The sequence below is a fragment of the Antennarius striatus genome, chromosome 9 (assembly GCF_040054535.1).
Source record: "Antennarius striatus isolate MH-2024 chromosome 9, ASM4005453v1, whole genome shotgun sequence".
NCBI lineage: Eukaryota > Metazoa > Chordata > Actinopteri > Lophiiformes > Antennariidae > Antennarius > Antennarius striatus.
The window spans coordinates 17,339,934-17,461,829 of NC_090784.1; the positions used below are offsets into that span (position 1 = coordinate 17,339,934).

General features: G+C 39.6%; 13 protein-coding genes across 21 annotated transcripts in view; 9 read left to right on the forward strand and 4 right to left on the reverse strand.

The window, feature by feature from the left end:
• Positions 1 to 2,633, forward strand: part of clstn3 (calsyntenin 3) — a 19,797-nt gene extending 17,164 nt beyond the window's left edge. For all 3 annotated transcript variants that reach the window (XM_068323437.1, XM_068323438.1, XM_068323439.1), the window contains 2 exons: positions 467 to 651; positions 730 to 2,633. In XM_068323437.1, the coding sequence (XP_068179538.1) occupies positions 467 to 651; positions 730 to 879 (335 nt within the window). In that variant the 3' untranslated portion in view covers positions 880 to 2,633. The remainder of the gene's footprint in view (positions 1 to 466; positions 652 to 729) is intronic.
• A 1,013-nt stretch (positions 2,634 to 3,646) lies between these two features.
• On the forward strand, positions 3,647 to 15,644 carry pex5 (peroxisomal biogenesis factor 5). Of its 3 annotated transcripts, XM_068324603.1 has the most exons (17): positions 3,647 to 3,851; positions 6,405 to 6,552; positions 6,691 to 6,729; positions 6,824 to 6,941; positions 7,062 to 7,214; positions 7,355 to 7,439; positions 7,590 to 7,680; positions 7,944 to 8,066; positions 9,787 to 9,900; positions 10,269 to 10,352; positions 10,592 to 10,711; positions 10,878 to 11,021; positions 11,152 to 11,222; positions 13,310 to 13,531; positions 13,654 to 13,819; positions 13,904 to 14,061; positions 14,449 to 15,644. In XM_068324603.1, the coding sequence occupies exons 2-17, from the start codon at positions 6,439 to 6,441 to the stop codon at positions 14,693 to 14,695; spliced, it is 2,049 nt and encodes a 682-aa protein (XP_068180704.1). In that variant the 5' UTR covers positions 3,647 to 3,851; positions 6,405 to 6,438; the 3' UTR covers positions 14,696 to 15,644. The 3 variants fall into 3 exon arrangements, with proteins under 3 accessions (XP_068180704.1, XP_068180705.1, XP_068180706.1); XM_068324604.1 differs by lacking the exon at positions 9,787 to 9,900; XM_068324605.1 differs by lacking the exons at positions 7,944 to 8,066; positions 9,787 to 9,900.
• Positions 15,645 to 16,740: 1,096 nt separating this feature from the next.
• On the forward strand, positions 16,741 to 19,265 carry cdca3 (cell division cycle associated 3). Its single transcript, XM_068324311.1, has 6 exons — positions 16,741 to 16,815; positions 17,398 to 17,554; positions 17,647 to 17,767; positions 17,854 to 18,744; positions 18,822 to 18,889; positions 19,028 to 19,265. The coding sequence occupies exons 2-6, from the start codon at positions 17,423 to 17,425 to the stop codon at positions 19,118 to 19,120; spliced, it is 1,305 nt and encodes a 434-aa protein (XP_068180412.1). The 5' UTR covers positions 16,741 to 16,815; positions 17,398 to 17,422; the 3' UTR covers positions 19,121 to 19,265.
• A 487-nt stretch (positions 19,266 to 19,752) lies between these two features.
• Positions 19,753 to 25,684, reverse strand: gnb3a (guanine nucleotide binding protein (G protein), beta polypeptide 3a). 3 transcript variants are annotated; one of them, XM_068323582.1, is made up of 9 exons: positions 25,483 to 25,684; positions 22,878 to 22,990; positions 22,569 to 22,714; positions 22,338 to 22,401; positions 21,779 to 21,941; positions 21,606 to 21,672; positions 21,303 to 21,504; positions 21,004 to 21,220; positions 19,753 to 20,885 (listed from the first exon to the last, which is right to left on the reverse strand). In XM_068323582.1, exons 2-9 carry the CDS (start codon positions 22,932 to 22,934, stop codon positions 20,779 to 20,781), a joined length of 1,023 nt encoding a protein of 340 aa, XP_068179683.1. In that variant the 5' UTR covers positions 22,935 to 22,990; positions 25,483 to 25,684; the 3' UTR covers positions 19,753 to 20,778. The 3 variants fall into 3 exon arrangements, with proteins under 3 accessions (XP_068179683.1, XP_068179684.1, XP_068179685.1); XM_068323583.1 differs by lacking the exon at positions 25,483 to 25,684 and adding an exon at positions 23,777 to 23,936; XM_068323584.1 differs by lacking the exon at positions 25,483 to 25,684 and adding an exon at positions 23,106 to 23,259.
• Positions 25,685 to 29,514: 3,830 nt separating this feature from the next.
• p3h3 (prolyl 3-hydroxylase 3) lies at positions 29,515 to 34,803 on the reverse strand. The gene is made up of 16 exons (XM_068323839.1): positions 34,481 to 34,803; positions 33,630 to 33,814; positions 33,198 to 33,356; positions 32,854 to 33,046; positions 32,609 to 32,740; positions 32,325 to 32,467; positions 32,066 to 32,155; positions 31,850 to 31,902; positions 31,678 to 31,757; positions 31,436 to 31,563; positions 31,264 to 31,359; positions 30,987 to 31,137; positions 30,707 to 30,824; positions 30,417 to 30,492; positions 30,196 to 30,336; positions 29,515 to 30,025 (listed from the first exon to the last, which is right to left on the reverse strand). Exons 1-16 carry the CDS (start codon positions 34,773 to 34,775, stop codon positions 29,870 to 29,872), a joined length of 2,196 nt encoding a protein of 731 aa, XP_068179940.1. The 5' UTR covers positions 34,776 to 34,803; the 3' UTR covers positions 29,515 to 29,869.
• A 1,175-nt stretch (positions 34,804 to 35,978) lies between these two features.
• On the forward strand, positions 35,979 to 44,860 carry usp5 (ubiquitin specific peptidase 5 (isopeptidase T)). Its single transcript, XM_068324251.1, has 20 exons — positions 35,979 to 36,372; positions 36,907 to 37,035; positions 37,192 to 37,258; positions 37,353 to 37,480; positions 37,875 to 38,020; positions 38,604 to 38,788; positions 38,932 to 39,026; positions 39,910 to 40,103; positions 40,318 to 40,389; positions 40,537 to 40,624; positions 40,752 to 40,877; positions 40,952 to 41,105; positions 41,643 to 41,805; positions 41,896 to 41,984; positions 42,103 to 42,231; positions 42,651 to 42,794; positions 42,881 to 43,023; positions 43,216 to 43,363; positions 43,521 to 43,605; positions 44,197 to 44,860. The coding sequence occupies exons 1-20, from the start codon at positions 36,265 to 36,267 to the stop codon at positions 44,288 to 44,290; spliced, it is 2,487 nt and encodes an 828-aa protein (XP_068180352.1). The 5' UTR covers positions 35,979 to 36,264; the 3' UTR covers positions 44,291 to 44,860.
• A 174-nt stretch (positions 44,861 to 45,034) lies between these two features.
• On the forward strand, positions 45,035 to 48,476 carry LOC137601824 (T-cell surface glycoprotein CD4-like). Its single transcript, XM_068324252.1, has 9 exons — positions 45,035 to 45,192; positions 45,985 to 46,027; positions 46,322 to 46,480; positions 46,587 to 46,724; positions 46,817 to 47,041; positions 47,124 to 47,198; positions 47,334 to 47,476; positions 47,563 to 47,630; positions 47,838 to 48,476. The coding sequence occupies exons 2-9, from the start codon at positions 46,000 to 46,002 to the stop codon at positions 47,920 to 47,922; spliced, it is 921 nt and encodes a 306-aa protein (XP_068180353.1). The 5' UTR covers positions 45,035 to 45,192; positions 45,985 to 45,999; the 3' UTR covers positions 47,923 to 48,476.
• An 11,991-nt stretch (positions 48,477 to 60,467) lies between these two features.
• On the forward strand, positions 60,468 to 64,105 carry cd4-1 (CD4-1 molecule). The gene is made up of 9 exons (XM_068324082.1): positions 60,468 to 60,525; positions 60,606 to 60,758; positions 60,893 to 61,045; positions 61,389 to 61,631; positions 61,731 to 62,114; positions 63,093 to 63,350; positions 63,493 to 63,587; positions 63,760 to 63,803; positions 63,970 to 64,105. Exons 1-9 carry the CDS (start codon positions 60,468 to 60,470, stop codon positions 63,998 to 64,000), a joined length of 1,419 nt encoding a protein of 472 aa, XP_068180183.1. The 3' UTR covers positions 64,001 to 64,105.
• Positions 64,106 to 72,025: 7,920 nt separating this feature from the next.
• Positions 72,026 to 85,824, forward strand: cops7a (COP9 constitutive photomorphogenic homolog subunit 7A). The gene is made up of 8 exons (XM_068323506.1): positions 72,026 to 72,114; positions 77,089 to 77,211; positions 79,194 to 79,269; positions 79,997 to 80,085; positions 81,510 to 81,712; positions 81,811 to 81,916; positions 82,474 to 82,643; positions 83,902 to 85,824. Exons 2-8 carry the CDS (start codon positions 77,089 to 77,091, stop codon positions 83,939 to 83,941), a joined length of 807 nt encoding a protein of 268 aa, XP_068179607.1. The 5' UTR covers positions 72,026 to 72,114; the 3' UTR covers positions 83,942 to 85,824.
• A 2,278-nt stretch (positions 85,825 to 88,102) lies between these two features.
• On the reverse strand, positions 88,103 to 92,321 carry pianp (PILR alpha associated neural protein). The gene is made up of 4 exons (XM_068323678.1): positions 92,311 to 92,321; positions 91,704 to 92,122; positions 91,221 to 91,299; positions 88,103 to 88,253 (listed from the first exon to the last, which is right to left on the reverse strand). The coding sequence occupies exons 1-4, from the start codon at positions 92,319 to 92,321 to the stop codon at positions 88,103 to 88,105; spliced, it is 660 nt and encodes a 219-aa protein (XP_068179779.1).
• A 1,100-nt stretch (positions 92,322 to 93,421) lies between these two features.
• On the reverse strand, positions 93,422 to 101,208 carry si:ch211-154o6.3 (uncharacterized protein LOC563854 homolog). The gene is made up of 13 exons (XM_068323771.1): positions 100,958 to 101,208; positions 99,560 to 99,678; positions 98,912 to 99,108; positions 98,516 to 98,639; positions 98,128 to 98,249; positions 97,482 to 97,568; positions 97,214 to 97,303; positions 96,769 to 96,857; positions 95,917 to 96,139; positions 95,673 to 95,795; positions 95,357 to 95,522; positions 93,930 to 94,018; positions 93,422 to 93,791 (listed from the first exon to the last, which is right to left on the reverse strand). Exons 1-13 carry the CDS (start codon positions 101,045 to 101,047, stop codon positions 93,694 to 93,696), a joined length of 1,617 nt encoding a protein of 538 aa, XP_068179872.1. The 5' UTR covers positions 101,048 to 101,208; the 3' UTR covers positions 93,422 to 93,693.
• A 681-nt stretch (positions 101,209 to 101,889) lies between these two features.
• On the forward strand, positions 101,890 to 111,966 carry znf384b (zinc finger protein 384 b). Of its 3 annotated transcripts, none has more exons than XM_068323540.1 (11): positions 101,890 to 102,718; positions 105,610 to 105,677; positions 105,796 to 106,018; positions 106,450 to 106,563; positions 107,256 to 107,410; positions 107,489 to 107,580; positions 108,280 to 108,504; positions 110,022 to 110,189; positions 110,300 to 110,378; positions 110,482 to 110,640; positions 110,793 to 111,966. In XM_068323540.1, exons 2-11 carry the CDS (start codon positions 105,612 to 105,614, stop codon positions 111,174 to 111,176), a joined length of 1,665 nt encoding a protein of 554 aa, XP_068179641.1. In that variant the 5' UTR covers positions 101,890 to 102,718; positions 105,610 to 105,611; the 3' UTR covers positions 111,177 to 111,966. The 3 variants fall into 3 exon arrangements, with proteins under 3 accessions (XP_068179641.1, XP_068179642.1, XP_068179643.1); XM_068323541.1 differs by having other exon boundaries at positions 106,453 to 106,563; XM_068323542.1 differs by lacking the exon at positions 108,280 to 108,504.
• A 1,077-nt stretch (positions 111,967 to 113,043) lies between these two features.
• gnl1 (guanine nucleotide binding protein-like 1) lies at positions 113,044 to 120,707 on the forward strand. The gene is made up of 12 exons (XM_068323325.1): positions 113,044 to 113,247; positions 113,933 to 114,080; positions 114,336 to 114,472; positions 114,593 to 114,744; positions 115,969 to 116,040; positions 116,617 to 116,809; positions 116,993 to 117,091; positions 117,223 to 117,402; positions 117,485 to 117,663; positions 117,977 to 118,163; positions 118,384 to 118,524; positions 118,633 to 120,707. The coding sequence occupies exons 1-12, from the start codon at positions 113,175 to 113,177 to the stop codon at positions 118,893 to 118,895; spliced, it is 1,824 nt and encodes a 607-aa protein (XP_068179426.1). The 5' UTR covers positions 113,044 to 113,174; the 3' UTR covers positions 118,896 to 120,707.
• Positions 120,708 to 121,896: the final 1,189 nt, after the last annotated feature.

Here is a 121,896-nt window from a genome sequence, read left to right on the forward strand (position 1 = left end):
ACTCAGTTGTTGGCGCTGTCGGGTTGAACCTTATTGTCCACAACTGAAAATTTTAGATTTTAAAATGTGTTCATGGTGAAGATAGAATTCCTTAAAACTGGTAAGAATTGTTTGCAGTACAGTATAAATATTTAGAAGTGGAATAATCATTCAAAAAGTGGATTTTAATGTACTGCTTACAAACGACAAAGAGAATGATAGAGACTATTTACTAAGAACTATCTTGTCTAATTCCATTTTTGGGGGGAGGGCTGAGGTGTGTTTATTTTTTCCCAGTTATCAATTGTCTTTATTGTCTGTTTGTTTGAATTTGTTCAACAGCAACTTGTTCACCTGGTTGTCGCTGAATTATATTCTGCACCTCAGTCAACACTGTCAGCTTGACTTGACTCATTGGCATACATATTCTACATATTATTTTATAATTCATAATCATCCTGGGGTGTTTTCTTTTTCTACCCTCCAGTGGTGCCAGGAGCAGCAACAGTTATTATAATGGTATGTGTCGGTTTCCTGGTTGTCATGGTGATTCTTGGGGTGTTCCGTATTCGCTCCATACATCGCCGTGGAGAAGGTGCCAGAGGCGGGTCTAAGGACAGTAATGGCCAATGGGATGACTCTGCACTCACCATCATTGTCAACCCTATGGAGGTAAAAAGATGCTATTGGCATTTTGGTAGTAAATGACCACACGTTTTTGATTTTATCCTAACGTTGTTTTTTATACAGTCCTATGAGTCTCGCATGGGCATATCCGCTGACACTGAGGGCGAGGGAGAGGAGGATGAGGAGGTGGAGGAATCACCTGATGACGCCAATGATGACCAGCGAATCATTATCAAAAAGGAGGGGAGAGATGGCAACGCCCGTCGCTACTGAGTCACACATGTCTCAGCACCAGTTCTCATGGGAACCGCACACTGGATCACCAGTTACACACTCAAACACTTAATATCAACAACTGCTTACACCATTTGTAAAAGGAATGTATGCTTACAAACACAGTCACTGTAATACTCTTGACACTCAACACCATATGTGACCTATAGCCAACAATGAGCAGTTGTTCTCCACCTAAATGTTCAATGGCACAATGTATACAGTTTATGTAATTTAACCACTTTAACAAGCCCCACCAAAAGTATACGTGGTGCACCAGTGCTAAGTCACAAGATGGTAATGTGTTTGTATAGTGAAATACTGGTTGAATGAGACAGCTTTTTTTATTCAAAAATAAGAAGATTGTATCTTATTGTTTCATTATTCAACAGAGAATGAAATCTTGTTCTTCATCTTGATCTAAATCTTTACAAAAACTCTGAAATCTGGAGGAATCCATAACACGCAGGGCTTGACCAGATCTGCAGGCACAAAATCAAAGCCTCGATCCACGGCTCAGCACCACTTTATTAGATTGACTTGAGAAGTCCATGCACAAGCTCTTTTCCTCCTTTGCATCCTCTCTCCTCACATTTCTAAATCACCATTGACCAGAAAGGAAAAACACTGGAGGTCTGACATTATGGCCACTCTTCAACATATTTATTAAGCTTAAAAATCTATTCGAAAGTACTTTTCTTCTGGTATTGTGACTATTTTAGTTCTTCAGCTCTTGACTGTATCTTATATGGGGCTGATGATTAGATGAGAAGATTTGAGCACTATCAACCTTCCTTTTCGTAAGCTTGTACTATTGCAATACGCCATTGATACACAGTGAAGGCCTGAATGTGTTGAGTCCATGTCTGTGTGATTTCTGGGCCATATCAGAGTTTGTACCACTAAATGACAAAACATCACTGTCTTCAATAAACCTGACCTCGAACACCTCTGACAGACACACACACACACACACACACACACACACACACACTGACTGCTGGAATGTCTCTAAATGACTCACTGCTTTTACTACAACTGAAAGACATCTCATACAAAATCCATGAATGCTCACATGCACATCCCATAATGCTACCCCTGCTGTTTCCAGAATGTCAGCTCAGCTTGGGCAGTTTTTGATTGTATTGATTGTAATGAATTTTCTGTACATACAATGATTACTATTATGATATTATTGTTATTACTATTATTATTGCGGCCACACTTTTTCTGCGCATTATGTGAGGGAGCAAATTATGATTTTCTTGTACTTCAAATTTAGTAATTCATCTTTGCAGCATCAAAAAACAGTAAAAATGATAATAATAGTAGTAGTGATAAGGATGATAATCCCTGGCTTGATGAGTGTCTCTTAATTTGTGTGTAATATTGTTGTAATTTAAGAGCTCGTCAATATCTGAATCACAGAAAAAGGAGGGCACAATGTTGTGATACTTAGATATGTCTCACTCATTTTATATTTCACAACTGTGTGTCATTTTTTTCATATTTTATAGACTTCTTCCCTGTTGTTTTCTCTCCATCAGATATCTTTGGTTTAATGAATGTAAAACCGTGTGCTTCTCCTGACCTTCCACCCTTCCCTTTTCCCTCACCTCTCTCTCTCTTTGTGTCTCTTGCTGTCTTTCTGTGTAGCCTATCAATGTGCAGTGCTAAACCTGTCAGTAAATAAAGCCTGTCGTTTTTGAGTGTGATGTTAAGAAGGAATAAACATTGCATTGATTAATAACTTATATTATTACTGTTAATATTGGAGCATTACCTGTAATTATTAATACGGTGGTGACATGAATTATGCTGACTAACTGTTATTGTCAGAAAACATTCAAAATTCATAATAAAAACACAATATGAGATCTCCAAGACATAAAGTGTCCTTGCTAGAATAATAATAATGGTGGCATCGTAGAATATTTTTTTAAAGTAATGCCACAAATAAAAATGTACAGTTACATTTGTTCCACACCACATTTAGCTTAAACCTGGAGTGACTACTTTTCCAGTTAATACAAGATTAAAATATAAAATTTAAAAAAAAAAAACTTGATTGTATAGATTAAGATATATTCTTAATTTTCCTTCTGGGATTATAACAGTATATATATATTTTTTTTTTAAAAACAATATTAGTAATAAGAGGTAGACATTGACAAACTACTGCTTATGCAGTTCGACCACAACAACCCAATAATCTGGTAAGAGAATTGTTTAGATCATTGAATATTAATAATAGAAGGTAATATTTCTTTTCAAAAAGCATTAAAATTCTAATAGTATAGCAATATGTGCCTCGAGTTGTCAAAGTAAAAACACATTTAATCTTGCAGAAATACCGTCAAGGATTCTGCATGGCTGCATGACTTTATCAGTGGTGCATAAAAGTACAACATTCCATCGTAGTTTAGGACAGGACCATATGATATATGAAAATATATAATTTATATAATAAATTATAATAGCCCTCAAATTAAGTGGCAGCGTGGTAGACACACACAATTACACTATCATAAGTTATATTATGGTCATATGTTTTATTTTTATATATTATATGAACATCATAAACACAACATACTAACACACCAAATGATTTGCACCTGGCAACAACATTTCGGTTTTTACGGACTTTGGTCTCCAGCATTAAATCTTTGCGTAAATTCCGCCTCACTACGTTACTTTTTGATGAGCAACGACATTTTCTTACGTAAAGCTGTGTGAGAATACAAACCCATCGTTGCGTTACGAGACATTCAAGTGATCGGTGGAGGGTTTTGTGGGTCATGGAAGGCAGAAGGTAAATAAAAGAGAAGCGTCAGGAAGCGGAGTACACACACAGCAGCTGGATTCAGACGGCTACTACCAGGATTGTCTGCGGCAACTTTTGCACCAATACGGTTAGAATCAGGAAGAAAGGGCTGAGCAGAGCCGAGGGAGCACAGCAGCTGCTGTCGGTGGTGAGATGAACATCCTGCTACTCTCTATCCTAACAGTAGCTAGCTAGTACCATTAGCTCCCTCTAGCTACATTCGCTTTTGTTGAAAGGGACGTCATTTAAAAAAAAAAAAAATCTTCTTCTTTTGACTCACTGGCGTTATTTAATGAACAAAGACAATTACACACGTTAGCTTGATTAACGTGTGCCAAGCTAATAGCGGTGTTTGTGGGAAAACATCACAGTTAGTTTCAGAAAATTAAAGCTACAAGTGCACAGAGGCACCGCTGCCAGTGCAGTTAGCCGGTCTGATAGACGGTGTGTGGAGGTGAGTTCTCACACAGGGCTGCTTTTAGCTGTGCAATGGGGGAAAGTTTGTCATATTTTTGGAGACTGAAGTGATTCTCGAAACCAGACATGTCCTATTTGTAATATGTGGGTAAGCTAGAAAACATGTGACACGGTGGCCTATCTGTAATAGCGTGTTTATTAATATCTTGTGTAATCCTCTTACATTGACCCTAATCATCATACAACAGCTGATTAAATCGGTATCAACTCCCCATTGTCTATTAGGTTTTTTTTTTGGGAAATACTGTTTACTGCTATTGCAATAACCAAATCAAATAAAGGCAGTTCAAGTAACTATCAAACACGATTTCTCCAAATATAGCAAAGAATTTTTGTTTTACCAGCTTACTATGGTTTCAGAATGAATCAGCTTCCATGTCAAGTGCCTCTAGTACTATGTACAGCATCCTTTTGGTGCTATGACCTGCTATAAACGTGATGCACAGCCAGATTCCAGCTTCTACCAGCCTTCTTGAGAAATCTTCCAGTCAAAGACCCCCAGTTGTGTAATATTCCTGGGTTAATGTGTTGCAGCTTCATTCTTCACATCTCACCTGAGATTTTCCACGGGGATTCAAGTTGAAAGAGTCTTTGTGGACTTTGGGATCACCATCTTATTGTCTCGTGATACCCAAGCTTCAGTATGCTCTGAGATGGCAAAATGCTTTCTTTTGTGATTTCCTGATACTTGCTGTAATCCATCCGACCCTCTGTGCACCACAAGATTCCCAGGTCAGAGCAAGCAAAGTAGCCCCAGAGCATCACAAAGCCACCACCACGTTACACTGTAGGTAGGAAGTTCTCTTTAGCGTATGCTTATTTCTTCTTCCTCCAGACATACCAGTGAACCGGATAGGTTACAGTTTGGTTTCATCACTCCACACAGCAGCATCCCACTGGAGCTGACTATGTGCTTTTGGGTTAGCTTTGGTGTGCATCGTTTAGAGTTCAGATCCCTTGTCTAAATTTAGACCTGAACAGAAATGCATCTGATTTGCATTTGTGTGTTTAGTGGGTATTGAAATTATGATATGTAACATATTTTGCCAACAAACCTAACGTACAATGGTGGTTGAATAGTACCTTTTAAAATATTACTGGGCCTGAAGAAAAAAATTAATACAAATTGTCTGTTTTACCCTTAATTCTTACAAGAGATAAATAGTAGTTAAATATATGGCAAAACTATACAAATACAAATGTGTAGTGTGTTTGGATAAGCCCGTTGATGTAGGTCTGTTTATGTTTCACAGCTGTATGCTTCAGCCACCTCTGGGAATAGTGGAGGTCATAAATCTAGTCAGGACTCTATAAGAGCGATTGGCTGCCCACTTGTAGAATGAGCTCCCCTCTACAGTATTTTCTGTAGTGAAAGTAAGCTAACACCGCAATAATAGAGAATTAAATTTCTATTTCTGACAGTTCATTATTGAAATTGAAGCATTGCACATCCCTCTCGGGAGATGAAACAAATTGTTTGGGCCGGCATGTATAACAGTCTGTCAGCTGTTCGTCGCTGGGCCTGGATATAGGTCAGAAAATTGAGCTGCAGGTGTTCATTATGGACCAAATAAAAGAGGACAGTTAATAAATGTGAGAATTTTTTTTTATTGATGGAAGATCAGGTGAGTGATCAGATTCATAGGGAATTAGAACCTAATATTGTTGACCTTGCATCAATATGAGGAGCATATAAGGTTACCCTTGCCATCTGTGGTTCCATAAAGCGGTTTGGTCTATGTAGATCTTGGAAATTTATAATTCTAATTTCTAATTCTATTTTCACAATAAATTTGATGCAATCAATTCCTTGGATATATCTCAATATTGTACAAACATTTACAAAACAAAACATTTAACAATCAAGCAAATCAATGTTTCAATTTTCTAAATTGTCTCAACCAAAGTAGGTTGACAAAATAATTAGTAATAAGTTAAAAAAAAATTATGAAAGGACATGACAGAAGATAAGCAGCTAGAGCTTGACATAATCCCAATCACTAATTTTTTGAGTGGGATTGTATACTACTTCCTGTATTTTGTATGTATTTCATGTACTGTAGTTCATGTATTTTGCGTATTAGTTTGTGGACGGGTGTAATGTGCGCCACATTCAGTGCTAATGTTTCAGTGATATACAGTAGATGTTGAGCCTGAACAGCTGTGTTCTTCTTTTTGGAGATTAACCTTGAAATGCATCCATTCATTTTCTTCATGTTCTCAGGTAGTCTGAGTGGTTGCCTCGTCTCTCTTTTGCCATGGCGATGCGGGAGTTGGTGGAGGCAGAATGTGGGGGAGCCAACCCTCTCATGAAGTTGACTAGTCACATGACAAAGGAAGGCGGAGCATGGCAGCACCGCTCAACACCTACAGTGAGTAATTTGTATATGTAAGATGACATGTTTTTGGCACACTTTACATATTGTAGTCTTATTAAGAAGTTTGCTGCTCAGCAGCAGACATGGCATAAGTAGTTCATTACATTTTGTTCCTCCATTCTTTCCTTCCAGATTCCCCCCAGTGCTATAGAGATCGCAACTGAGGAAGAGGTTTGTACTTGTGTTTACTCTTTGTATATTCTTAAAGTCTTTTAAAAGGGAATACTTGTATTAGGTATGGAAACATGATTTTGTTTTGCTCCAGCTGGTAAATGAGTTCCTTCAGACCCCCCCACGACCCCCACACACATTTGACATGGGTCAGCTGTTGGAAGAAATGCAGCAAATTGACCAGCAAAGCTACAGACAAGCTCCACAGAGGGGTACATTAACACATTCATTTATTTTGGATATTAGTTTCATGTTGTTGTTGTGTTGTTTTCAGCATAAGATATCAAATGTTTTCAACTTCTTACGCACATATGCATATTTCCTTGTCCTAGCCCCAGACGTGGCAGCATTGGCCCTGTCTGGTGACTGGGCAGCTGAGTTCATCTCAGGTTCTGGTTCTGACTCTGCCTCTGCTCCGGGGATCATCAATCTTGGTGATGCAGCAGATGCTGATTGGACGAGAGAATTTATTGCTGAGGCTGCAGGTATCTTCATTTTGTTATAGTTGTGCTTTTTATGCTCATATGTCTCACTCTGGAAACACGTGTTTTTATGGTGCTTAATATCATGAGTGAATTTTTCTATGTGCTGAGTGGCTTTTTTTCCCGCACTCTCTCTCTTTCAGATCCTGGACGCTGGGCAGAGGAGTATCTGGAGCAGTCAGAGGAGAAGTTGTGGTTGGGGGACCTTGGAGACAAAGAAAACGACTGGTTAGGACAGGGCATGGGGGATGTGAATAGAGTGTGAAAATGTATAGTATGAAAATTAATCTTTGGGATGACGTTCATCACCGTCAAATGAAGCGATGACTCGTATAAAAATAAAGGTTGTTTTACAAGAATTTTATGTTACGCTGACAGGACGAAAGAGTACCAACCAGGAGAGGAGCTGAGGCAAACAGCCAATGAGCTTGTCGCAAAGGTTGATGACCCAAAGTTGAAGAACACAGAGGTGAGCAGTGACAGGATAGGATTGGATACCATTTATACCGTACATCATTTGTTTTTACATATCTGACACCATTTCTTTGATCTATGTCTTGGGCATTTTTGTGGAATGTTTCCATAGGGGCATGGTTTAGTGGTTGTGTTGAGTTTTATTATTTACATTTGGTCAGATAACTTGTTAGTTTTGAAATAAACTAGCAGTATTCTAGTGTAAATCTGATAAGTGATAAATACTTTTTTGCTTTCATTTTTTTCATTGTTGTGTAGTTCCTGCGATTCATTAGACAAATTGGCGAGGGCAGTGTGACAGTGGAGAGCAGAACAGACAAACAGCTCACAGATAAAGCTCAGGCCGAGGAGGCTCAAAACTGGGCCTCCAACCTCAACCAGGTACGAGTTAATGCCCACTGAGGAGGGAATGGTTGCAACTGGGAACAGAGGGGTGGAGCACATGGTTTCTCCTTTTCTACAGTAAAGCCTTGTGACTCATTTTCCAAAGATTTTCCAATCATGTAACCAAAAGCAGCTTCTCAGTTCCCCGTAACTTGAAGTTATTGCAGATGGAATTTGAGCAGCAATGAAACAAGTCTGCCTCTTTTCCTGTGCATTAATAAGATCTTAATGCTCATAGTTTAGCTCTGCTTATTCCCATCTTGATTCAGTTTTTCTTCAGTTCATGTCTTTGCTGAAACTGTAACCAATTACTTCTTTCACTTCACACAGAAATTTTCCCATCAAGTCATAAACTATGAAAGCCCATTTCTGCCAAGAAGTAAAAAAAATGAAGTTAGTTATGAGAAAATCTTATACTGCATATGAATTCAGCCGCAAGTTATGACATAAAACTGAAAACAACAGTACGTGCCTCATCAGTTCAACCAACTAAAAACACAAGACAGCACTTTAAATCTGGGTTTGGTCAATTTGAAGAAACAAGCCAGAAAAGTGTTAATGGAAACAAAACACACAATGTGCTGACTTTTTATTGAATTAATATTTGGCTCAATAAACAATTATGTTAAATGCTACCCTCAATTTACCACTGAATAAACGACTATTACTGCATTAAACTTAAAGGCATGAATTCAGAGTATTAGTAGCTACCCCAGGCAGGCTAACCGGCACAATATAAATCTTCAGTCCAATTATATTGAAGCAGTTTGAGATGGGTATTGATGGGTTGAGTTCAGCATTTGAGTATAACTCATATCTTCTCCATCTGAGGTATCTTTTATGTCATCTTTCCAATCCTAAACTGATTCATTCAGTCCTGTTATGTCTAGTGGAGTCTTGATATTATTGACTGGAGGTTTTTTGACCCCCAAAGGACATTGTATATCAGACTACATAAAAGAAGCTTCTTAGTTGTAAATGTATAAAAAGCGTGTTTAAAGGATGTACAATATTTGTTATTCAAATAACAGTATTATCTTTTTTATTTGTCTATATTCCAGATTTTATAGAAGTGATTTTCTGCCTACATTGTAAATCCCTGTTATCATCCATCAAATCCTATATTGGTTCCATGAAAGCACAGCAGAGTCACCCAAAAAATATTGGACATTATGACAGACTCTTATAATCAGCAAGTTTTTTTTGACAGACTGTAAATAGAATGTCAAGTCCTTACGCGCCTTCTCTCTCGTGGTAAATCAATAAGTGGTATTCGCAAAGTTGACTTCTTGTTTCAAATAAACTTTGAATTTAGTTGCTTAATTTTTCAATAAACAACTAGAAAGGACTCTATAATGTCAAAGACTTGAACATGACTGATACTAAATTGTTTCACAACCAACCCGTCATCTATTTTCTTTTAATCTTGGGAGGGATGGATTTAATATTATACTGAGTGAGTGTAGCTCTTCCTCTAGTGTATCATTAACATCTCTTATACTTGGCTCCTTTATACTTTATTGCCATCTACCTTGGACATTTTTTAACCTGCATTGTAACGCTTGGCTTACCATTACCTCAATTAACAACCACCATTCATCTGCACCTCCTCCTATTTTAAATTGGTCCTGCTCCATCCAACCCTCCAAAAACCTCAACAATTGCACCCCTCCTTCAAAACACCCTGTTCCCACTTCTTCCTTGCCTAATGCCATAGTTCCTGGTGGAGACGGGGGGAGGGAGTCTTCCCTTGGAACCCCCAGAGAAGAATGAGAAGATTGAGAAAGTTAAAGCTAAGCAAGCAGAGCAATGGGCCAAGGTCGTCAGGCAGGTAGGGCCTTTGTAGTCATGGTAACGATAGGTAGTGCTTTTTTTTTAGCTGTAGGTAGCAGCTTTTGCTGGTGTTGTACGTAGAGTTTTGTCCTACATATAAATCGTAAGACACATTTTTATTATATATTCATAAAATTAAATTCTGCTCAGCGCATTTTACTATCTGACAAAAAAGTTCAATTAGAGGAAAGAGAGAGAATTAGCCTTTTTGTATAGTTTTGTTTTTTCTCCTTTTTCCTCCTTATCATTCACTTCCTTCTGTTTTTCCTGTTTTAACTCCACCCTCCTCACTTCCAAGAACAATCATATTACCAAGCACTTGCTTACTCTAGGCAACCAGTTTTACTGCTTTTCATCTCTGGTTAGGTGTCACTGGACTCAGCTGAGGCCTGGGTGGATGAGTTTACCACATCAGGAACAGATTTCCAAGAAGCTAAAGCTGCAGTGGAGGTGAGATAATAAACAACCAATATTTAAGTTTAAATACACTTGGAAACGCAGCAGGTGAAGCATACAACCCTTGAGAAAAACTTGATCCTGTTAAAGAACAAACCAGTCTGTTTCTGCAAATACAGCATCAGTATGTTCTTGTCTGTCTCAGAGAAGTAGTGCTCAGTACTGGTACAGTAGGCTATATGATATGAGGAGACCATTAAATCATGATGTGTTTCATGTTGTCATGTTGTCAGAGTGATGTGGATTTCTGGGAGAAACTGCAGCAAGAGTGGGAGGAAATGGCTAAGAGGGATGCAGAGAGCCATCCCTGGCTGTCGGACTTCGATCAGCTGCTGAATACCTCCTATGACAAGGTAGCTTTGAACATGCTGAGCAACCTGGTTCGCTGTTCCTGGATTTTTGGATTTCTTTGCTTTGTCACAGCTCAGCATTCAGTACATACACTGTTTTGACACCTAATAATACTGTGATGTGCACATAAGGCATTCTGAGCAGCATACACATTTTCTTTTGTCTCAGGGGTATCAGTTTGAAGATGAAAACCCCTACTTATCCCACCCAGACCCTTTGTCAGAGGGAGTGAAGAGGATGGAGGCAGGGGATATCCCAGGTGCTGTACGATTCTTTGAAAGTGCTGTACAGAAAGAGCCAGACAACCAGCTGGTGAGACTCTTCCAACTTGTGGTTTCAGCCATTAACAGTTTTCAATTCAGTGATTGCCTGTTTTAATAATAATTTATATATGTAAGAACAAATTTAACTGCGCATACATTTATATTGATTTAAATTCCAGGCATGGCAGTATCTTGGAACCTGTCAAGCAGAAAATGAGCAAGAATTTGCTGCTATCAGCGCCCTCCGGAGGTGGGACATTAGAATTGCAAAATGATAGTGTAAAATCACCACTTCAGAGGCAAAACAAAGGAAAAATATTGTTAGTATACCTGAGTTTGTAAAGCAGTATCACTACCTCTAGCATATTATTTAATAGAGTCACCTGTTTTCTTTGAATATACAGTTTTGAAATTGTAAATATTTTTTTACTTGTATAAGACATCACAGTGGTGCAGTGGGTAGCACTGTTGCCTCACAACAAGACAGTCCTTCGCTCGATTCCACTAGGTCGATGCCTGCAGGTCCTTTCTGTGTGGAGTTTGCATAGTCTCCCTGTATCTACATGGTCTCTCCAGCTTCTCCGGCCTCTGCCCACCATCAAAAACATGCAATTTAGCTGGATTGGGCACTATAAATTTTCTGTAGGTTTGATAGTTTGAGTGAATATTTTTCCATGTGTGGTCCTGGGATAAACTGGCACCTGTCCAGGGTTTACCCTATCTCCCACCAGATGTCAGCTGGGATAGGCTCCAGCGTAAACCTGTGACCCTGATTCGGTTGAGTAGTTAAAGACGAGGCAAATTCTGATCATCTTGTCTTCAAGAAGATGAATGAATGACTTAGTACCATATACGTGTATATGGTACTAGTATATTGGAATTAGTTGTCATTCATAGGTTAGTAGCTCTTATGAGCTCCATGCCTGCAGGTGCTTTTCTGTTGCTTCTTTTTTTTAAACATCCTTTAAAAATTTTAAATAGTGTCATAAAAGCAAATCAGTCAGTCATGGAAATAGATTCCATTAGAGCCTCAGGGTTAAGTGTTTTGGTTACAATCTTTGATGTGCAACAAAACATTCAGTGGTGGCACTGTACCTGTACGAGTTGTGTTATAACACACAGGTTATTGTAAACATATGTTCTATATATTTTGTTGTTCACATAGAGAAAGATTTTATGGACACCAAGTCATGCACCGCTTCCACATTAATTTTAAGTGAACAAAATAAATGATGAGCAACATTAAAGCCTGAAATAAATGCTTTTAAAAAAAAAAGAAAATTTAAGTAAGCTATTCATTGTTTTTCAGAATGAGATGCCCATTCCTCGTGTGCCGCATTTACAAAACCTGGTAGATCCCTATAGATACTCATAGATCCCAACCAAAAACATTTCAAGGAAGTGAAAGGGGAAGTGTCAATCACAAATATTAAATCTGACAGATGTTAAACTACAGTATTTTGTTTGGAGGGCTTAGCAGTGTAATATCAAATAAAAGAAAATCCAAAACACATATTGGATCAGCTCCATGAACTGTTAGAGAAGCTGAAAGAAAGTGATTGGATGTAAAAATTTAATCCAAAAGGTTTATAGTTGCTCATTTGTTTTCGTATAGCTGTTCAGTCTTATGCCTGAAAAGACATGTGAACAATAAAAGGAATATTCCTAATCTAGGTTGGAATTTCAGTGGGGACAATTGTTTTCAACCAAACATTTGCAGATTTGTTAGGTCTATAAGTCAAAATATCTTCAAACAGGTTAGATGCAAACCTTCCTAGAATTCATAGCATGTTTTTGTATAAGTATAAATTCTGCTTTGTTGGTTTCAAAAATGAAAGCAAAAAATAAACAGCCACACCATCTGACTAATCAACAATGTTATGTCATTCAGTTAAAATGTGAGAACATAAACAATCAGGTATATATATACCTGAATATAATGATATTCAGGTATATACAGTATATACACCAATGTTTGCGGTGATATACTGTATGCTCACTCACATTTCATCTGCATTGATCATCCGTTCAGGAAACTATATCTTGGATAGATACAAATTCTAAGCCCAGGCTCTGAATGTTCCCTCTCTCAACTGCAGGAGTGCTGCCTCTGCACTCTTTAGGACCCTCTTGTCACCTAATTTATATGTGGTATTTGTGCATATCACTCTTTCACATCAGGTTTTTCTGTACAATTTGCCAGTTAACTGTGCCATTATGTTTTTGACAATTTATAACATTTATCTATCTTAGCATAAAGCCTGCCATAGTTTAACAACAATATGATTTTCACTATGCCTTCTTTCCTCTTCCCTTTGCTACCTTTTTTATCATTAGATGTGTAGAACTGAAGAATGACAACCTGACTGCTCTGATGGCATTAGCTGTTAGTTTCACCAATGAGTCGCTACATAGACAAGCCTGTGAGACTCTTCGCGACTGGCTGAAGCACAATCCAAAATACCATTCTGTGTGGGAACAGAATGAGCGTGAGCACCTAAAGGATGGTGCCACAGAACGGGAGAAGGAAATGGAGAGGTTCGGGTCACTGCTTCCAGAGTGAGTGTCCCAATGGGACAGAATGGTTTCAGGCTTAAAGTGCAACGAGCAGATACACCATCAAGTTGGTCTAAAATGTTATTGACGCTGTCCCTCATTCTATTTAACCCTTTCTTGGCCAGATCTTTGTTCTCGGATGTCCAGTCCCTGTTTCTACACGCAGCCAACAGTGACCCTGCCCAGGTGGATCCCCAGCTTCAATGTGGTCTGGGAGTTCTGTTCAACCTCAGCGGGGAGTATGACAAGGCAGTGGACTGCTTCAGTGCTGCTCTGTCCGTCACACCACAGGTTGGTGTAGAACCTGAGATCCAAAAATATCTTCATACACTGTTTGTTTCTGAGCTGTCACTTAATGTCTTTGGTCTCCATTAGGACTACCTGCTGTGGAATAAGTTGGGTGCCACACTTGCTAATGGAAGTCGCTCAGAGGAGGCAGTGGCCGCCTATAGGAGGGCTCTGGAACTGCAACCGGGTTTTGTCCGCAGTCGCTACAACTTGGGAATCAGCTGTGTCAACCTAGGAGCTCACAGGTGAGGAAGTGCTCACCAAAAATGCACAGATGTTTCTTTCTTAAACCTAACTACTCTGAAATTATCCTTCTAGTGTGTAACTTTTGACTTCATTGCATTTACTGCATCTGAATAACAGAGAATTTACAGTTGATTGTTCAGAGATCATTTTAAGAAAGATCAGCTTAACAGACTATTTATTTTTTTATAATTAGATCTGATTATTTTATATTATATACAGTACTTGTTAGAAGGTTTATCAATCAAGTGAATGGGCAGTCTCTCCAAATGTTTGATTCATGATTACCATACATTACTCCTTTCAGGGATCGAAGTCATTTGCAGAAAAAATTGAATTTGCTGCTTTTTATCTCACTTTAATTTGATGTCTTTCTCCTTTTTCCTCAGGGAGGCAGTGGAGCACTTCCTTGAGGCTTTATCTTTACAGCGCCAAGCGGCCGGGGATGGAGCAAGAGCTGCAAGGGGTCCTGGAGGTGCTGCAGCCACCCTGATGTCTGACAACATCTGGTCCACCTTACGCATGGCCCTTAGCATGATGGGAGAGAGTTCTCTATACACTGCTGCTGACCGCCGGGACTTAGACACATTGCTGGCTCACTTCTGCCAGAGAGAGGTGGAAGGTGGGTCTGAATGAAGACTAGCCAAGCGGTGGGGCCCCATTGAGTGTGAGTGTGTTTCACAGGGAAGTAAATGCCTGGGTGACTAAAAGATGCACAGAGGAATCCTAGTGCCCGTGGTTACAGAGGAATGGAAGAAGGAAGACACTTTCGTGTGTCCGCCATCTTGGAGACATCATCTTGTGAATGACTTTTGTTAAATGAAGCAGCGCTGAGGATGCAGGCAGCAGTAAAACAATCATGTAACACATGTTTGACAGACAGTTATGATATGGATATGATATGGAAAACTGGGTATATTGATATTTCACTTTGATTTGAAATTTGGTCTCGGTGAAGAAAATCAATCATGAAGTATTCATGAATTCATTCTGTATTCAGCAACAAACAGTTAAGTTCATCAGGTTTAACTTTATACTCACTACAGTTATATAAATGAAAGATGCAGTATTGCTGTAGTATAAAGTACAGAGTACAAACTCTAACTAGAAGCCGCTTTTTTTAATATAATTTGCAAATATTTAATTTTCTAGCAATCAGATGTCAGCCATGATGATGAAATGAAATCCAGCCGGACTGTTACTGTTATGTTAAGGAGCGTGTGTCTATGCATGTGTATGTGTATGAGTGTGTGTATGTGTGTGTGTGTGTGTGTGTGTGTGTGTGTGTGTGTGTGTGTGTGTGTGTGTGTGTGTGTGTGTGTGTGTGTGAATTATATGGATTGTGTATTAACCACAAATTGAATGAAAAGGTCATATAATTGTAATATCATTGAGATTGATTTGTCTGGGCTCCTCCCCCTCATGTTCTTATTCATTTGCTCTTGTAAAACAATTTGCTTCATTGTAAGATAATGCTATATGCCATTTTGTGTACTGTAACATAATTGTTGCACTATAACTGTTTTCAGGCCAGTTAAATGCTGACCTCAATGTTTAATTTCATATTCAGCAATAAAGCTTTGATTTCAAACACGTTTGTTTGGCTGTCCTAAAAGAATGGAGTGCTGATCCAAGGATGTTTAAATCAGCCCACTGGATCTGTAGAAAGTTCATTGAAGACCTGTCACCTCTCATCCAAGTGGCTTCTTGGATGAGAATCGGCGATACATGATGTCACAGAGCATCCCATTTCTAGAGGGTTTCTCTCACTGTTCTTTCAAACCATATATCTGAGGTGCTGGCTCTTCTGTGATATGTCCTGTCCTGTCCTGTCCTGTGACAGGATTCAGCAGTCATCCTTCACTTCAAGAAAACAGGACATTCATTTCAAGACACCAATGTGCAGATTTTGGACAAGGAAGATATAGATAAAGTAATGTGTTTTTTCACGATGTGCTGTATGCTCCGTGTGTGTGTGTGTGTGTGTGTGTGTGTGTGTGTGTGTGTGTGTGTGTGTGTGTGTGTGTGTGTGTGTGTGATTTTCAGAATGGAAAACAGTAATTTTCCTACAGTGGTTAATAAAGTATTGCTGATGATGATTATTATTATTATAAATGGTGGAGGATTTGATTTCATGGAATATAGCACAGTAATTGACCAGTAAGAAGAATTATAAAAAAATATTTTCCAAAAAAGTTTTTTTTTTTCTGTAATTATTAGGTTATTTTTTATAAGCTTCTGATTGCTGTTGCGTTTGCTTAAACATCTTTTGCTGTTTAAGGTACAGTTTTAGGGAAATATAATTATTAACCCTTGAACTTGGACAATGAATACTGAGCAGTGAAAATCCCGCCTACGTCTGAGTCAAAATTTATTAGGGTACTTTTCCTCGCATATTACAGAATTTTTATTTTTCTGCATCGCATTTGTTTGTAACTCTTCTGACCGTTTGGTCTGGATGATTCATGTTTCAAGAACATGTATTAATTTAACATTTAATTTCTCTTTTAGTTTGACTTCTCTGTTCATTTTTCTGATAACGCCCAGTTTGTCAGTTATAGCCAATCAGCGCTCACATAATGGAGACAACGTTCACGCTGATTGGTCGATTCAAAAATAACAGCACGCACGCACGCTATTTAATTAAAATGTTTTAAACCAGCGCTTCTCTTGTTGATTGAGTTCGAGTGTGGATTCAGAAGTGTTCGTCGTGCACAAACCAATCGAGCGAGTTTATTTCTAACTTTACGCCTCAGGTAATGTTTGTTATGTTTAACTGTCACAGTCATTAACCTACACGTTTTGATATCAATGTTGATTCCTACCTGAAAGTTAGGACGAAGTCAAGAAACAGGGTTAGTCAAGTTAGCTTGCTCGTAAATTTGCTTAACAGTTCTTGGAGGTTATGGTAAAGATAACTCTGCTACCAGGAATGCTAACTTCAGTTCGTTTTTGAGCTTTGAGAAAACACTGGAAGTCATGTCATTTTTTTTTTTTCTTTTACGATTGTGAAGTCAGTTTGAACATGAATGTTCCAACGCATCATTCCATACAGGCATTAATTTAAATTATGTACGAACATGACACAATCTTGTTCCACGGTTTTGCTGTAAAAAAAAAATTAATGTTTTAAATTTTTGACTTTATATTTTGTGTGTAACAATTTTATAGTGAACCTGCAGGTAGATGAAGACTAAGTTTTCTTTTTTAGTTGTATGGAAATTTATCTGTTATTTTAGTTTGATGAAACTGTGAATTCAAGGTGTTATTTTTCATTGTTGTCATAAAGTTTTTGTATGTTTTTATTGAGTTTTGTTTTGAAAACTCTTCTCTTTTAGTCTCTGTGAACTTTAAATAAGTATTATGGGGTCCAGTAAGAGCAAAGCTGCAGAATCTTCACCCACGATGACAGAACCACCCATCAAGAACAGTCGAGTTCATTGTGTGATGGATCCACGCTCTCCTTCAGCAGAAATCAACCGAACACCCATTCAGGCAGGTTTCCTAGCTGACTTACTACCAGACTTCCTGTTATCTGTGTGGAGACGTTTAATCACCTGGTACTCATTCTAAAATTATCTTGCTAGGTCTGTGGATTTGTGCCAAAAAATGTCACGGATGCAAAAACAGAATGTCCTGTGGCATTTGTAGATCCCCGCTCACCCACAGTTGGCATTATGCGCACCCCTATGAGAGACATCATAAGAGGTGACAATTTGGTAATGGGTAACTTTCAGCTTGGCTTTCCTCGTCTGCAAATGACCTGCAATATTTTCTTACATTTATCCTTACAGAGACAGTTGGCTCCTATGCCCGCCGTCTGGGCTCACTTTTCCAAAATGAGACCGAAGGCAAAGTCCCTAAAAAAACCGCCAGTGATGGTGTGAATGGCTTTAAGGGTGAAGAAGTGGCCTCCACCAATCCCCTTCTGACTCCTCTGAAGCACTGCACCTTTGACTCTATGGCTGAGCATGCAAATCTTCTGGTCACCCCTGTAACACCTCCTCTCCAGTCTGTTAACGACTCAAGCCCCTTTGTGCTTCTTCAGCATCCACAATTTGAGGTGGAACTGGAGACTGAAGAAATGAGCCTAGAGGAGGCTGAAGAAGCGAGAGAGTCCCCTTTTGACAAGAGGCTGAGCTTGAGTCTGTTAACTTGTCATGAGGGAGCAACATCATCCCAGATTTTTGCTGATGTGCACTGTGATGGTACATCATCTCCGACACCTAGTACGGAACAGGACCTACCTGGGTATGGTTATGATCATTCTTACGCCATTCCAACAATCACCGTTACAACGGAGTCTCCTCTTGCGACTGAAGAACCCACTGATGCAGATTGTTCACCAGCCCAAGTGATCCATCAAAAGTCAAAGGAAGCAGAAGAAACGGTATCTTCATTGCCCTCTTCTCCTCCTCTGTCAGATCAACAAACTGTCCTCATCTTGACAGAACCACAATCCTGCACCAGCATCCATTGCCCCATTTTGGAAGCAAGGAGGAGCCCCAGTACAGTTGTGTTAAAACCACAGTGGTTGGGAAAAGGTTTTGGTGCTACTGCGCAAAGAGCTAGAGGTGTGCAGGGGCACAGTGGAAAAGGAAGCTCCTCTGCTCTTGCTATGAAGGTGGCTGTGAAGAATATAGCCAATGAAAACATGGGACCATCTGGCAAAAGAATCCAGACAGGTACACGTAAAGTTTTTGGCATCCTATTATCTGATAACAAGATAATTTTGTTGATAATATTTCTGTTCTTTTTCAAGGCACTGAGGGTCGCTCCCCACTGCAAGTCCTGAAGGAAACCAACTCACCCAGAATCCAACGTCGTCAGGTACCGTAAACAAGCACTGGTACATTGCTAGTGATCCCAGCTGTTCTTGTTCACTGAATCTCAATTTGAAGATGTGTAAGGGGAAGTGTGATTTTAATTCACGATCAACTAACGTAATATGTTCTCCTGTTTTTCCAGCGGAAGCTGAAGGTGTCCACCCCTGACAGGCAGAGGCTTGGAGAGATGGACCAAAGGATGCTGTCAGTCTCTTTTGATAAGGAGAACAGGTGATTCACTGCATTGGAGTGAATCATACAGCATTTTATGCCGAGTTCTGCCATTTTTATTGTCTCTTAAAACAAGATTATATATGTACAGTGTTCTTGAATTGATGCCGTGGGTATATTGCTTTTACTTCCACTTCAAGCATTTTTCTATCCTTATCTTTTGTAAATATAAATAAAATTTTGTTGCCTGATCTAATCTCTGTATTCTGTAGTGCTTTTTCTGCTCATGATTTTTTTTTTTACTTGCTGTACTTTCTCAATACCCAACTTGCAATAGTCCTGAATGCAAGTTCCTCACAAATGATAAATGTTTAATACTAAATGTGTTAATTTTGAAAACATTGCAAATGCCATGTTTCTATTTACCTTTTGAATTCCTGGTTAAACTTCAGTTGAACATTTTATATTATGGTATACTATTAAATACTATAGTTGATGCAGTGATTAGACATATAGAGTAATTCATTGTCCTCTAGGACTGAAAAACATACAGATGCTGTATATTACCACTGATGCCATATTTCATGTCTAACTGCAGGTGTAATTACAAACTTGCTGTACGCAAGATTCTTTCTCAAAGAAGTTGCCTTGTCAGAAATTAAAGTCAAAACAGGTTTAATGCAGAATCCCATTTTATTACAGTGTTCTCAAGGACTGCAGTACTGTATTGCAGCGTCGTGTATGTCCACCGTTGGAAAAGATGCAGTACAAATTTGTGTTAGAACTTCCAGGTTTTTTGTATGTTCATAAAACTTCAAGTTCATCTTGTACTATTACAGAGGAAAAGGTAAGCAGTCATACACAGACTCAGATGTGCTGCTAATGCATGATAAATATCCATTTAATAACACTCGTACCAACATCCGCCTGAGACAAATGGGTCATTTTTTGTAAGTGCTCAGTGAACCATGGTAACTATTTTATTATCCCATCTGCCACTTTTTGACCAAAGCACTTTTTAGGTCTAGCTACTGGGGGAGGAGGGGGATTAGACCAAACAATGAGACCCATATTCTGCTTAATATCATCCATCAATCACATACAAAACAGCTCAAACACTAATATAGACATCTGCAAACTAAAACTCCATTTTAATTAAAATTAGAAAAAAAAATTAAGTAAATGTAAGCAGGTAGGGAATCTATGAAAACTAAGAACAAATTGGTCTGAAACAAAAATGCAAGTGCTCACATGATTCATATGACAACCTATGCTTGGATATGAAACACAGCATATAGTAGCTGGTGTGAACTTAGACAGGCTATAACTTCACACATTTTGCTCTATCATCCAGTGCGCTACCATTTACATTTTGGCATCTGATCTCATTGGGTGATCTGTCAAAGTTGCAGCGATAAAATTGTTTATCGATTTAAATGCAATATAGAAAACTTAACAGGACTATTCTTTTCTGAGACCCCAACCATTTGTGCCACCCCAAATTCCCCCATAACGTGAAAAGAGAGCATGATGTGACAGACAGGAGGAAATCTTCACATTACAATTCAACGTAAGATAGGACTTGGCACAATTGAAATACCCTCTTCTCACCCTATGCAGCTCCTATTTCTCCTCATTCCCTCCGCCAAGCTCAAATTCTTTTTTTACTCTCCTTTGCTTTCTGGTATCCACTCTTCTCTTGTTTTGTAGCAAGGAATAGCTTCAGTTCCATATCTTGAGGAAGCTGTCCCAGGATCCGGTGCAGCATGCCATGCCATCTGAGGACACTCCGATGCAGCTCACTCTGTTGTCATGACCGGCCAGCACTCCTGGACCACAGCACAGAAGAAAAAACATCATGTGATCTGAGAAAAGTGCCACTGAAATTATTCAAATTGAAAACACTGATCCCCATCTTAGAAATGAAACTCTTGAACCGGTACTCACCCACTCTCTCAGCTTTAAGTGTGTCCCAGATGTTGACGTTAAAATCATCATAGCCAGCAAGTAGCAGACGTCCAGACAGGGACGAGGCCAGGGAGGTCACCCCGCACATGATGCTGGAGTCCTGGTAGGTGATGAGCTCCTGGTCAGCTCGCAGATCATACAGCTTACAGGTGGCATCATCTGACCCTGTTATCACCGCAGTGCCACTGGGGAAGAACTGGAGTATTGACAATGATTAGAAACTGGGCCTCCTACGAGCAGAAAACAAAATCACAACTCTCAAACACAAGGATCTTCACCCCGATGGCATTAATGTCACTTTCATGGCCTCCAAAGGTCTGTCTGCATGTGCCCTCCCTGATGTCCCACAGCTTGGCCGTGAAGTCGCAGGCCCCTGAAATGAAGAACTTGAAGTCTGGGGACACAGCTAAGGACATGCAGTCTCCCTGGTGCCCTGCAAAGATGGTCTTCTGGGTCCCTGTCTCAATGTCCCATAGTACGCTGGAGGAGACAGACCACAGGTGGTGTTTATTTCTGTTTCATCCCCAGAGGATGGGGTCGTAAGATCCTTTTAAAATGGGTTAATCATGATGTATTCTCACCAAGTGCAGTCTCCAGAGCTGGTGATGATCTCACTGTCACTGAGGAAACGACAGCAGGACAGGTAGCCTGGCAAAGCAAAGAATATCATATGAGAAAAGACCAAAGAGCACTACAAAAAGAAATCCCACCATCGGGGACTTCAAGAGTTCACATTTCTAAGCCGTTGTCCTACCTGTGTGTGCTGCCAGCTCGCGCATGACTTTAACGTTTCCATCTTTGCCCTTGAGGTTGTAGATGGAGCACATGTTGTCCAGACCTCCACAAGCCACTAGGTTCCCAGAAGGTGCATAAGCACAAGTCATCACCCATGATGACTTCAGAGGGATGGCGTTCACCTGGAAACAAAAAACAAGACGCGAGAGAAACTCTTCTTTAACCGCTGAAAGCAAACAAACTCCGGTTGCAGGTCCTTGGCACAGTGTTTTCTGCCAAAGTGAGAAACATTTTGTTTCTTTAATGACAGTCATTGGGTCTTTGATCAAATACTAAATATGATAAAACACAAAAATAGCCTATTTTAATGACCTATTCCTGTCGATCTACTTCTTAACATTTGAGTTTTAGTGAAATATTTGTTTTCAGGAGTTTCAAGGCCTTAGGGCTTGGCAGTATGCACAAGTACTTATATTGGCTAAAGGTTGGTTCTGCACTGCAAAGTTTAATTCTCAGTGTCAACTGAAAAAGTCTGCATTAGTAGGATCGTCAAACATCACTCCTTCATTATGTCCTACCTTGTTGGTTGTAATGCTGTCCCACACTATGAGTTTTCCATCTTGTGAGGCACTGACACACAGCCTGATGTTACAGCAATTGCAATTAGGACAAACCATGAAACAGGAAGAAATTGACAGGTAAGTTGGTGCATTTTATGACACTCCACAATTTAGCAATTTAACCCCTTTTGGCCATTAAATTAAACCGCGTGTTCTTTAAATTTGTGTTTAATTTTCTGTGTTTTTTACTTGGACTCAGCAGCCCAGTGCATAGCGTAGATCTTAGCAAGGTGACCACGTAGTGTTTTCCTGGTCTTCATTTGGACTCGAGCCACCACGGTGGTCCCTGCTGCTGCTTCCTGCAGTGTGGTGTCCTGCACAGCCTTACGAGCTGCCTGGAGAACACACATAAACAAAGATAATCTGGTTCCTACTACTGGGCTAAAATTGAAATTTTAACAATATTAATCAGAGTAAAAAGCCAAACCACATTATGTCACAATGGAAAAGTAAATTTGTCTCCCTCCAATTAAAGATGTTGTTAATGAGCCTACTGACAGTGATCTGATCCTTGAGACTTTCTGCCTCCTTTCGCAGTTCCTCCATTTCACCCATGGCGATGTCTGTTAGGCACTGTCACCAGTGATATTTGGCAAGAAAAGCAGATGATCCTGAAATGAAGACGTAGCAAACAAAAAACTAGAATTCAATGTCTGTGACATAAGTCAAGAAAACAGTTACGATTACTTTCTACGACCGACTGAACGCTCGATTATAGATTTTTACTTGCTCCGATGTGAACGGTATTGAACCTTCCTATCTCCGGTCTCTGACTAAGTGTGTTTTTGCAAGTCAAAACAACTCTCATCTACTTTGCAAACTTCTGTAAACACACAGAAACACACACAGAAACCCACAGAACACACCTACTCATGCATTGGTTTATGCATGTACACACAGACTCACAGACTGTATGAATATACAGTACAAGCATTGACATTCACAGAAAGTATTTGATCATCGTAATATGTGACACACATCCTCACCCTGAATGTACACACAAACCGGTATGTCCTGTAATAATGTCATCAGAGTATCCACTTGAATCCAGCGCATCTCACTGCTTGATAAATTCCCAAACAACAAGTGCCATTAACAATCCATCTAGATAGCCTTCACTTGTTGCTGATGGCTATTGAATTTAGTAATGCTGTGATTAAATGTGAAATGTTTGTCAGTCACCAATCACCTAATGGACAAAGTAATGCAGTGTGACAAATGTAATCAAGGGACAATTGAAAAGGCAGTCTGGATCACAAGTTGATGGTTTAAAGTTGAATCTTCAGCACATTACCCAACTCAGCTACAACCTATTCTTCCCAGACACGAACAGATACTACAAAGAATTTTTCTGTCTTGAAAAAATAGATGTCTCAATGCTATTTTCTTCATCTTACCTTGAAAACTGATGAGAGGGAACACTTGGGTTGATCTTTTTGTTTGCCTACCTGCAGCGATAGCTCTCTCTCACTCTCTCGTTCACTATTTGAATGACTGTCCCTGTCAAAACACATGACTTGGCTGATTTGCCTCTAATTTGTTTGAAGTGAAAAGAAGAGGAAAGGAGTGACTGAGGGAGTGACTCTTTCAAAGAAAGATATTTAATGGTTTGCCATTGGGCTCTAACCTTTATCCATTGGTTATGCTTAAAGTGAATGAAAGATGACCTGAAAACACATTATAATTAAAATCAGAATGTTGATTTATGGCCTTTATAATATTGCAGTGTTCCAAACATCTCAGTAACAAGAACATGGCTGTCCTACGTTCAGCTGCTGAGGACTTCATGAAGTTGGAAACAGAATTTTAGGCTTTTGTTCCAGATGGCAAATTGCTTTGATAATGAATGTCGTAATGAATACTTGAGTGTTTGAGTCGTGCTATTACCCTTTTGCCATTCTGTTCCCGGGAGCCTGCCATTGTTCCATGTGATTAAATGAATGCTAGGGGTTTCTGGATGGTGAAGTGCATTAATGCAGCCAGGGAGAAAAGGGGCAGGGGGAGGGGGTTGGGAGGTTGGGTTGGAGTAAGAGGCGAGTCAGGAGAGTGAGATTTAAATCTGACTGACTGAGTTTTTAAGGGAAGCCTTTTGAATCAAATCTGCTCTCATCCGATTACTGACTGCTCTTTGCATCTGGATAAGAGATGGAGAAATGGAATGGGGGGTGGGGGGTGGCAATACTGGGATGAGAGTTATGGAGGGGGCAGGTGGAGGAGCTCGGGTGGGACGCTGAAAGAGTTGTGAGACTGGAAATCAGTGAAAGGATTTTTGAATAAGACTGGGCCTGTGACTAGGGTGCTATAAAGGTTGCATCTTAAATGCAATAAAGTTAAATTGTTCTAATTTCTTGTGTATTTCACCTGAAGTTACTGGATAAGCATTGTCTCCAAGTACCTTCTAAAAAGAGTTGGATGATTAGACGTTAACTGTTCTAGGGGCATAAAGTAATTGTGTGAAATGTCAATGATTGAAAAGTATTTATTGTAATCACAACTTTTTACAAAGTAACTTTTTGTGTAAGCTATTTGAACCCCTGATTCACCATAAACAATTGTTTTTTCTTATTTTATCCATCATTACGTTTTCAGCAGAGATTATTCTATTATCACATATATCATGCACCACTATAAAATTTAATTTGCCATCATGAAGATTCATGAAAAACATATTCTCACATCTGCAAAGCTTTAATAAATGTGATTTCAAACCAAAATCTCACTATTTAGAGTGTCAATATTACAACCCAGTCCATCTATAAATCAAGATTATTTAATCTGATATATGTAACAGTCATAAAAATAAGTACGTATGTAACATGTACGTACAGCATCTCCATGTTTGATGTCAACATATCTGTTAACTTCAAATACATCCCATGCACCATGTTAAAAGTTCGCAGGATTTAAAATATTTGCAACTTTTTGATTCAAGATTTTTTTTTTCATCAGGATATCTTATCATAATAATCATTCAGTTTGTCAAGCTATAAAGCCAGTTTTCCAATAGACTGGTTTCTTATCCAGCACCTCAGTAGCATCACGCAACTTTCCATGAAGCCCCAAAACAATCAATGTCAGCATTATCACATGACCATCCACTTACTGATCAGAAGTCTCTTCTCAAGGCAGACTTTCAATTAGTGCTCCTCCAGCGGTCTCTCTCTAGTCCTTGTCATAAGTTGAGCGTGTGTGTGTTAACACACTTTCTCCTGCTCTTTCACTTTTGGTATCACAAACAGCAGGATAGTTGTCTGTCACTCAGTCTCTCCACTGCTCCTATGAGGAACAGATGAGGATTGGAGGGATGAAGGGAGATCAGCAATGAAGGGATAAACTCCAGGATGGACAGAAAGAGGGGTGGGGGTAAAAGAGACAGAGAGGGAGAGGAGGCATTGGGGGAAACCAAACAAGGTGTAAAACGTGGTTATGGGGTCACAAGACATGAGCTAGGTTAAATCCAAATCAAAAACTAGGATGGAAATCATGGAGGGGAGGGGATAGAAGATAAATAGAGGCCCAGAGAACATGGCTTTTTATGGTCTTGGGGTTGCCTTTAACAGATCCGTGACTGGCAAGAGGGTTTTGTGTTTTGTAAACCCGAGGTGAAGCTAATATTAGAAATTTTATGGGCAGATGGGGAGAATGGCAGAGCAAAGATCAGACTGGGTCCATTGGTGATGTACAGAGTGACTATTAGATTTAGGAGAGGTCTGTAAGGTTCATTCTTACTATGCAAACAGTTCCACCAGGCATGGACGCTTACTTTAACAGGGTCTGTGCTACTACTACTCTCACTGACTTAGTCTGTCCTTTCCTGTGTGAAATAATTTCTTTCACTTAGCGATGCTTCATGTCACCTTCTGTTCATCCAAAAATCCTGCATAGGGGTATCTAAATCCCCCACTCTCCTCTCCAACACACCTTTGCCTATTAGGTAGCATGAAACATACTGCTACGCTTGATCTACCATTATCTAACAAAGTAAATCACGTGCATTGGTTATGAAATAGCACTCACTGTCATGAGACAGCAATTCCAGCACTGCATTACCACAGAAAATTTACTATGCTAAAAAAAAATCTCTGTCAGTCATCATTAATGTCAGCGTGTTTGTTTCTGTGGGGACCCTTTCCTCTGTACGACACCTTTGACTGTCATGTTTTCTAACAAAATCACACTTCCAGGAAGGATGTATAAAGAATAAAGTTGTACTATGGAGGAAGTGACACTGAGACCATTTATGTAGAAATTATAAATATGCCACAGCAGACTTTTACTATACACGTGTTACTTCCTACATCTTTTTAACATTTTGACAGAAAAAAAATGTCTGAGCTTAATGAGCTGGGCCTGAATTTTTAGAAATGAAATTGAAGAGCTTTGGGCTGTGAGATGGATCACAGAACTGATTAAAAATATAAAGAAAAAGGATTTGTTAGCAGTCAAACAAGCACTACTCTTGAAAAAGGCATACAGTGTGCTATTTTAGTTTAAATCAATGATGTTTTGATCTCATTCTATCTATATAATCTTGTCTGTAAATTATTTCCAGCATTGCTGCAGTTTATCCAATATTTTTAAAGTCATTGTTAGGCGAGTACAGTATATTTTTAGTCTGTAAAGCCTGAAAAGGGTCAGCGAATCATTACACTTGGTTTGAATAAATACAATAAGTGGTGAAGAGGGGTGGGAGTGACCGGATTAAATGAGACATCAGTCAGTCAAACAACTATTGTGACATGATGTAGGTTACATGCACAAATTGAGATCCTCCTATTGAAGCTCATCATACAGCCTCATGCAGGAAGAACAGAAATCATCAGCAGGATTCGTGACAATCGCATGACAGTTGGTGGGTTGGATGTCTGCCACTCACCAGACAGAGCAGTCAATAATAATAACAGCAGGATGGGATCTCAGTTTTATAACGACACTGTTAATCCTTACATAATTTATGCTAATCATATAAAACATGAAAAAGACATCGTACTTGCTTTTCTGCCAAGTGTATAATTGGAGCAGTAGATGGACATGGTGCTTAGTGTAAGGACATCTATGATGCATTATATAGACATAACACCTACTTAAGAGTAGATTAATGCAGACTTTTAGGGTGCTGCATGGTTTAGGGTGTTAGGGAGGGAAGAGGTTAAAACCAAGACTCCATTAAACAAGCCTGCCGACCCAATTCGGCAGCAGTGGGGGATTATAACACAGAGGGGAGTGAGAGTGTTAATATGGGCTGTAAACAGTACTTGACTCAGTTCCTAATGCACTAACGGAGAGGGGGGCTGAAAGGAGCCACTGGTTGTAATGGGAAGGATAAGATGGAAGTGGGTGAGAGGGTGACACTCCACGGTGGATGTGAATGATTAAATCATCTCTTTCTGGATTACCATTCCATATTCTAAATGGGAGATTTTTTAAGCTTCATAAACAAATGCACTCATTTATGAGAGATTACTGGTAATCTCTCTTTCTATCCTTTTTTCCCCTTGCAGATCTCTCCCTCTCTGTTCCCTCCCCTCTCTCTTACTGACTTGAACAGTAGTTTCTGACGTACTGTGCTAATGCAACTGCTTTTTTTTTTAAGTTTCCTACTGCTGCGTTGTTGTCTAATCACACATCATATCACATGCTTGTACTCCTAACAGACAAACCCAGATTGCAGAATGCAACAATGCTCTATCTTCTAAATCGGCAGACACACAAGAGAATGTGGAGTAATCACTGAACAGATGACACAACTTGTCTTTAACTTGTCTGCCCCTTTTTGTCCCATCTGTTTCTAATGCTCTTAGAATTTGTTACTAGTGTGTACAAAAGCGTAAGAAATACTCCTTCTGGATTTCTGTCTCCCATACGAAGATCTTAATATACAATTTGAAATTTTAAAAAAAGGAAACTCAAGAAAACACTAAATGTAATTCTAAAAGACAATTGGTGAAAAGCTAGTTGCTCCATCTTTAGGAGTGACTGACAAACAGATGCTACAGATAACTGCATCAGTCCCAGACATCACAATGATTCAACTCTGCAGCCACTCTGGCAGTTTTAACTGTACGATCATCAGGTCCTGCTATAGATAGATAGATAGATAGATAGATAGATAGATAGATAGATAGATAGATAGATAGATAGATAGATAGATAGATAGATAGATAGATAGATAGATAGATAGATAGATAGATAGATAGATAGATAGATAGATAGATAGATAGATAGATAGATAGATAGATAGATAGATAGATAGATAGATAGATAGATAGATAGATAGATAGATAGATAGATAGATAGATACTTTATTAATTCTGGAGGAAATTGTATTATGGTATCTAAATGAGGCTGAAGTCCAGGATTTGACTAGGCCACTCACTTTCACAGGTGAAGTGATGTACTTAATGCTTGAGATTATCTTTCTGGATGTCCCAGTTGTGCTTAAGCATCAATTGACAAACCCGTGACCCGATATTCTCCTTCAGAACTTCCGTAGCAGGGAGCAGAGTTCAGGTTTCTGTTAATTATGGTGAATTATCCTGACCATGAAGTAGCTGAGTTGACCTCAAAGCATTATGCTGAGACCTCAATACCTGACCGCAGGTATGTTTTTTGTGGAATACTCTTCCATGGATACTGTTTTTTTTTATGCCTGGTTACTTTCATGTGGAGCCATGAACACTGACATTAATCAAGGTGAGAGCATTCCAGCTCCTCAGATGTTTTACTTGGCTCTCTTGTCTTCTTCAATGAGTGTTCATCACACTCCAGGAAGGTTGTCCACTTCTGGCAAGGTTCACTATTGTTCCAAGTCTCCTCAAGCTGCACATAATGTTTCTCACTGCGGATCTGTGGAGTCCCACAACCTTAGAAATAGCTTTGCAACACTGCCAAGACTGACTCCTATCAACTTCATCCTCATGTCTTCCAGAGTTTCTTTCCATTTTATGTAATTCTGGTGAAATTGTTGAACAGGCCTGAGCATATCGACTTTAGCTGCAACCATTAATGATGCAGTTTTGGGGATTTAGTTTTAACTGGGGCAAATCATATCACAAAGCTTCCATGTTACCAGTTTACTCATCCTGTCTTCATTCTACATTAAGATATGTTTTAAGATAAAACGTTTTTGCAGCTCTGTATATTAAAGACGCACATTGATTTCTTTTATTCCATCTTAATTTCAAAAGGGAGTGAAATCAATCATTACTGCAGCTTTTAAACAGTTCAGATGGAAATTAGGATGATTAAAGAGCAGCGTTATCTCACATGTCTTCATCACATACAGTATAAACAGTGTCTGCAAACATGCATTCAGCTTTACAAAAAAAATACATTCAAATTTACAAAACAATGCAGTAGGTGAAAAGTGAATTTGGGGTTAAAAACTAAAGTGTCTGTTGTTGGTGTGATGATTGACTGGGACACTGGAGTGGAGTCAGATGACGTATTCCAGTCTGGGTGTTTCAGTCTGTCGGGTTTTGTTGTGTCTTTCACAACTCATCTCTGCCTCCAACCACCCTCCCTCTACTTGTCTCCTTTGGAGCCTGGATCCGAGCATTCCGGGTGACTTTTCCTTCTTCCTTTTCATCGTTGTTCACCACTTTGTGTCCATCTGCAGCCCATATGGCCTCTGCCTCCTCTCGTTCCTGAGGGAGAGAAGAAAAATCATAGCAATTAATGGAAAAATATTATTTCCAGGGATTTGATAACAATAGATTCAAATTATTATTATATTATAATTCGGACATTTTATGGAACATGGGAGTCCCAACATCCACATGTATATGACAATATTGTGTGATGTAATCAAGCTCACCATGTCCCTGTAGAGCTTCTCCTTTGAGAACCAGAGGGCCAGCGCGCACCGCCGGCCGCTGGTCACCGCCGTAACACCATGTGGGTTGACTGGACCTGAGGAGAAGCCCACCAGTCGACCACAGCTTGGTTTTACTCTGGCCTTGAGGCGCGGAAAGGGAAGGAAAAAACAGGTTTTATTCCTCCCAAAAGGGAGTGGCCTTATATTGAAAATTGACTTACTGTTACTGTCTTGGCATCTCTGGTTGTGAAGAACAATTCTCCTCCATCAAAGTTGTCATTCAGGTAGAGGATGGCACTGTGAGGGAAAACACTCAGCTGTAAAAAGATTCATTATGTTTCTGCTGGTTAACCTTTTACTTAATAACTCAATAATTCTACTGTGAAGGCAAACAAATTAATTTGGGGATATTGAGTTCCTACTACATTGGCACAGTTTTACACAGCATTACTAATACAATTTGTCTTTTTGCTTGCTGCGCCTGCTTCCTCATCAGATTACTTTTGAGTACCTGAGGTCTCTGTGTATGAATGCTGGAGGTTCTCTCCAGCACTGCTTTGTGTCAGGCTCCAGGAGACAGTTGTCAACATGGACAGGGTGAGAGAGGTCCACTCTGCCCTCCTGGTCACCTCAGCACAGAAAATCAAAGGAACTCTTTCACTTCCCCAAACGACAGATATAAATTGACAGGTAAAAGTCAGACTAGGTTGCTGTTGTAGTTCCACATGCTCATCCCTTCTAGAAAATAATAGTGATCTCAAACAACAGAGGCTGAGATAATTTGGGATTACCTGCAACGGCGGTGCGACAGACCAGGTGTGTGAAAGTGATGAAGAGTCCTGAGGGGCTCCTGAAGTAGGAGTGCAGCAGGACTCTTACTCTCTCACCCAGCTCATGTAGAAGCCTGGAATCTGTTTGGTTCACCAGGCCATCCTGAGCCAACTGCAAACGATAAAGTCATGTTAAATAATGCACTTCATAAAACATGTTCAAGCACAGGATTTATATCAGGTTGATATAATACATTGGGCGTTTAAAACATTTCACCAATACCTCCTGGTTGCCTACCTTCAGAGCCTTGAGAACCGTCAGGCCCTCAAATGTTTCATGAGGTGTGTGTGGTGACCGTCGTCCCCGGTAACCATCTCCGACAGATGCTGCAGCCTATCAGAGATTAAAGGAAACTGCAGGTGAGAGTGTTGCTACATCTGTCCTGACTCTCTAAACAATCTGAACATACCGCTGCCAGATGCAGTATTCTTTCACACTCCTTCTCAGTCATGACCCCATCGAGTACTACACGGTTGGTCCCATTTAAGATTTCATTATCCATGGTGATGGTTACACCCACCTGTGGGACTGATCCACCTGAAGAGAGGACAAACAAGAAAAGATGAGAGAGACGATGAAAAACGACAAGAAATGAGATGTGAGTTGGTAAATTCTTAACCACCAGAGATGAAAACAAGACGATGGAATCACCTGCAAAAAATCCACTGTCATCCACTTCCTCCTGCTCATCTCCGGCTTGCATTCTGTCATTCATTTTCTCCTTTTCAGCTCTGAAAGTTAAATGCAAAAAAACTGTGCTGAAGGCACATGAAGTTTGACAAATGCTCATTGCAAAAAATATATTTCCTTCAGACTTTCTCACCTCCAAGTATTCTTTAGCGATTCTGGTACAACTTCTTCTGGGGTCCATAGATCCTAAAAGGAAAGGCCTGCTTGAATGTGTGTATGCAGTTTTGTGTATGTGCATATTTGGCTCAGTTTGGGCTACATCATATGATGACTATGACAGAACTTGGCAGAGAATTACTTGGGATATAAAATTGTGTTTGTGTCACGTATCTCTAGTGTCACTACTTACAGGGTCAACGAAACTGAAGTCAAGGTTCTCCATACCAAAATATAACAACTTTTTCTCCTGCAAAGAGCGGCTGATATATGTGACAATTTCCTGCATGACAAATACACAGAAATATGTCATCAGCATGACTAAAAAAATCGGAAGTCTAGCATGTCGAGACAGCGACTTGATTTTCTTTACTGCTATAAATTAAATCTGAAAGCATGATAAATTATTATAACCATAGTGGTGATTTTAATGCAATATAATTAAATAGTACCTGTGCAGGCTGAGTGCTCTGTGACTCTGTATCTCCCCCCAGTGTTTCAGAATAGAACTGCAGATTATCTAAGGAATCTTTGTCAGAAGGGTAAAACAGGAGAAGGGAGCGAAGTGTCTGCACTGCTCCACGAACATCACCACCTGTGGGGAAGAGGGACCACAAAATAAGGTCAACTATAAGGTCAACTGGCACTTAAATTTGAATGCATGACATGAAAAATTTTTAGAGGAAGAAACCCGTATGCTGAATTGTAACCTGAAATTTAACCTCTTAACGCTGACCTTTAAACTGTGCAATATGCAGATGTTCTAGCTGTAAGGGCAGGAAGTCCTCCTGTGCAGAGATCCTTCCAGGTCTTGTGGCCACCTGAGTCACACAGGACTGTCGGCATGCAAGGAGGGACAAGGAAAGAGCTAGACAAAAAATTAGATTGGGTCATTAACAGATAACTATTCAAATTTGGTTATTTTTGTTCTTTTTCATTTAAGTTTAAAGCAGAGAAATCAAGTGACAATCTAGTTTTTACCTGCAGCCTTCTCAAATACACCATCAACACTTTCTTCTCCCCTGTCCTCAGGCAGAGGTTGAGAGGCAACTTCACATTGCACCCTGCACTCCTCTATCTGCCTCATGGTTTCATTCACACACGCTTTCCACTTCTCAACTGCCTTCAACCAGTCAGAGGAGGCTTCATGCTGAAGAGCAGAATCATACAGGACCTGGGTTTTAAGGAGGGGGAGAGGGAAAAAATAAATATAAAATTGAAATATTTAACTTTTTTTAAACAGGAAAAAGATAACTAAAAATATAAATGTAACACTGTCCTCTCTTTCTCATTATTTGGAATGTGAATAGGAAAGAATGAAATACCCAGTGTTTCTCATGCTCATCCTCTCTGTCCTGGAAAGCATCCTCTCTCACTCCCTTCATCCGTCTGTACTTCTCAATGTTGTTCCTCATCTCCAAGTGATTGGGGTTGGCCACAAAGTAGGTATGAGCTGCTGATGCTGCTTTCTGCAACTTTTGTAACTGATAAGCAGGAACAGAGAATTAATGGAAGATACAGTATATCCACATTCATCAGCAATAATCTTATAGGTGGCACAGCTTTTTGCTTATAAGGCTGCATAGCCACAAACTGGTTAAGGTGCCCATCCTGACCCCTTTCCACCTCTGAGAAGGGTTACAATTGGCACATGACCATTACAACTTGACTAAGGAGGAATGGAATAAGGTGGCAGTGGTGGGAAATGAGAAATCATTATGTTTTTGACCTTCCTGGGTACCTGAATAGAAGCTTACCTTGTAGTATGTGACTTGCAAAAAGTTGTAAGGGTTGCGACTGTTGAATTCATACTCAATGTCGGTAGAAACAGGGAGTTGTCCTAGATGTGTGACAGAGCGTCCCATACAGAACTTCAAACACTCAGCCTTCTGCTGTATCCAATCCAAGGCCCAAAGGTCCCACAGATTCCCATTTTCAGAGTCTAACAAAATGGAAATAGCATCATTGTTGGAAACTATAGAACTTCTGTTATTCATGCAAATGATAATAATGTTCAAATGATTACAGTATAGGTTTTTTAGGCATCATCAACATTTGGAATAAATATGACACTTGTTTTAAATGTGCATGCTGTGCATTGATGACTGATGAACAATTCCGCATTCGTAACCAGTCTTTGCCATCTTTGCTTTAGATCTGTTTGTTTGCTGGGCCTGATTCCATTAAATTGCAAAGGTAATTATATATTTATTATTTATTAATTATTTCATTATGTTTGATGCACACTGATTAACACCAATGTTAAGCTAACATGGGTTTTTATGTAGACATTATGTGTTTGACATGACTTTAAAGCTGATGGATCACTGAATTGGTGTTGATACTGCAAAAGTTCCATGCAAAATTCTGATGTGTCATGATTACAATGACTACAAAGACTAAAATGAACCATGTTACCATGTTACACAGAATTACTGTAATTTTTTACCTTTTCAAAGGAGTCGGATGACTTGTTCTAATGTTCAGATTATAAAATAAGGTGTCAAAAGTACACATGACACAAGACATACATAAGAAGGGTTGTTTGGGAGTTCGCACTTTATAGTTGCTTTAATGAAAAATACACAACGTTTGATAAATGACTTACCCAGTTTATGGTATGTCTCTTTCCCTGCTGCCACACACTCATCATGACACTCTCTGCGGATTCTTAACAGTGATTCTCTGGCTGCGATGGATTTCTCCAGCAGCTCCGCAGCCTTCCCCCATTCCTTGCCAAAATATGCCCGTACTCCACTGTAGTACAAAAAATCATACGGCTGCAGAAGTGACGACACTTTATGGCTGTCACTTCTCGGATCTGCAAAAGCAAAACTAAATATTGCTGCCATAACAAAGTGAAACGCCACGTATACAGTGAGACGGTCTGAGGGCAACGCCATGGCTGGAGACGCAAACTGTGGAGGAGAGACGGAGTTGGAAGAAGAGGAGGGACTATGGAAATCCTTAAGGAAGAAAGTTTGGTCTCGATTTAGGATACATGGGTGTTGAAATAAAATGTCCTATCTGACTGGTTCTTTTTTTTATTTTATTTTTTATTGAATTGAGGTAGGGGTAAGTGAGAGGACTGAACTGGCCGATGGATTTGTCCGAGTCTGTAGTTCTGCAGCTGAACCGTGAGAGGAAATTCGTTAATGTTGTGTTCATGGATATTACCGTAAATGTACAAATACTAGGACGGAAAACAATTATTATTCATTGTCTCATAAACTTCTAAACTACTATGTAAAAATTTGACTTTAATTGATTTATTGATTCCGAAATATAGACCAAAGAATCAATTTAGAGGGATTTAGATTTGGGGGGAAAAAACACCATGAATGTTATTGCTTTTTTTCAGAGCTTTGAATTGGTTCATGGAATGAAAACATAACCAAAAACTTAACATTTTTTGGTGTTCTGGAACAGAAACGTTTTTTCAAAATAACAGTACAGTAACCGGTAACTAACTTTTTTTATTCTTGAAAAATTATTTGACCTCATGCTTCTCAATGCGTGATGAGAGCGGAAAGAACCACATCATCCACTATGTTTAAATCAAACTAAACTCTAAACTAACTAGTTTTGAACTGACTAGGTTTTAAACTAACTAGGGTTTGAACTAACCCACTAGGTTTAGAACAAATTAGGTTCTAAACTAACTAGGTTTTGAACTAACTAGGTTTTGAATTGTTATGTAACATAAACATTTTATTTATATTCCTGTTTTATTTTATTTAATTATTATTTATGTTTATTGTTTTATGTTTACACTATATATTTGCACATTTACACCAATCCTGCTTTATGTGCTTTCAATTGCCCCTTGGGGACTAATAAAGTTTTTTGAATTGAATTGACTAAGAGGTAAACGCTGCAGTTTGTCAATCTGAAAAAAAATGTTTGATTTAGACATTAACTCCTTGGCTGCAGCCAATTTCAGAGCAGAGCTTCCCGGACTTTGAAGATTTGAAACTTTGAAGTTACCTATTTATATTTACAGGGAACCTTATTGACCGGCCCCGGAACTATTCTTTGTTGTAACCGGTTCAGGAACGACAATTCTTGGGTGGAACGTGAAACCGGAAACGTTCTGATATTGTGTCTGTTCGGTACGAACCAATTGGCAAAAAAAAAAAATTTCTGGTTCAAAATCCTGCTTTTTACAATCGCGACAGGTGGCGACATTCTGTGTATTACGGTAACGAGCCGCAGTCGAACGGCCTTCCCTCAACATCAGCGAACAGCTCATGATTCATTCACCCAAATACACACAGCAGAAGACAGGCTAGACAACGGACACACTTCCGAGCCGTTAACCCAGGAGGCTTCGGATTCAAACTCAAGAGGAGCAAAGTGTCCCAGTGAAAGGCGGAATCTCGCAAGCCGGACATGGCGGACGTTGGTGAGGTTTTGATGTCGGTTTTGTCCACAATTCGGGTTCCGAAACCCGGAGACCGTGTCCACAAAGACGAATGCGCCTTGTCATTTTCCTCGCCGGTGAGCTATCTCTCCCCCTTTACAAAACAAAACGCCAGACAACAAACTGTGCTCCTTTGCTTCTGATGATCATCCACCCTCTTGTTATCGTCACGTTTAATATTCTATCAGTACAGTCCCACTCCGATTCTTTGACGTGCTTGATTTTCCTGCTTAAACTTACTAGTGAGCTAGCGGCAAGCTAAGCTAATAATGCACTGTAATGGAAACTTAGCTACTCGAGCTTTTTTTTTTTTATGCTAGCTGTACCAGTGTACTGTAATTGTGTTTGCTGTCATATCAGCTAGCAAGAAAACTTAATAATGTTCACTCATAAATGTGATACGACTGTATGGCTATATTTTAACAAAATTAGAAAATGTTTTAATCGTGACGTTGAAGTGGACTGACATCATTTGATTAGTGTAGAATTGAATAACATGTGTTTAGCAGGTTTGCTGGGAAGCTAGTTGCCTCAAATAAAACCTCTAAACTTGTTTTGCCAAGACAAAGAGTGGAATGAACAGACAGCAGCATCTTGTGTCTTCTCTACAGGAGAGCGACGGAGGTCTCTACGTGTGCATGAACACTTTCCTGGGCTTTGGGAGTCACTATGTGGAAAGGCACCACGCTCGGACTGGCCAGAGGGCTTATTTACATATCACTCGTACACGGAAGGCCAAGGTGGACAGTTTTTCTTTTCCATTCTGATTTCTTTTCCCAGTGACAGTTGACACATGTCTCTCTTATTTTGGACACCGTCTACGTCATTTCAATTACTGGTCAAGTGAACCACTGCAGTCTCACAACCTGATGTTATGTTATGTTATGTTCCTACAGAAGGAAGATGATAACAACTCTGGATCCGGACATCCACCCAAGAAGAAGCCCACCAGATTGGCAATAGGTCAGAGCGTGAGTCAATACTAACACAGATAATACAGGACTTTCCTTTGACGATGATGTGTGTCCACCTCCCCTCGTTTTTATGGTCTGTTCAGGAATTGAAGGAGGTTTTGATGTGGAACAAGAGCAGTATGAGGAGGATGTAAAGGTGGTTGTTTTACCTGATAGACAAGAAGTGACATCAGAGGACCTTGGTACCATGCCTGACGTTGTGAAAGAGAGGGTGAGGATTCGAATTTTGTTTTGAAACTAGTTATTAACTCTATTACATTATCAGGTACAGTATTATGACATTTTGTAATATAGTGATTGCTCTTATTAGCATGTGCTTATGACAGTTGGGGCTTGCTGCAGTCTTCAAAAATCTGTGACAAGCACATTATTACGATATTCATTCCTTCTTTCGACAACCGTTTCATCCGCTGTGGCGGGGAGCTGGAGTTTACGCCCTCAGTCAGCTGGGATTATTACAATATATTAAATTAATTTTAGCACATTGGGACACATCTACATTGCACTAAACAGACACATGTGCGTAAATTATTGCTCTCAGTTGTACATTGAGCTGTTTGTCAGAACTAATTTGTTTCGTTCAATATCTTTTGCTGTTCCACAAGGTGTCCCTGTCAATGGCGGGTATTATGGCAGCCGACTCAGTGTCTCACACTTTACAAGTTCAACAGTGGGATGGAGAAGTGAGGCAGGAGTCTAAACATGCCGCTGACCTTAAACAGCTTGACAATGGAGTCAAGATCCCTCCCAGGTGAGACTTTAGATCAATTTTATATTAAGTCACCATTTACTTCTTTATGTAGACTACTGTATTCAACCAAAGCAGAACCACCAGGAAAAGGTATTATCGCCCCAGGTCCACCAAATTCAAATTTATTTGCATTAATAGAAGCTCCAATGGAAGTGTAAAATTTCTAGATGGCAAAAGATGTAAAGATGCAATTTGTCACAATTAATTGATAATATACAAACCTGTTTCAAAATTTAAATGGATTATTTTTTCCAAAAAGAAAAAAAAATCATAAAATAATATACGTTTTTTGATTATCTTCCAGGCAAAAAAGTATTTTGTGACAGTCAGAGGGATAGTGATATGCATTGTATGACGGGAGCATAATAAAGCTTCTTTTTCATGCAAAGATTCTACTTAAATCAAAAAGAGGTTGTAAAACTGCAACTGATAGCTGTCTCTACATAGAGCAGAAGTTCATGAAGTTGCGGAAGTGTATTGAGTCCAATATATGAATGTCCAACTATGGAATGAGTACGTAGGAGCCATTAAATTAATGCATGCACCACTCTGTTAATGCTGTTGTCTTTTTTTAACTTTCTAGTGGCTGGAGGTGCGAGGTGTGTGACCTCCAGGAGAATATTTGGATGAACCTGACAGATGGGAAAGTGCTATGTGGTCGCAGGTATTTTGATGGCTCTGGTGGCAACAACCATGCCCTTATCCATTTCCAAGAGACAGGATACCCACTCGCTGTCAAACTTGGTACCATCACCCCTGATGGTGCAGGTAGGTAATTTTGAGTTCACAGATGTAGAATTTGTTTTAATACAGTTACCTGACCAAAAGCAATTCACTGTCCTACAGTATGTGCTTTTATTTTAATTTACTGCTTCGGTGACCTAAATGCTCCTAAAATTCTATATCTCCAGATGTGTATTCCTATGATGAGGATGACATGGTACTGGATTCTAAGTTACCAGAGCATCTGGCCCACTTTGGCATCAATATGATGACCATGGAGAAGGCAAGTTTGCTGCTCTTTTTGCTGGGATTTGCTATTTGCTGGGATTTTTGTGTCATTGACCAGTGCGGCTATCAAATGGAGACATTTGTCCACTGGTTTATGTATTCCCCTTTAAAAGACTTTCTTGTATAGTTCTTGTATGTTTACTTCTTGTACTGGAGTGATGCTCTGTCTCCTGGTTTGTTTGAAATGAGAGATGATGGATTTGGTTATTTTGTTTGTTTGTTTTTTGTTGTTTTTTTAATGTTAGGGGACAGTCTGTCAGTAACGGCTGGTCTCATCAAAGCTTCAGTTAGACAACCACTTACTTTTTAAAGCTAATGCTTTAGCAGATCCAAATATTAAAAATTGGCCACCTTTTTTGTCTGGTTCTCCCATTTTTTTCTTGCCAGCAGTGCTTAGCACGCTGCTAATTCTTGTGTGCACAGTTTATAACATTGATGACAATACATTTCTTTGGGTGCTCTTACTTTCTTAGCATACCCATGATTTTATTCACCCATTTTTCAAGGATTCAGAGACTTTCTGCCACACCTGCTTCTACTTATCTGTTTGAATGATTTATTTGCCAACTGCATCTTCTCTCCTATAGAGTGAAGACAGGAAAACAAGCCTTAGATCTTTGTACCTCTCACTGTGCACTCTAATGCTGTTTTTCTAATGTATTGCTGCACACCCATAATGATGCTGCATAGACAGGGGGTGGAGGGATTTTGCAAGAATGGAGCAGAAGACAAAGTGCAGCACTTAGTATTGTATCTACCTACTGTTGTTACCGCTCAAAAACCTGCTTTAAGAAATATGATGGCTGTCTCCTAGTCTTTTATGTGTCTGTATCCAAGGTTTTTCTTCCCCTTTCATCATTTTATTTTTCCGATGTCAGACTGAACGAACAATGACAGAGCTGGAGATTGCTGTGAACCAGCGTGTGGGTGAGTGGGAGGTAATCCAGGAATCTGGGACCACCCTACGGCCCCTGTTTGGTTCCGGCCTGACTGGCATGAAGAATCTTGGTAACAGCTGCTACCTCAACTCTGTCATGCAAGTGCTTTTCACCGTTCCAGACTTCCAGAGCAAGTTAGTGCCCTCTCTTACTTATTACCCATCCTATATTCTGTTTTTGGTTAAATGTAGTTATTAAATGGATTATGTATGCAGCAGCAGAAGTGAAATATTTATTCTTAGATTCTTCAATATGCCTATTATGAGAAATGCATTTTACACTCCAGCATTGTTTGAAAGGTAAGGAATGTAATGATTTAACTGCTGTCATCCGTTTCATGCTTTCCAGGTATGTGTCTAACATTGATAAGATCATTGATGAAGCCCCAAGTGACCCCACCCAAGACTTCAAAACTCAAGTGTGAGTGTCCTGTTCTTATGCCTGGTTATTGTTTCTCCTTTTGACAACCATCATTCAATGCTCAAAATCAAGGACACTTAAATAAAAGTTGGCAGTTTTCTAAATGCTTTCTTTTGCATACCTCATCTCTCTGGCGCATTATCACAGGGCCAAACTTGGGTACGGTTTGTTGTCAGGAGAATATTCCAAGCCAGCACCAGATCCTGGAGATGAAAATGGTGCATCTGAACCCAGGGTAAGAGCAATGACTTGGGTTAAACAGTTATTCATGTGAACTGCATGTGGGATTCACTCTCAAAAATAGTTGAGAATGCGACCTGTCTAATATTAACCCCCACTATTGACTACTCCCATATTTACAGGGAGATCAAGCCGGCATAGCACCACGAATGTTCAAAGCTCTTGTTGGGAGGGGCCACCCGGAATTCTCCACCAATCGACAACAGGATGCTCAGGAGTTTTTATTGCACTTCATTAACATGGTGGAGGTAAAGCAACACCCACATCCCATACCTCTTTTACTTCCCAACTTTTCCCTTATATTATTGCTTTTCTCCACTAGAGGAACTGTCGCTCTGGGTCCAACCCATCCGAAGCCTTCAGATTCCTGGTCGAGGAAAGGATTGTTTGCCAGCAGTCACTGAAAGCCAAGTACACACAGCGGGTAGATTACATCATCCAGCTGCCTGTGCCGATGGACCAGGCCACCAACACAGGTGAGGGGCTCATGGGAAACAATACAATGTCCAACCTATACAGCCTCCGACTTCATGGTTCATCAGCAGTTTAAACTGTGTTATTTACAGGGGGTAGGACAACTAAAGATTAGTAACGTATGTCATCAGGATGTGTCAGGTAGCAAGCAAGGGCTGAGAAATTGCGAATAAACACATAACAGTGACTCCATTAAGGAAAGTTTGTGGATTATATTAAATAGTTCCAGTTTAATGCCAACAGTTTTCTGATAGCTGACGTCTAAGTAGAGTATGAGAAATTAACAGAAGTTGGACGCTTGATATCCTTTTATAAATTACAGTACAGGCTAATCTTGGAGAACAATATGTAAAACAGAGGTTTATGTTGGTGTAAAGGGATTCTAGCGTTCTATGGTTTGGTGAGAATTCTATATGTGTGTTCTCACCTACCGACTCTGAAGTAGATCAAATGAGCAGTTCTTACAACAGGCAAATTACAGCGAGGTATTTTTGTTCCTCACTTTTTTGAATGTTTGTTTCCACATTTACTTGAAACAGAAGAGCTTCAGGAGGCAGAGCGTCGACGTGAGGAGGGTGATCCATCCGCCCCTACAGTCCGTGCTCAAATCCCCTTCACAGCTTGCATGGCAGCACTCAGTGAACCAGAGATCCTCACAGACTTCTGGAGCTCAGCTGTGCAGACTAAGACTACTGCCACCAAGTATGAAAAGAGCCCACACATAATGAGAGCCATGAATGAAGCAAATTTTAAGTTGCATTCATTGATATCAGTGTTTGTCTCATTTGTCAGAACGACCCGCTTTGCCTCTTTTCCTGACCATCTGGTCATCCAGATAAAGAAGTTCACCTTTGGCCTTGACTGGGTTCCCAAGAAACTAGGTGCGTAAAATTCACAGCTGTCTGAGAACGACAGCCTTAATAATAATGTCAGGAATGAATGTGTAGAAAACAAACATCTGGAATGCAGCAGATGTGATTTGAAGGTTTATCCCTGCAGACGTGAGCATCGATGTTCCTGATACTCTGGACTTGAGCGCTCTGCGTGCGACCGGCCAGCAGCCAGGGGAAGAGCTTTTACCAGAGGTGGCCCCGCCCCCACTCATGACCCCAGATGTGGAGGTTAAAGGTATCCTGGGTTCCCATGGCAACGAGGAGGACGACTCACTCTACTCCCCACTGCTGTGTTAGTCTGTCTGTCACTTCCGATCTGCTCCTTCCTTCTCTGTGCCACTCTTATTTGTCCATTCCTTGTTTCCTCCTTTTCTTTCTTTTCTGCCGTATCAGTTTTCTCACGTCCTTCCGTTGCCTTATTTATTTATTTACTTTTGCATAATATGAAGTGATTTGGGGTGCATTTCAAATTTAAAACTTGACAAACTGAACAGTGATTTTTCTGGAGCATATCAGTCGTTTGAAGCTTTTTAGAACCTAGTATATTTTAGAAAATTGTCAACTTTTTGCAAACAAAATCAAGCCCCCTCTCTCCCAAAAGAAAATAAAACCAAACAAACTTCATCAAAGTAATTAAAACTTTTCACACAACAGCTCCTGTTTTGGATGACTGCACCGTCTCTCAGTTATGTGAAATGGGATTCCCATTGGAGGCTTGCAGGAAAGCAGTGTACTATGCTGGGAACACTGGAATCGATGGAGCCATGAATTGGATTATGGGCCACATGGAGGATCCAGGTGTGCAGAGGAGAAGGGAATTTAAGATAAACCCGGGATGAGTATGACCACCCCTGACATGTTCTCTTCTTTTTGACTGGCTGCAGACTTCTCGGCCCCCTTGGTGTTACCAGGCTGCAGCTCTGGTCCTGGGACCACACCCACAGAGAGCCTCTCTGAGGAGCACTTGGCAACTATTGTCTCTATGGGCTTCAGTCGAGACCAGGCAACAAGAGCACTTCGGGCCACGGTTAGAATCAAGCTCAGTCTTGGTAGTATTTCAATTTTACTAATTGAAATACTACTTGGCAGTCATAAAAATGAACTGCCAAGTTAAAAGTTACTAATATTAATACAACATCATTTATCAGCCATCACATATTTTTAACTTGATCTACTTCTTAAAGCCCTCAAAAATTACAGTTACCTGTTCATGTCACAGAGTAACGTTGTGGACCGGGCAGTAGACTGGATTTTCTCTCACCTTGATCTGGAGTCCATGGATGTGTCTGAAAGCGGTCGCTCAGCAGCAGAGAGCGAGAGTGGCCGAGATCCTCCACCTGGACCTCATGTCAGAGACGGACCAGGCAGTGAGTCCCATGATCTGAGCCTCGGAATTCTCTCTCTCATATTAGCTACAGAAATGTGTTCATAAGCTAACATCAGCAATGCTACTGCCTTGTGAAATTTTGCATTGGTTATCATTTGATAAAATAATTGTTCTTGTGGCTTCTTTCTTTTCTCCAGAATACGAGTTGTTTGCATTCATCAGTCACATGGGGACAAGCACAATGTGCGGTCACTACGTCTGTCACATTAAGAAAGATCAACAGTAAGTGTTTTCATTTTTTTATTGCCCTTCTGTTCCTTTGGGAGATTTTAAAAGCCTCATTGTGTCTATCTATAGCACATCTAATCTGCCTGTTAAGAAAGGAATTCCCTTACGTACATATTCAACTCCATTTTCTCTTTCACCTGATCAACATGATTGTCAGGTGTTTTGTTGTTGATCCAAGCAAATCCAGTGTTGAGTGTGTGTAGTTTGAATGAGCAGAAACATGAAATGAACAACGGTCAGTGTAGCGCTGGAGACAAGTTGAAGTTTATCAGTTCATGTGATCAGACACACTTGCTGTATGTCTGTGATCACAGCAAGAGTGTTTTGAAAGCCACAGAAAAACATTGATCAACTTAATAAATGAAATGTTTCTTGTTTCTTATCAGCAGTTAATTCATTAAACATCTGTTCCAATGTAAAGGAGTTTCTGATCTTATAAGACCTCAGCAGGGGGCGCCAAACTCCTGGTTTGACCTCAACAATAATAGCTGCTGATGTGATCACAGTGAAAACTAGTCCCCTGTAGGAAGCTTAACTTTTGGCGGGATTGTATTCACTTACAAATGCTATGTCTGTGTTTCACAGGTGGGTAATCTTCAATGATCAGAAGGTGTGTGCTTCTGAGAAACCTCCCAAAGACATGGGATACCTCTACTTCTATCGGAGAGTGGCTGAATGAGACAAAGGAGCATTGCATTAGAAGTGAAGGAGGAGAAATTTGGACCCTATCTCAAAGACACCAGACAACATTCAACCAAACAAGCTTTAGCACACTTTGCATTAGAAGTGTACATAAAAAATCTCATATTACATAAATAAACAGTGGAATAAATTGGTGTAGGTGTACAGATATGGTGTTTGAAAGCCTACATCATGGAATCAACCACAGACAACAGAACTGTTGCTCAGAACCTTCACCCCGTATTAAAAATTACGCTTAATTTCCACTGCCGTAATAGTCACTGCCCCTCTGCATCCAGATATGTTACTTGCAGCCTCCCTGTTTTGTTGGATGGTTGTAGTTCATTGTCAACTTTTTAGCCTGGTGTTAACTCTGTTAACATTTAGGTAAAGTGAAGATAGTTCAACATCTGCATTAATAAAATATAAATCAGACAAAGAACTCACAAATGACTGTTTCAGAGAGAAAGAAAGAAAAAAATCAAACTTGTGAGGGTGATATCTGGGTGTGATCTAGTTTTTTTTTGGTTTCTTTTTGTTTTTGCAAATAAATCCCGAGTTACTTCTGCTGTGACAAATAAAGAATTGTCTTTCTGTTATAATGAGTTGGTTTTCATATACAATTTCTCTAGTGGTGGATGACTTATGCTTCACGTTGAAACTGCAGAATCAATAAAATCCCAGGCCTACATTGCAAGAAAGGTGCTGCTGGCATGAGGCGCAGACTCAAAGCTGGGGTTGCATCGACCTACTACCTTCCAAACTACAGGTTTCTCTTCCGCCTTCTGCAGTTTTTACATCCTTGTGCTCTTGTGTCTTGAAAAAATGCAGCACAAAGGATGAGGAAAGATTTCTGAACTTAAGTCATAGCACAAAAGTCTACTCTGCTTCAAAATTAAGGTAAGAGCTTTGACTGAATTTTTAAATTAATTTTTGTTTTATGTATAATATCAGTTCTCCAGAGAACAAATTTTTAAGAACTTCATCAGACTTTGGAAAATCTTCACTGTGAAAAAGGAAAGCGTGCTGACAGCGACATCAAGACCATTTTTTTAAATATCAGTTTAAAGCTATTCAATAACAGGACATAATTATACCGTTAATGTGATTTTTTTAAGAAACGTTGATTTTGATAGTTGTATTATCTACATTTAGATTGTAATTCTAAAATAACTACAAGGTATTTGTGGCTTCAAAATGGAATAGTGATTTTTCGATCAGAGTTAACCACATTTAATTCTCTACATCTTTGAGAAAAAATTATGAAAGCAGAGAACACCGAAAACTAAAACCAGCTTTTCGTAAGATAAATTTTGATTTTGTTAATAGAAACATAATAAAATGTTTATTAAACGAATACATCTGATGTGTCATCCGACAGCTCCAGAACAGATCTACAGCAAAGCACTTTGACATTTTTAACACAAGTTTTAAACGTGCTTGGAGCGTCCCAGCAGTGTTTTTATGAAGACCTATGAAGCAAATTTATAAATGTATTCTTCGATGAAATAGAGAGGAAGGAAGTTGAAACACAGTTTGGTGGTTAAAGATCATATGTTGCTCATCTCAAACAGAAGCTGAGTGCGGTATCTCTAACCTTGAAAAATTTGCAAGCGCGCAATGAACTACTGAATTAGTTTTTTTCTTTTAATCATAGTAACTGAAATGCCTATTTTTAATTAATCTCTTCAGCTATCAGCATTCAAAATGAAGGCAGTTGTGTGGCTTTGGATTGGTGAGTAAAGATACTTACATGTAGAATAAATAATCTTTGAGAATAAACAGTCAATAACTTGTCAATAACTGTAATTTGTCCTTGCAGAACACTCTTTTAATCTACACTGGAAAAAAGCTGCATTTGTATTTTGCTCATCCCAGATGCTTTGAAAATTAATTTAATATGACCTCTAACATCACATTCAGTTTATAAATGTATAATATAAAGTAACAACAGGATATTGCAATGATGTCAGTTTGTCCTAATGTAATTTATTTGAATTGCAGCTCATGAATGTGATTCTATCTTTAGTGCTGGATGTTTTACCAGCTGCTGCCAAAGTCTTCCTGACATCACCAGGACAGAGTATCACCATCGAGTGTGGGGAAGACGATATTTACTCTGACTTGGCATGGTATCATAAAAGTAAACTGATTATTAAAATCTACCAGAGTGGCATTCTTCATAAAGGTACCAACAGACGTTAGACATTCTCTACAGCTACAGCTGCAAATTTATAGTATATAGTTTCAAAACTTTATCTTCACAAACTATGTGACGTGTATTTGTGCTTTAGGCAAAACTGAAATTGCGGTTAGGACAAGTCTGGAGAACACAAATCTTGTGATCAACCAAGTGAAGGAAAGTGATGCCGGAATGTTCAAATGTGAGATAAAAGGCAAATCTCATGAACATACACTTCTTGTAGCCACAGGTAAACAAACACCCAAGAGGACAATGTTTCCGGTTATTTCTCGGCATTGATTTTCCTTTTCTCGACATATTTTTTGAATCCCTCTCTGCTAGTCTCAGCCAACCCCACTGGGGATCTCCTGCTGGGCAGTAAAGCCACACTCAAATGTCAGGTCAGCGGTCTGATAGGTTCCAATGTGCAGTGGAAGAATCCATTTGGAAATCCACACATGGGATCCGAGTTAAATCCAGTAACCCGCTCAGATGAAGGCTCGTGGAACTGCATGTTCTCCCATTATGGGGTGACATATGATGTGAAACTGGACGTCAAGGTTACAGGTAGGGAACTGGCTCCTACCAAATTCTTTGCATCTGATTTTTTTAGCATAACAAAAATAAAACAGACTTGTGCTGCTTTCAGAGCCAGCTCCAACAACACCTGCACCGAACCCTTCTGCAAGCTCAGATGGCATCCCTGATGCGCGCTGCACCAATTGTGCGTATCACTTTTGTTTGTTTGCCTCCTAAACCCAGTATGATCACATAAATGCCTGTGGTGATTCTTCACTGGATGCATCATTCATTCATGATTGAAAGTCTCTCCATTGGTCTGTTTCCATGACTCATCCAGGTGTTACAACCCTCTCACACGACGAAGAGCCACTCCTGGGCCTCAACTGGTGGATGTGGGTTGTAATTGGAGTGGCATGTGTGGTTTTGCTTGTCCTGATGGTCACCATCTTTTGCTTGTACAAGATGATCAAAAAGAAGAAGGTAAGTGAAGAAAATGATACCGTATGAACAGTTATGGAGCTTCATATGCTGCATATGATGAGATCAGATTGTTCTTTCTGCTTCAGAGAAAGCTGATGAAGAGGAGGAATGGCCACCAGCCCCTGACACCCAGGCGGTACTGCCAGTGTATCCGGTAAACGTTCTTAACCTCCTTCTACCTAGAAGAACAGTGCTTTATCCCCTGTAATCCTCAGTCACTCTACAGATGCTTTCTAATGGACTCTATTCACTTTAATATTCATAACTGTATGACCTCGATCTTCAACGTGCCTTTTACCGAGTGCTTCATTATCGTGTTGTTATTAGCGTCAAAACTTTTTCTTTACTCTCTTTATCACAGTCCGACAGCTGCTGCGAAACTGGAGCAAAGACACGGGAGGAAGAGGCAATCAGCGCCCCCCCTGCAACTCCTCCTAGCGGAGTGACTGATTGAAGAAAAGAGACAGACAAAAAAGAAAAGCAGAAAGATAGGGAAAGAGAAAAACAGAGGCAGAGAGAGGGAATGGGTGAAAGAGAACCCCGGTGTGAATGTGCCATGAATTTAAATTTGTTTTTGAATGCTATAATAAAATAAAATAAATTTAAAAAGCCCCAAATGTAAGCATGTGGACGTTGAGCTTTTTCAACAAATAGAACCAGTGAACTGAATGCAAATAAGCTCTTCACTACAGGAGAGAAAAAGCAACAGTCACCAGCTTTCATACTTGTACAGCATATTAATGTCGACCCTTTGTAGCATCTTAAATTTTATTCACTCCCTCACATATTTTACAGATAGACCTTTAGAGGTATTTTATTTACATAAGTTTCAAATGTAAATAATATTGTACTGACATGTATGTTTTCTTTGTAAAAGTACAAAAAAATAAAGAGCTACAATATTTGTGTATTATCTTCAACATTATTAAGTGAAAGCTGTTATGTGTACATATGCGCTGAAGGACTATTTCAAGTTTGTAAAACAAAACATAAAACGAATAAAAAGCTAAACATCCAAACTTTAAAGCTGTCCCATGTGTCTTTTGATATATTTTAAACCATTCCTGCATGCAGAGGCTCTGTATTCCCCACAACTGGTGCAGGAAAAAGCAGGTGTTCACACCAGTGCATCGCTACATGTCTTGAATGCACAGCAAACACCTGTTTAACACAGTAACGCAATGGCACCAATGACATGTACATGCGCTGTTGTGTGAATTTGTATTATAAGAAGTAGGAGATTTTCAGATATTCAAACTTGACTCACTTCTCAATTGAATGTTTACTACAATAGGAATGATGGAAGTATAGGTGACTTCCTGTGTGTGTGTGTGTGTGTGTGTGTGTGTGTGTGTGTGTGTGTGTGTGTGTGTGTGTGTGTGTGTGTGTGTGTGTGTGTGTGTGTGTGTGTGTGTGTGTGTGTGAGAGAGAGAGAGAGAGAGAGAGAGAGAGAGAGAGAGAGAGAGAAACAGAGAGGTAGACTGTCTCTACACAGTTCACCGAATGTTAAAGCTGAACTCATCGCTGTACTGAAAGCGGCAAATGTGAGTACTTTTAAATATACTGTACTTCATTTTCTACTTGCTAAAAACTGCTAGGAAATATTCTGAGAGCAGGACGATGCATAAGTCAAGACACCAGCGTGTCTCTCTACACAGACACAAAATGTTTCTACAAATTCTCACAAATCTCTCAAACACTCCTGGAGATTAAGTCTGAGATGGGATTCATGGAGTTTTGATCCAATCTGGGGTCATTCTAGGCCACGATTTTACAGCTGTTTTTCTAATTTCACATTATGCTCGATTTGTCTCGGCCTGATCTGTCTGTTTTATTTGCTTTCTGTCTTGTTAACTGATACAAATGACCCCAAACTATTATGAGAATATGAAAAGCTTGAATATCTGAATTGCTTTTGATATTTAGCTGATAAAACACAGATGAAATCAATCAGTTAAAACAGTAATGAAGGACTTTCTCTGTTTAATCGCTGGCCCCAAAGAAATAATAATACATAAATAAGCATTTCAGATTCCATTTGTGGATTTTGTCCTGAAGTGCAGAAGGGTTTGGATTGTGCTCTTCCCAACTAAAGCAGAAATAAAGTTGTCAAAACCCAAAATATACGTATTTCTATAGTTCCTATATAAGAGAATAGTTCCTTATTCTCTTGAAGCATAATAATAAAAACAATGTGCTCATTAGAAGCTAAACATAATCTGTACACACTATAAATACAGCAGATCGTTTTATGCTCAATGTAACTGTGGCCTACAAACTGACTCATAACAATGAAAACACTCTTGCAACTTTCCTAAACTAGTTTGTATTAAAAATTCAGCATCTATATTATGACTATATTTACTAAATAATAAATTATTTAGTAAACGCTGAAAATGTTCTTATTACGTAATGACCTTTTTAACTTGGAGAGGCACAATTATGATAATATAATGTAGTAGTTGTGTAAGTGTTTTCAATAATGACTTTAGAGTAAACACTGCACCATATGTTCATGGATGTGCTTTATGTCACAGTCCACAGGTTTTTAGTGGCATATGGTGTAAAGAAACAGAAGCTAAAACATTCAAACTAATTTAGACTTTGTCTGGTAACTCATAATTTATTAATCTTAATGAACTGAGTTTCGGTCTAACCGCAACGCATATACAGTATCTGTTGTTTTTTAACTTTAGGATAGCAAATATAGGATATGTTAAAAAACAACGTAAATTAAACACAATTCTGTGCAGAAAACGGAAGTTGATTTAACAGCTCATTGGAAAAGTTGATAATACAATATTTCAATGGTGGAGGAATACTCCTACCTGTTTAATATAATTATATAATAATTCATATTAATATACGTAGAGACTTTATTGTCATCTGTCAAGTGGAAATATTCTCATTTTACCTCAAGAGCTGATTGAATAATGCATCGCAATTTAATGCGATGTGGGTCACTGTGTGAGCGAAAGTAATTTTTCCTGAATGAACAAACCAACTTCTATATTGATTTACAAATGAGCTACAGCCTTTTGTGTCACATTAAATTGTTGATAACAAGATTATTTTAACCTTAATTCATTCAGTAGCAAAAAAACTTCAGGTATATTATGTGTGTCAATGAAAAGTTTATGAAAATCAAGTTAAAGTGTAGATGTTTTACATATTAATACTTAATATTTTATTGACACATTCTCATGTGTAGTTTGTGTTCTATTCACTGCTACTAGATGTAGTGCGAAAACTAATCAGTGTAGAAGAATTCAATATAAAATACCTATTTACAGCGAGTCTTATTTGTGACTGCTTTGTGTGCTCTTTTGAATTTGTACAAGAGCCTCGGCAAATGTTTCAGGCTGATTGACGATAAAAATGGTAGTAGAGTAATCATAGTTTTTGATTTGTTGGTTAATTTAATTTGAATTTAAATAATGGATCAGAAAAATTGAAGCTCTGATTTATTCTGTAAGTGTTTACATCAAATAGACAATACGCGGAAAAGCAATACATTTAAACCAAATGCATTGGACCAAAAATGTGTTTGTTAAATCAGGTGTTATAAAAACAATCAGTATTTGATTGTAGGTTTGTAGTTAATGATTGACCAACAGAAAGCAGCAGCTGTTTATTACTGATGCTTGGCAGTATTTGAATTATGAAGCTCTTTATGTGCCTGTAGTTTTCAGAGCTTCTGCATTCATCCTAATCTTCCTCAAACAGCACACCAGTCTTGACACTTTGCTTATTTATTTATCAGTGGGCCTTTGTTTTCTTTTACTTTTAATATTGTTGAAGGGTTAGTAAAGGTCTTTTATCAAGATCTGGATCTGCCTTGACATTTAACCAACTCCGACGATCTTGGTCCGAGGTGACCAAGATCCTCCCAACACAAAATTCCTTCAAATTAGTTCATGGTACATTATGGAACAGCAAGCAAGCAAGCAAACAAACAAACTAGAAAAACAAACGTAGGCAAAGACATAACGTATTCCAGGTCCATTTGGAGGAAGTCATGATGGACCAAAATTTGCAGTAAAGGTAAGGAAAGTAATATATTCTTCTCTGCCACTCGTTGTTGTGAGGAACATGTCAACATTCATATTTATGCCCAGTGTGTATGTGTATATGTGCGTGTGTGTGTGTGTGTGTGTGTTTCTGTAGGAGCTTAACAAGCCATGAATTCCTCACTCTATGAAAATATAACATCTGTGTTGTCCTGGGGGTGTTTTCATACGTGACAATAGGATTCCCTTGTCATGGCTATTACTCAGCTCTGTCTCATTGTCTGTGTCACACAAATGAACACAGTCATTCAAAGTGAAACTGAAATTTCTTCACATTTGTCTTGCCCACCCTTTGTTTTCCATTTGGGTCCTGCCTGAATGAAGGCAAAACATCTGGACCCAAATTTAGATCCCACTTCCACAATAGAATTATTTGCAGTCCATAAAGTACAAAATAAACCCAAGCCATGTGGCGGTGAAGACAACGTTGTAATGCAACAATCACAGCTATTCCATAAAATCCAAATCAGTATAATTTCCTCAAATGATCAGAGGACAATGATACTTTTACATAGAGCACAGACCACATGCAGTAGTCTGTGCTCCATTTGTAGGTGTAAACTGATGCAAACTGATTTTTAACTTGTTTTTAAACAGTCTGCGATTCTCTTCAATTTAGAAAGATCATGTAAGAGGTGATTTCCTGTTAGGTAAACTCAAGTTTCAGTTCCAAGCAGGTTTCATTTGTCATGGCAGATTTTCATGACTTTCATTTAGTTTAAAATAACGTAATCAATTACCAAGTGAAATAATGTATTTTGTGTAGTTGCCTTTTCAACTTTAACATAATGATGTTTGGGTGATGCCACATCTTTTGCGAATTGTGGTGATAAATTGCAGTGGAAACTGGCAAGGATTTAATGTACAGTGAACCAGGAAGTAGATGATAATATTTAAACTGTTCACACGCTGATTCTCTGGGAAGGACAACAGTGAATTTGTCCACGTGTTTTCTCATCAGTCGTGGGAGTTTTGCCACTAGCTATTTGGACACATTTTGGCCATTAGAACCATTAGAACTACTTCAATTCTTGGTAATATCACATGACTGTGTCACGCAGTCTCTGCAGTTGCGTCAGCGTGATGCCGATTTCCCGTTCCACCTCATTCCATCAGTGATCTATTGTTATGAGACCGTGGAGTCATAAACATGAGATTCTGACCCCACCGTCTGAATGCTGCTGCAAGTGTTTCAAATCTTCTGTTGTACAGTTTTGACAGGCCTGTGATAAATTTGTTCTCAATCTCCTCAACTTTGGTGGCATAGGTGTCATACAAGATCATACAAGATCATACAACAATATAAACAGCGCAACTGCTATAAAAATTCACGTAATTTTAGAATTTTTTTTAAAGTGTATAAAATGTATTTACTGTGTTGCATACATTTTTTGTTTTGCATCATTTTTACACTTGTGATACTTGTAGAGCGAGTTGCGACACAGCGCTGCAGACTACATCCCTCATGGGCCGTGAACGCTTCCACAGGCGAGGATAGACCCAGTGTCTCCCCACAGACTCATCGCCACCTGGAAACCGTAGCATAATAGAATTTGATTTGAGTACAAATAGAAGAGATGCTCGTTCCGTGTGTAGTGGGATGAAAGAAGCCGTTGTTGTCGTCGTCCTGATTGGGACTACCAGTAGTTAAATTTTACTTCTATATGGAAAAGGGCTGACATGGCAAACTTCAGGATCCATAATAAATGACTGAATCTCCATTGTCTTAACTCCATGTTGTTGGTAGGGTTATGTCTCTCACGTCTCTCTCTGTTACTTGATACAAATGTACCTCTTCAGATGTGTATCTGATTCTCCTTTCATTGATCCAGGTTATGATCCAGATCTGGATCTGCTAACTCATGGACGTGGAAATGTCTTTTCATGACTGAGTACTTTCATTTCAATGAATGCGACCAACTTTTTTTTTTAAATGCCGTATTTTGAATGTTGAGGATAAAATATTCCAGATACGCCTCGGAAAAGATCTCACACCTGCAGAAACAACTATTCAGAATATCTTCCACACAAACAAACCACCAAACAAACATGGATGATCACATAAACAACTCTATTAATTTATCCATTTTGCTCTACTCTATTTTTTTTAATCTAACATTATCAGAATTCAAAGTAAATGCTTCATAATCTTTGCGTTGTGATTCTCTTTTCATTTCTGTTGCTGCACTATGTCATACTACAGTATATATACTGTACATGCAGTAAAACTGTCTGGGCTGCATTAGTAAATACAATTTTCCAAAAGCTTAAATATGAAAAGTGAATTAAATTGGATGGTGTTTTTAAGGAGATAATGTATAGCTGACAAGAAGGTTCGAATTTTAATCTAAACTGTTTTTACAATTAATAAGATATCGAAGTGATTCCCATTTGCACTTCTGTTAAAAGTGGACAGGTCTTATTGTAATCATTAGCTATATCAAAAATGTTTTTGAATGAGTGATTTATGAGAAAGCAGAACCATTGAAACGGTTACTGCTGCATACATGTATGTAGGCGATGAGGGACTGTACATCAGTTTTTCCATGGTATTACTAACGTCATCATTCAGCTCAGCTTCAACAAATCAGCTTCATGCATGACAACTTTATAAAATACTTAAATATGAACTATACTTTGTCTCTTGTTGAATCATGATGTAGTTTTATAATGGCAAATATAGCTCTGTTTAGTTTGATACACAAAATTATCTTGACATTTAAAACCTCTTCCAATGTAACCGTCTTGGTACCTGAAAAAACTAGATATAATCTGACAAAAGAATTATTCTGCAGCTTTAAAACAGAGCAGCAACATACAAAAAGAACCCCACATGTACTGTATGTGTAAGACTGATGGAGGTGAAATGGTGAGTGGGAGAGATAGAAGAGAGCTTTGCTATCTTTGTATAGACTGTTTCGCAACCTTTCAAAGGAGCTTGAATGTTGAAGCTCCCCTGACCATTTTCAGTCACTGAGGACTTAATGTCACTTCTTTCTGTTTCACAACATCTTTTCCACTGACATTTGTTTATTTCTGAAACACCAGAACAAACTCATGTAGTACAACTCCTTCGGGGCCTTCCTGTCTACTCAGGGCTGCAGACATCCTACAGTATTTTTGCAATTCCCACATAAAATAGCTCTAAAACTCACAAACAAAGTCAGGCAGACTCGGTATTGCACGGTGAGGGAAACCCTCTGTAGGAGAGAATGGAGGATGAGGAGAGGATATAAGGGTGACTCACCCTTTCTTGCGTGTGGCCCACACTTTCTGGCCTTTTCTCTTTCAGTCATGACAGTGGGGCGCCTACACCCGCATTAAGTGTGTGACTAATGAGGGATTCCACACTTTCAGGTGTTTTACGCTAAAATCACAGAAAGAGATGTGTAGCTATTGCGAAGGACATTTTCTTATGGACCTATTCTTTGTGACAGATTTATATCCAGATGTTCAGAACGTACTCTCTGTAGGCCCGAGAAATAAATGTGTCAGTGTGGCAGCCATAAATAAACGGGTCTATTCAAGAAAATGACTTTCTTCATTTTGAGCTCGTAGAGAACAGAAGCAGGTGTTCACCCTTCATGAAGGCAGCACGGAGCCAAGCAGACAAACTTCAGAGAGACACATAAGACGTGCTCAATATATTTGTTTTGTCCTTGTTGTGGTTCCTGTGTCTAAACCACCGCTGCAGTTTTTTTGTCTTTGTCTTTTTGCTGTTTTAATGAAATTTCATAAAACTCCTTTACATAGTTTTTTGCTTTACAGTTTAAGTACTGTACTAATAAACGGATATTTAAGTGCTTATCATAGTTTGGCAGAAATAAACAAATATATAAATCCATGGTTAGCGTAGACGCCATTGTGTTTTCACAGGTGTTACATTACTGCTGCGTTGAGTGCAGACAAAATTTGACAGCAGGTTAGGAAGCGAGATAAGCACAAACAGTTGTTTGGTGCTGCACAGGTGTTCATAAGTAATATAAGAGTTACTCCGCTGTGCAGAGTGTAATCTGTATCTTAATGTCTCCATCATTTTTCATCCAAAACTTCAATGCAAAATGTGGTAAAATTTAATACCAAGTGCTGCAACAACTGAAGACGTACTAATTCCTCCATCGGTTCATGATGACGGTTACACAAACAGCCGTACAGGCAGGGAATGCTGGACTGTATTTACTGATATCTTTATTTAGTCAGTTTAAGAATACATTATTTAAAGACAAATGTTATTATCAATAAGATGAGACAAGAGGTTCATACCAAACACCTGAGCCGAATCAGGATCGAAAATGATGCCACCAAGAAAAAAAGTATTGAATTTGAATGTTTTTGCACAATATCAGTGTGACAGACTGCATGTGTCCTAAATGCATGCCGGGTGTCCATCCTTGTAGATATGTTTCTGTAACTGACTGATTTTATTTGATCAATACTTTTATACATGCAAAACTATACTGTTGTGAACGACATCAAGTGCTTTGGTTTGACAAACTGCCCCGCAGACCTTCAGTTTGAGACTACGAATCATGATAATGTTCATACACCACAGTCTCGACATAGCAGTATTTGCTGTCAAAGTCATTTAATTATTGATCGGTTGATGATCATTGATCATTGATCCCAGTATTGACAAAAGTCAACTGGACTGTAGCTGAAGCTTTTGTGAGACTGAAAATCTTCGCAGACATGTTATCGTTAAGAAGCTGTTTTATTTCTGGAGATATTTTCCCTTCTTCCAGCGCTCTGTCTTTATGCTGTATGGATGAGATGTACAGTTATAAATCTAATTTCTTTCATAAAGAAGCATTTTGTGGAGCTAATTTATTCCCTCATCCTGGGGGAAGATGAACTGTGTGGACGTGTCATTTTAGTTGTTAAAACTAAAGTTCAGAAAGGCGAAAGGTCGCCATGTGACAATAAAGAATGGAGCGGCCTCTAACTGCTTGGTCTCATTGATGCGAGGATAACATGATTTGATCGTTGAATTTTTTTATATTTGAGACCTGCATTTGAGACATACAGCACAGTGGACAGTGTGCTGTACTATATTAAACTGACATTTCTATGAGTATCTGAATGAGACAGTCTCCTTCTGTTCCCTCATTCAATGTGTTTATTATAAGAAGAGATGTGTTTTTTTATTAATAATTGAGGCCTTTCTGTGTAGTTTGGAGAGCCGAGGATAAATGAAAGAATGAATATCCAACACCAATTATTTGTATAAACAACTACAGTTGTGATGGGAAAACGAACATGTCAGTTATAAAAAATAATCAGGCCATAAGAGGCTATGCTCAAAAAGGCTTTTACATCAACACAACAATTTTAGCCCCTAAAAGTCAGTTGTACCACTGAATGAATAAAACAGTCTAATGAAATAAAGAAAATCATGAGTATATTTGAATTTGCTGATTAAAATTATTTAACTCTAGGTTTTGTCTTCATCTGCCTTTGTTATTGATCAAATGCATTTTTACCTTAACCAGCATATAATGCAATTTATTGATTTATAAAAAAAAACATGTGACATGTCCTTTTTCTCTGAAGCAACCAATCGAAGTTTGTTATTCCAATTTCTGTTTGATCAACAACCCTGTGCTCTGTTTCCAGACCAATCGCTGGTGAGGGAGGAACGAGGACTCTGTAAAACAAGATTCTTGTCTTAAATTTTCAACATTTACACCCGACTCCAGATCACTGTAGTCCGAAGAACTCTCGTCACTCATCATTATTTGTAAGTATATACTTTATTTAGTGTAGAGTTCTAATTAAAATATAGTCCTCCTAAATATAAAAGCATTTAATGTCTAGACAATAAACTGTTGACTGTTTCCCATCCCCGATTGAGTGATAAACATGACGTAGCTCTATTTAATTACAACAACTGTGTACAATTTATAAATAAAAATCGTGTGCTGCTACTTTAGATATAGTGAAACTGAAAAACCTGTACAAAAAAAGAAAAACAATAAAAATATTGTTTTAATAAGTTTGTTTTTTAAAATCAGTTTTTGTTCATGGTGTAAATATAGTATTTTTTTGTTATGTTCAATGATTTGAGTCCATAAATTCAAAACTGTTGACCAGTACATTAAGGACAACATGTAATACACGTTAAATTAATATAAATGGATATTTCTTAAAGATAATCGTATCAGTGCACTGATTTTACATGAACATAGAAGATATAAGATATGATCAATGATGGATCTAGGAAAAAACACCACAAACAAGAATAATTTAAAAAATAATAACCCTGAATCTGGTTTTCTGTGAAAGGCCATTAGAAAGTTTGTCTCCTGCTTAAACTGTGTTGTTTGTTTCTAATTCACCGAGGTATAATATTTAAAAGACAAGAAGATATAAAATTTAGTCAAAAAAACAAAACAATTCTTCAGTAATCACATCTGAGCTGTGTTAATTTTTCTGTTCGCTCTCCTCTGCTCCTCCACTCCTCCACCCTCCCCTCCATCTTTGCTTGTCGTTTCATCCTCACCAGATGAAATGATCTTGGTTTCCTGGTTTTCACTGCGCAAGATGATTGTTAATGTTTATTTAGCTGTAATTTTAATCTGCTTTTATCATTTTCTTTTTTTTTATCACAGTCTTTTGAAAATATCAATTAATGTGTTCAAAACAGAGCTGTTTGGAAAGATTATTTTGCATTCTCTGCCTGTATTGGTCAGAGAACGGCAGAGAGAGAAAGAAGGGAAGCCAGGTGCTATGCAATTTTGAGTAAAAATGTCGTCTTGCTTTCCAGCAAAATCTCAGATCTTAGTCTTAAATGAGGTTCAAAGACCAAACAGATTTTATCAATTTCTAATCACTCTGGTCTGTGCGGTCGCATCCTCAAATAATTTAATTACAATAAAAAATATATTTAATTATTTATCGTCTGATTTTGAGTTCTTTGGTCAAGGTTTTTTTAATCTATTTTTAAAGCAGTAATGCAGAATTGTACATTACAAATATTCATTTTAAAATCAAGAAGCAGACCCCCACTTGTCCACCCACCCAGTCCCTAGATGCTACAGGCAGACAAATACATCACAGACACACAAATCATAAGCACAGTAAAGATGAACCTAAAAAACAAAACCAAAGTGAATAAAATAATAAAATATTAATTATTAAAATTGGTGGTTGGTTGGATAACAAGCACATTACGGTGTGCCTGTGTTAATACCATAACAGTCAGTCAGAGCTCCTTAAGTGACGGTTTGGAAGAATCCATTACCCTATAATTGAGATACTAGTCTATAACGGGTGGCAGTGGCTCAGCGGTAGAGCGGACGTTTTATGACCAGAAATCGCAAAAACATCGGCAGTTCGATTCCTGCTCCCGCCAGACATAATCAGAGCTGAATGTGTGAGGTGTCAGTTCGCCTCCTGGCCACTGCCGAGGCGCCCTAGAGCAAGGCGCCGTCCCCTTACAAGCTGCTCAATTGCCCGTCACTCTGCCTCCCCATGTACTGTTGTGTTACTAACTGCATGCTTGCAGGCCCCTTGTGTTTTGTGATTGTGTTTCAGGGGCCTGTACAAAAAAAATCCTGTATCTAACACAAAGATATGTAGAGTGTAAAGAGTCATTTCCCCATTAGGGGATTAATAAAGTGGATCTTCTTCTTCTAATTGAGATAATGTAATAGATATAGATATATACTGTATGTATGCACACACACACATACTGTATATATATATATGTGTGTGTGTGTGTATATATATATATATGTATATATATATATATATACATACATATATATATATATATACACACACACACACACACACACAGCTATATATAGGGCGGCATATATATATATATACATATATACATACATACATACATATATATATATATATATATATATATATATATATATATATATATATATATATATATATATAATCATGAGAGTGTTTGTAATTTCGTAAAATATTGTATGAATGCTTAAAAATCTACTTGTGGAGTGAATTTGACTTTCTCTAAGTTTTAAAAAAACTGATTTGATTTCTAATCAAAATGGACATTTGATATGTAACATATTTGCCTTCTTTCAAAGGATCAGAAAAAGCAACAAATCAAAGCAGTACTTAAAACCGTTATGATTTCATTTCTTTATTTTTCTTTGTTCTTTAGATAGATAGATACTTTTTCAGACATGACAAAGTTTGCACTGTAGACGAGCAACACAAAGGGGGAGCATGAAGGGGAGAGGGAACGATGGGAGGGAGACAGGGAGAGACAATACAGAGGCATCTACCTTGAACCACAGTTTAGGTGCTGTGGTCTCTTTTTTCTCCTCTTCTCAAGCACAGACAGCTCTGTCTTTCGGGGAACAGGGGAGGAAGAGAGGGGGTGTGAGAGTCAGAGGGGGAGGACTGGGATAAGAATCTGCACTTAAACTAAATCAAGGCCCACCGCAACACAGCGTACGCTCTGTGTCTTCCCTCCAACAATTGTCTGTTGTCATCCAAAACCCACCACAGAACGCCTACTCTCAACTCTCAGCTCTTCGTCTTTCATCCTGTCAAATCTGAGACCACCTCAAAACTCTTTCTACTTCCTGTTCAACACAGTATTTGATAAACAAACTCCTACAATAAAATAGGGATGTTACAACTTAGAATTTATTTAATTGTTGATTATGCTCTGAGACTTTATATTTCTTTGTGTAAAAGCAGTTTATTGAACACTTCTTAATATCTGCCATCTACTATTTCAGCTTTCTAAAAATATTTTTTAGCATTCACATAAAAATAACAGATCAAAACAATGCCAAGTAGATAATTAAAAAAAAAGAAAATTAGAAGTAAAACTTAGAAATTAAAATTCAAATCAAAATCACACAGAATTTGCATGAATGTTTTAATATATATGCCTCTGTTTTACTAAATTTACTGTTTTGCAGACTGACATGAAAACCTTAATTCAAACCATTCTCATCCTCATCAGTGTGGTTCTGTTACCCACAGGTAAGATGCAATGATTACATTCTGCGGCTTTCTGTGGGACTGAATTGCGTCTCAACACTAAATTCTTCTCACTCTCCTAGGAGCACAGGAGGTGACCTATGCTCAGGTTGGAGGGACTGTTACCTTAAAGCCTCCAGAAGGTGTTCATTTACAAGAAGATTACTTGTTCTGGTATTTTGGTGATCTGGAGATTGCGTGGCGCAACATTTTTGGAAGAGCTGGGTTCAGTCAAGGTGAACAATGTATTGAGCTATTTACAGACCTGAAAGTATATTTTTACCATCAGTAACATTCACATCTACATTTAAAATTAATCATTGTATAAACTTCAAGCACTTTTTAAAATTAACCATCATTTTCCTTGCAGATGAAAAGTGGAAAAACACATTGTCCTCACATGATGGCTCACTGATTATCACAGGCCTCAAACACGAACACTTCGGGACTTTTACCTGTGTAGCGAAGAAGAAAGGTGTCCAAACTAAGGCCACCATCAAATATACACTACTCAAGATCACTGGTGAGAGTACAAATACTGTGACAGGAATGCTTCAGTCACATTCACCTGACTGTGTACTTGTGAAGTTCAGTTTGCCACTTAAGGAGTGTCAATATAACACATCAAGCTCTAGAACCTTTTAGCTTTTACCACCCTTCATTATAAAATTATTAAACATCATACTAAAATAACAAGCCAAGCCTGTTTCCTGATAATTTGTCATGGAGGGCTAAATGTGTTACTACAATATGTGGTTGTAAATGTACAGCCAAATAGGAATTGAAATATTAAATTATCTATATTATTAAGGAAATAACAAATGCTTATTCTTACATGTCTTTCCTGTACTGAATTTCCTCTGTAGTGTCTATGAACCCTCCCTCCCCTCTGCTGCCTGAGGAATCTCTGTCTCTGGCCTGTGATGCAGAGGCTCCTCCGGGTCAGATGAAGCCAGAGGTCCACTGGATAAACCCCCAGCGAGAGAAAGAGATTACCAGCCAAAGAGGAATCACAGTGAAAGCTGCAGCCCAGCACAGTGGGCAGTGGACCTGTGTTGTGACAAATGGTGCAAAAGAAATCAAAGTCCAAATCTCCGTTGCAGTTGTGGGTGTGTAAATGTATATACTGTATATATATGCATATTTTTGTTTTACAATCACGTCTTCTCAGACTGAAAATCAATGTATAATTATCTCTCTTTTATTAGACATGTCCCCAGCCCCTTTACAACCCCAATATACATCTAAATCCACACCTCTCACCATCCCTTGTTCCATTGCATCTCATATCTCCTGGAACCAAATCAAATCTAAAGGCATCCAAGGAGGAACCTGGCATTTCTTCCCTAAATCAGACTCGAATCTCAGGTCTGCAGCTCCACAGAGGCTCTTTTCCCTGTCTCTGAAGAATCCGCTGTCATGGACGCCAGACCATCACAGAGGCCTGACTCCGGTACCAGACCTTCAAAAGGGGGTTCTCTCTTTGACCAGAACCAAAGGGAGGGAAGATGACGGCGGAGTGTACGTGTGCTCCCTGGAATTTAATAACAGCGTGACCCTGAGCAGGACCGTGAACATAAGTGTGTTGCAAAGTAAGTTGAAACCAACTGCCTGGTTAAAGCCCAGCTCCGTGTTGCAGTGAGATTTGTAACATGATATTTTATTTCCTTCTCATCGAAGTCTCATTTATCTCATTGATGTCCAGTTTTTTTAGCTCCCTCCTTCTCGTGAATCATAAGCTGGAAATGTTATTTCATTTTCACCTCTCTGCTTGTGATGGGTTGGAACGTGCTTTACCGCTTTTTCATTTCAGTTTTGTAGAGTAATTTAGAGTCACTGACGTGACATGTGTTATATGAATTGATTCATACGCTTGTCATGCTCCTGCTGTTTTTGCTCAAATTGATTGTGATTGGACTCTGTGTTCTGAGAATAATATAAATCATCTAATTAGCTTAATTTTGTACTCTTGATGAAGAGGTTATCCAACCATTCAGTGGGACAACAAATCATACAAATGTTTGACATCTGGGGTATGCGTGTATAACTTCATTCAGAGCTGTAGCTTCTAATTGTTTTATTATATACGACATACTTTTCTCAATGGATTAATAAAGATCTGTTTCATTAGCTGACAGAGGAGAGTGAAGAATGCCTGACTACCAGTAGATTCAATTCACCGTCACAACCATCAAAAAACAAACCATAACATACGAAAAAAGTAATTTCCCTATGGGGATCATTAAATTATTATTATTATTATTATTATTATTATTATTATTATTATTATTATTATTATTATTATTATTATTATAAAGGGTGAGGGGAGAATTTTTTAAAGGGCATTAGATATCTGAAAATACAGGCATTTTCTTTTTTTGGTGATGATGATGTGTCATGTTTACATTATTATTATTCTAAAAACATCATAGGACTCAAAAAGTGACAAACACAATGCACAACATAGTCACAGATTGTCAAAAATTGTGAAATGTCTCATGCATTTTACATTTACTGTGAAAAATAATCTTTTTTTTATTCCTTTCCCCAACTTCCCTCTCTTGCTCCAGTTACCTCCTACCCAGGGACAGATTTAATTGCTGGCCAGCAGGTCAACCTCACCTGCGACCTTGGCCATCCGCTGCCCTCCGACCTGCAACTGAAATGGTTTCCTCCTGAACAGTCGTCCCGGTTGCCGCTGACGCCTGACCATCGTTCCACTCATCTCACCATCCCGGAAGTGGGTGCAGGAGACGGAGGAGTGTGGAGGTGTGAGCTGTGGCGGAGCGACACATGGCTAACCTCAGCTGTGATAAAGCTGAAGATCGGTGAGTGCAGGAAGTGAGAAGGGAGCAGGAAACACGACATGGGCATGACCTTGATGCCACGATCTTCTGTTCGCCTGAAAGATGGGTTGCATGTCATCTCTGGAGTCTTAATATTTGATATGTTTGTTCCTGTTCTACACAGACCACAAGATGAGCTGGTGGATGCAGGTAGTAATAAGTGGTGTGACAGTCATTGTAGTCTTCACTCTCATCATCATCTTCTACCGATGCAGACAGGTAAAGGTAAATGATCCCTATTCCTTGTTTAACCACACTTCATTATTACTATGGTGTTAATAGTCTCTCTCACTCTAACTCTCTCTCACTCTTTCTCTTTCTCCTTCTCTCTCTCTCTCTCTCTCTCTCTCTCTAACTCTCTCTAACCCTCTCTAACTCTCTCCAACATTAGCGGAAGATCACACATCCTCGGCATCGACTCTGTCAGTGCAAAAAGTATGTAACAATCACTTCCTGGACTAATGAAATGACTCATATTCACATTAATCAGCTCTGAAATATTTTATTCATGAGATGTTTCATGAAGATTAAAAAAAACGTTGCTTCTTGTAGCTCTGTGGCTCTTTCTCCAACTCAAACCTTTGATTTTTTTTTGTTTCAGCCCCAAGCCCAGAGGATTCTACCGAACGTAACATCTCCAGGAAAAGATACTTTCAATTTTTCATTGTAGCAAGATAAGATGGACTTTTCTACATATCTACTTCACTGTGAACCTCTGTTAAGTGTGAAGGATGAGGCCCTGAAAGAACAGAGTCTGGCAACTGCTGAAAAGTCTGATTTTATCCTTGCACATATTTCAACATAATAATTCAAAATGTAGGATAAAATATTTAACTTTTTTTTTAAAAACTTTGGCAGAATTGCTCTGTGAAACGGTTTTGTTGTTTAAATAACAATTTAGCGCCATTTTAAATTCTAATAACCCTTCTGTTTTGTTTCTTCCTTTGCTAGCAAGAATGCACAAAATTATCTTGATGGATATTCTTGAAATGGGTTGGACGTGAAGTCAGGAGTATTCCTGGATAATGGGTCGGATTCTAAATTTTCCTGTCTGTTTTTTTTTTTTTTTTTTAGCATTGAGCTAAAAAGCTCTTTTGAGGCTTTTTTCAGATTTATGCATAAACCATTTGGTGGATTCTCACTAAACTGAGCCGAAGGGTGGGCATGTCTTACAGAAGGAACCATGTGATTTTGGAGTGGATCAAGATAAAGGACACAGGGTCTCCTTAATACTGCAAATGTTTTTCAGCTATTTTTTTTAACAATTATTCATAAACATCTTGACAGCTCTTCATGAAGCTTGACAAACACATCCCAAAGAGGGAACCGATGCATTCTAGAATAGATCCTGATGAATCGGTGAATCCTGGATTTATTTTTCACATTTTTTTCAACATTCCAAGAATCGCAATGTTAAACATCTTGATGATGATCGTGTATTTTCTCGCGCTCTCTCACTCACCTCTATTTCGGATTTGTCAATCTTCATCTTACGTACTTTTTTTTTTTTTTTGGTGTTGCACTGTTAGGCTTTGCAACCTGTTTTAATAAATATTTAGGCATATATATTATTTTCATGATGAGCTAGTTGTAAATACAAAAAATGAGAGATTTTATTACCCAGATCAGAACATGTCTCTTTTCTTAGAGAATGTTTATTTGTACATTGGTCCCTGAAGTTATGCAATAAAGAATTCATTTCTTTCTCAGTTGTGTGTGGTGGGACTCGCTGGAATGGGATGAGGTTTATCTGATGAATTTGGATGTACAAGAAGGAGCAAAATCTGAATGAAATCAAAATGAAATGTAAAATTACATAATAGCATTTTCCATTACGGTAGTCAGACAACTGCTATAACTACTGTACATGCTTGTCAAATTATCCATGTACTTACTGTCAAATGAAAACCACATAACTTCAAAGCTGTCAACATCTTCCTACTTCTGTAGCCAAATAAAACAAAAAATAGAGTTCAGCTACGAACTAGTAACAACTGATTTTTGGAGCTCATGAAAGGTTAAGACCAGTCTAGGATTCTCACAGGAGATGCACCACAAACACAGCTATCAGAAATAAGTTAATGCATTGCAGTAAACTAATCAGAAGTACATACATTTTGACATTAGCATTTAACAGTACAGTATAGTATTTTCACAGTGTCACAATATTTAAACTAAAGTATTGTTCATAACCTTAGCTCTTCATCTACCCTCTTTCTGTGTCTGTCATTCGTAATTAGTTAGATCTGTGTTGGTAATGACTGAAGCAAGGTGTCCCATGTCTCTGTGTTGCTGTCCTCATGAAAATCAACCTTTAAATTCTAATCCTTAAATGTAATGAGCTGTGGTCCAAACCAAATACAAGGGAAATTATATAATTGTTAGATCTTTTGTTTTCCAAAGAAATATGCCAATATCTGGACATAATGCATGTTTCTAGGGGCGGCCAAACTAGTAGGAAGATATGATCACAGCTTTGGTCTGAACTGAAATAGCTCAACAATAGCTAAATCAGTTTCTATGCAAAGATTTATCATGCTAACACACTGATAAGATCAAGTGTACCTGTTAACATCACCACCTTAACATTGTTTTTAACGTTCAACTCAAAGCCCTGTGCAGCACAACTTCACACAGTCATTAGAATGACCTAATGTCTTTCAGAGTATTGTGAAATATTTGTTACCAAACAAGCAGGCAGACAAACAAGCAAATCCGAGTGATCCCATAACCTCCTCCAACTATCACTGGCAAAGGCAACAAAACCTAATTAGCTAATGGAAAATAAATGTAGCAGATGGTTTACAGAGTGATACAGAACATGTAGGATTGCAGCATAATGGATGTATATAAAAAGATGATGAATTATTGCATCTGTGCTGGTGTCTGTAGCTATTCATCAAAAGGTTTAGTTTCAGTTTCAGAAACTTCTTTCAGTTGAGTGTCTGCAGCCTTCAGAAGCATCCAGACCAATGAGAACAAATAGGATGGAATAGCCTCTGTTTTCCAGCATGCCTGCAGGTGCACCCAGCGAATTTGACAGTATGTACTAGCAAACAGAACCACATACAGAGCCATCATTTATGCACGTTGTATGAGGAGCGTCAGTGTTTCATATGTTCAGTCAACCAATAGAATGTCATGAACTGTAGCCCTCTCTCTCTTTCTGTCTCTCTCTCTCACTGATTTCTGGTATTTAATAGAACATGAAAGGGGTGGAGGCAGACTGTCCAGATTGCACAAATTATCCAGACAGATTTGAATTTGCATGTTCATCAAACTGTATAAACTCAGATGGTGCAATATCTTGAAGCCAAACCGTTGATGACCTGCCATGTTGGATATGATGAATCCATCATCAAATAAGTGCTTGATGATGAAGCTCTGGCATTCAGGTTGGTCATTAGTTATTAATTCAAAGCAAAAGTCTCCTACATTGTTAAAAAATTGGCAAAATTCTTGGTCCAAAAAGTATGAGTCTGCATTAATTAACTTTGTTGTGTGTGTATGTGACTTATTTGCAGTCTCTTCCTTAGTAGGACAGCTGCAAAAATATCACCTCCACACCACACACATTCACACACACCAGATGCCCACTGTGGAGCGCCAACAGACTGTCAACATTTTTTTTGGCTATACGTTCTATTCATTATTTTACTCTTGGCATATATTCCCATAGCTACTGTCGACTCTGCTACTGCAGGAGCTTTTGTTAATCACACCAAACTAATTAAAGCAGACCAGGAGTACTGGGTGTTTATGTCCATGCCACTGACAGCTGAGCTAAAGTTATAGTAGCACATCACAACAAATCTACATCACCTGAATTTGTGCTTTTTCACTTGATTTAGAGATTGGCTTTTTTTTTTCTTCCTTAGGTTGTTGACTAAGGGTCCAGATGCTATTCCATCACTAGCTTTTTTAATTAAAGTCACAAAGCTAAAGGTGCTTGCTATTGTTTTCCCATCTATTTTAAAAAACTATTTTCTCCCACTTTGACACACAACCACATGATGCACTGTCATCTGTCACACATCTGTCACTTCCAGAATAAATGCTACTCTCCAAACTGAGCTCCCCAGTGAAGAAACTACTGCGACTGTGCAAAGGCAAAGTTTGCCAACAAGGGGAATTACCACAGCCAATAAAATGAGCAAAGACAGTCAGATTTCGATGAACAGATTCTTTTCTAGAAAATCTTTTTCAAGGTGCTCAAATTCTTTTGTTGTTGATACAAGAGTTCAAATGAATAGCATTTCTCTGAGCACATTTGTCATAGCACAGCTAAGGTCTCGTATGCACCATGGATAAATGTAATTTCAGGGATAATTGCTGCTGCTTTGGGTGAGGTACACCAAGCCTTTCAAACCCAAGGTGTAAGTAGGAGTGTTAACAAGCCATGACAGCGGAACGCAACTACGGCAACCTACATGGTTCAGACGGTATAAAGTAAAAGTAAAACTACTCAACTGTAACCCTCTGAGACAATGTGATGTCATCAGACATCAAAAGTCTGATGGAGTTCAAACCGTGGATCATTTGAAATGGAATGTTTATTGGTGCCAAACAGACTGATGTGAATATTTCAGAGGCTGTTGATGCACTGAGACTTTCACGCACACACACACACACACACACACACACACACACAGCATCTTTAGGGTTTAAACAGAAGGAGAGAAGAGGGAATATCGAGTGATTGAAAATGCCTTGCTGATAGCTCGCGTCACTGGAGAACAGCCAGACATTTTTCGAGCTGATAAAGACAACAGTTGTCATGAGGCACCAACATGACCGTGAAGCAGATGGGCAACTCAGCAGGAGGCTGTACCGGAGGCAGGAAAAGACATAATGGAGAACCGTTTATGTGTCAGAAATACAAAAATGTCAGATAGGAAGAGATTTATAAAAGACCTTTTACATTTTTTTTAACTTCAGTTTCCTTCAAAAGTCTCTAATTGATTAATCTCCATCATGGGTGTGCAGAGAACAGATCTGTGACAAATATGTGGATATATGCTGTTAATATAGAATAAACTCTGTAAGAAATGTTTCCATCGCCTTGTTGAATGACATGGATTTATCTAAATGTATGTGTTCTTTTTGTATTGGTGTGTATATATGAGGGGAAGAGATCTATCCTACTGACCTATAGCCTTCACCAGACATACTACATTGTCATTTAGGAGTGGTATATGACATGAAGCTAAATTCTGGTCAAACAGCTTGGCTCTGCAATTACCTTTTACTAAAAGTTAGCACTACCCCAGGCAAAGGGTTTAGAAAACGGTGAATTCAGAGCCACCATGCTGCAGATTGCTGTCGCTTATCAGACTCCCAGGGACTTCAGCGGTGTAGTGAGTGTTTGAGGGGTCAGATTGCTTTTCCTGATGGTTATTAGCTTTTCGGCCTCCATCTGCACTAGGAATGACTGACTATGACTCAGTAAGTATACACATTGTCTTACAACCTCCCATCTTCCCAGCCCTCCAGTCTGAGTACGTCTGTCTCTCTGTCTCTCTCTATTCCACACCCTCTCTGATTATTCTCTCTTTATTTCAGATCAGTGTGCTTTTGGACACCTATAATTGGCAATAAAAAAGATAAAGTGCTCTCCTCAGTCCGGTGAGGGTCATGTAAAAGAAAAAGCACAAAAGTCTATAATTGTGAAATATTTCCCCCACAGGGCCGGCAGTCTCTGGCAGCTCAACCTGATAGTGTGCTTGTGAGGACACTCTCATTTAAAATAAGCACCTCTGGGGATGTACCTACATGCTTGATCTATTACCAGCACATGCAAGCACACAATGTTGTTCATACACACAAACAAAAGCTACAGAGCACAATTTCAGTGTGTGAAAATGATGACTTGCCACATATAATCGGGAAATAAAAAGAAACACGTGACTTTCTACGATAGCTGATCGTGTAACATGTTGGACTCTTGATGGAAGAAGAATTGATTCCATTCTACTTCATAAATATTGCATACAGGAAGAGGTTATATACTTCATCACAATGGATTGACTAAAATTCCTGGCAGTTTTGGGTCATTTAAACTGGTATTTAAATCTTTGGCCTTTCTCTATGTGAACTGTTGTTTCAGTAAACCAAAGAGGCCATGTATAAACATTCAGCATGTTTGACTATTTATTAAATAAATCTCACAATAGATGTAATGAAAATAAGTGTTAAATAAGAAGTAAATGTGCAGCACCTGTGTGCTCATATAAGTTGGTGTGTTAGGAGATGACGATCTAGCAAAAGTTCAGGAAATCTGTTTTTTTTATAAGCTTCAGCAGAGTAATCAGCCACCACCACCACCTGTGCCCAGGCTCTATGAGGGAATTTAATGTTTTGCTGCTCAGTCAAAGCCCCTTGATTATAATCTCCCTTGGGAGTCTATGCACCAGCTACACTGACAGGCAAATTATCACATATCATCTGCTGCAATAAACAATTTTGGATTTATTTTTCTCTCTTGACTGATTGGCAATAAATCATTAGTTCTACCAAAATTAACAATTGCATTTCACAAAGTTCAGATGTGATTCTCTATCCACATCAAAAATCTGTCTTAAATGACATTTAATCAAGGTCAAGCACCTCATACAGTTAAAGGACAGTTACAGGTTTGACATTCAATTCTTTTAGACCTGCTGGATAATGACAGTCAAGTTACAAAGTCATCATGAGATGTTTTTTTCTGTTTATGACCTTTTAATGATCTTTTAAAGAAAGCCATATAAATATCTTTCATCTTTATTTATGTGTCGCATTACTCCAGTTATTCTTGTGACAAGTTGTTATGTCTTTTATCGAAGCATTTGGAAAGAGTTTTGATAGGTAAAGGCAAAGTGGCAATATAAACAGAGGGAACACAAATGGGAAAAAATATGCTACAAAGGAACCAGAGAAAATTCATATCATAAATGATCATTCTTTGCAGCCGGAGGGAGCTCATATAAACTCAATTATTCTGGCAACAGCGGCAATATAATCTTAGCGATTCAAAGACTGCACAAAGGGCCACCCTGTACTTGAAGAGGGAGGAAATTGTGGTGGGTGAAAAAGCATTACAATAAGAAACTTTGATCCGTCTATCTGTATGTCTATCTATCTTTCATCTGTCTCTCCTCTCATCAACAGTTGAACAGTTAAGGGAATGTCCTGAAAGATGCCTTGATGTCAGAGATTAGTGTTACGGCTTAAATAGATTGGATCAGCTGGAGCAGAAACAGCTGTGTGGAGGAAGGCAGCCATTTCACCATTCAGCACAGTACAGCGCAGTGTGGAGAATGTGAAATGAGAATGTGAAGTCTGAAATGACATGCACAACTTAGTAAAAAAAATTTTAAGAATTACTCAGACATGCATGAGCACTTCCTGCAGAGCCCTGCTGAACAGCACAGGTACTCCTCATTTCCCCTTAATTGGGTCGGTTACTGGGTGCTGTTCTCAAGACAACTTAAGACAGGTGTGTGTGTGTGTGTGTGTGTGTGTGTGTGTGTGTGTGTGTGTGTGTGTGTGTGTGTGTGTGTGTGTGTGTGTGTGTGTGTGTGTGTGTGTGTGTGTGTGAAAATGGCAAGGCATCTTTGCGAGGTCCGTTTGCTGAATACAGGCTTCACTTCTCCGAGATATGCTGTTAAGATTAGATTCTAGGCCACGATAACTTTATTTCTGAGCAGGAATTTCAAATTACCGCTGTGGAACAAGTTAATCTATTAATTAAGAGATCTGTTGGTGCCCCAGTAAATTGAGAGACTATAACAGCATTCACAATAGCATTGGATAAGATAAACCTTTGTTTGTCCCACAGTAGGGAGATTTGCACGGTTGCGGCAGCAGAGAAGAGGGGGTTCAAACATTTATACCTCAGTCAAACATACAGACATACATACATGAATACATACAGATATACATATTAACAATTTTCAATGACATTGTTATTCATGCACAAAATGGGATCAAGCAACAATAACTACTTTGAAATGTCAAAATATCAAACTTTATTGAAATACTGCCCTTGTGAATGGCATACAGTATTCAAATACCAACATTAAAAGAGAACATAGTTAGAAAACAATCAGAAAGTCTAATCTGTAACCAATGTTCTGTAGATGTTCGGTGTGTTCTCACCAGTTATGTCATTAAACTAGTGCTTTGAATTCTGAGATTTGCTTTGCTGTCACCTATTGACCCTAACCCTTGTCATTTTTAATATTTATCTATAATATTTTTTATTTTGAAATCCATCCAGGTCTATTAATGTTATCACCGTGTCCTCAAAGTTTAGGAATAATTATGGTATTATCACAACTTCAAACTGAGATGCAAATCTCAAAATACATATTGTAAATTTTATATGATCGTAAGTAAAGACGATCACATGTATTGATTTCACACTCTAGGACTGCTTAATCTGTAGGATTGAACAGCGTTTCAACAGGAGAAAAACAAATTCACGACAGGATAGAAGACAAAACTTGGCCCTTTGTTGCTCGTTTTGTGACGCCGAAGCCCGGTTCATTGTGGCTGCTAAATCACGTCGACTGGGTAAATTACCACCAGGTGGCGCTGTTATTCCCTGTCCCGTTCACAAATGATGATCGACGGTCAGACATATCCCGCCCACTCCATTTTATTGTCCAATCAACGATTACGTTGCTTTGTTGTCGTACGTGTGCTGAGAGCGGAACTGAACGAACGGGAGGCCGCCCGCTAGGCTAGAAACCAACACAACACGGTAAATTAAAGAGAGCACAGTCGAATTTTAATTCACTTTCGTACATATCAACGCGCTTATCATGCTTTCCGGTTATTTGTGCATTACAATGGTATGATTTAACTCTCGAGAAGGGCGAAAATTAAACCGAGGCCTAATAACGACGCTCAATTGAAGCCTTGCGGTTGGTTTTGCTGTTAGCAAGCGAGCTAGCATGACACACTGGTTTGACGAGCTGTTTATCTGGAAGCTATCTATGTGCATTTGTTTCCGTTAGTTCGTGATCTAGCTGAGGTCGTAGAGGTCGTAAATACATCGAGTTCGGCTGAGCAAAACCTGAATGCAACTACCTAGCTAGCTTGACACTTAGCTTTCTTGACTGACTTACAGTTACTGTCCTGGAAAGTATTGGAACCAGCAGTTCAGGTTTATGTTTAGGTAAGGGTGATCGTGATAGTAGAATGTAACGTTAATTTCACTAACCAAAGCGTCGATCTTATCGATGATCTTTGAGTCTATATATCACTTCAAGAGTGGACTATACACCAATACCCATGACTATATCAGTGGAATTTGTATGGTTGGATGTTTTACTTCGAGGAAGTTTTACAAGTTTGGTATAAGTTTGCCATTAGCAGTATTTAGTCTGGCCTTATTCTGTCCATTACTTTCTATTGAGAGCAATAAAAGTCTGGCGACTCCAGAGAGTTTAAAGTTGGTCAAGATGGGACTACACTTTATGTAGCTTGGTAGGTTAAGTAGCTAGCTAGAAGGTAGTTTAATTATTAACTAACACAAGTTTTTAACATGATATCTTAAAAGTAAGCATTGAAATAAACTTACTATACTGGCTACATATATTTGCATAATACATAATATCTTACATAATAAAAGTATTGCTATTATGTTTTCCTTTGTAACTTTAATTTATGTCTTTTCTGAGACAGATTGGCAATTTGATGCTTTATATCCTATGTCATCTTCATATAATTTTCTTTTAAATCATCAATGTAATTTGTTTATTTTTTTATGTCTACAATGTGTGAACTGTTTTTGAGATAAACTCAAGAGCTCATATTTGTATGTTTATATCATTCCATCCACTGGATGTATACACTACCGGTCAAAAGTTTTAGAACACCCCATTTTTTCCAGAATTTCATTGAAAATGATCCAGTTCAATGTCTCAGTCTCTGAACTTAAAGCATAGAACAAATAAACAATTTTAGATTATAAAGAAATCATGGAATCAATTTAGAAACCAGTAGTTTCTTCAGGTTGCTTGATTTATGTTTTGGATCATTGTTTTGGTGTAGGATGGACCCCTGACAAACTAGGCGCATCATGATTCCTCCCCCATGTTAGACAGTTGATGTCACACACAGAGGAACCATCCTTTCTCCCACTCAATGGTGTACATAAGTCTTGCGGAACTAACTGAAGATGTCAAATTTTGATTCATTAGTCTGTAACACCTTCGAGTTTTCAGCAGTCCACTGGCAGTGTTTCATGGCCCAGGCAAGCCTCCTTTTCTTATCCTGAAATCTCAGCAGTGGATTTCTTGCTGCAGTTCAACCCATCAAACCTGCAACTCGATGTCTTCTCTTGACAGTTGAAATTGAGACTTGCTTACTACGACCACTACTGAGCTGTGCTTGAAGCTGTTGTCTTGTCATTCGCTTATCACACAAGCTGTTGACTCACACTCTCTCGTGGCTTTGGGTCTGCCAGACCTTGTCCTGTCAGCATTTCTCCCAGTTTCTGAGTGCCTTTTGATGGTGAAGTACTGGTACACTATGCTTACTGACACCTTGACTGACTTGGCAATTTCTTTGTAGGAGAGACCTACATTTTTAAGTGTCATTATGGTCTGTCTCTCTCCTATCGTTAATTGCCTTTGCCTCGGCATTTTTATAGTAACACACTACTTTCTGCAGTACAACACTGTTAAAAGAATGGTCACAACAGTATCATGCCAAGCGTGTTCCAACACTAGTTTAAAGCAGACAGAGGGGGTTGGAAGTAGTTAAACGTTGAGACTCTTGTAGGAATTGGTTGCACCAACTTTCGAGGCTTGATCAACCTCCATTGCAGAACTGCTTTAAGTTTTTAATCCAGTTCCTGTTTGCCTTTTTCTACAAACCTGAAATAAACATTACTTTCTTTTTTTTTAACATTACTTTTTTTCTTTTCTTTTTTTTTATTGCTAGCAGTTCACCACTTACCTTTGTACCATTTCAAGCTGTTCAGTGGACTTGAAATGCATGAGTTGCAATACAAAACTGGAAAATTGGGGTGTTCTGAAACTTTTGCAAGTGTAGCTTGCAACGTGGATTCAGTGCAAGGCAGCATAGTGACGCAGTGGGTAGATGTTTCTGTGGGTTCCTTCTAGGTTCTCCAGCTTCCAATCACCTCCAAAAGCATGCAACTTAGGTGAATTAGATGCTCTAAACTGTCCATAGGTATAACTGTGAGATTGAATGTGTCACTCTGCGACTAACTGGTAACTTGTCCTAAGTATATCCTACCCCCCATGTCAGTTGGGATTGGTTCCAGTGTAAAGCCTTGATCTGAACCTGGATTCAAATAAGCAGCTGAAGACGAGATTCTTGCTGATGTTCTCGTGTTCAAGAAGATGAATAAATTAACAAATGAATCACTGAGGAATGTAGATTGTTAAATGGAATGATGAGTCTTCTGATTAAATGCTTCTTAAGTGAGTTTTGGAGGAGAAACAGCAGTGGAGCTTACATTGATTTACTCATTTTATTAACTGTTTTTTCTTTAATTCAACTTGTACCTTGTTATTATCATTAATGAAATATGCATAGGTACACAGAGCTCTCAATCAAATGTCAGTCAGAGTCAGAGAAGGATACTTACAGAATGGTATCAGAACAATAAAGCCACAAAACCAGTAAAACACATTTGAAATGCCTTAAATGGGTCTTGTGATCCATTTTGTACCACAAAAATATATAAGAAGGTTTTGGAGCAATCAATAATTAACATTTTTAAGGAATTGACTGATTGCAAAAAATATATCTTGGCATGTCACAGCAGAAATCTAACTGGATATTAATGACTGGTGGATATTAATGGCATCTTCCTGGTGTGAAAAGTCAAAATGACTTGTGATTCCAGTCCAACAAGAATGTTACCCCACACTCCTATTATATGTCATTATCATATAATAAGGCCATTATTATATAATAAATCATTACAAGTAAATGTTCATCCCATTGTAGCTGAGTTCAGGCAATAATTGTAAAATAATTATTGCTTGTAAAATAAGTAATATTTATATGTGTTTAATATTATGGTTACCTAAGAGCTCCGTATTTTAACAGCTGCCTGTTGAATATTGAGCAGGTTCACTCAACATATTCCTCTAGCCAGCTCTCACTGAAATGCCACCAGGTCTTTTTTCCTCTTAAGTTCAATGGAGATTGACAGATGGATATGATCCTCACATTTCACACACTCAGTGCTTTATATAACTTCTTCAGAGTCCTTGAAATGAAGAGACGACATCTCTTGAATAGGAATGGGCATTTTAAGCAAAAATAACAATCAATAATTGCTCTACACTAATCTGCTATTAATGAAACTATATTATCATCATGTGGTTTCTTCAGTCTTGCAGTAAAATCAAAGATGTTGTTCAGCACACCGAACATCAAAATGAACTTCATCTGCTAATGAAGCTAGCCATTGACTCTTGAACTATGGTTGGTCTTTTTCCCATTCATGCTTTCCTTTGACTTGTGATAAAGTTTAACATGACAGTCTTTTAGCAGCACACTTCATCAAGTTTATTGATTATAGTTTAGCCATTAATTATTTTGAAATGGTTTAATGCTAACTTCACAGATATTGTTGTTAACTCACCATTGTGAGTAACTGCCCTGTTTGTCTGTAATTTAGTGACAATTAAACTATTTGAAAATCATTGCCCATTCCTGCTCTTAAATGGCGTAGGTTAATCTGTTTGACCTGTGTACTCATTTGTTCAGTTTTCCAGAGAACATGCTCTGACGACCTCCTTGGTAGTAGTCCACTGGGGTAACAGATGTGAGATGTGCATGGATGTATCTCAGTCAGATTAAGGATGATGCATCGGCTCTATAAGCATTCATTCAGATGACTGAACCAATCAGAAAAGTCTTTGCACATCAGTGTGTATCGTGACCCTGTTGAATTTATTTTAGTTAAACGTCCCCAGATCATGAGACCAGTCCTTTTCGACTGCAATGTCTGTGTGTAGCTGGAACCTTTTCCTTGTGTCTCAAGATACATCATTTGAGATGAAGTTCCTAGAAGCCAATGGGCTTACAATGGGATAATTGTTTGTAAAACATTTTAATTTGAATGCATGATTAGAATTAGACCTGCTTTGTTTTTATCATCAAATTAGATTGCGGTAACGTGAGGGAATGCGTCAGGGAATGTATCTTGTTTCTGTTATTTTTATCATCAATTTTATGCATTTTGAGTATCTGCTGGAGGTACAGGTAGATTCCTTTCTCTTCTTTGGTAATTATTCTGCCGTTGCCTTCAGACATCGCATCATCTTTATGCAGAGAAAGGGTTTTGTTGAATATAAATTCCCTGCTTGGCATTCATTGCACTTCTTGTCTGTATTGTACTTCCTGGAGCCGCTACTCACACTATCTGAGAGGCTCTTTGGGTAATTTGAGGGTTAAGTCCTGAGATCAAGAGCGCTTTTCTGTTTTCCATGTCAAATGAAAAGGGACTCTTTTCCTAAATTCTGTATCTTTTCAATTGGCCAGAAGTGTCTGGACTATGATATAGGGGCCTGACAAGCATACCCACATGTGGTGTTCATTAATACAGCTGCCAGAATATAAAGTGACAGAGTCACTTTACCATAGATGTTATTTCCAAATTCTTTTCTGTATAACTGCTATGCTATCATACGTTTGTTCGTTCTGTTAAAAGTGGGTCTCTGTCACCTGTTTCCTCCGGCGTTAGATGGAGGTGGAGCAGCTCCTGTCTCTGTCAGGCTCAGCACTGGCCCAGGCTGTTAGCGCTCTGCTGGAGACCCCAGGCCTCTACGTCTTCTCTGACATCCTGGAGCTGCCTAATGTCAGAGAGGTAAGCACTGACTCTCTTATTTCTTTCTTGTTCAAGAAAATCCACCTTAATCACAACAACAAGACTGTCTTTCAAACGCAATTCTCCAGAGACACCACCACACTTTAGAACAGGGGTGTCAAACTCATTTTCACCGAGGGCCACATCAGCATAACGGCTGCCCTCAAAGGGCCTGTTGTAACTTATAAATGTAACTAAATGTAATGTAATATAAATATAACTACTCCTTAATGTTAAATAACTCAAAATTTATTACTGATTGAAGTTACAAACATTACAGTTGCACAGAAAAAAATATGTTTGCTTGTTGCTCTGTTATAACATAAATCTTTGTAATTTGTCAGGTTATTAAACCCTCTGACCTTTTATGCTCTCGCAGGCCACATAAAATGATGTAGCAGGCCACATTTTGCCCCCGGTCCTTGATTTTGACACATGTGCTTTAGACTCTATTATTTTCAATGTATTTCAACTTTTGCATCGTAGCAAAACGCTTGCTAAATGTTTCTAATATAATCTATTACAAATAAATGGTGAATCTGGTAAACCAAACCACTTCCAGAGATGCTGTATCCTCACAACGTCTCACCAAGTGGAATTCATTCGTTCATTAACGATACACCAATCAACTCCTCTGTTGAATAGAATTCCTGGCTGTGATGTTAATATCGATTTTCAAAACGAAATTGGATATTATGTTTGTTACGTTTATGAAACCTTTTAAATAAAATGCAGTAAGCACTTGGATAGAGTACGACAGTGCGGCACATTTTAGGAAAGTTTTCATACCACTGCTACCAGGGGGGTTTATAATTTGTGTCTATTTTTATTCAGCGAATAATTGCATTCTTATGCACATATTAAAAAAAAGAAACACATTGTGGTTTTGTGCTGATTCAGACAGAGGATATTGAGCCAGAAATCTAATGTATAAGAAATGCTTAAAGTCTACCGCCCTGTTTTATTGGAAAAACACATAGAGCGAGGTAAAAAAGATTAGCCGTGGAGAAACACAGAGTAGGAGAGACGGGGAGAGAAACAGTGAGAAAAAATTGATTCAAATAATGAAAATACTTCAGTGATGTATGCACTTATAAAAAGATGCATTAAAAAGTTCCCAGAAACAAAAGAAAATCAATACAACTTGCTAGTTGACACAAGTTAACATCAGCTTTGCCGAGAGATTGTGTGCTTCACTTTGTGTTTTTCCTGACTCTTTATGGCAGATCCAGTCCAGCAGGATATTAATGAAACAGACAGTAATTTTTGATAAGAAGGGTTGTTTTTGTTTCTTTTTTAATATGTATAAATTGATAATATAGTCAGAGGACTTCCAATCTCACCAAAAAATATGCAGCTATTATTTCTTCATACAGGCTTTCACTTAGAGGATGAAAAAACACTCGCATTTCCAAGCCTCTTTCCAAACAACATTACTGGCTTAACAGCAGAGAACATTTTCTTTTGCTCTTCGCTTCTTTTCAGATGCGCAGACCTCATCGGCTTTTATAGAAATTAGATGATTTGAGGTTGAGGTCATTTACATCTATGTAGAAAATACGGAATCCTCGACCTGTTGTCACTTTTGTTAGATGTAGTTGGTATCTCCTGGCTGTTTACAGTGACTAGTCCATTACATTACATTTCTTGCAAAAGACAGTTTCAATAGCTTTTGATTGACCCATGTGGAAACAAAGGAGGTGATTCACTTTTTTACATATTGAAAATGAAGCTAAAGGCTGATCAGAAAGAATGAGTGGAGACATTTGTTGATGAATGCCTCCCTGGCCTGATTACTCCAGTTTGAATATGATAATCCAGTCTGTGTGTTCCCTCTCTGACTGTCACTCGTCACTGCTCTCCTCTGTCGTTTGTTGTATAAAGACAGACTGCATTTGCTCATTTTATATGTCGAGTCTCATTACTTCTGGTTTTCTGTCACATTTTTCTCCCTTTCCCCTCGTGTTCCCTCTAAACCACAGCTGGAGAATGGCCCTCATGCACCTGTGTACCAGCTCCTCAACCTCTTTGCCTATGGAACCTACTGCGACTACAAAGGTATTTTCAGTGGCAGCTCTGTATAAATAAATAATAGGGCAGCCCTGCAACCCTTTTCATTATGAGCTGTGTTTCTTTGCTGCAAGGCAGACACCTTGACACAACAGCTTAAACTCCCTTACCTGAAACACTACAATGGGGTTATTCGCAAGCAGAGATACTGGACTGCATGAATCTATTTGTGCAGCCTTTTTTCAAGGACTCTTACAGGCTGATGATTGTCTCACAGCAGCACTTGAGCAAGTGTACCACAAACTAATCTTTTTCCAAGTTAATTTGCTGTCTTTGTAAGGCACTGGGAAGCTTCAACAAGAAGTGCAATGTTAATTATGTCTAAATTTATACTGAATATCAACCAATAGCCTGGAAAAAGAATGTAGCCTACTTTACTGTTCCCTTGCCTTTCGAGTCACATTGACAGGGAGCAGATTTATGTTCATAGAGGGGTGTAATGGAGCACTAAGAGAAGCTGTCAGTGCTGCTGTTTCTGAGCATGTGTGTCCCGTCACCAGGGGAACATGGAAGCAGACAGTCACTAGAGAGCGGCTTCAAGCCGACTGTGTTGTCTGACTTCTTAAACAGTACTCCCCATCACTGTAATATTACACTTCTAAGTGATAAGTAGTGATTATGTGTCCCTGTTTGACCCGTAGCAAGGTGACATTTACACTCTGCTTCTGGTGTCATATTTTTGTTTCTAATTTGATGTTCTTTTCTGCGGCTCTAGAGAGAGCCGCCTCTCTTCCAGAGTTGACCCCCGCGCAGAGAAACAAACTCCGCCATCTGTCCATCATCAGTCTGGCATCCAATCTCAAGGTTCTGGTTCAGACTTTTATCTTTGATGTGCTCACAGAAAAGAGCAGATGATCTGCAGTGATGTGTTTGTCTCCGAAATAGAAAAGACATTTAATTTGTGTCATCATTTCGCTGTAGGCTTCATAAAGCAAGATGTTAATAATTTATTAACAATTTGCATATGGCTTTGCTATTTTGTTGAGCTTCATGTGAGACTGGCTTTTGCTTAATTTATTTTATTTTGTTAAGGCTTTGTTAATAACTTGGGTATTCAAATTCTATCAGCATTTGAATGTTTCCGTTTTGCTTTTGCACGTTTGAACCTGGTGTATCTGCACATTTGCAGATACTGATTATGCAAGAATAAGATTACTAACATTATGCAGCTTGGAGAATTAAATTTTTGGTTTCAATTTTTTTTTTTCCTAACTTGCGTGAGCCAAGCATTCGCACTATCCCCAGAGCTTTGTAAAGTTCAATAGTTGAAAATTTATTAGGTACATGTTATTTTTTCCGCAGATCTGCTGAAACAATCTGGTTCAATAAAAAGAAATAAATTGTCGTTTAGCCTTTCAAAAGCAAGATCTCCACTGCGTTCAAAAACGAATTGCTCTCACATGTTGTGCCCTTTGGGCGCAGCACCTGCATTATGAACAGGTTCGGCTGGGAGCATTCTAATAATCCAAAATTACATTTATATAAAAAAATAATAATAATAAAAAGTCATTTGTGTCAGCTGCTTGTCTCCCCTTCTCAGGTTGAGACCACAGTTAGTGATCAGAGTAGAGTTCCTCACAGGTGATGTCGATTCTTACTGCATGAAAAAAAACAAACGATAGGCCTTGTATCTGCTTACTAACTCAGTAACACCTGCCTCTTAACGCCTGTTTGGAGCCTGTGAATGTTGCTTTATACAATTAATTGTCAGGAACAAATCACCGGAGGTGGTTTGCTGCTGCTATGTGTGGCTTGAATACACGTGTAAATGTACAGATTATTCACAACCCTATTTTTCAGTGGTGGCTTTAATCCAATAAAAGCAAATCACTAAATTTGTTACAATAAAAATATCATGTTAATCCAATTCAAATGAGGATTTTGCTAGAGGAGACTTAAATTTAACCTTTATTGAGGCAGGTAATCTGTAGACATAGGGTCACATTTTCAGGAGGGACTTAGTCAAATTTATTCCCTTTAATATGTCACTACTTTTCCTATATTTAGGCTTGAACTCAAATTGCCCTGAGCAGAATTGTTAAAATGTCCAAACTGTCCTTTCATCTTTCTCTGGCAGTGACATTTAAACAAATGGGAATTTTCGCTGAACATTTGTTTTGTCATTTTTCCATCAAACCATCAAAGTGAAATCAGATTGTCTGCCTGTGTATATTGATTAAAAATAGAAGAGAATAGAAAGAAACAATTCTGTGTCTTCCCCCCCTCAGTGCCTGCCGTACTCGCTCCTCTTGCAGCAGCTTGAGCTGAAGAATGTGCGGGAGCTGGAGGACCTGCTGATTGAAGCCGTCTACTGTGACATCATTCAGGGTAAACTGGACCAGAGGAACCAGCAGGTGGAGGTGGACTGCAGCATGGGTCGCGACTTGGGCCCCAACGAGCTCCCAAACATAATCAACACGCTGCAGGAGTGGTCAGTTCCTCATCTGTGCAAACCCTTCAGATTTATGTCTGTTTTTGCTAAATCTTGACTCTCCGACCTACTGCCCTTCGTCGTCCTTTCTCATTCAGGTGCACGGGGTGTGAGGCAGTGCTGTGTGGTATTGAGGAACAGGTTTCAAGGGCAAACCAATACAGAGAGAGCCAGTTAAAGGTCAAAGTCCAAGTGGAAACAGAGGTCAGTCCTTCATCCCCTCTATCTGCAGTTCTCTTTCCCTTCCAGTCCAGTAAATGTGACTTTTTCTTCTGTTTTTGATTTTTGTTTTTCTCTGACTGCTTATTTTCTTTTTGTGCCTGATGAGTCCATTCCTTCTCTTCATACTCACTTAAAGAATCCCCTTCTTCTGTGTACCTGGTCTAGATGTAAGAATGGAACAAAATTCACATCCCTTGTTTTCTAGAAAATGGCATCCAATGTGACTAAATGGACCGTAACCTTTGTAAAGGCTCCATTTTATTTTTGACTTTGAAGACTAATAAGACTAATAGGTCTCATTTTAGCTTTATATAAACTTTTCAAAACAGTGGGTTATGTCTCCCATCACCAAAGGATCTTATAACCGACTGTTATCACAAATTAAATCAAAACAAAAACCCCTGAGGTGTTCACATGGAGAACCTTCAAATATTTTATCGCAGATTTGAAAAGCCATTCCCTTATCTCACTTTTTGTTATAAATCCTTCTTTTAAAATGTCTCTTAGCTTCACCAGTTACTTCTTCACTTTTCCCTCAGGTCTCAAACCTACAGAAAACACTAAAGGCCAGCGCCGCCTCGCCATCATCAGGCCCCGCCCCTGCTGGAGCTGCCACCAATCAGGACGCAGACCAGCCGGCAGAACCACGTGATCCCGCATCCTCTCAGGAACCCCGACAACCGGGCAAAAAAAGCTCAAAGGTTAAAGGGTGAGTATTGCTCGTCACCTTTTGTAATCACTGTAATGATCCAGACGTCTTTGAGAACATGCAGAGAAGGAGGCAGTCAAATATTTTTCAGATGGTTGGAGTTCTCTCAGGCAAACAAAGAAATTACATTTGTTTTTCTGAAACATGGCTTAACATTTCAGAAATTCAGCATCTAAAGGATATTTAGCCATGTAGAATAATTTACCGAAATGAGGTTTTATTCCAAATTCCTGATGCAGTTTTTAATCAACTTTGTCATTTTTTTTTGTAACAAGACATGCTCCCCCCCCACCCATTTCCAGCAAGTAACTTTCATTTTTGCTCCTGCTTTTGTTCTGCGAAGCACTTCATGCACATTTGTGGGTTTTGAAAGGTGCTTCATAAATTAGAATTTACAGAGTGATAACCAGAGCACTAAATTAAAGCCATTAGTCCAATGTTCTCGTGGAGTGCAAAGTTAATTCAGCACAGAACCTGCTATGTTTCCCTTTTCTCAATAAAAAACCAGCTGCTAGACAGAGTGGTGTTTGTGTGCAAGCACGTCCGCATAAAGCAGCTTTATTATCGGATGCACATCTGTGTTCTGCGGTGGCTCTCTAACCTTGTTATCAGTGATTCTTTCTCTTCTGCTTCCATTCGGCCCAATTTCCAATGGACAATTCCGCATCTGTCCTGGATTGTAAAATGTCACTGGATATACAAATGCCCCATGTGCTCCCCTTTTGAAAAAGCTGTTTATCCCTCCAGTGATCTTAAGAGATGCTTAGCTCGTCTGCTGTTTGTTGTCACTGCCTAACAGAAAGCGGTGATTATTTTCTGGTTGCCTGTCACATTTTGCCAAAGCATGGAGCCCTGTAATTTTCATCAACAGTATTACCCTTCACTCAAATGAAGATCCAATTAATGTTTTGAAATTCAAATGAATGATATTGTACCCTTCTATCTCAAACTGAAAGGAATTTTGACACCATTTCAGTGGAGAAAAGACTGATTGTGACTGATTGTGCTGCGGCTATTATTAGAAATAAGTTCTTTGTAGTTTCTTTTCTTTTAATTTGCAGAAATGTAAAATTCAGTGAGATTAGATTCTATGCCTGAATAGTGATGTTCACCAACCCAAGACTTTTGCAACAAGATTGTTTCATTAAATATGCTGGTTTAACAATGCAAGTGGAAAGTCAACATGAACTTAATAAGATTATCCGAACAAATTCAAAACAATGTACCAATGCAGTATTATTTCTTGTTCCCCACTCAGGTTGCGTGGCAGTGGAAAGATCTGGTCCAAGTCCAACTGAAGACAAGAGACTGAGATGTGGAGACAAGAGCACTGATAGACACTCTCACTGATTAACTATTATACGGACATGTTGATGGACAAACGGATACGATGTGACCAATGTTCCAGGGACACCCTTGTCACGTACACTCGCCACAATGAAATCAAGAGGCTTTAAGGGAACTTTTCATCAAATCCCTCCTACATGACTGATTCAGAAACTCACTTTGGTTGATGGGAATGACAGGTGCGACATCCTCACGTGCAGTTCTTAATGACCTGACAAGTGGTCTGTTAGTACCCACCTGTCAGGAAACACACACTGACACACCACATCTAAGTCAGAACAATCTGCAGTAGAAGTCAGTTGCCTTTGACCAGAAACAGGATCAGTGTATTTGATGCGTATGCGTGTGTGTGTATCTCTCTTGGTATGAAATGTTTATGCTTTTGTTTTTTTGGTTTTTAGATTAATTCTATGTTGCTTTGTATTTTTTCTCTGCTGAGTATAAAATCTGAATATAAATTGTTGGGAAATAAAGCAAAGCCCCTGTACTTATTCTGACCGTCTCATTAATGTCACTGTCACTTCTTTATTAAATGCACTTCAAAGTGCATCTCTGGAGGGCGCATAGCTAAATGTTAACTCGCAGAAGGGGGCTACCATTAGGAGGTCAAGCCTTTAATTAGGGCATGTCCCCAAAGAGACTAATGTATTATAGAGCTGAGGTTTCCCCTGTGTGCAGCCAGCATGGTTACACACAAACCAACTGCATTCATATTTCATGTTTTGCCCACAGCTTGTATTTCAATGTCAAAATTTCCTGTTAAAATTGCCCGCCGCTCTGTCTTATACCTCATGTCTTTCAGTGGAAATTGCCCTTGCCATGCTGGCCTCGTCCGAGTCTCTCTCTTCCCACCTTGTTTTCTGCGTTTTCCACATTTCATTTCGACACTGCTGGTGGAAATTAGCTGACTAGCAGCAACAGTGAGCGGGAGAAAAATGTTGGTTGTGTGTCTTTAATCCATGCATCTTTTTCTCCCCCTTCCCTCCCTCCAACATGCCTCCCACCTCTATAAATAGTGGTGTTAATTTCAGTCAGTGTGATTGGGCCTGATTGGTTAAGTTTTTACCAGACTGGAGCTGTGAATTCTAACAGCTGTACACCTCTCAGTGTGTTTGCTCGTGAAAAATGGGGGGGGGGGGTAGCTGGCGTATGAATATGACAGTTGTCTGGTGTGTTTATTATAGGTGTGAGCATGTGTTGACTTCTGAGTACAAAGCTAACTTCTGCCTTACTGTTTGTCAGTTGTCCACCGTTGTTACAGATTGCTGCAGCATCTGCTAATATGTGCGTCATAACTAGATGGTCATTAAAACTTCCAAGTGGAACAAAGCCAATCAATTATTCTGATCAGTAACTTGCCCAGAGGAACTGGCTGTGCAGCGATTGGTGGAGAATATCAACACACTTGGGTGGCATTTCTCCACTTGTGCCCGTCTTGATTTTTATTGACATTTGTTTGAAAAACTGCACACAGAGGAAATTGTTGCTTAACATCCTGTTAATCTTTCTGAAGGGAGAGGAATCCATATGAGGTGAGGAGATAAGGAAAAGCTTCACACACAGGCGGTCGGCTTATTCTTCCTTTTCAGCTGTTCCTCACTGGTAAAAACATGATTGGCACATGCTGAACATTTTAATGCCAAGCCCGTGGTTCAAAATCAATGCAAGGCGGTGGACTAAACGTTCACTTCAGGGAGAGGAAGATTAGGATACAAGGGTAGCTATTAAAATGCACGGTATAAGCTTTGTCATTCCCATAAAGCATTGCAGATCGCACAGCTCCCGGGAGAATTCATCCAAACATGCACAGAAATAAACAGACATAGAGCTGCCAGTGTTGAGTCTTTATTTAACTTCCATGGTACAGAAAGACCAGATTCTACAGGAATGCTACTAAATCTCACAAGACTGGGTATCTGGAGAATTCCATAAGTCACGCATGCCACCAGCACGATGTCTGAAGTGGAAATGTGTGCAAGTAGAGGGTTCATGTCTTCAAACATACTTAGAAAAGTTGCCAAACACAAACTGACATTTGGCTTTAAAAGGTTCTGTAAGATATCACTCACTGATAGATAAAATAGACATTTATAAATAAAAGATTTGAAGCAACTCTCACAGGTTTTGTCACTGTACACATGCAGACTCATTGGAGACAGGAATGATGCTTATTGATGTACTACTTTCCTTTGGTGTGCACCCCAGACAGCTGATATACAGTGACTTGAGGGGAAATGACAATGGTTTTGTTGTCCAGATTGAGATGTTTGGCTGTCAGGTGGAGAAGAATTCCTGGTAGTGATAACACAAGTCCTTTGATCAGGCTTACAGTCCACAGATGCTCATTTACATGACAACATAAATCTGTCTCTTGGTGCACATCGTCCAAAACCTTTGGGAATCATTGATTTTCAACAGGACTTGTCTACTCTCCTCATCCCCCTTTCTACATATTATATCTCCACTGTGATAAAGCGCTCTAATCTTAACACACCTCTACACAGTCTGACAGGAAGAAAGGGCTCACCATGGATTGACAAAGAGGTGAATCCATGCCAGATAATTAAGAGAACAAATCATGGGGAACAACAACCAGTCCTCCACACACAGCAGAGGGAGAGAGAGAAAAAAAAGCCACGCTATTTGCATTTCAGGTGCCCAAAGCGGGGAATAAACAGCAGTTTTTGGAGCGTGACATGTTAAACACATTGCCTGTTGGATCCAGCCGTGCCAAACAGCTTTGAATATCCCGTTTGGTGTTGGAGAACCGAGGAGAAAAGACTTCTTTTTTTTTCTTTAACCATTTACAAACCAGATAGTCTGCTGAACTGAATGGAAATCAAGCGTGATTTCAGGAAAGTAAACAGTCTGCTTGATTAGAATTAACACTGAAGAGCCAAACGTGTGCAGCTGATTCTCTTGGAAACAGCCACGGAAGCACAGGTAGGGCATTTCAGAGGTAATGGGATGTTGCACGGCTGTTAAACTGCTTGTTTTAGAATTAGTCATGGCAGGTCGAAGCGCAGACTGACTGGGTAGCTCGGCAGAGCTCGGGGCCATACAGGGAATGGCAAACAGGGAGCAGGTTACAGGGAAGCAGAGACACATAAAAGAAATTTACACCGAACACACAGGAAAACAGAAGGATGGAGAGAGCAGCGGGGAGATGAGATTGGGTGTTTCAGACCTCAGAGGAGCCGAGGAGTTTTTGTGATGGCTGGATACCTGGGATCCCTGAATTTATTTCACAGTTTCAGAGAAAATAAAACGGCGCTGCGGGCACACCCTCTGGTCATGTTGATGTTCCTCCTCGGGCCCCGAAGAAATGTTTAGCATATGGAAAAACAGTCACCTCAGAGGTTCACAACTGGGATCCTGACACAGCAAGAGACACAGAGAAGAGTAAGACAGAATAAATGAGGAGGGGGTGTGGGAAGCTTGGGAGTCCTGATGACGGGAGGAAAGGCAGGAAAAAGAGAAGTGGAGCAGAGATGCCTGAAGCTGGAGAAGTACATGCAAATGGTAAGCTGCATCACAGGGGAGCGAAAGGGGCGACCGGGGAAAGAGATGGAAGAGGAGGAGGAAGAAGAGGAAGGTGGAAGAAAAGCTGAAGGGGTGGGGAGGAGAGGGGGGGGGGCAGGAAGTGAGAGGGAGCACTGGAGTACAGCACTATAATTATCCTGATTGAGATTAACTTTAAACACCCTCAAATAAAAGCATGATTTCATGAAAGGCGGCTGAACGCCTTTTTTACAGACCCATGATGACTCATCCAGAGAGGGAGTTTAAAACACTGAAACATCTCACAGCAGCACCAACACTCCAGCGCTGAGTACCCCCACCCCCCCCAGAGGATAGCACCACAGTCCAATTATACTCTGTGCGTCCTCACAATACACACAACACAGGTAAATGTGGCTGCTTGACACGCTCGAACCGTACACACACACACACAAACACACACACACACATAAAGAAGCAAGCTGGAATCCAGAGGTGCACACACACACATACACACACACACACACACAGATCAGACTCATGGACTTATGCACACACACACACACACACACACACACACTCAGAATGTGCGGGGCTGGCGAGGCGACTCATTACCTCTCCCTGTCGGTGAATGAGGAGGAGGTGCTGTGCAACGTCTGCCGGCTGTCCTCCGAAGCAAGGGAGCGAGGGAGGGCGAGGGAGAGTGGGGGAGCCACGCCACGGGAAAGCGGGGGCGGATGCTGGGAACAGCTGCGATCGTAACTGGAGGAGGAGGGTAGTAGCAGAGATAGATGGAGAGAGGGGAAGGCGAGGAGGATAAGGCATGGAGGGAGGTAAGAAGAGAAGAAGAAAGAAAGGAATGGATGAGGGGTGAAAGGAGGTCATTGGAAAGGAAGAGAAGAAACGAAAACAGATGCAGGAGAAAGGAGCGGGGTGGGGATGAAGGGAAACACAAGGAAGAGAGATGAGAATAGAAATAGATAAAGGACAAAGAAAGTTGGAGGAAAAGTAGGTGAAGGGAGTTGGGGAGGAGAGAGAGAAGGAGAGGATGAAATGAAGGGAGATAGACAGAGAGACAGATATGGAGAAAGAGTTGAATTAAGAGGAGGAGGATTTCAGGAAACAAAATCACAAATAGTGGAGATATTTAGCATCAACGAACACATTACGCTGCCACTGTGAGAGAGAATTAGTGCACTGATCTGACTCATTAAAACACTGTCAGAGAGGAGAGGGAAGCAGAGCGAGACCTGGGGAAGGAGACAGACATTGTGGGATGACGAGGGAGAGTCTGAAGGGAATGAGACGGGAAGACAAACGAGGAACAGAAATGGACAGAGGGGTGACGCTATTATTTCAGTAAAAGTAGTGAATTAAGGTGAAGACACGGCCAGGAGTCACAGGTCCCGGCTCTTGAGAGTCCGACAAAGCTCTCCTCTCAGCTGTAAAAACCATCCTGCACCCTCAACGTCCCTCATTAAATCCTGTCTTCTACTTCTTCTTCTTCTGGCGAACTGCTATCTCCACACACAGTTTCACACAAACATCGTCACACTTGACAACATTAGTCACACTGACGATTTCAGGGCTCGGAAAATCACTGAGCACATATGCTGTTCTTCTATAATCATAATGAACTGGGCTCTGGCCAATTTCCACTATAGGGCTATCATTTCAGTCCATCTGTAGCAGCCTCCCGTTCTTTCTCCATATAACACATGGTGTTATTTACACATTTATGACACTGATACGCAAGCCAGTCTATAGAGAGGGGCTGCTGCCATGTCTCCAGAATGAATCCTGCAAAGATCACTTTTATATAGCCACTTTGGATCCAGCAGCAAGGTTTTCCTCCCTGGCAGGAGCGAGTGGAGTAAGTTATCCAAACAACAGTGAAGGCCAGTCTCAGGAACAGAGAGAAATGAGGTTTATCATGTATCAGCTCACAGCAAGCAGGAGGATTATCTGTGGATCTGCAGCCAGACTAGGGGTGCTGGGAGAGATAGGAGACTGGTGAGAGAGATAAGGGGTGTACGAAAAAACACAGACAGGCAGCGTTAAAGCAACTGGAAATAAGTGAAAGAATCTGGAAGAAAAAAGGCTGAAGCGCAAATAATCAGAGAAAGAAAAAGGGGGAAGGAGGTGCAAGAAGGGAGGGAAGGGAAGAGAGAGAGAGGGAGAGAGATGATGTGGGAGTGTGGGAGCAAAACTGAGATTAAAAGAGAGGTTATGAAAAAGGGATGTGAAGGAGAAGGAATTATACCGATTTGGACGATGGAATGACAAAATTATGATATAACAGAAATGTGGGAAAGATGAGTCGATAAGAGAATTACAGTTCAAGTACAAATTATGGGGGAGGAAAGGGAGATTGACAAAAAAAAAAAAAAAAAGAAGAGGAAAAAGCAGATTGTGGCATGCAGCAGGAGAAGGGAGAGATGTTCCCAGTGGTCAGATAAACTGGGTGTTACTGGTTTGATCAGCATCGCGTACTAGTGCTCCACTACATCACACAGATGACTCCCCATCTCCAGCTAATGGCCACGCGTGCAGCGAGCACTTCCTACGAGGCCTGAAAGCAGAAACATACACAGCACCGAGCCCCCACTTTGTGCTCACATGCTCTGAGATGTTTAATGTCCTGTGGGCTGTTAAAGCAGCTTAACACCACTGAAGTCACATTATTGCTTAAACCCGGCAGGCAACGGATCCGTCTTTGCTTTACCATCCTGATGGTTATGAGAAATGTTGGATGTTAGTGGCAGTAAAAGGTGCATCTGTACCACCTGTGATTTCCAGGAACACAAGTGTTGTTAATAGTCTTTAGTGAGTAATTAGCTCTCACATTACGCTCGAATACGTAGATGAGTTGTGTAATAATGGAAGACGGGGCAGGCAGACACCATGACATCATGCATATGTCTTCAACTATCAACGTGTCTTCCTCACTAAAACAAACACATCTGATCTCGTCATTAATCTCCAAAATCTAGACTCGTTTTTATTCCCTCGTGTAAAGGGCAAAACACGCTTTCGGTGTCATTTTCTAAATGCCAGGATGTCGTAAAAAATCTGTTCACATATGACAACAGCACCAACTAACAAAATCCAACATTTTACTACCGAAAACTGAGATGTGATTGGACAGCTCTGCTGATATTTATGATGTAAAGACAAGTGGATTAGTTCCATTTAATATTAAAGAAGTCCAATTTTCTAGTAGTAAGCAGGATATAAAGATAATCCTCAAATCTGTCATGTGGGTGTTTATGGAAATGAAGATCCCCCAGGACAGGAGCTGTGTTGTTCTAATCACATTTACAAATGACCTAAACACGTCTCAATGTCACTGACGTACAGATTTGTATGTTTATTTTTTTATATCTAGAAATCTACATGATAACTGATAAAACACCTCATTCAGCCTCAGTGTTCAGTTTAGAAATCCAAGATGACGTCTCATCGAGTGAAGCATCTTGTATTGATCTCACGACGGCCTAATAACTAATCAACATATTCGACTGTGAAAACACTTCTCCTTGGTTTGTAAATCAGGAGAAGCGGCAGCACCCGTCTGCTGGATGGGTGTTTAGCTCAAACGTGATTCACTGATCAGTCACAGTTTATATGTGACGGCTGACACACACACACACACACACACACACACACACACACACACACACACACACACAAAACAGAAATTTATGAGGACAGACTTCAGGTTCCTACCAGAGTTTGGCTGTAATAACCACTGCCGTCAAGATGAGCAGCGAGGAAATGGTCACGGTGACGTAGAACTGAGGGTCCACTGTAACACACAAACACACACACACACACACACACACACACACACACACACACACACACACACACACACACACACACACACAACCAAGACTATAATATCACAGATAAAGAGCATATTGACAAAGCTGAAAAATGAAGTCAGTTGCACAGGATACCCCCACAAACTGTTACAATCCAATGAAATCTCGCAATTTGACAGGGGCCAATTCCTGCCTGTGAGTGATGAGGACTTTATTAGACATTACCCGCCGCAGACACAGCCGGCTGCACACAGCAGTGACAGCCTTCACCCTGCTGACAGCCAATTCCCTGGAGGACTAGTGGCATGTGCGTGTGTTCTTAAAAACTGTGTCTCAGGGCCACCTTTATTTTAGAAATCCTTCATGTGCATCGTCTGATGCCCACCTTCCTCAGGCTCCTTCTCCTCTGCCTCTGTCCCTCCATCTTCCACTCCCTCCTGGTCTCTTGACTCCAGCAGCACCTCCTCTCTGGGCTGTGAACTCGTGTCAGAATAAGACCAGTCCTCTGAGGTGAGGGTGCTGGCCTCCTGCTGGCTCCCATGCTGGTGCAAGGGGTCTGTGTCCTGGCTGGGGAGGAGGTGGTAAGTCTCATCCTCCAGAGTCTGAGTGGGACCCCAGTCCACGGCCCACAGTGGGGTGGGTGTGACCTGGGCTGTGACAGACAGCTGGACTGGCAGGGTGTCTGCCTGCCCCTCACTCTCACTGCTGTCACGGTTGCAGGAGGAGGGCTGTGTCACCAAAGAAATCAGGAGGAGAGAAATGAGGCAGCAAGGGGTGGTCAGTCGTGCGACAGGAGAGATGGAGCTGGGGGAGAAACGGAGGAGAAAGAATGAGAGGTGGCGGAGTGACAGAGAAGTTATCTGAGAGAATGTATTGTCTGCAGGCATCTTATTGCTCAACATTGATTCCCACACCAGCCATCACTCACAATGACGTTTTATACATCTGCACCCGCTGCATCCCTCCTTCACCCCAGATACAATCCATCTTACCATCTCTCCATCGCTTCGGTCTGTTCACTGAGACTCCGCTACTTCGATCATCTTGCTCTAAGACAAGACAGAGGGGCAAGAGAGAGATGGAGAAGGTACGAAAGGGGATAGGGTCCAGCTTTCATCTATCGACAAATAAATGAGATTTTTTTTTTTAAAAACATGCAAACACAGATATGAGCATGAGTTCTTGTAGAGAAAACTGTCACTTTTTTTTGTAAAAAAAAAAAAAAAAGTCTCTGGACTTTTAAATTTAGCAGAAAATTAAAGCCACATGCCCACAGACTCCACATCTGCTCCTAAAAACAGCGTCAACACACTGATTGCCCATCTCTCTCACACACACATTTAGTGTACAGCACACCTGAGAACAACACATTCATCATCATTAGAGGTATTGTGCATGGAGCCAACACTAGAGTCCACTTCGCACAGACAGTGGTAACTTCCCATCAAACGCTTCTGCCCTAAATGCCACAGAACGGACACAAACGCGCACACACTCCGACACATATCAGTTATCATACCTACCTCTGGCACTGGAGAGAGGGAATGAGAGAGGGAGACAGAGAGAAAGGGGTAGATACAGAGAGCAAGTCAGGAAAAAAAAGGCATCCGTTGCCGTAGCGACTGGGTTTGCTAGAGTAGGAGAGGGGAGAGAGAAAACGGTGGTGGTGGTGGTGGTGGTGGTGGTGTGGGGGGGGGCACAAGAGTGTAGGAAGAGATTTAAATGCTAATTATGTTTTTTAAAAAGGAGTTCAATTAAATGGATGCAGAGGAACCAAAATGAATTTGATGAAGCAAACAGACTTGATACTGAGGGCGACATTAATGTGATCATTTAAAAAGAAAGTCCTCAATTATGTTTACAAACAGCAAAAAACACCCCAGAGACAAAAAAAAAAACCCCTCATACAGACAAGAAAAAAAAGGGGTAAAAAAGGAAGGGATGAGTGGAATAAAGATTGAATAACATTTAATTTAAATTCATTTCCACAGTCTGAACCGGCTGAGCAGCAACAAACCAGTGTTTGAAGAAGAAGTAGGGTCACATTGGAGTAAAAAAACACACTTGCAAATGTGAAGGTGGGAGTTATAGTGTCACAGCTTTATTTCATGTTGAAATGATATTTACATAGAAAATAATATCTACTACTTACACACACAGACACAGACACACACACACACACACGCACACACGCACACACACACACACACACACACACACACACACACACTTTCTCAATCCATATGCTCCTCTTCTGATACTGATACTCAGGTCTGTCCCACTCCACCCCCTTATGATGTCACTACACTCCCTCCTTCTCATCTCTTCTTCATGGCTCCAGGCCTTGGTGTCCGCCGTGTGAGAAAAACCAACACTCATTGGAGAACGCAGCGCAACCACGAGCCAGCCGTTCCGTCCGCTGCACCGTCACATTGACTGTGTCTTCCCTCATCGCTGTCATCATCCACACAATCTAAATTTGTCAAGGAGGTGACAAAGATTCATCAAGACACGCAACATCTAAAATGATCTTGACAGTGGTTACTCATTCAGCATCTGCGTCAGAAAAGGTGTAACATTGCAGCATGTGTTTAGGTGCGTGTTTGTATACCATCAGAGTCTTCGTCATCGTCTGAGTCCCCCTCTGACTCCAATAAGCAGGACTCCAATCGGCTGTCTCTCTTCACTGTCACATCGCCTCTGTAACATTTATAGCCAGAATCCATTAACAAGAGTCATCTGGAAATGACATATCATCCAAAAAGCCACGCAAAAAAAAAAAAAGTACAACAAATGGATCGGTGTATGAAATTATGCTCCATTCATTTAATGAGCTTAGAGAAGTGTAAATTGTTTTGGATACTTGCTGTGGACAAAGAGATCACCCTTCAGATTTATCTATAGGTTAAAGTTAGAAATGGATGATGATACAGATGTAGTCTTCCATTCATTTTGTTTCTCGGAGCACAGTTTTCGAAAAGCTTGCGCATTTGGACGAAAGGGTGCAGAACCACCGGAAATCATGGGGGGCAGTGTACACGTAATTAACACAAGACATGACAAAACAACAGACACATCTTCTGGGAAAAAAACTTTCTGTTCATATGTAATAATGTATTTAATGCCATTACAGACTACTAATGATTACCTAACCCGCCTCTGCTTTTATTAATTAACAACATTACGACAGCATCCAATCATTTTTGTTATTGTTAAAATGGTCAAATCTTCGCTGGCCTCCTGTGGATGGATCAACGCCAACATAAAGGGCACGCAAGGGCAGAAACGCTTGAAAGGTATGCATCTATTTGTAAATGATGCATAAATGAGCCGAAAAACAACGTTTTTACATGGAACAACAAAAAACACATTTTTGAGATATGTGCCTTTTGATATTTTAACGTCATCAAAAGGTGTCTGTTCTTTTAATAGTAGTCCACAGTGTTATGTTTAAATAAGCAACACTGTCGGAGTTGAGATGAAACTTACAGTTGAGAGTCAGGATGCAAAGGCTGAAATCATCAAAAATTACAGTTGCACAGAAAATTGCAAACTGCTCTGAAGAACTGGAGAATATAATGTATGAACCGCAGTACAGACAGGAGTGTTTTTAAGGTGTGAGTTACTGAAAAATTCAGTTTCTGCTACATGAAATAATTATTATTTTAGACGAAAATGAAGAACCAATAAATAACACATATCTCCACGGTGTTTTTAACAATGAATGTGTACCCGTCTTTTGATGTTCAAAATGTCAAAAGACACACCTATTCACCACGATTCAAATATGAGTATGGTTTGGTGAAGCTGGGTGTATAGTTCCAGATTCTTTTGGCCCAACACATCATGGTCAAGGGGATAAAAAGTAATTTCAGCATAAATTTGTTTCAAGATCCTTTAAATACACAAGCACATTATAAATCCCAGTATAGTTTTAGAATTAGCAATGTGCTGCCCTGAGAAGAATTATGCAAGAAATATAATTGGGCAGTTTCAACTGAAAACTTCTTCTTCTGTGTTGATAAGTGTTACGCCCACCTCTGCTTCCCAGAACCCGGGAGCTGCTCCCATACGATAAGGTTGCGACCTCCGGTGACCCACCGGTGGTCTCCGCTCCCTGTGGTCCATGAAGCAAAGCAGAGAATTCTGGGAGCATCAGACCAGGTCAGAGAGGCCAGGTACTGACACTGAGGCAGGGAGAATACTAGAGGGAGGGGGACGATGACAAAGGGAACAGAGGTCAACAGAGGGAAACAAAGTGCATTTGATTTTGCATTAAGTCCTGGTAATTCTTTCAATCACTCAGAGAGGAGTGGATAAGTTTTGGTTGCACATGGGTTTTGATGACACTCACAATTTAATGAGCTCTCTCCATTCACCAGATCATAGCAGGAGCCAATTAGGAGGCCTCCTGTCTGGTGAGCACAATCTGTTACCCCGGTGATACTGCTGTGATTGGTCAGTCTGGACATGGTTCCTGTGATAATTGGACAGATGTTGGTTGGAAGGATTATGCAAATGTTCCAAAAATCTACCTTCTATTTCAAATCTTTCTGTATCTCACACACATACTCCACTCATCCCATTCCAAAGCTCACCAGTCCTCCAGTTCAAAATCTTGATCCAGGCTTGACCATGAGCCAGAAAAACTCTGTCCCCCCGTGGGCTGAGTATCAGACGCCCACCCAGTCCCCCTCCGCAGCCCGTCACCCGGCCGCTCCAGTGGTGCAGCAGTCTCAAAGGGTCTCGATCCCAACACCGGTTCTCCCACACAGAAACCCCTCCCTCAGCCGAGCCAGTGAACACCAGTGGACCCTGAGACTAGAGAGCACAGAAGACATGGTTGTCATGGTGATCTGAGTCTTAAGCCACTATGTGTGTGCTGAATGTGCTCGCATGTGAGCAGTTTTAATATGTAAATGTCTTTGCCGCCATTGGTTCTAAATGGATTGTGTGCACGACAAACAACAAAAACGACCACAATGACGTGCCATGCTTTCACGCTTTGGGCGTATTTGGATGATTGGTTTTTGAGAATAAATGTACACATGCAGCAGCAGATTTCAATACCCAATATAAAAGGCCTTTTTGCTCAAAATACATACAGTATTCTCTCTAAAATTGGCCAAGCTCCACAGCTTACATCTCAAAAAAACATCTTTGGTTTTCATTTGAAAGCACTAAACACAGAGAGTGTGTGTGGGAATCAATGTGCAGAAATATGTTTGATGTTGATTCCGTTTGATTTCCTCAGGAGAGGCTTTTTCACATATTAATACTAAAAATGTACTAAAATTACTTTAGACAGATTCTACAGAGGAAGAAAGGCACTGGTGGAATTTTGTGTTGGCCGTCAATATAATAAAAATAGGCTGAAAATTTAAACAGCAGCTCGAGCATCCTCGTCACGGACAGCATTAACGCATTAAGTAGGTAAATGATGGACCCACCTGCACAGAGGTGACTGCTTCCTGGTGAGCGTTGACTGACTGGCAGTTCTCAAAAGTGTGCCAGCTCCAGGCTTGAACTTTCCCCCCGTCTGAAGGGGTGACAGTCTGAGGTTAGCGTGTGCTCACAGGCATCTGGAAGTCATTACCGCTGGTCACGGTCAACCCACCTGAGACCAACTGTCTAAACTGTGAGCCTGCATCTCTCTGATTTGTCCTGATAACTCTCTGCTACACTCTCTAACTTGTTGGCAGATTATGTCGCCACATGAGTCTCTGCCTTTAAATCAGTAATGACACGTGCACTCACCTACACACTAATTAGGACAAATACACGTACAAATATGATGTGAAATGACAACATCCCATTCCAATTATACTGTTCGTTGTGTCACAAACTGTTCTTTTTTTTCCTCACGTACACCTGCTTGCTTCACAAAAAACTCACCTGATCCAGTGATGATGCAGCCATCCTCCTCTGGGACAAAGCAGAGTGCAGTCACGGCATTGAATGTGTAGATAGACTTAACACACTGCCCTGAAGGTAACAGGAAATTCTCATTTAATTGACAGGGCACAGAAACCACCAGTTACACAGGAAAACACTGATTACAATGCGCATGCACACCAGTTTCCCAGACAGGACCCTGAAGCGCTGTGTATCTTAATAATACATATATGTATATGTCTGTGTGTGTTTGTGTGGTTGTGCATACCAATGCTCAGGGCCCAGATCTTCACATAGCAGTCTGAGGAGCCGCTCAAAATAAACCTCTCCTTGTCGGACAGAGACAGGGCCCGGGCTGGGGAGAGGGCAAACACACATACACACGCACGCGCACGCGCGCACGCACGCGCACACACACACACACACACAGAAGAGTGGGAAGGGAGAGGAGAAAGAGAGGGAGAAAGGAACAAGGTTCAGATAAGGACAAAAAGAGGAGAAAAATGAAGATGGAATGATGTAAAAAGTAGACTGCTATAAAAAAGTCAAAAGCAGATATGATTTAAAAAATAAAATAAATTTGTGAATGATTACAATGTGGCAGTTGCATCCTGGCCAAGTTGCATCCTGAATGTGCAGCACTACATCGCTTGAAATCTGAAGTTGGGGAAGCAGGTGGGGAGGAAGTAAAGGTGGAGCCACTGGAGTTAAACTGATGGAAGGCAGCCTGTTTCAGACAGACAGGGGATTGCCTAAAGTGTCCACTGAGATTATCTCTAACTGGAGCTGATCTGATGAACGGCTCCTATAATTACTAGACCGTTGGACACAGCCATTACTCAGCTGTAGTCAACCCACACGTGAGTGTGTCTGTGTGTGTGTCTCTGTGTGTGTATGTGTGTGCGTGTCCTCACACAGCCTTTTGCAGTACTCAGGGGGAGGTGCAGACAGACAGGTGACCCCACCAGTGTGACCCCCCAGGTTCTTGTGCTCCGTCGCCGTGGGAACATGCCATACCTTCACCGTCGTATCTCGGCTAGGAGCAGAAACACAGGCAGTGACAGAAAGGGAGCACGTAGGAGGACAAAGTGTGAGTTTTGGTGAGTGAGATGAGGCAGGCAAACACCAGCAATGTTAAAAGGCTTACAACATTAATCATGAGAGACTCGTGCCGGGAGAAGGTAGAAAAACAAATACCCGTCAGGCAGCAAGAGAGAAAGCAGGGAATATTAAGTGATAAATTAGGTGAACTGTTCAATTTACACTTCCATTATGTAAATTAGGGCTTCTTTTCTGCGTTACCTTCCAGAAATCACCAGGTTGTCAACAGCAGCCACACAGGTGACAATGTCATTGTGACCTTCCAACAGCCTCAAGCGAAACTTTGCCTTCTCCCAAGATGATCTGAGGGATGTAAATTCAGCATCTGTGAAGGAAACGATTTGCGTAATTAGCAGTGTTGCCTCATCGCAACCCCGTATGTTAATCTACACAGCAGATTCAGTTTAGATCAGTCCACCACCAACTGTGGAGGTAATTTTGCAAATGCAGCCTGTTGATTTTAACACTGACAGCCACATGTACTTGTAAGTCCTGTATTACAGTGGGTACAACTGTTAAACCTGATTTTATATAATAAAATAAGGAACTGAATTCTACTTTTAAAGTAACGAAAGTAGCTTTTTTGAATTATCCCACCTTCTTGTCGAAGTCGTTCATCGGACTCGCTGGGTGACTCTGTCCTTTCCCACCGCATGCCTGTCTCTGCTCCCCCTCCTCCGTCCTCCTGCCTGGCAGCCGCCTCTGGCATCGCTTCAGCATTGGACACCTCTTCTTCCTTGCGGACCTTAGAGGCTGGAGGTGTTTGTGATGGAAGAGTCTCAGGGGCATCCTCCCTGTGCCAGTGCAGAGAACAAGAGCTGAATGAATAATCAAAATGCAAACAGCACACAACATTTTGACAGAGAACATACCTGTAGAGGGTCTGAGTCCCACTCAAAACAATTTCTCCTTACTAATGACCTACTAATCTCTATATATAAAATGTGTGTATCTTATTTAGGGTAATGTTGATACCCCACCCCCACGTGATTTTACTGATGTCCTCAGATGCCCTTAGGGCCTTTAATACGGAGTATGACATCCCTGAGTGATGTTTACATTGACACGACATGAGCAGTAAAAAGTTCCAATTTTCTTCAAACGTGACAGCATTTCACCTCCAGTGTGTTTGGACAGACACACAAAAAAGATCAAAAGCTTCAAAGTGAATGTTGTTGCTTTTGAAGAATTATGCTTCTCTCAATCTGCCCCCCCCTTGCTAGTACCTCTCCCTCACTTCCTTACACTTGTCTTTTCATCTTCTCCTCTTTTCCGTCTCCCACAATCCCTGGAGTTTGCTGCGGGCCAGAAAGCTGCAGCTGAACCTCAGCCAATCTAGAACGCAGCTCCGCCTTCCTGGAGATCTGACAGGCAAGAAGACACAAGATTGGTAGTAAACCAAGCTGCTAAATCCACAACTTGTTTATATGCACAGCCGACATACTCAGCCTGCCATAATTTATTACCGTACAACTGGCAACATCGGTTGTGTATGTCATCTTCCTAGTGGGCAGAGAGCACTCCACCAGAGTTACAAATTAAAGGTCGACTACATTTAAAGCACACATATATTTGCTGTGGATCTGGCGCTGCAAAATTAAGTTTTAAAAATATATCAGTGATCTCCTCTGGATTATCATGGCTCAGGCTTGCAGACTACATTATCTTGGAAGACTGAGAATATGAGGTTTGAAAATACTATCTAATTTTTAGAAAGGAAGGTCTAATAAAAACAGAGGTGCATTGTGGGGAATGTAGGATGACTGTTAACCCTTTCTGGAGACATCCAAATAACTGTTAGTATTTGTTCATAGAAAAAGAAAATCTGTCTGTTTTATTTATAGTCCTTTCAATAAAAAGTAGGACAATTGCACTGAAATAAAAGCATCAACACACGAAGTCACATTTTATACATTATATACAGTATATTTTTCTGTAAAATACAAATCTGAAAAGTAACCATACGTTCCAGATTTTAAAAAAATGGAACGAAAAGAAAAACATGTCAAAATATAATAATAAAACAAATTTGAAGTACACACTAGACTAGAAATACAAGAGATAAAAGCCATGTACAGTAAAAATACTGTACAGAAACAGTCTAGGACAGTTTTTAAAACATTGTACATCTGAGAACTTTTGCCACATTTTAATGTCTATTATTTTAATGATGAGGCAGAATTATAGGGCACATTTTGTGTAACACACTATTTCATAAGACAAGTTCACACAAAGGAAATGCAACACATAAATGAATAATGGCTACTGCTAGTAACCTTCATCATCTTCACTATAAGATCTTATACTATTGACGCGTAGGGCGCCACATTCCTCTCCCTTTCCAATTAAGTGACATTAATACCGCAGAACAATGAATTGAGGCATTTTCATAATATAGTGAAAATGCCTCAGTAATATAGTAATAAACATTATTTGTTCTGCTCACACTCTTTAATGAAATATATGTCATATTACATTTGCAACTATTGTTATTAAGTTAGATTTATCACATATTTGTCTTCTTTATTATATCAACATTTTCATGCTTAGTACACGATGCCTTACATCACAATTTTGGAGCTTTCTAGCATCAAAACATAATCCTACTTTCTCGGTTTATTTGCCGATGACGTGTTTCTGTACCTTAAATCTCTCCTCTGGAGTGAGACTGAATTTCAATTCCAGATTTTCAATCTGTCTCAACTTCTTCTGTAGTTTCCTCACCTCCCCCATCTGAAACTAATGCTGAACCTGACTGCGCTTTAAACGGCCTGACTCACACTCACTCCGAAAAATGTCAAACACACAACATCGCCGACAAATAAAACAACTGGAGGGTTTCATGTAAATAAACGTGAAGAGGCAGCTCCGCGGTATGAAGACGTGTTGCCGGATGTTGACGACAGGAAAGACGTGTGTGACTGTCGCCACAGCGACACCGTGTGGTTAAATTGGGAATTCCACTAACAAAGAGTTTCACCGGTGACGCAAAAAGTTTGCAGTTTTATGTTTTATTCTCATTTTAAAAACTATCTATGACATTACGCTGCATAGACTAAGAGACACAAGCGTGTGTTATGTTTAACTGAAAACCTAACGAAAAAGTCAACCTATAATGAAAGGAGTTTTGAAAAACTGACCATAACTGTATTTTCTGAATCATACTGGATGTATGACATTGTAGAGGAATGTACTGTATAATGATATTGGATTAACAATCTATAGTGCAGATGTTGGGATTTTTTGTTCCATAATTATCTATGTCAGTGATTTAATTACAATACTACAAAAAGGTGTTTCGGCACATTCACGTATTGGTAGCAATGAACACACATCCTTAATTTAACAAAAATAAGTAATTTGGGTGTACAAATTGGAAAACTATGAGGAAATTACACGAAGGTTAAATATTTAATACACATTAAGGATTAATCTCAGAAGCAACAAACATAAAATAGTTGGAACACAAAACATTTGCATCAGAATCTACTTGTGCCACACCTGGATTATACATTTTACACAACCAGAAATTAGTGACATCCCCACCCCCAACAATAGTAGTTGTACTTATGGCACAACCTTCAGATGTCCTAATTTACAATGGCAACCTATTCTAGCTCCTCAAAGTTACAAACTTGAAGGCTTACAGTGGATCTGCGGTAAGGGCTCAGGCTGGTCAGGCAACAGCTCAATGAAACCACCTGGCAATGGCAGACTCTCAGAAATGTCACAACTCCTGAGGTATTTCTAAACATGTCATTTTATTCCCACATTTGAACCTTTTAATAGAGGTGTTTATTCCAAGGAGGGGTCATTTGGGACTACATGGGTGAAGTGATCAAGGCCATTTCTCTAACAATTGTTTTCAGGTTTCACACTAATCCCACAGAACAAAAAAAAAAATTAAAACCTAGTGTATAATTCTGGGTAAGGCCTAAATAAATACTGGGGTATTAATGGGTCTTGATGGATATCTGTGCTCTGATGACTGCCATATTATTTCGCATCAACACCCGACAGCATTAAACACGTTAAACTACCCTCACACTGCTAATCTAAACACTGATCCGTGTACGTCATTCATTTATCTACTGTTGTAAAATCACTAAACGAAGGACAGCAAATATTTTAAGCATTTTAGATACGCTGCCCGAGATTTTGAGGAAGTGACGTCACCAGACGCTTCTTTTGTTCGACGACCGTATCCGGAGGAAGTAAAGCTTGACTCGGCAGCTCCTTCACCGGAGGGGGGAAAAAAAAAACTAAAAAAAAAAAAAAGAAAAAAAAAAAAAGAAAAGCACAGAGGTGGAAAAACTTCATTGGTTTGTGAGAATTAGGACAACTTTGTCCAAATCTCTCCGGCCTACGACAGTTCCGGGGAGGCGGACGGAGTCGTCGTTGCCGGTAAACGCCACTCGTTTCCATGCAGTCCGGAGTATTTTGTAGTAGATTTGCATGACTGCTGCCGTCTGCACCGTCTCCACAGCCGGAAGTCTGTAAAGATGGTCTGTTGTGGGGGGTTTTCTCTTCGCTTTTTAAAAAAAAAAATCATATGGGATTTTTTTTTTTGCTCTCCCTTCTATTTCATCTAAGGCCAGGGGGAACTAGAGAGACACTTAGCTGAATGCTAGCTAACTGTTGAATAAAAAGCTCGTCAGGCCTGATTAAACTCTATTTGACGAAACCGAGCACTTCTCTTGAGCTCGTTGTTGACATTTAATTGTTGCTGACGTTTACGTCCCATTAATTAATGTTGTTTGGTTAATTTATATCTCAGTTTACATGTAGCAGCTCAAAATCAGTCTGTGACGTCTCGTCATGATAGCTGAGTATTACTATGTCATTAACATACCAGGAACATTAGCTAGTTTACACTTGATTGCGTTGTGCCAAAAATATTTTTGACTATATTTTCATTTTGTCACCACACATATGTCCTCTCGTCAGTTATTAAATCTTAGTAACTAATACTAGTCAGTTTCTCTCTGTGTTAGCTATGTTTACAGCGCACGCCAGTGCCATTTTTATGTTTATGCACCTGGAAGCTTAGTACTGTATACTGTATTGGGTTTTTACTGACATACTCTCCAGCACATGTTTTATGCTATAACCAGTCAGACAAAAACAGCTGGGATAGTTCTATGCAACAGATTTTAAGTGCAACACAAAATACTACTTTTAATGACTGCCTCTGAATTTTCCAACCCTCTGATTAGCATTCTTCAAAAAAAGCAAACTCTAGCAAATCAGGTGTAGTTAAAACACTGTGTTAAGGAGTAAATGTACATGACAGATCCATGCCCTGCACACCAATATGTTCAGTACTACTAACCCCAAGTGACAAGAAATGACAGCCCAAACATGCTCAGGACCATCTACTAAATAATCTGCCGATTTTTGTCTCTGTAGCTGTGGGGGGGGGGGGGGGGACATCAGTATGGAGGAGGGAAAATGAAGCACATGCTAATAAGAAGAATTGAATTAGAAAAGAGAAGTTGGATCATATAAACTCAGGATTATTACAGAACTGGAGTCCTTGGAACACGAGGAATGGGCTAAGATTTGTCATTACGCTGCTGGAAGATTTTTTTGTTATATTTAAGCTCGACTGTTGCATTGAGCTATTGAAATGGTTCTTGCTTAATTGGTTTTTGGAAACACTAGATAAATTGTATGTTACAGTAAGCCTGATGTACAATGTACATTAAATATTTTTAATTCCAGCTGGATGCGACATCGTTTTGTTTTTTTTCTGGGTAGTGTAAATGGAACAAATCACAAGGGACCTGACACTATCATAAATGACCTGAGGTGATGTCATGAGAGTTAGTGTAAGTTGAGGCAGAAAAAAAATTTAATCGTGTCTAATAAAATTTATCGTAGCTGGTTGTGGTTGGATACTTAAATACATTTTTCCCAGGATTTTCTGTTTACATATTATTGATTTGAAGGAGACTTTAAAGTGTTCCATTTGACCAAAAATTATGTCTGCTTCTGTTTGTCAACTTATCCTAAATACACATGTTAAATCAGTTTTATTTATATAGTGTTAAATCACAGCAAAAGCTAAATCTAGGTACTTCTCGGGAAGATTATGTCTAGATCGATTCTGTATTCTACAGAGACCCAGTTAAGTCCCCCATGGGCGAGAACATAGATATAGTGATGATGACAAACTGCCTTTTAATGATAGAGATCACAGATAGAACCTGACTCCTTTTGGGGAGAGAATGCTCGACAGAGGGAGTGAGGAAGAAGAACACAGACGTGTGCAACCACAATAACATTCACAGTTATTACAGTAGTTTACAGGTGCTTGGACTTCTTCTTTTCCTTTTGGTTTTTCCCTTCAGGGGTCGCCACAGCGAATCAATTGCAAACATCTAACCCTGTCTTCTGCATCCTCCTCTCTCACACCAACTACCTACATTTCCTCTTTCACTACATTTACAGTTGCTAGGACAACACCTGTAATAACAAGTATAATAATGTCAGTCATGATCACAGCAGTGGATCCAATCACAGTCCATGGTAACTTGTGGACTGAGAAAGAAGTTAGTTACATGAATTAGTGACATGAATGTATAGAAAAGGAGGGGGAGAGAGCAAAGGAAAGGGAGGATGAAATGTATCCCTGTGGTGCTCCTGTATTTTCATAGATTACTAAAGGAAAAGAATGTTTGGAGGATTGTACTTCTTTGTAATAATTTTTAAATGATTTTGATTATGGAAGGCTTAGTCACGTTGTCTCGGTTGTCATGAAGTCGGTCTTGGTTATGCTATGCAGTACTTCTTTAACTATTATTGTTGGCACTGTCAATTGTGGTGGTGTATTGTAATTGTCAGCATTTGTGTGTTCGTCCGTTAGTCCACTAATAATCTTCACAACCGTTGCAGATAGAAAGATGAAACAAAAAACACATTACTTTTGTACACTCAGGAATCTGAGAAGATAGAAAGACAAGGGAAGCCAGTGTGACTAAGACCATAGATCAAAGCTAGGGCTTTAATCAAAATTTTACCCTGACGTACTTGCATAGGTCAAAGATCAAAGCTAGTGCTCTGACCTACTTTCATAGATCAAAGCTAGTGCTTTCATAGATCAAGGCTAGTGCTTTTATGAAAGTAGGTCAGAGCACTAGCTTTGATCTTTGACCTATGCAAGTATGTCAGGGTAAAAATTTTAATTCAGGGGTGTCGCGGGGTGTTGCAGTCTCTGACTGCATTGGTTCTTGTTAGTCATACCAACAACGCAATTATGATTATTTGTTGCTGAATCTTTTGTGTCATTGCAGAAATGATGGAGGATTCTCACTTTAATTCATCCTACTTCTGGTCTCCCATTCCCACTGTACCAGGACAGGTGCGTTTGAACAATAAATCAAGATTAAGTAAATAAGCCTACTTGATTTGTCTTCAGTCTACAGGAACATTGAGACTTGTCTGTTAAATCCAATGAAGTATCTCTTATTAACTTACAGATCGAGAATGCTATGTTCTTAAACAAGGTAAAAGAGCAACAGGAAAAGAGTGGAACCTTCTCGCCTCCATCTGCTCCCCACTACCAAACAGCTCTTCTCACCATCCCCACTTCTGGGACCAAGACAGATGGAGGAGGGCAGACGGGTACCATTGCACACTCTCACCCTCCTCACAGCAGCCAGAACCTGCTGCCTGTCCCATCCACAGGCATCATGACAGCAGGTGAGCTTGTGTATGCAAGAATGTCTATCTCAGCTGGTGTTGTTTATTCCACAACATACTTCATGTAAAACAGTTTGAATCGGGAGTACCGCTAAATGTTAAAATGGAACTAATACTAGTCCGTATTAGTTAGCTTTAACATTTAATTCTTAATTGTTTAGTAATTGAAATTCATATGTTATAATTTGATGAGAGCAAATTGAAATTCTAGTTCTGTTGGCCAACCAAGCAACCCTAAGGGCTCATTACAGTTTGTAAAATAAACACCGGTGTGTCTCAATTTATGCAACAACCTCAGGCTTGCATTCTAATAACAGAAAAAGTAGTGCTATGCTTAATTGTTAATACTGTCACTTCAAGGTTGAGCATATGGAACATGAAATGTAGTTAAGATGATTTTTTTTTTGTGGCTTCCTTCTCTTCCTGTGAAGCAGGTCTAGTCATCACGACACCTCAGGGAACACTCGTCTCTCCCAACTCATCTCAGTCATTTGTCTCTGGTCATCCAGCAACAACCATGATTGTTTCAGCACTCCATTCTTCAGGTAAGCAAGTACATTGAATATTGTATCTTGGATATGGCTCAGAAATGCAATGTTTTTTGTTGTTGGTTCTCTCAAAAAATTAATTCTACAAAATGTAGTGGATGAGCAGATCAATCCTGTTCATTATGCAGTGTACAGAAGAAAATAAATTAAGTTTTCTTCAGTTTGCTCTTTATGATATCTCAAAGCTAATGAACCCTACTGAGCACTTCTCTCTAAAGCAGCAATAGTTCCCAGACATTAAACAGCAGCACAACCATCAAATGAGCCACTAATGATTGAGTACTTACCCATACTGTGACACAGACTTTTGCTTTTATGGATTAAATGAATCGAGTTTTCCACATTTGAATTCAAGAGGTAGTGTCACAGTCTGATTTTCTGTCCAAAGTATGAGTTTTAATATAATTTTAAAAGGTTATTTAGACATACTTTATTAAGAATGAGTCATATTTTTATGTGTTCTTTCAATTAAACCCGAAAGAAAAATATAGATTCAAATCTCATGACTTACTACAGGTACATTAAGTTTGAGTCAGTATACTCACAGAGGAACATGTGGAGGACAAAGAATATACTGAAGGATCACTTATAGAAACACAACTGTTCCTCAGAAACTATTCAAAACTCTTCTGTTGTGTTGTTGACCGGTATGGTCTCCTTTTCACCTGCCGCTGTTGGTATTGTTGTAGACAAAAAAGAAGGGGACGGAGCGCCCCATGTGGTTCTGATGCCCGCACCCTCCAAACGAGGCAGGAAGAAGAAAGTAACAATGACCAGAGTCGGTCCTGGGGGTGAACCAGGAGGTGAAACACTAATACTGGCTCATCTGGCTGCTGGTGGCCAGGTAAGGAAAATGCAGATAGACAGGAAAAATTGAGTTCATAAAACATGATTTCATATTTCAATTCTTTTTTTTTGACAGGTAGCAACTTTGCAGCATCATATCGGACACACTTATGACCCGTCAAATGAAGGGCAAGGTCATGGCCCAAAAGACAGTACTAAGACATACAGGTACTGTATGGTGTAACCTGCTGTGTGTCACCAATCATCCTCACTCTTGCTATGGAATGCAAGCAGATCTGCTACTCTGTGTCTTGTCGAAATCAGTAGAGAGGCAATTTTTTTCTTTAGAAACACTAGATGCTGCTGGATAGAAGCATTTATCACACACAAACACCATCTCTAAACCCATTTTGATGCATGGTGTGGCAGAGCTTAACAGCTTTTTTAGTGGACGATTGATTCTTTCTTTTCATGTATTTTAGATACAAATACATCTGTGCTATATGGTTGCTGTCTCTGCCTCTGCACACTGCAAATCAAAGCTCCCTAGCTTCTACTGTTCTTTTTTTTATTCCTTTACATAGCATGCTCTCTAGTGTCTGCATGCCTTACCACCCCAGTTCTCGTTGATGTTTGTCTTGACATCTTTATGTGTCACACAATAAATGTAACCCCCCGTTGTCCTGTTTTCATTGATATATCCTATAGTACATTTTCCTTTTTTATAGTAAAAATAATTATCTATTATATCTTCCTTCTTTCAGTGGGTCAATGTTTCATTCCCCTGTCTCTTCAACAATCTTCATTTCCTTTTTTTTCTCCTCTTTCCATCTTCTTCTCTTATCTCCTTTTCCTGTTATGCGTTTCCTTACTTTCTTTTTGTTGCTCTATCCCCTCCCTCCTATTTCTGTGTCTCTCCGCCTGTAGGTGCCGGATGTGTGCGGCGACCTTCCTCAGTAAGTCAGACATGCAGATCCACTCCAAGTCGCACACAGAGGCCAAACCTCACAAGTGTCCTCACTGCGCCAAGTCATTCGCCAACTCCAGCTACCTGGCCCAGCACATCCGCATCCACAGTGGGGCCAAGCCTTACACCTGCTCCTACTGCCAGAAATCTTTCAGGCAGCTCAGTCATTTACAGCAGCACACACGGTACTGCAGACGCCCCCTCATTCACCAGCCCATACCATCTCCCTCTGTTGTGTTACCATGTCCTGCCAATTGCATTTTAGAACCTCAGGCTTTCTTTGTTTTCTTCCTCCTGGGGAAGGGATGGGAGAAGTGTGCAGATGCCTATTTCACTGACCTGTGGATGTTGGCTTGCATGGAATCAAATCTATCCAGAAGTGACCTTTTCAAAAACCTGAATCCTAATTACTGTACACATAAATGTGGTCTCAGTCCAGTAGAAGTATTTCCATATTTTACACGATATTCAGATCAGAATGGCCATTTCAATAAATGGAGGTGTGTTATAGTGCATGTCACAATGAGAGAATTTACCATTGCAGCCCCTCTCCTCATTTATGTTTCACTCTGCTTGTGTCTTTCTGTACTCTGCATTTTCTAACTTTACTTTTCCTTTTGTCTGTGTTTTCTGAGTAATTTCTTCTACCAGTGCCTTTTCAGTAGAAACACACACATGCATGTAGAATTTTACTTATGTTGAAAGAAGGGTTTACTGACAGACTTCTTTCCATTTTATGATTTTTGTGTGTATGTCATGATCAAGCCCTTTTCTTTCTGCCTCCACTGAATGGCGAAGCTGTCTTACTCTGCTTTCTTGCTTTCTGCAGACATTTTGTAGTCATCTTGTTGATTTTCTTTTCATAAAATCAGTTTATGCTTCATTCACATATCTTGGATGATGTGAATTAATGCTAGACAAATCAGATTCTCTTCTTTATAAACAAACATATCAAGGCTTTTCAAATCAGATTTTAGTCACATTTATCTGTGTTCCAAGATCTGATGCATGCACAGTTTATGGTTATGTAAAATGAATGAGAATGATCAGATCGAAGTTCTTGTGGCCTACTGCGTATCTATATGCAGTGAGTGCTTTCGTCATCAGCCACCAGTGTCAGCACAGTAAATCAAAATGATGAGAGATAACAACATCATAGACTGTCGGTTATTCATGATCTGCTTATGCGAGCATTTCCATCCTTCAGAGCAAAATTGCATGCATGCATCTGCTGGGAGCACATCCATTCGTTGCTAGTGCATCCATTTCAGATTGAATACCAGGAATTGTCCTTAAATATTTTGTTGCTGATGATGCAGATTACCCATGCAAACATATCACTGTGTGCATGCCTGTCATTTCAGAGTACAGATGCTTAACATCAGAGCTAGATATATAAGTTGTGGTTACTGTATCTCAATCATCTGGAAGTGTATGCGTCAAATCGACATAGAAAATTATTCATGCTTTGGCTTTGTAATTTTTCTCTGATTTTGTGAAACATTATACCTTTCATTTGAAAACCGATTTTTTTAAAGAGATATAAACTGCAACTGGTTCTTTATAGAGCAAACCATATTCTGTAAGTCACTCTGGATAAAAGCATCTAAAGGCTAAATGTAAATATAAATTTTTCTAATTTTGTAATTCTTTACATTCCTTTTTTCCTTTCCATTTCATGTCTCCCCTCTGCCCTCATCAGCAACCACACAGAGTCAAAGCCTCACAAGTGTCTCCATTGTACCAAGTCATTTGCCAACTCTAGTTATCTGGCTCAACATGTCCGCATTCACACCGGAGTGAAACCCTACACCTGCTCCTACTGTCAAAAGTGCTTCAGGCAACTCAGTCACCTTCAACAACACAACAGGTAAGCCAACGTATTTACCTTCAATGTCTTTCTGCAGGCAGCTTAGATCTGCATGAACACATTAGGAGTTTGTGTATGTACATGTACTGTATTTGATAACTTGTGTTCAGGATTCACACTGGAGATCGACCATACAAGTGTACCCATTCAGGGTGTGAGAAATCCTTCACGCAACTCTCTAATTTGCAGGTGAGAGAGAATTTTGGTTTCCTTTCATACAATGAGTCCACATAATGTTAATTATTACCTATCTTACAGGACTCATGCTATGCATTAATTTTTTTTTTTCCAGTCCCACCGAAGACAACACAACAAGGACAAGCCCTTCAAGTGCACCAACTGCAATAAAGGATATGTAGATGCATCAAGTCTGGAGGTTCACATGTCTACACATACAGTCAAACATGCAAGGATCTACTCGTGTGGACTCTGCAACCGTACTTACACCTCGGTAAGACTAATTACCTTTTCTGAACTGAAAGTAGATTTTCAAGAACTGAAGTATATTTCTGTATGAAATAGTATGAATTACTCTGGCATTAAACAAATGTTTACGTCATGTAGTTATGTGCTGACTTCCCCCTCTGCCTGTCTGCTCACCAGGAGACATATCTGGTGAAACACATGGAGAAACACAACCCAGACCAGCTGACCACACCGCCGGCCGTGACCATCCAGGCGGCACAGCAAAACCAGAACCAACGCCTGGCAGGAGCTCAGAGCCAGATAGAGGGCACAGATGCAGGACTGAGCCAACCTGGAGGCAACACAACTGGAGGAGTCGGTGGAGGTCAGCAGGGACGGACCCAAAGCAACTACCCAGAGACAGGAACCATCTCCTGTCCATTTGACCTGCATCAGTACAAGACTGTGTCTGCCAGTGACATCCAGTACAAACCAGTCTCTGTAGCAGATATTGCTTCCAACAAGGACCTCTGTCTCACTGTTTCAGCATCCACCATTCAAGTGGAGCATCTCAATTCTTAGAGGTGATCAAGAGACAAGGACGTTGAGCCATGGGGATGTTAAATTGATTCAAGAACTGAAGGGAGATTGAATGATAAAAGCAATACTGCAGACATGATACAAGAACTTTGGAACACATAAATGACTGCCTGATGACCGTTTGAAGCACAGGACAGATTTTATTGTGTCACAGACTATTGAAGGCTTTTTTTTTTTTTTTAGCTTAGCTACTTTTTTTCTTTTTGGCTAATTTGATTTGTTTTCCCATTGCTTATCTGTCCTGTCTGAATAGAAATTTCATGTGAAGACTGCAATAATTACAATTCAGTCCATCACAGTGATGGTTTTACGACAGAGAAGAGAGTCAAAGAGACAGCGCTTCTCTCTATTTATTTTTTTTTACCACCTGTTCTTCCTCACCAATAAAACTTTGGCCAAAACCATTTTTGGCCATTCTCTTGACTAAATTAATGGTTGACTGACAAGGTTTTTTTCCTTGTCAGGAAAGATAAATATCAATCAAGTATGTACATTGATGTATACTATCACTTCATAAAAATGAGATTGTTTAAAAAATGAGGTAATCCATACAACTTATTCAAACCTTTTGCATATGACCATCAGAGGGATGATAAGTTCAAAATTCATGACATCCTATTGTACTGGTTTGTGTGTGTCCTTGGAAGTCCTAAAATTTTATCCAAATGTGTTTTTGCTATTGTATTTCCACAATAACGATGTTTAAAATAGTTCATTATGAACATTCTGTCATCTTAAAGTGTTCTTTCTGCACATAATACAGTACATTAAAATATTATACAAAATTTGTCATTGCCGTCTTTCAGTTACTAGTTTAAAATTCAGAATGTTTCAATGCCACACAGTAACAAAAAATGAATCGATAATGTAGATAAACAAATGCAAAGTCTAAAAGTGTTTTGTATGAAGATTTTATTCTAAATTCGTTTGAAATTGTTTCAAAATATCTTGAGAGGCTTAAAACGACTACTCCATAAATAATCAAATCCAAAGATATTGAGTATCAGATAAAATCCCAAAGTAAATACTTGTCATTTTGGCTTTGTAACATTGCTGTGAAAAAAAAGTTTTTTTTTCAAAACACAGTAACCTCTTTTTGTCAGAGATTTCATGAGAGTTTTAATAGATGACAAACAAGGCAGCCAGACTGCTACATCCCTCAACACCCCTGAATTCAAAATCTTACCCTGACCTACTTGCATAGGTCAAAGATCAAAGCTAGTGCTCTGACCTACTGTCACTGATCAAAGCACTAGCTTTGATCTATGGTCTTACACTGGCCTTCTCTCTTGTCTTTCTATCTTATCCGGTTCCTGAGTGTGTAAGAGTAAAAATTTGACCGTGACCTAGTTTTCTCAGGGTCAAGTTCATCACCTCATTTCCGTCCCCTTTGCCGCCCGAGTAAATGTCCTTTTTGTTTCATCTTTCTATCTGCAGCGGCTGCGAAGATATTTGGTGGACTAACGGACGGACGACCAATACATCACTGCTTTGAAGGGGGATGTAATCAGTTTCTGTGTTCTTGTTCTAATGGTCTTGATGGGGCTTGACGCTCCTGTACAGGCAGGTATGTTGAATATCTGAAGCCTGCTGGAACGAGGGCGTTCCAGGTGTTTACAAAAGTTGCACCATACCATTAAAGGTGAGAGGAACTATTATCAGGTTATTTCCATCTCACGTGTAGGTAATCCTAGTTGGAATAGGTCAATTTGTTTTGGACGTTATGATTATTTTAAAGTAAAACGATCTAAAATCTATATGATCAAGACACACACACACGCACGCACGCACGCACACACACACACACGCACGCACACACACACCTCAGTGCGGTTGCATCCAGTAGATGTCCTACTAGAGCAAATGAAGCCTCGAGAAGCTTTGCTCTGGCGAAGGCAAAAGGATGAAAGGCTTCAAAGCTTCATGAAGCGTCGTCTGCCTCAAATATAGCTGTATAGAATATAGCAGCTTATTCTAAGTATGCCTCGGAAAAAGCCATTTAGCAACAAACAGAAGAAGAAACAACTACAAGTCAAACGGGAGCGAAAGAGAGGTAACGTCAACAGCTGCCGTTAGCTTTAGGACGCTAGCCTAGCTGCTAGCTAGCCATAGAACGACAGCTTGTTCGAGTCGATTTGAAGCACTTCCTGTTTACATAGCATGTTAGCTAGCTGTAACACAAACCCGTAGAACACATTATCGATAACCTACCTTTGAACTCGACGGCTTAAATTCTAACGTGAAACACGTCGGATTTGTAAATATAAATATAAAGTGCCAACTCCTCAGAATTCATGGACATCGTGTAAGTTCTTAACAACCTCCATCAGTGTTGACATCTAAGTTTAAAGACTTCTATCGGGGTTTGTTTCAGTATGTTCAAGTAGTAGGACAAGCTGCAGACAACAATTTGACATTTTCATCTTTGTTTCACCATTGACCTTGTTTTGTTGTCACTATTAGAACAAGATGTTCTCTGACATTCCATCACATCTTAAAAATGCAGACGTCACACGTGTTACTCAGAACCGTGTACCTGACTTTGAAATGTTCCTTTATCGTCTGACTTCAGTCCTACTGTTACCTGATGGAACTTGATTCCTGACACCCGACTTAAGGATATCAACACTCATATCAACTAATATGTGTGGAGAAGATAGATTTTTTTGGTTATGCAATAATATACTAAAATCACATCTAGATGTGTTTGACAGATGTGTGATGACACTGACTTGTAGGTGAGACAGGTTCCGGGCCGAGCAGCCGCAATGGAAGTGTGGAGCGAGGAGGACAGCGACAGTCGGACACCTCAGACAGTGAGACGACTGATGTTAGGAGAATAAACCAGCAGCCCCTCAGCAGAGAGGGAAGATATGACCCCAACAGGTGAAGTGTCAGCAGCAATACTCACCATCATTTTCACTGAAAGTGTGAAGTTGTGAAGAGATAAAAACAAGTTGGACAGAAATGCTCTTGTTATTTGAAAATGATTTTTGCTAGTTTGGCTACAAGAACGCATTTGACATGTTTTTGTTGAATGCGGTTTTTTTAGCGTGTTATGTGACATTGACATTTATTCTTACATTTGGAAGAATTGTACACAATTTAATCTCATCGACGCTCTCTGTTTTTCATCCTCAGGTTCCGACTACACTTTGAAAAAGAGAGTAAAGAGGAAGTGGAAAAGAGAAAGAAGTTGGCCAGGGAAAAGACGCTGCAGCCCATATCAGACAAAGAACTTGAGGTCAACATCAATGACATCTACCCCACAGACAAAGGTCTCCCTTTTTAATGCTTCCTCATGACAAAAACTCAAACGAAGTCAAACAGATGAGCAGAGTAGGTGAATGGAGTGGGTCACTGTCTGAACCTGCTAAAACTTGCTTATTCACTGCTAGGTCTTGGTTTCCCACGGCGACCACCCTGGAATTATGAGATGACGCGAGAGAGCCTATTGAGGAAAGAGGAGAAGTCATACAGGGACTACCTGGAAGATCTGAACTCCAGAAACCTGCCTGGGTCTCTCAGCCACTTTGAACACAATCTGGAGGTGGGTAATGTAAATCAAACTCTTTAGACTTGTTGACCATCCAAATGCCAGTGCTGGACAATATATTGTTTTGATTTATCATAGTTCATTTGAATTTTGTTTTGAAAATTAAATTTAAATGAACTCAGTTAAATTTTTTTCTTTTTTTTTTATCTGTACATACAGAAAAATAACAGCTCAAATGACTTCCTAGTTCTTTCAGTGCCTGCAGTAAAAAAAAGTGTGTTGACATTGTAGTACACATACTAAAAGAGCATTTTCATTGTTTATTGTTCTAGTCTTGTTAAATCAGTTTCATAAATGTGTCTCATGATTTTGAGTAAGTTCCCTCTTTTGAAAGGAGTATTTGTCCATGATGTAATTGGATATTTTTCATTGAAATTTATAAAGTTGGTATTGAAGGAGAGAATTATTCAGAAGTATCAGTATTAGTGTGAATGTGAATGTCTAATTATATCCACAAACATACTCTTGAGTTAAACTGAATAGTTAATTGTCTGAAAGTTGGATCATGCACGGATGTGCACTTTTGACATACCTCTGCATTTTCTTATACTTTGCTTGCAGCCATGTTGTTTGTATTGCTCAAGCTGAGCAAATGGTAACACAATTCATCAAAATCCAAAACAGATCATTGCAGATAATTTAATTTCAAAGCGTAGGCTGAGCTCAGGAGGCACATCACAGCACGACACTCATTGAGCAGCTGGTGGTTGGATAAGTGACTCTCAGTAATCTGGAGATGATGGCTTTTTAAGTGGCGCTAAGGATCAAAATGATGGAAAATATAACACATATCTTCTACGCTTTTGCATTATTTTGCAAGGCTCCACTTCAAAAAGTTATCAAACAATCAAAACAGATCTTAAAACAACACAAAAATGGGGACTGCCTGTTTTGGACGTTTGAGGTAATTAGGTGCCGTCCTTCACCAGAAGACTTGCGAGCTGGTCCATGCGGTCTGCAAATCACATACCAGTAAAAACGCCCACAACGCTCCTGTCTCATTTAATATGACCTGAATGCCGGAGCATTCAGTTACTCCAGATTGACTTTTACTCTCTGTTCCCATTATCAGCAGAAAATTGTCCCAGTGCTGGTTAAAAGTTAGAAAGATGTCACAGAGCTGGTCTTTGTATTTACTACTGTTTTTTGACATTGTTCATCCCTTAATGATAGAATAAGGGCTGCTCTGAACTTCACATTACTTTTGATTTCTTTTAGACATGGCGGCAGCTTTGGAGAGTGCTGGAGATGTCAGACATTATCCTGCTTATTGTGGACATCAGACACCCGGTAGGTGTGTCTGTGAGCTCACGTCACCGGAATGTATTGGACCACTAGATGGCGACACAGTCAAAGTCCATCTGAGCAGCTCGCATAGATGGATATACGTTAATGATCCCTAACTGGGACATTCTCATTTACATTCAGCCGTCATGAGCAATGTTGATTATTTATGAACATATTTACCTGGCACAATTTAATTTGCTAATGTTTGATTTTGATGTGGTCCACTGAAATAATTTTCTTTAATTCTGTTTTTGAAAACTTGAAATTGGTGCTTGTCATTGTCGTCACAAGGGTCTTGTTAAATCTTAGTTATATTGTCTTAGCTTTGCTTATAAATCCATGAAAAATGATCACATTTAATAATCTGCTGTCTTCCAAGTTATAATTAAATATAATTTTTTATGGTTCTAAATGTAAGCCCATGACATACTTATTCTAACAAATCAAGTGTACTTTGTGTGAAGTGAGTTCGCATCTTTCATTTATAGCTTCCATTCTGAGTGTGTATGTGAAGTTCATGGGAATATTTTGTTGCCTTCTGTTTGCCATTTTTTAACATACTCTTCTAAATCTATACAGGTGCTGCAGTTCCCTCCATCATTGTATCACTACATCACAGGAGAGCTCCAAAAGCAGGTGGTCCTGGTGTTGAACAAAATTGACCTGTGTCCTCCCCCACTGGTGATTGCCTGGAAACACTACATGACCTCCCAATTTCCCCACCTGCAAATCGTGTGCTTCACCTCCCACCCCGGACAGCCCTACAGTACAGGTAGGGGAGAACTGGTGGGAGAAGAAGAGTAAAGAGTGACATAGGAAAAGCATGACATTGAACAGGCATCCAAATATAAATAAACTCAGCATATATATTTAAGTCTTTTGTCATTTGAATCACCTGAGAGCCTGTGGTTTCAGTAACATTAACAATCTATTTTTCCTCTTGCCTGGCTTGTAGTGCTTCAAAAGAAGAAGATGAGGAGGAAGGCTGGCTGGAGTCAAGCTGGAGGTCCTATAGATATCCTTAAGGCATGTCAAGACATCACTGCAGGCATAGGTAATTGTGTCCACCTCCACAGTCTTCCACACACATTAGAAAACTGTGATAACAAAGCTCTCTTGACTTCCCATCAAGCGTGTTTTTGTTGCATCATTCTGAATGTTAACGGCTTTTTTTTTTTTTCATAGTTGACCTCTCCAGTTGGGAGCTGAAGATTCAGAGAGACTCTGCTGCTGAGCGTAGCGATGGGGAACAACCAGACGAAGGCGAGTCGGTGGTAGTGGAACATCAGAGCGACAGTACTATGGATATCAGCAGCCCATCACAGGAGCTCTACAAAGATGGGGTTCTCACACTGGGTTGCATCGGTATGGAGAGTTAGAAACATGTTGCCTTATTTAGTGCGAGATCAACAAACACTAGTAATTTACATTAGTTGTTTTCCCACAGGTTTTCCAAATGTTGGAAAGTCATCTGTTATAAACAGTCTGGTGGGGAGGAAGGTAGTAAGTGTTTCTCGAACCCCAGGCCACACCAAATACTTCCAGACCTACTACCTCACCCCAACAGTCAAACTCTGCGACTGCCCTGGATTGGTTTTTCCCTCTCGAGTTAATAAACAGCTCCAGGTACGAGTTCTTACTTGCGTATTTGAGAGCAGATGTGACTTAAACTTTCCTTTCCTGTTTAATCTCCTGTTTAATCTTAGCATTGTCACACACCTCTGGGATATGTGTGTTGTTTTGCGCAGTCCCATTGTTTATGTTTGTTTTGCTCTTGGTTAATTCCAGGGTTGTTTTTGTGTGATGTCTGTTCAACTTTTTGGTACTGGGGTACTATCTTGCCTTTTTCAAGATTGGTTTTTCTTTTGGATTTATTGTTTCGATCTTTTTCTTTTTCCATCTCAGCTTTCTATTTTTTTGTGTCTTTTTTATCCTGTAGATTCTGGCAGGCATCTACCCGGTATCACAGCTGCAGGAGCCCTACAGCTCAGTTGGTTATCTGTGTGAAAGGACGTCGTTCTTATCTGTGCTGAAGCTCAAACATCCTAGTTTGCTAGAAAACGACTGCCACGAAGGAGAGCTGAGGTCTGAGGACTTCAAGTGGACTGCCTGGGATGTTTGTGAGGGTGAGTTATTTCTCAGAGACACCGATAATGAGTTGTTTGGTATCTTTATAAAGTTTGAAGAAAGCCAAAGAAAGCCAGTCATGTGTAAGACACTTGTTAATCTTTGTTGCTAATTTCAACAAACCAACAACACCGAAGTCCATCTTTCAGTATCACCTTCTTTTTTATGTTGTTGGGGTATGTTTTTAAACAAGTGTGTCACTTTTTGTGCAATCCTTAGCATGGGCGGAGAGAAGAGGCTATAAAACAGCAAAAGCAGCTCGCAACGATGTCTACCGTGCAGCGAACAGTCTTCTACGTTTGGCAGTTGATGGCAGGTTGTGCCTCTGCCTGAGGCCACCAGGTTACAGTTGCCTCAGAGGTAAAAACACTTTTCAATTTTCATAATTTCAGTTCAACGTATTTGTAAAGTTAAAGTGGACGGCAGATTGAAATAATATTTTGGGGGGGGATTGTCTGTGATCTGCAGAACATTGGGAAAATCACCCAGACTTGCCAGAAATCATTGCTCTTCAGGGAAGGACGACAGAGGAGGGAGAAAGAGATAGGGATGATGAAGACAATGGGGAGTCCAGCACTGAGCCAGAGGAAGAGAGAGATCGAGATGCAGATGACGATGAAGATGGAGATGATGAAGATGAGGGGTTTGGACATCCTAAACTGAAGGACGATAAGTCATGTGGCTTCACTGTCAACATGTACAGCGTTCTTGGGGGAAAAGAGTGCGAGTGATAAAGGAAGGAAAGACAAGCTCGGAGACTGAAGTTGCTCTCCTTGCATCACGTTTCCATTCTACTCCAGTGCCCTTATCGATCCTCATTTCCCAAATCTGCATTCCTTCTCAGCTTTTCTTGCATGCCCATTCTTTGCATTGTTATATATACAGTATACATAATCTCTTTGAATTTATGGATCTATGACTTTATTAAAATTATGGATTGCTTCTATGACAATTTGTTTTTTCATCGAGTTATTAAGAAAACATTCATGTATTTCATGCTGCATCTTTGCTCTACTTGTTTATTCATTGAGAGTAATCTTAATGCTGCTTCCAGGAATGAGTGTGGTTTTATTTAATTTAATCAATTTTTCTTTCCTTTTTTTTGTGTGTGTTCTCATGAAAAACTGAGAAACCCAGCTTTGTTCAATCTGGAATGGGTTTTATTCTCTTTAATGAAAACAGCTGAGATGACTAAGTTCAGGCCAGGTTGATTAAACTGTTGATATGTTGTCATTCACTGGAACAGCCTTTTGGCTTTCATAGCAGCTGGAATTTTAAGAACACAACTCTGTGGCTTCTTTAGGGGACATTTGTCTGTAATAAAAATAGTGTGTGGGATGGAATAGTGGAGATATAAGAAATACAGATAGTTTTTGTGCTACCAGTATTAGAGCTCTGCTAGAGGTTCATTTATCTGAAATGGGTAGTTGATTATGCCGTATCTCAAAAATGATATTTGGTTTGTTTTTTCAAATTCAGGAAATGTGGATGAGCGTGGTTAAATACAAGGCTGTTTTTGTGTAGTGTTTTAAAATACTACAAAATACCATTATTTGATGCCGGTAAAGTATTAAATGCTGGATTTTTGTTAGTTATTCAACAAATTTATTTTATAATGGAAATGCTGGCTTTGATCCCAGCAGTACCTTTGAGTCTGCGTAGTTAATTCCTTTGTTAGGTGAGAAGATAGATGCCAATTTTGTGTCTGAAAGGAAATTTAGAATTGGAAGGAAAGAGGTGGCCTATATCAAAGAAAACAAAAACTACCCCCTGTGGGCAGAACAGTATTTATGGCGCTCAGTCGTTTTTATCTGAACAGTACCTAAATTTGTGTCAGAAATCGTTTCCAGACTTTTTTCTAACCCAGGCTAGCACTGTACCGGTTGTAAGGTCATATTTGCCTGAAGTGAAAGTGGTATTGATCTCTTAATAGGTATCATACCTCATACCCATATATTTCCTTTCGCCACGCAGAGAGAATGACCATCTTTCTTTTTATTCTTAAACACCTTATCTCTGCTGATTTGTCTTCTTTATGAGCTGTAGGTTCAAGACAACCTTCATCATGGAAGTCAGATCTTTGCTGTACACAGACGTTAGCAATCATGACCATATTTTCTGTTAAAATTAGATCAATGTATTTTTGCTTTTTGACTGCTCTCTCCTTCTCTGGGATTTGTTGTGGCTCCGCTCAAATCCTGGACGCTGTATCATCGTCAGCTGTTGACTTTCCTCATTCACATTTTCACTGAGGGGATTTTACAGCACAGTTCTGTGTTACTGTGCAATGCATCAAGCTGCAGCCAGATGCAGTCATTTCTACTATCAGTACAGCGTGAAGCAATTACTCAACTCTGTTATGCTGTTAGACACATTGGACATTTGTTTGTGTTGTAGATTTTTTGCTATTTGGAAATATTACAGCTGACAGCATCTGGATTTCGTCATGACTTGTTCAGGCTGTTTGCTTCATTCTTCATTTCATTCCTAGTGTTCCTAATAAAGACTGGACTGCTTTCTGCAATAAAATAAAATAATCCTTGAAACCATGAAGGTGTCTGTGACGTTTTTTGACAAATTGTAAATATATGAACTTGAAGCACGAGTATATGTACTGTAGATAATTAAATAGAATATCAAAAAAGAAAGGTCCTTCAATGGCAAACACTTTTATGAAGAGACATAATAACATTAAGCTCATTTCAGATGTACATAATGTACATATTGAGAGCAAATGAGTTTGGGAGGGAGGGGGGGTTCAGTATTATAAACCACCAGCTTCTGCAGTGTCACTGTAGGCAATATTAAAGAACATTATCAAATTAGCCTGTTTGATAATGCTTGGAACACAGTGATTTACATGTTCTTGACTTCTCTGATTCCCATCAAGGACAGAGAATAATTTGTCTCTTGAAGAAGTGATGTAGTTGAATCTGCTTGTTTTAACGAGGGTGTTTATTACACCACTACCTATTTTCATTTTAAAACGGCTGTATGCTTTACGTGACTAAACTGAGTTAAACGAAATGGAAGGAGGAGTCGATTAGTCACTGGAGCATATGGAATTAATTATCACCTCACAGCTTTTAATAAAATTGTTTTTGCGGTCATGTATAAAGAATCTGAAACACGTTCTTCAGTGGTATGTCTCATTTGAGCGGTGCATGATTGGATGACAGTATAGACGTTGTAGGTCAAGTCACTCACACTCTTGTCATTTCGACAGTCCTCTTGTCAGAGCAGATATGGCAGCAGCTCATTTTTCATTGCGTATCGTGACCCGGTGGACACAATTTATGGTGAGCTGAGACTGCATAATGATAATCACCGCTGAGGATTGCCATAATCATCATTTAAGGAACAGAAGTGGGTGTAAATTGCCTCATTTTACACAATTTGGATTCAGAGCCTACTTGTATGGTACTCAGAAACATCATTTGCTGACTAGATAAAGTAAGTAGGAAGAGACATTATCTGGAATTGTTTCTGATTTGCAGTCATAGCAATGAGCTGCTTTATTTCTTCAACTAGAAATTTAACCACAGTGTGGACCTCAGAACTGCAACTGTGATTACAGCAGACAAAAAGCCCCAGATTTACAAACTCATCATGAGGCCAGACTGGTTTCACTGAAGCATGACACCATAAATTTCAATGCTGTTAACTAAATGCTGGTGTGTTAAATGTCTTTACATTGGTCACACCTATAATGTCCATGTGGTTTGAGTTTGG

Excerpts from the sequence above, each read along its gene's own strand:
- pex5 (XM_068324603.1), top strand. The coding sequence starts at position 6,439 with ATGGCGATGCGGGAGTTGGTGGAGGCAGAATGTGGGGGAGCCAACCCT. Across the intron at positions 6,730-6,823 it reads AGATCGCAACTGAGGAAGAG|CTGGTAAATGAGTTCCTTCA; the intron begins GTTTGTACTTGT and ends GTTTTGCTCCAG. Across the intron at positions 11,022-11,151 it reads AAGAGCCAGACAACCAGCTG|GCATGGCAGTATCTTGGAAC; the intron begins GTGAGACTCTTC and ends TTTAAATTCCAG.
- cdca3 (XM_068324311.1), top strand. The coding sequence starts at position 17,423 with ATGGGGTCCAGTAAGAGCAAAGCTGCAGAATCTTCACCCACGATGACA. Across the intron at positions 17,555-17,646 it reads TCAACCGAACACCCATTCAG|GTCTGTGGATTTGTGCCAAA; the intron begins GCAGGTTTCCTA and ends TTATCTTGCTAG. Across the intron at positions 18,890-19,027 it reads CCAGAATCCAACGTCGTCAG|CGGAAGCTGAAGGTGTCCAC; the intron begins GTACCGTAAACA and ends CTGTTTTTCCAG.
- gnb3a (XM_068323582.1), bottom strand. The coding sequence starts at position 22,934 with ATGGGTGAAATGGAGGAACTGCGAAAGGAGGCAGAAAGTCTCAAGGAT. Across the intron at positions 22,715-22,877 it reads GTCTCAAGGATCAGATCACT|GCAGCTCGTAAGGCTGTGCA; the intron begins GTCAGTAGGCTC and ends TGTGTTCTCCAG. Across the intron at positions 20,886-21,003 it reads ACTTAAAGCTGAGAGAGTGG|GAGTGCTGGCCGGTCATGAC; the intron begins GTGAGTACCGGT and ends GCTGTGGTCCAG.
- p3h3 (XM_068323839.1), bottom strand. The coding sequence starts at position 34,775 with ATGGCGTTGCCCTCAGACCGTCTCACTGTATACGTGGCGTTTCACTTT. Across the intron at positions 33,357-33,629 it reads TGCAAGTCACATACTACAAG|TTACAAAAGTTGCAGAAAGC; the intron begins GTAAGCTTCTAT and ends CCTGCTTATCAG. Across the intron at positions 30,825-30,986 it reads CTGTCGCACCGCCGTTGCAG|GTGACCAGGAGGGCAGAGTG; the intron begins GTAATCCCAAAT and ends TTCTGTGCTGAG.
- usp5 (XM_068324251.1), top strand. The coding sequence starts at position 36,265 with ATGGCGGACGTTGGTGAGGTTTTGATGTCGGTTTTGTCCACAATTCGG. Across the intron at positions 37,036-37,191 it reads CTCGTACACGGAAGGCCAAG|AAGGAAGATGATAACAACTC; the intron begins GTGGACAGTTTT and ends ATGTTCCTACAG. Across the intron at positions 42,795-42,880 it reads GGGCCACATGGAGGATCCAG|ACTTCTCGGCCCCCTTGGTG; the intron begins GTGTGCAGAGGA and ends GACTGGCTGCAG.
- LOC137601824 (XM_068324252.1), top strand. The coding sequence starts at position 46,000 with ATGAAGGCAGTTGTGTGGCTTTGGATTG. Across the intron at positions 46,481-46,586 it reads GAGTGGCATTCTTCATAAAG|GCAAAACTGAAATTGCGGTT; the intron begins GTACCAACAGAC and ends TTTGTGCTTTAG. Across the intron at positions 47,477-47,562 it reads AGATGATCAAAAAGAAGAAG|AGAAAGCTGATGAAGAGGAG; the intron begins GTAAGTGAAGAA and ends TTTCTGCTTCAG.
- cd4-1 (XM_068324082.1), top strand. The coding sequence starts at position 60,468 with ATGAAAACCTTAATTCAAACCATTCTCATCCTCATCAGTGTGGTTCTG. Across the intron at positions 60,759-60,892 it reads AAGAGCTGGGTTCAGTCAAG|ATGAAAAGTGGAAAAACACA; the intron begins GTGAACAATGTA and ends TTTTCCTTGCAG. Across the intron at positions 61,632-61,730 it reads AATCTCCGTTGCAGTTGTGG|ACATGTCCCCAGCCCCTTTA; the intron begins GTGTGTAAATGT and ends CTCTTTTATTAG.
- cops7a (XM_068323506.1), top strand. The coding sequence starts at position 77,089 with ATGGAGGTGGAGCAGCTCCTGTCTCTGTCAGGCTCAGCACTGGCCCAG. Across the intron at positions 80,086-81,509 it reads GTCTGGCATCCAATCTCAAG|TGCCTGCCGTACTCGCTCCT; the intron begins GTTCTGGTTCAG and ends TCCCCCCCTCAG. Across the intron at positions 82,644-83,901 it reads AAAAGCTCAAAGGTTAAAGG|GTTGCGTGGCAGTGGAAAGA; the intron begins GTGAGTATTGCT and ends TTCCCCACTCAG.
- pianp (XM_068323678.1), bottom strand. Across the intron at positions 91,300-91,703 it reads GGAGAAGGAGCCTGAGGAAG|TGGACCCTCAGTTCTACGTC; the intron begins GTGGGCATCAGA and ends TGTGTGTTACAG. Across the intron at positions 88,254-91,220 it reads GTTATTACAGCCAAACTCTG|TTACGATCGCAGCTGTTCCC; the intron begins GTAGGAACCTGA and ends CTCCTCCTCCAG.
- si:ch211-154o6.3 (XM_068323771.1), bottom strand. The coding sequence starts at position 101,047 with ATGGGGGAGGTGAGGAAACTACAGAAGAAGTTGAGACAGATTGAAAAT. Across the intron at positions 97,569-98,127 it reads TGAGTACTGCAAAAGGCTGT|CCCGGGCCCTGTCTCTGTCC; the intron begins GTGAGGACACGC and ends CCCTCTCCCCAG. Across the intron at positions 95,523-95,672 it reads TGGAGAGAGCTCATTAAATT|TATTCTCCCTGCCTCAGTGT; the intron begins GTGAGTGTCATC and ends CCCTCCCTCTAG.
- znf384b (XM_068323540.1), top strand. The coding sequence starts at position 105,612 with ATGATGGAGGATTCTCACTTTAATTCATCCTACTTCTGGTCTCCCATT. Across the intron at positions 107,411-107,488 it reads ATCTGGCTGCTGGTGGCCAG|GTAGCAACTTTGCAGCATCA; the intron begins GTAAGGAAAATG and ends TTTTTTTGACAG. Across the intron at positions 110,190-110,299 it reads CACCTTCAACAACACAACAG|GATTCACACTGGAGATCGAC; the intron begins GTAAGCCAACGT and ends ACTTGTGTTCAG.
- gnl1 (XM_068323325.1), top strand. The coding sequence starts at position 113,175 with ATGCCTCGGAAAAAGCCATTTAGCAACAAACAGAAGAAGAAACAACTA. Across the intron at positions 117,403-117,484 it reads TCTCACACTGGGTTGCATCG|GTTTTCCAAATGTTGGAAAG; the intron begins GTATGGAGAGTT and ends GTTTTCCCACAG. Across the intron at positions 117,664-117,976 it reads GAGTTAATAAACAGCTCCAG|ATTCTGGCAGGCATCTACCC; the intron begins GTACGAGTTCTT and ends TTTATCCTGTAG.